Raw genomic sequence first — 144,179 nt, 5'->3', positions numbered from 1 at the left:
CTTTGAGGGGGAAACCATGATAGAGCTTGCAAATGCGTTGATGGGAGGGATGGGCATAGCATCAAAACTCTTCAATGATGAACCTTGCCATGTGCGTAACTCAATCCTTAATTTTATCATTACAAAAGGGTTTAGAGGCAAAAAAATGCTAACACTATACAACTATTGACATAATTACACAAGAAAAAGCAATTTCTTGAAAAAGAAATTGAAGGCCTCAAGAAAACACTTTCATGGTTAAAAGATACAATTCTAGGACTTCAAATAAGGTAACTAAACTTTTTATGCATAGATTAATTATCAATACAAGAGGGAGATTTGTGCAATTAAGTAAGTGTGAAGGTTTCTGTATTTCCGTATGGTTTGTATTAAATTTATATGTTCCTTTTTTTTCTTTGATTTATATGGCTCTTGTAATAACTTGTATCCGTATGGTTTGTATTAAATTTATATGTTCCTTTTTTTTCTTTGATTTATATGGCTCTTGTAATAACTTGTATCCGTCTTAATGTGTTCCTTTTTTTTAAATCTTTGATTTATATGGCTTGTAATAACTTGTATGTGTCTTATTCCTTGTTTTTATCCAAAAAATTGCATCCTTCTAGTCTATAGAAAGATCTTGTTTTCAAAAAAGAAAAATTCTTCCTCCATGTTAGAGATAAGAGGTCTTGCTAAATCATTGAGTAGGAAAGACTTTGTGTTTACATGTGATAAGGAAAATATCATAAAAATTTGATATGGGAAATATATTTCATTGTTAGAGATACTATGCACTCTCAAGGATATTTCAATACCTCCTTCCTATGTCAAAGACATTATTCTTTTCTTTTTTTTAATAATAAAAATATGTATTAAGATATATAATCTATTTAGTTTTAGATTTAAAAATAGAAACAAACCCATATCAACATGGTTTGAGATGAGCTTGGAGAAATTTATCATATCAAAGCAAGTAATTTTTTTAATAAGAAGAAAAAACATTTTTTCAAACTTTCTAGTCCTATGCATGGACATTAAAAATATATACTTTTTTTTTTCTTGGAAAAACACACTTTTGTATCTTGCATCATGTAGTATGCAAATTTTATAACTTTTGTATCTTTACATTGACTTTTCCCCTTTTGGTGGTGGAGACACTGGGCATGTTTAGCTCCAGATTTCATTCTATATCTACAAGTTATCCCACGGTAAATTCATTTGGCAAAGTCTAGATAAAGCTAACAAGATGATGAAGGATGGTGTCCTTGTGTGAAAGGTTTGGCATGAAATGGCCAACCAAGGATCTATTTTGGAATTAGTGGGAATTAGTGGACAACATTCTTAGGATCTCCAATATATTGTGGCCGACCTTCCGATAGCCTTTTGTAGTTAAAAGAGTTAGGTTAACTCTTACTTACAAGCAACTTGGATGATATCTACACCTTAAATCTATTATACATCTAGCTTTCTATTGCTTTGGGTTTAGTAGATATTGTGTTTACCACTACCCATTCTGGATATGGACGTGATTGGTATGTGAATGTGTTTAGGGATATATAGGAAACCAACTTTGACAATTTTAGGCATATCTAGCTCTAATATAGGTAACCTATGATTCTACATTAATGAGATGGATAGGAGGTTGATAAAAGCCTATAGAAGAGAAGGAGATGTTTCAGAGCTGAATGATTAAGCCCTATACATGAAATGTAGTTATGCTTTTGGTTTTCCCTTTTGAGCATGTTATACGTTGGAAGTTACAGATTTTCATGTTGTAAGGCCTAATGTACATTTGAACCACTCGGGTGATTACTTTCAAAAGTAACAATGGCGTATGCCTTATAGATGAGGACTTAGTTGAGAATGCAGGTTGTGCAAACCCAGAAGTGGAAACAACAAATGAATGCTTCCCTCTAATGTTGGAATCTAATTAGTTCATGCTTCTTTGATGAGGGAAAATATAGAACATAGGTGGTGAGTCCATGCACAATGTAGAGAGTCTCTTTTGCAGTGCTAGGGTAGGTGGTAGTACCTTGTGACTCTCGCTCTGTTAGATAGGACAGTCCCAGGGATGGATAACCTTGTGGTTATGGAACAAAATTCCTCCAATGTATTGAACAATGGATCATGTTTGCATGCTTGTTTTTCTCTTGGGTCAAAGGACAATGTAGACTCTTTAGTTGAGTTTAATCTTGATGATGTGGTCTTGGATGAGGTCTTAAATAATTTTAAAGTTTTTGAGGAATCTGGGCCAGGCTCTAGCTACCTTGATGAGCAAGTACATGCTGATGTTGGTGTGATAGTGAAAAACTTGTTGCCTTATATTACCAAAGTTCATCATGTCATTAGTAAAAGAATCTGGAGGTGACCATGTTGTTGTTCTTGACCAATTAAATGGGTCAAGATGGATGAAAATGTTGTAGCTCTTTCCAAGGAGGTCGCAAAGTGATGGGTGTGTAATGTCTGGTATGCTGGTAGTACCACAAATGGGTGGGAGTACATAGGTGAATGGGGGAAGATACCCTTCTTTACGGTAGAAATTTTGATGACGCACTGGTTTGATGCTTTATCTATTGTTCATGTGATGTTGTTTACAGACCATATGGGTAGACCTAGCACAATGTTTTCCAACACTCTTAAAAATTTTGATTTATGGAATAGCAATAATGGGCAAAGTGCTTGCTAGTGGAGGATGGCATGTACAATTACAATGTATTGTGAAAGTCTACCTGTAAGGTTGACACAAAGGATGGAAATGCTGGTTGTCAACAAGGTTGCCCAGGTTTCAAGGATCAAGATAAAGCAGGGAGAACAAAATACAGATTGATGGGTATACATAAATATCCACCCCTCAATTTGGGGGGGAGAGAAGTGACAATAAAAATTAATACCTTAAAACTTTTATATATATATATATATATATATATATATATATATATATATTGGTGGTTTTGCAAATGACAATAAAGTAGAAGCTTGTTCAAGAACATTGCGACACCCATCCCCCAATGGAATGATGGTGGTGTGGTATGACTGGTGTGGCGAGGCTACCCTGACAACGTCTTTCATTCTTTTAATGTTCCGTATTTCCTAAGGTTCTATTTCATGTGTCGATGTGCACATTGTAAATACCTCAAGTATGCTCTATGAATACTTTGCTACGGTTGTCTAGTCTAGTGATGTGGAAATAAAAGTGGGCCTTATGCCTACCTGGCTTGATAACTAGATAATAAAATAAGAGGGTAAAAACACATGCCAAGATTGTGGAGAGCATGTGGAGGAGTGAGAAAGGATGTATAATAGAGAAGAATCCTTTTAGAATTCCTATATGGAGGAGTGAGGAAAAATGCATAATAGAGAAGAATCCTAGAATTCCTATGTGGACTAAGAAGACTTTCAACATGTTTACATGAGGAGCCTTTATGTGGGCTCAAAGTGGGGTTAGATATTATCCCCCAAGTAAAGGTTTCTTTGATTTAAAAATTCAAGGAGACATGTGTCAAAAGTATCCAAGAAGGATAATTAATAGTGACATCTAGCCTTATGTCATAGAGGGATGAAGATTTATATTTTTGTAATTTATAATAAGGTGAGAGAGAGTGATTCTCCATTTATAAAATCAAACCTCCTCTCCCTTTTAAAGGAGACCCATCTCAAAAGTAGCCCATGTGTAACAAAGCTATTAATGCCATGTAAATAATAGTAGGGGCAAAGGCCATGGACAAGTGTAAAAGGACATTAATAAGTGTAGTGTGGAAGGGGCCAAGGACGTAAGCCCATGGACTTCTCCATTTACTAACTTTTGAATATACAATCTTCTTGGAGCTCATGCCCAAGTTTTCATGGTGGTAAGACTACTGATGTGTGCATTCCATGTAATGAATGCTAGAATGCATGCACTCCATCCCATTGAGTGCTAACTTTTCTTGCAGTGGTATCAGAGCCTAGTTCTTGATCCACCATCTTCTTTTTCATTTCAATCCACTTTTGACCCCAAAAAAAAATGTGATTCTTGATTTTCTTGATCTTTTTGATGTTCTTGAATTTCTTCTAAAATTTTCTTGAGAATCTTGATCCTAACATGGAAATGCCTCAAGTTTGGATGTTGTGATCAATAGAAGTGTTGAGATTGGATGGCATTGATGGCTATAGAAACCTTGATTTTAAACCAGCCCATCAATTGAGTAGAATTTGGAGAATTTTGCATCATGGGACACATGTGGGCCTGTGGGCTTGCAGTAGTAGTAGCAAGGCTACATTTTCCCTTTGGTCGAAGGTCTTCTTGCTTGTCCTTTTGATACAATGGAAAACTTGCCATGCCATGGAGAATAGCTGCTATGGCAATCGTTGTGTTTTTTTTGCCTCCTCGGCCTATTCGCGCTTGTGCCACTTGTATCTAGTTCATTTTCGTAAACCCTAGCCCGCTATTATCATCAAATTTTGGTTAATATGTGCTTTTCTCATATTTTGATGTCTTTTACTCATGAGAAGGAAAAACGAGCTACACTTGCTGCATTTAGGGTTTCATAATGGAGTTTATGCATAATGAAAGGATTAATGCCTTGATTCGAGACTCTCTTGCATGATTCACACTATATCTAGCAAGATTGAATCAATTGATGCAGTATGGAATGGTTAATGCCTTTATTTGAGATTCTCTTGCATGATTCACACTATATCTAGCAAGATTGAGTCAATTGATGCATAATGGAATGTTAATGCCTTGATTTGAGATTCTCTTGCTGCATGATTCACATATATCTAGCAAGATTGAGTCAATTGGCATATCCAATCAAAGGCTTTTGAGAGAGTCTTCATCATACACATGCTTTGATGCACCCCATGCATAAGTGATGCTTTGTTGAATTGCCTATGCTTATCTTATGCCATGGTAAGGGCATACTATGGACACTTGATGTGTTGAGATCATTCTGGGAGCTATGGAACTATGCTTTGAAGGTGAGAAGAGCATGAGTACATGCTAAGAAATGTAAATGATTATGATATTAGCATGAGTGCAAACAACCTTGTAAGTGAAGTTACCAATCTTTTCAAGCATTTCACACAAATCCCACACTCACATTATATTCGCATTTCTCTTCCTAGAATCTTGAATGTGTGTGAGAGTACCCTTGGCATTGGAGGTGAGGCCAAGGGAGAGTGTGTAATGAACCCTTTGCACCATGATTGCCTTGGAAAAGTGGTACGTAGGGGGATTAGGTACATGGCTTGAAGACTTGGCCTCAACCCTTGCCATCAGATTTCAAAATTTGGTAAAGGGGTGAGAAGGCTTGGCTGGGAGATTGGCAAGCATAAAGCTTTTCTCCAACATCATATTCTTTAACACCATATTCAAGTGGACAAATTATTGGCATTGTATTCAAGTGAACAAAGCATTGGCATTGTGAATCGGTTGGGCATTGAAAGTTGGCCATTGTTGGGAAATTTAATACTTTTGGGATGCCTATTATATGTGTAATAGTCACTTGATGTGGGAAATTGAAATGTGCATCAATTTTGGGGGAAAAGCGAAGTTTTTCTATGCACAGCTAAACTGAAAATGTTTGATTCACTAAAAACCATGAGGAATGAATTGAAAGTGATTACATAGCTTGGAAGCATACTCCATAAGCTTCAAGCCAAGCTATCAAGCTTCAAACTTGGGGTCCGAAGTCTAGGTCAAATTGGCAATTTCTTACCGCATGCACGTCTTGGACAACTTGATATGCACATGGGATTTTTGAGATTCTAGGTGTTCATTGGATAGTGTTCTCCTGATTCTTCTCAACAAGCTAAAGAACGCAAGGATTGGACGCCATTTGTAGAGGGTCAAAGTGCATAGTTGACTTTTTTAAAAATTCAAAACAGAGGATATTTTCCCTCGGACTGAAGTGAAATGAACCACATATTTGGAGAATAGTCATGATAATCTTTCTATAGAGATAAAGGGATCCAAAATCAGATATCATTTTAGGGTTTTCCCACTTGGAATAGGCTTTCAGCCATCCGCCGGGGGAGGGAGACCAAATAAGTTTTCAAAGGTGTTGCAAGATGCCAATGTTCAATATGATAATGTGGATGCAATGGATGATGAGAATGTTGTCAAAGTGTAATTGGGAGGTAATGGCCACAATTCTTGAATGTGATCCAAGGGAAGATGCCTAACACAAATCCTCGAATGAGTATAGATATGCAATCAATGATAATAATGATGCGTTCTATGATGGAGGGCATGTTGTATAGCTTCAACAAGAAACATGAGATGTTGATTGAAGGAATGATGAGTGAGATGTCTTTCCTTAGGAATGAGCTTAAAGGTGATGGCATGCATCATGGTGACAAATCTTCTATGGGGGTACAACTCATTGTGAAGACCCAATGCATGGCACACAAGGATTGGCTTCTTTTTCTAGGATACATGAAGAAATGGCATCTCAAGCAAGGCAGCCCGTGGGCATTTCCATTGGCAAAGCTAATGAGGGTGGTCATGCAACAAGGAAAACCATTCACCGTCATCGTCGAGGTCTATGATAGGAGATCATTGTCAAATGCTTTCTTCATTCTGAAATCAAGACAAAGGGAAACATGTGGCCTTTGATTTCACATGCATGGATGGTACTTGGAATGATAGAAGACCTTCCACATGGATGCATTTTGACAACACTAATAGAGATAGGAATGAATTCAAAGGGGTAAAGAACAAAGTGGTTTTCACCAAGTTCAAAGGACAAAGTAATTCCAATGAAGAGCTTAATGATCATGGTATTTTAGTAAAAGGCAAGATATCGTGACAATAAGTACCATGGATAATGAAAGGGGAAGATATGAAAAGATGTATGAAGTGGTGTGCTCCAAATTGCTGAAGCCTATGAAGAGGGGTGAATTCATTAAGTATATGGTGTCTACTCAAGTAGGAAATCTATGGTTCAAGCATGGTGAACCATGATTTCAAGATTTGCTTCCATTTAGTGGTGAAGGAGTCACTTGTATACAACTTAAGAAATGGCTTCGTAAACAGGGAGGCCCACTTCTATGCATTTCCTTGTGGAGACAAAGGCAAGGTGGAGATAGTGACTTCATATTTTGAGGGCAGAGCTAGATCTTGGTGGTTGCAAGCAAAGCACAAGCACGTGTGGTGTTGGGAGAGTTTAGCTTATGACGTTGTGCAAAGGTTTGTGACTATCGATGAACAAATGAGCTTTAGAGCAAGATGCATGAAACTTCTACATAAAGAGTCTTTGTCTAGGTATGTCTAGGAGTATTGGTATCTTTCTTTATTTGTGACAAACTTCAAGGATAAGGAAGACATCGATAAATTTGTGAGAAAACTAGACAAAGGTTTCATACAAGTGGTTCAATGCATTATGGAGAGTGATGATGACATTATCCTAGATGGGATCTTGGTGTTGGTGGGACTTTTCCACAAGACAACATTATCTTTGATTGGGAAATCTACACTTCTATCCATACCTTCTATGGGGAGCCACTCTCTTAAGAACACTACTAGTGGAATCAAGATAGGGAGAATAAATGAAAATGAAATTGTTTGTGACATCTCTTGGTTTACCTCTTGATTTGAGAAGGGATGGAAAGGCTATTATACATTCAATTTTGGATCATGGTGGCTTCACAAAGAGAAAAAAGGGATATCCATTCACTCTCGCATTTGGTCGATTAATGGGCTATAATTATGTGGGACTTCATGAACACATTGTGGGAGTGGAAGCAGACAAGACATTTTATGTAATTTCTAGACAACAAGATAAGAAGAAGACATACACCCATCAATGCAAAGATTTAGATGTCATCATGAGTTTCGATTGCACCTCTATACTAGTGGATCATTCTTGTGCTAATTTTTTGGAGGATGTTTTGGATTTTGATGATAGTATTGGAATGAGGAATTCATGCATTGATGTGGATGTTGATGACACATGTATTGAAGACCATGTTGATGAAGTAACACTCTATGACAATGTGTTGTATGATCCTTACTTGGATGAGAAGTGGACGATCCATGACAATGCATTGTATGAATCCATTGGGATGGAGGTTGCACATGAAGAGGATCTTGTTTATTTTGATAAATTTTCATTGGATATGGAAGTTCCATCACCTAATGGTGAATGTGCCACTACGAGTTTATTTCAATTTGGGGCTTCTCTAAGAGACAACCCTTCTTGTCGGGAGACTTCAAGGGATGGAAGAGATTACCTGGATTATAAGGATATCTCTTTGTATACAATGGGAGCTATAAATGCATTTGTCGATAGATTTGGGGATGTGTGTAACGATGAGTTACAAGAAGAGAAAATTCATGGTCCTCTTAATGAGGAAAACAGGGCATTGATAGTAAGGCATATGAAGGGGACTATTTCAATGAAGAGGGCATCTATTACAAAGGTCTTAGTAGTGATGTAAGTCAAGATTCATACGAGCTTGGTGAGATTGAAGATAAAAATATTGAAGACTAGGTATGGACACTATTGAGGGTTCATATTCTTATGATCCTTATGTTGATGGTATATACATTGATGATGCTTATGAAGCATTGGATGATGCATATGTATATGGACCTAGTCATGAAGCATTAGACCATGCTTATCCACATGGATATTATGAAGTATTGGTGATGATTCTATGTATATGGGAATCATCATGATAGTGACCTTGATGTTGAGCATTACATTGATGTTGGTAATATGGATGCCCATGATATTGGAAATGGCATTATAGATGTTGATGAGGATCATTTCTATATGGTCGCAAGGATGGGCACTTGAGTTTTCCCTTCAACCCAGGTGGAATTGTGATACTGGATGTAAGCATGGATCTACTTGGAAATGTAATTAATCCAAGTGGTTATGCATTTAGTCTATGGGAGAATTGTACACATAAGGGGTATCCATTTCATCCCGAAGGTCATATTTTTTATGATGGAAATGCCCAGTTTCCATTTGATCTTTGAGGCTATGTGATCAATGCAAAGTTCCTTGGCAACCTGATTTTATGTTGAAAAGATTTGAAGGGCTTTTGGACATGTATCATGGGTGATATGGTTGCAAAAAGGAAGCTACTTGCTTGCTAGAATTTTCTGTTGTGACAGTTTTCGGGATCCCACAAGTGGAAGATTTAAATATCTATGCAAAGGATCTTTAATAAAGACTATATATTGACATTGGGGATCATTTTGGAAACAATTTGAGATATATTATGCAATTCTTTATGTATGGAGAGGCATTATATACTTATGGATAGATTTGGAGCCATGTACATCAAGGTCATTTTATGCAACATATGTCCTACGTGGTCATGGGAATTACATTCCATTTCATGAACTAAATTTTATGGTTTCAAGGATGAAACCAATGGGAGAGGATGGTTTGTAACAAAGATTTTAATGCCATGTAAATAATAGTAGGGGCCAAAGTCCATGGACAAGTGTAAAAGGACATCAATAAGTGTAGTGTGGAAGGGGCCAAGGATATGCCCATGGACTTCTCCATTTACTAATTTTTAAATATACAACCTTCTTGGAAGGGGCCAAGGATATGCCCGTGGACTTCTCCATTTACTAATTTTTTAATATAAAACCTTCTTGGAGCTTATGCCCAAGCTTTCATGGTGGTAATAATACTCATGTGTAAATTCCATGTAATGAGTCCCTCTAAAAGTTTGTCAGCATACAATTTCTTTTGGATGGTGCTAGGCCGCCGGTCAAAACAAAGACTGTATATGTACAATGAAACCTACACCAAGGCGATCAAAGATAAAGTTAATAGACTTATCAATGTGGGTTTCATATATCATGAGATTAAACACACAGATTGGGTGTCACCAATTTTGATTGTGTCCAAGAAGAATGGTAAGATCCGTGTGTGTGTTGACTTGAAAAAAGTAAATGCAACCCATGGTAAGAGATCCGCTGCTATACACTGAACATGTGCTTAGAGTGACATTGATAATTCAACTTGTCAATGTGGGTTTCATTTACGAGATTAAGCACACAGATTGGGTGTCACCAATTCTAGGATGTGTGCACTCCATCCAATTGAGTGCTAACCTTTCTTGCACAAGGAGGATAATTGATAGTGACTTCTGGCCTTATGTCATAGAGAGATGAAGATTTATATTTTTGTAATTTATTATAAGGTGAGAGAGAGTGATTCTAAATCTATAAAAGGAGACCCCCTCTCCGTTTCAAAGAGAAAAGAGAAGGAAGGAATGAATAAGAAAACCTCGTCATTTGTGCATTCTTGTGACTTTGTCATTCCTTACATTTTAGCTCTATCACTTAGTTTTGTCTTTTTTATTTTCTCCCAAATTTAGCAATTTTATCTTATGCTTTAGCATTAGATCTCCATTCCTTGGCTATTTTATTTTCAATGAATCAAATTAAGGGAGATTAAGGAGTTGTTGATCCTCGAAAGACTAGTGGCCATAAAAGGCACCTTTTTAGGTAGCCCTTGTCTTACCACCCTCCTTTGGAAGTACCATTGGTTTTAGTGGAAGTGATAATGTGGAAAGATCTTAGGAGAACCAAAGTCTACTAGGGGCACTAGCATACCCTTGCTATCTATTTTGAAGCTCTATTCAAGCTTTATTTTTAATTCTCTATTTATTACTATTCTCAAGGCATTTTTGATAGCATTTCACCCCTATTTAATTCTCTATTTATTACTATTCTCAAGGCATTTTTGATAGCATTTCACCCCTCCAATAAAACGAACATATCTTTTGACTCCCTTAATAGTTTTTAAATCTTTTATGTGAGCACAAAGCTCTCTTCAAGCTCTACATATCTATTAATCCAATTTGTGAGCAACCATTTGAATAAAGAACATTTTCCCTTTGTTTATCTCTATTTTTAGCACAACGATCCATTGCATATCATACAAAATGTCAAATTTCTCATGAAATCCTTGCCTGTCCCGATCCTTATCATCTTTTCTTCTATGAATTACGATCTCACCTTTGATGTCTTTATCATCTTACTTTAGAGAGAGGGAGGGAGGTGAGACTATGGTGTAGTCTCATGCGAATGTACTTCTAACTTCAAGAAGTGGCTAAAGTGAAACCCCAACTTTCATAGTACAACAAATAATGGAGTGAACTACAAGGTCAATATCTAAGATGTATAACAAATTACAGAGTGGGTTTTAGACTACATGGTCTATGGAGTGGCTTTTAGACTACATGGTCTATGAAGTGGGGTTTAGACTACATGGTCTGTGAAGTGGCTTTTAGACTACGTGGTCTATAGAGTGGATTTTAGACTACGTGGTCTATGGAGTGGATTTTAGATTACATGGTCTATGTTATGTCCTCGGATCTATGGTTGTAGGTTCATTATTTGCAATCTCCACTTTTTTTTGGGTATATGGTTGTTGGTGCTTTATTTTCAAGCTCCAATTTTTTGGGGTTTATCAGTTGCATGCTCTCCATTTGCAAGCTCGTCATTTTTTAAAACTTGTGATTTGTAGGCTTTCTTTTTGTAAGCTCCTCATTTTTTTAGGGCTTATGTTTTGTAGGCTCTCCATTTGCAAGCTTCTCATTTTTAAAAGCTTGTGATTTGTAGGCTCTCCATTTGCAAGCTCCTCATTTTTTTAGGTTTGTGGTTGTAAGCTCTCCATTTCATGGTTCTTCCTTTTTGCAGCTTCATGCTCTGCAGTTGTGGACTTCTACCTTTTTGTGGCGTGGACATTTTTTAGGCTCTCCATTTGATGGCTTATTCTTTTTAGGTTCTTTGCAAACTCTACATTTATGGGCTTCTATATCTTGGCATTTGTGGGCTCCAAACTCCACATTTGTGGGCTCCTACATCTTGGCATTTTTAAGCTCCACACTTATGGGCCACATTTATGGGATGCACATTTTCATGAACTAAAAATTTTACGTGCTTTGTGGGGGGAGGCTCCATGTTTTAAGGCTCTCAATATTAACATGATTAAACATGAATTAATATGAAATTTCATGAATAGAACATGAAGTTTTCACAAGTTTATCGACAAAGAAACAAAATCTTCATTAAAAAATATGTTCTCATTCTCATGGAAATCACAATGGGACAAAAATGTCCAAACATTACATAGATCATGTAGTCTAAAAGCCATTTGATGGCTTGTCCTTTTTAGGTTCGTTTTAAAATGTACATTTGTGGGGTTCTATATCTTGGCATTTGATGGCTCTTCCGCTGTAGGTTCTTTGCAAACTTCACATTTGTGGGCTCCTACATCTCGGCATTTTGAAGCTCCACATTTATGGGCTATATATTTTCACGACTAAATATGTTACATGCATTTTGTGGGGGAAGGCTACATATTTTTAGGCTCTCCATATTAACATGAATTAATATGAATTTTCATGAATAGAATATGTAGTTATCACAAGTGTTATCAACTAAGAGCATTGTTAAGGCCTAGACGACAAGCACTCCGGGCATCCATGCATTGATGGAAGATGCATAGGAGGCAACTATCCAAACGCCAATGCCACTCCGGCACTCAAGGGGGTAATTAGGAGAGGAGAGGACAGAGGGGGTAAGGGTAACTAGATGAAGATAACAAGAAGATAAGGTAACAAAAATAAACTTGAAAAGGGATAAGGTAAACAAAGAATAATGAAACAACATAATGGGATAAATAGAAATAACTTATGTAAGGATTCTATGACAAAACAAGGACAAACTCCAATTCTCTCACCCGATTTGATGTAATGTTAAAAAGGTACATATCTCAACTCGTACTACATAGATAGACACCCTCTCCATGCACAAGGAAACACACCTCACCTCTCTTATCACATGCAAACTAAGGACATTAATCACATGCAAACTAAGGACATTAACCACATGAGGACAAAGCATCTCACACATATCATAGCTCCAATGCAAGACTCGCTTCTAGTGAAAGACCTCACCTAGAAAGCAAGAGCTAGAGATTTTCCAAAATGACACCAATGTGGTGGATTCCAACTTGGGCTAGAGGGAATGCCTTGCCTCTCATTGTTTGGTACATCATAGCATAGCGGAGGCTACACTCCAACCCACACACTTTGTCAATCCGTGAATGCAACCCGGTTAGCGCATAGAGGCTATCCCGAATGGGAGAAGATTAGTTAACCACACACTAATGACTTCTAGTCCTACTCAATCCTTCTTCAACACTCAAGCAATCAATCTAACATAATCAAAGCATCAAGATTAGGCTACACTTAAGCACAAAAATGCAACTTATGCAAAGAACCTAACATGCAAAGAGCTATCACACAAGCCTCAACTACACATCATTTCATGCACAAGCTTCATCATATGCACTCTACAACTCACAAATCAAAACATCATTAAGAAATCTAGATTAGCAAGTGTGTAGACCAAAACCTCATATCATTGAAAATGTAGAGAATAGAGAGTACAAGATTGAAGCAAGAATGGAGATGGAGAGCCTTGGGAGAGCACATGAGAAGGAGCTATGGAGCAAGCTCTCTCTATGAGCCTCTCAACCAAATGACCAAAGAGTTCTCTCTAGCTCTCAAATGGGCCACCTTTTATACAAAAATTCTAGAACTCCCAAAAGTTCCCATGTGGGATTATTGTCAAGCCCTCTCCCACATTCATCTACAACTTGGAACTCTTTTCAAGAGCCCTAAGTGTCTTTTTTGTTGCATCCTTGTATTGATCTTCATTCGTCATGCAACACTCCCCCCTTCCTATTTTGCGCACGTCCTCGAGCGCAGTAGTAGCAAGAGCTGCAACAAAAAAAAACAATGGATACAAGTAAAGTCTTTTATTGAAAAAAAGAAAAGAAAAGAAAAACCAGCAATGATAATTTCACACGTGAGCATACAAGTGCAAGGCTGATTAAAGTTTTAATGAGTACTAAAATAGGTGAGTAAAGACTAGTCAAAGTGAGACTTAAGTGGTAGATAGTGCTATGCAAAGGCAAGTGTGCTTTGTACACCGCCGGTTATGACCGCAGTCTCAATGTCCTACAAGTATGTAAGTTATTCCTAAGTGGCAAACCTACTCCTAAATATGAGCAAAGGTGATTGGAACTTTTTTTTTTTGATGTGTGTGTGTAGAAGGTGATAAAGATTAAGGTTCCATCCCAAAGAGACCCAAGCAATGGCCAAGAGACCTCCGCCAAGAGAATCTAAAGACCGCTAAGTATCTCAAGGGCGACAGACCCTTTTTCTTTCTTTTATGACTTAAAGAGTACCCCTTGAAGATGAGGGCATCGGTCTCGAGGGCCCATAGTGTACCCCAGAGTCCTACCAACATCCATCAAGGCGATAGATTCCTCAAAGGTCTTTTTCTGAGGCTTTTAGACATGAGTGTTCACCCCATAGAAACCAAGGCATCGGCCCCAAGGTGCTAAGACAACCCCAGGTCCTACCAAGAATTTCTCATGGCTGTAGACACGTCATGTCTCAATTTACTTTGTACATATATTTTTTTTTAAAGGGTATAATTTTTATAAATTTTTATTACTCCTAGCACCTAGCTCATATCTAAGAGGTAGCTACCACTAGGGATAACTAATATACCTTGAAAGCATAAGAACTTGGCATACTCCCTTGATATATATCCTACACTGTCTTTAGATAGAAATATCTTTTACTAAGTCTTCTAAGAGTCTAGAATTCACTCACCATATTTTAACAACTAATCAAAAACTTAAACCAGCCAACATTGTGTGAACATGCAAACCATATATTCGAAAGATAAGAGCACATAAAGAAATAAAGATTAAGATTTGAATACACCTGTTGTTGTAGTGCCCTGTTGATGTTGTTCGTTTGCATTGATGCATTGCTGATTTTGTGCAGATTGCTCCTCCTTGATCTTTGTAGTCGTAGCATGTCTCCCCCCTTCCTAATTTGTGTGCACGATAGGTGGACTATTGGGGCGTGTTTGATGCTCTTGTTTTAGCAAAGATCTCTGCAAAATTTTTATTAACAAACAAGAAAAGAAAAGAAAAGAATAAAATTTGCCATTGGTGCCAAACACCGAATATAGCCGAGGGGAAAAACCCAATGGGAGAAAAGTACCCTGGCTTGTCGATCTTATTGTGGAATCACTGAGTTTACTCTTGCGCTGGTGGTGGTGGATCCGTGTCCTCGTCTGCTGGAAAGATGGTATCAATTTCCTCAGGATGCAGAGACAACCCCTCACAAAAACCGGCCTCTGGAGAAGGTGGTAGAGGAAGGAGTGCTTCCTCACTAAAATATGGCATTGGTTCTATGGGAAGGTTAATCAGACAGTTTCGATTTTGGAACTGCGCAATATAGGTACTCATATTGATCCAATATTGACATGTTGAGGCTTGGGGAAGGAGGGCTTGCAAGATCGGTGGTTGCAAGTCATTTAAGCTTGTATCCCTCCATTGTTGTGCTTGAACCTCCTCAGGTAATCTACGTTGATTTGGTCCTCTCTCTGGTATTCTCACATTAAGAAGATTATGGCGTTGGGGTGTAACTCCCACAATTTGCTTCATTAAGCCCGTGCCATATCGTCTAAAGTAAGAGCGGCATATCCAGCAAATATGTGAAGCTTCTCCTAATACGAGCCGTGCACACTCTTGACAATGTGGAAATGGGTGATGCTGTTGATAGAATAATGTGACAAAGTGATGCCCACAGCAATTTTCACCTAAGGGAGCATAGAAGTACCTAGAATGTGTTTGAAACGGAGGAGCACTATAACCCCCGCGATGATCAGGTCGAGTACTATCAGGGTCAATGCATGGTGGACATGTATCTCGCCAAATATCCATCAGGAGTTATCTGGACGTAGAACAATGAAATTTAGAACACTCATATCCATCATGACAATTCCAATCAAAAACAAGATTATCTCAAAAAGAACACATCTTCTAAAGGCATAAGGAACTACATTATTCAAACATTGATTTACCAAAGAGCTTCAATTGTAGTGTTAATGCCTTATCTTTAGTTTTTGGTATATCCTTTTTAAGAGGTGGAAACTTTAGCAATTGTCTTGGAATTTGAGCAAGATAAGAGGACTTAGGCATTGAAATGCTAGAATCTATGCTCAAATGAGACTCATTTGGACTTGTCGTAGGTACACAAGTTGATGGTTGCATTGTGTGACAAGGAGAAATCGGGACAACCGGTGTTTCAATACATGTTTTAGGAAGATCAACACAAGTAGATTTGTAGGTGCTATCACAGCCACCTTTCCTTTCTTGAAGAGTTTGTGTTGATTTCTTTTGCACATACGGATATGGAAAATCAAGGGTGGCTTTTGGACTCTTTTTGAAACACTCTTTTACCTCTAGCCAAGCATGGCATTTTGGAAGCCAAATTGCTGTTGCACCCTCATAATAGCTTTGTGCTTTAAGAACATGTTTTGGGACCCATCGAGAGGTTTAGGCTTGGAAATGATGTGCTTTTTAGGAGTTTTGGCAACTGGACTAGATGGTACAAGTTTGTACGCATCTTTGGGTAGCCACATTAATAATTCCTTCTTGCCTGGCCTCCTTTGAGCAGCAACTAGAGTAGTTGGGACATGCCAGCCATGGCCCTCACTTGAGTACTCATCAATTATCCACATCATTTGTTTTGGAGCTTCAAGAGCAGATTTTGATTGTGGGTTGGGTAAGGTAGAAATATTACTCTTTTGACACGATAAAGCTCGTGGAGTAGCAGATCCCAAGATGCAATCAGAATCAATTTGCAACTTGTATTGTCTATTTTTCCAATCTAATGAGCAATTGGTAGCACTTAACCACGATCTACCGAGAACAACCTCTACTACTGCCTTGGACTTACGTGCCACATAAAAGGGCACTGACATCTGGTGATCCTGAATGGTCGTCATAATGACACATTTTCCCTCTATAGGGTTATCTTCTCCGGAGAAGCTTCGTAGGTCCACAGGAATTTACATAAGTGGTGGTTGACCCAAGGCTATCCAGGTGTCAAACGAGAGAACATTATAATCTGCACCAGAGTCAATTAAGGCGGAGACAAAGTAGGTAGTCTCCTGAAGATGAAGGCACACTTGAATATTGAATGGATCGACATATGGCTCATCAGTAGCCAACTGTATGGCCAACATAGAAGCGTTGCGACGCTCCTTGGCTTTTGCAACTCTAGCTTTAGCCTCCTCTTGAGCCTGACGTTTAAGTAGGTCAAGTGCTTCTTTCCGTGTTTGTGCAGCATGCATCTGTTGAAGCATGGCTTCAGTTAATGGTTCATTGTATTTCTTGAGACGACTTCCATTAATGAAGTTAGGCATTTGCTCACCGTCTAGTGTCTCTAAACGCACTGCACCACTTGGAGTAAGCTCATTAATCACAAACGGTCCTAGGCCACGTTTTTTGAGCTTTCTCTTATGCTTCTTAAGTGTGTACAAGAGCACCAGGTCTCCATTTTTTAATCGGCCAGTTGTTACATTTCTATCATACCATTGCTTTTGTCTCCTCTTCTCGGCATACATCCCCATTACCGCCAATAAGCGGGTCTCATCAAGCTTTTCCAATTCGTCAATGCGTTGTGAAAGCTCATGACTAGTCCAATCCAATTGTTTAGCTACCCGTAGAGTTGGTACAAGAAATTCAATGGGAAGAATTGCGTTTAGTCCAAAAGCAAGTTCATATGGGATTGTGCCCACAGATGTTTTATAGGCTGTCCTATATGCCCAAAGAACTGAGTGCAACTTTTGCTCCCAATCAGTCCTATGTCCCTCAACAATCTTTGTGAGTGCTGTGCAGAGAATCTTGTTAGTACTCTCGGCTTGTCCATTGGTCTGGGGATGATAGGGTGCAGAACGCTTGTGAATTACCATAAATTCTTGAAGCAAAAATTCTATGACTTCATTTACAAAGTGTACACCTTGATCACTAACGATCTCAATAGGTAAGCCATAGCGTGTAAACACGTACTCATACAAGAACTTGGCGGGTTCTGGCATCATTTTTGACTGTTGCCTTTGCCTCAACCCATTTGGTCAAATAGTCGGTTGCGACTATAATATATTCCGCATGCGTGTTACAAGCTGGAGATTTAATGGGACCGACAAAATCAATGAATGCAACCCGGTTAGCGCATAGAGGCTGTCCCGAATGGGAGAAGATTAGTTAACCACACACTAATGACTTCTAGTCCTACTCAATCCTTCTTCAACACTCAAGCAATCAATCTAACATAATCAAAGCATCAAGATTAGGCTACACTTAAGCACAAAAATGCAACTTATGCAAAGAACCTAACATGCAAAGAGCTATCACACAAGCCTCAACTACACATCATTTCATGCACAAGCTTCATCATATGCACTCTACAACTCACAAATCAAAACATCATTAAGAAATCTAGATTAGCAAGTGTGTAGACCAAAACCTCATATCATTGAAAATGTAAAGAATAGAGAGTACAAGATTGAAGCAAGAATGGAGATGGAGAGCCTTGGGAGAGCACATGAGAAGGAGCTATGGAGCAAGCTCTCTCTATGAGCCTCTCAACCAAATGACCAAAGAGTTCCCTCTAGCTCTCAAATGGGCCACCTTTTATGCAAAAATTCTAGAACTCCCAAAAGTTCCCATGTGGGATTATTGTCAAGCCCTCTCCCACATTCATCTACAACTTGGAACTCTTTTCAAGAGCCCTAAGTGTCTTTTTTGTTGCATCCTTGTATTGATCTTCATTCGTCACATGCAACACCTTGCCTCTCACCCTATGCTTCTTTATATAGGAAAATGAGGCTCATCTCTTTGCCACATTACAAGCATAGAGTGAACCCACATATTACAACCACATGGCAAGCATAGAGTGATCCCACATACTACAACCAATAGGGTATGGGCATACCCATCACCCCTCAAACCATCCAAAATATGTTGCTTTGACCTTTTGGGCATCTCTACCTCACTTGATTAGCATAGATGTAGGCCACCATTGTGCCCTTGGAGGTGTTGTAAATAGGGTTGCAGGAATGCACACACACACACACACACACACACACACACACACACACACACACACACACACAAAATGGAGAATCTCAAGGGAGCACACAATGAGATGATAGATAGATAATCAATATGTGATGTACCAAGATGATAAGTATACCCCAAGATGGGTGTATACTAGCATGGGGGAAAAAACCTCCTAAAAAGGAAAAAAGTTTCCCAGTTGGTCGTGTGTTCACACACATCACTACCAAATATAGCTACAAATTCCTCCTCAGAGTGATGATGTGAGCAAGGGGTGAGCTGGCTCTAGAAGTACAGAGATATGCCAAGCTCTTTGGATTGTGATAGAGAGCCCAGACTAGTCCCCAAAGGAAAGTAAGTTTAAAGCTTTACAAAAAAAAGCTTCAAACTTCTCTCGTGGGAGAGCCTTCGTGAACAAATCTATCAACAATTAGTCATGTGTTGGTACATAAGCCAAGCTAATTTCCCCTACAGAGCATTTCTCCCTGACATAATGATAGTGCACTTCAATGTGCTTTGTGCAAGCATGAAAAACTTGATTCCTTGCAACTGCCATAGCGTGACTGTCAGTGAAGATGGTAGTGGATGAGAACTCGCCAAGACCCAAATCAATAATAAGGCATCTAAGACAAACACACTCAACTATGCTATAAGCATTGCCTTGTGCTAATCAGCTTCACATCTAGAAGTGGCCACAGTGGCGTGCTTCTTGCTTAGCCATGATATACATGAATCATCAAGGTGAAAGAAAAAACCACTCGTGGACACTCGTGTGTTATAACATCTAGCCCAGTCTGAGTCTGTAAATGCATCCAGTTGTGATTTACCCCCTTGGGATAAATGATCCAAAGTGCGTAGTGCCCTTTCGGTAAAACAGAACCCGTTTGACAAACTGCCAATGCTTTGTGTACCTGGGCTATGTATAAATCTACTCAATATTGAGACCACGTACTAAATGTTAAGCCTGGTGTTACACAAAAAGATAAGGTATCCAATAGCTTCTTGATACAAGCCAGCATTAAAAGGGTCATCTGCATCTTCAAGAATTAGTCAACCCGGCTCCATAGGTGTAGTCATAGGTTTACGACTCTCAAGATTGAACCTCTTCAACAATGCATCTACATACTTCCTCGCAGCATAACAATGCAATCATTACGCTACCAAAACTCAATGCAATCATTACGCTGCAAAAACTCAATGCCCAAATAATAGTGCAATAGTCCAAGATCTGACATCTCAAAAGACTTCTCTAAATCAGCCTATAAAGCTAAAATATGATCAATAAATATCCTTAGTTCTCTTAATATAGAGGATACTGCTACTTGGGCTATTGTAAAAAACTTTTGCAACCAAGCATGCATGTATCTTTTTGTGCCATGTTCTGGGAGCCTCCTTAAGACCATATAAAGCTTTCTTTATTCTGCATACTTTTGATTCCTCAATTTTTTGAACAAAACCACGAGGCTAAGATACATAGACCTCCTCATGAAAATCTCCATTCAAGAAGGTGGTTTTGATATCCAAACTAACGTACATTCCAACCTTTATGTGTTGCTAATGCAATGATACTCCGTATGGTAGTCATATGACATGTTGGTGCAAAGGTTTCACCATAGTCAATTCCTTTTTCCTATGCATAGCCCTTTGTAATAACAAGCCTTTCTTTGTATCGCTCGACACACTACCGTCAGGTTTATGTTTAAGCTTGTAAACCCATTTTGTACCAATGGCCTTCTAGCATGAGACAAGTCTACCAAATCCCATGTATCATTTTTTAGTATCAAATCACACTCAGATTGCATAGCACTCATCCAAATTTTAGATTCCTTTGCTTCATCAAAGGAGACAGGTTCCCCTTCATTACATAAACTAGCAATAACATCATGACTTGCATCAACATGAGATACATGATGAGAGCATGCACATGTTCTGCTAGGCAAAGGAGTGGCCAATTTTCTGTCACGTAGTGTTTGCATTAGCCATTTTGGCATAATTTTTGACTCCTCAATTTCCCTTCTTTCCTCACCAACTGCATCATTCGCATTTGCCTCATCAATAGGCTAATCTATGGACTGAAAAACATGCTGATTTGTAACTAGTGTGGGTTGATTTTTGGCATTCCTTTGACTGCCCAAATGCTCTACATCCTACATTAAACAATGGAAGGAGAGTGTCGAATATGTTTTGTGGCCATACATTTTACTATTTTTTACATGAAAGCAAGGGCTGAATTGCATCTTCCACAAATACAATATCTCTACTCACAAGAATCCGCTTGGTAGCAAGATGAGAGACGATAACCCTTACTTTTTGAGATGTATCCCATAAAAATTTAATAGTCTTATCATCAATCTTACTACGCATTTTCTCTGACACAAGTGCATAAGCAAGACAACTAAAAATGTCTAAGTGAGCCACAATAGGCTTTTTGCTATTCCAAGCTTCAAAAGGCATAATTTATGCAAAGCCTTTGTTGTAGGACACCTGTTCAAAACATATGTTGCACACATGACTACTTCTAGCCAGAAACCATGAGGTAACTCTTGACTTTTAACCATACAACATACCATCTCCATCGGAGATCTACTTTTGCATTTAGCTACACCGTTTTTTTGAGGTGTATAGGGCACAATATATTGGTGTTTTATCCCATGATCAGCCACGTATGCATTAAACTCCTTAGACATATACTTTCCCGTTTGATCAGTACACACGATACCAATCTTAAAAACCTTTGATTTTTGTTTCAATGGATATACCCAGGTATAGCTGAAATAATCATCAGTGAATGTAACAAAATAGAGGTAGCCCCCAATAGATAGTGTCCTCATAAGACCACATACGTCACTGTGTATAACCTGTAATTTTTGGACAACCATCTTTGGAAAATGATGCCCGCTACACTTTTCCAAGAATACAGCCCTCACAAACATGTTTGATAGGGGCTTCAAGATGTGGCAGCTCAAACACCATGTCATGTTTATGCAAATGTAGCAAACTGCCAAAGTTCAAGTGACCAAAGCTTGTATGCCATAGCTAAGCATCACCCATTGTCTTTGTGGCAGAAACTGTGCATACATCATGTCTTTGTCTTTCAAATGCATCTAGCCTGTAAAGGCCATTTGACAAAGTACCAGAAGTAACAATTGTCTTGCCGTCACTGTGATCATGAACAATATATATGTCATCCACAAACTGAACCACTAAGCCAACCTTAGTAATGACAGAGATAGATAACAAGTTCTTCTTAATCCCTAGTATATATAATACATCTTAAAGTGTGATTGTTCCATCATTTACAACAGTGAAAAATATTTTACCAACTCCTTTTGATATGAGGAGTGCACATGTTACAGTGTTTCCTTATGGAGAAGATTCAAGTGATGAGAACAAACTACGACGAGAAGTAATGTGCTTACTAGCACCGCTATCAAAATACCAGACGACATGTACATGTGTAATAGCCATGCATACATCCTTATGCGAAGGTCATAACTACATTACACAATGAAAGCCCAACTATCATGTACATGGTTTGTAGATTCTTTGTTTTCTACATTAGGTATTGACACATCAGCTCAACCATACCCGAGTCCTTCTTTTTCTCCTTGTCCAGCCGTTTCTTGCACTCATTAATTTAGTTTACCAGGTTTCCTATAATAGTTGTATTTTTCCTTTTTCTTTGGCTTGTCACCTTCCTTGTCTATAGACTTGCCCGATGACTTTGATTTTGGCTTGTAACTACCATGAGGAAAGGATTTACCTTTGCCTCTTTGTTGACTAGTAGGCAAAAGCTAGATCTCTTGTATGCATGACAGATCTGTTTTGCCTGGATTTCTCTTCTTGTTGCAAGAGCACAAAAACCAACTCCTCAAACTTCAAAGCATTAGGATTGCCTTTCATCATGAGTCTGATGGTAGAAGCAAATCCTTGATATGAGTCCGACAACACATTCAAGTAAGACAGTAGGCACTAATGAACTGTCAGGATATATTTCATCAACATTGGCCAACTGCTCCTTAAATTCCTTGATTTTTATATGGTAATTATCCATGGAGTCTCCCTCATCCATATGCTCTGACTTTAATTACTTGCGTATATAAGCAATATGTGCTTCATTATGTACCTGGTCAATGCCGCAAGTATATTATTCCAAGCATGTTTAGCAGTCCTACATGACTGAATGTGAGGAATGATGCTCCTCTTAACTAACACAGCAAGCAACACATGTGCTTACACATCTCTTCCATCCCGCTTTGTTTGTTCTTGCGTAGGAGGTGTGTTATGCTGTGATAATACACCATGTGAAACTGAGTCTATGTCTGTGTCTTGTTTATCACGTTCATCAGAGGATCCAAGACGTTTCTCAGTACCAACCACAACATTCCATATAGCCCTTTGTATTGATATATCAAGCTCAACTAGTGCTATGTGGCGGACATTGATGACCCGCCTGGGTGATAGCTTTTGCACTTATGCCATTGGCTTATAGCGCCAACTCATATAGTCGTGTTCACACTATAGACCAACCACTTTGTATGTTATTGTAGGAGAGTACTTTCCCTTTATGTATGTACTCTTATCTTTTAGTTATATGGTTGTAGAGAAGAGAAGAAGATGGAAGAAAATTTAGCCATCCATCTCTCTGTTGTGTCTTGCACTCTTGTGTGTGTGTGTGTGTGTGTTTGCTTGCACGGAACTCAAGCTCTCTCTCTCCCCCACATTCTCTTTATGGTATCAAAGCTCCGGTTCGTGTGAGAGATAAGGAGGCAAGTAAGAGGCAATAAGAATCAATCAAGGAAGCGGTACAGGGGTAAGAGCATCATCATCTCTTTCCCTTCTTGGTTTAGGGTGGTACAACACCCCTCAGTAGCTCCGGGAGCTACACATCTCCGATTGAGGAGCTGTCTTCGCAGGCTTGGAGGTGCATGTGTGGTAACCAATACTTTTTACTAAGCTTTTACAGCTAGAATCGTGTTTTGGACACGTTTTGGTCTTAGTTCTATCACTACAAGGTATTATCGGTAGTTTCGAGAAGTTTTGGTTGAAAACTGTCTCTAGTCGAAATCTAGTTATTGCAATGCAGCAATGCATTTTGGGAGTGTAGACAGTATTTGTACATGTATTGTTGACATTGGGTGTATGTACATGTACTTTGGTCAGATCTGGTGATCTACAGGTTGTGCCGAAGTATCGTTGTGCAGTAGTCACAAAAGATACTGCTGTGTTACAGGTATACAAAAATTGTCTGTTACGGTTTTTTTTTATTGCATATGAAAACATGTTTGACGGAATTAATCAAATTGTCAGTGATGAGAAGTTGGACAAGAACAACTTCCATGCCTGGAAGTTTTGAATGACCAATTTCCTTATGGGTAAAGGATTTTAGGACTATATCGAAGGAGACAATAAGGAGCCTCCTGAGTTGTCTGAAGAGAATGCCACTCCAACAAACATAAAGGTATTTAAGGATTGGAACCAAGGTGCAAGAAAAGTCATGTATTGGCTTTCAATTAGTGTCACAAACACGATGATAGGAAACATACAGGATGCCAACACTCCAGCAGTTGCATGGCAGAATCTAGTGCAGATGTTCCAGACCAACACAAAGGCAAGGAAAAGAAAAGCATGTTTATCAATGAGTATGCTTTAAATATCAAGGGCATTGTTGAATCCCTTGGGTCCATCAATGTATCGGTGGAAGATGATGATTTTGTGAGTGTGTATTTGAATGGGCTTGGCAAAGAGTACAAGCCATTCAAGACCTCCGTTGCAGTCAGGGAGAATATTTTCAACTTTTGGGACTTGGTGTCTATGTTGATAATAGAAGAAAGTCACTAAGTGAGGACTCTTCTTCACAAAGAAAGAACACATTGGAACAAGCCTTTTACTCTACTTTAAGTAGAGGCAGAGGTAGAGGTCGTGGTCGAGGGCCAAGGTGGTGGTCGACAAGGAAATCCGAATTTCAGACGACAACAGTTCAATGATTCATTTAGCAGCAATCATACACAAGTGGAACAGGCAACAAGTCTAGAGGCACATGGAGCCAAAGAGACCAAGGTGGTTGGCAAAGAAATCAAAATGCAAATAGCATAGAGTGCTATTATTGTGGCAAACCAGGGCACATGGAAAAGGACTATTATAAAAAGCAAAATGGCATTAAAAGTGGAAAGTTGTAGCAAGACAACTATGCATCATCTAGTAAATAGGGAGGTGATGAACAGAAGTGAACAGTTGTTTGTGATGCAAATGCAGCACATGCTCAATTCCATAACAGGAGATGTGTTAGGATCTCAAGATACATGGTATGTGGATTATAATGCCTCTAACCACATGACTAGTCATGCTGAGTTGTTTAGAGAAATGTAAAAAATAGAAAGACCAGGTTATGTAGAAACATGTAATGATACTGCGCATCCCATTGCGCATGTTGGTAAAGTGCCATTGTCTATGCAGGATGGCAAAATGAAGTACTTGACATATGTACTTCATGTTCCAAATATTACAAAGAACTTGGTTTTTGTTGGACAGATGGAGCAGGTGAAGTATATGGTCATTGTTCTCTATGTAGATGACCTCATCTTGCTAGGGGATCATTAGAAAAAGATCTCACAAACATAGTAGATGCTTAGCGTAGAGTTTGAGATGACAAACCTTGGGCTCATGCATTATTCTTTGGGGATTGAGATCTGGCAAAATCCAGATAACATTTTCATCTCTCAGTAAAAATATGCATGGCAGATGGTACCCCAATGGAGATTGATCTGAAGTTGTCCATTGAGGATACCTGAGACCTTGTGGATAAGGCCTTATAAAGGAAAGTGGTTGATCGTCTTATCTTCTTGTGTAATACTAGACCAGACACATCAATTTTAATGTTGGTTTTTTAAGCAAGTTCTCCAACAATACTCGGAAGAATCATTGGAACGTAGGTATGTGGGTGTTGCGATACATCCAAGGTTCTCAAGAGTACGGTATCACCTATGTTACAAGCAATACCCTCAATTGATTTTTGTTATTAAGATTGATATAGGTGATTCGGAAACTAGAAGCTTAGTCACATGGTATTGTTTTTCTCTTGGTTTGGGATGCATTTCTTGGATCAATAAGAAACAACGCACTATTACACTCTCATTAACAAAGGCTAAGTACAAAGCTGCATGTTTTTGCATCATGTGAGACATTATGACTTGAGGAGGATTCTACAAGATATGGAAGTGGTACAAAAGCAACCTACAACACTGCAATGTGACAACCAGAGTTACATGGCCATTGCTATGAATCTTGTGTTTCATGCTTGCATTATCACTTTGTACTCAAGCTCATCATGTTCAAGGAGATCAAGATGGTCTACAACCTGACAATAGAGAATTGTGCAGAGATCTTCACAAAGGCTCTTAGCTAGAGCGATATCTTCATCTTTGTGGCATCAAGCCGCAAAGGTAGTTCATCTTTGGGTGGACAATTGAGGGCGGTGTTGGATATCAATGCTCCTATTGTATTGTCCAAGTATCGACTAGTTTATATTTATATGGGTCCCATTATGAAGAGTAGCCACGATTAAGCAACCCAAGCACCCGACATCCCCGTATTCATCTAGGAAGGTGGCGAAATGATTTAGAGATGGCTTGGATTAGATTTGATACACTACCAAATAAGCTACATACTACATGTAGACTTTACTCTTGGACACTCGGTCCCGATATTGTAGGACCCAAGATAGCCCGGATGGTCATGGAAGGTGGGATAATTGCTATGCATTTGTAGTACATCTTTATGGGCCGCCAACAGTGGTACTAACTATGACCGCAGACCTATGCAGTCATGTCATGGCCGCTCCGTGTATACAAGCCTACAAAGATATACGGTCAATCGCTTCTCCACATAGTTCATCACTTATCACTGTGAATTTGCTTTCTAGCTTCTACTAGCATACAGCATCCATCTTAGTAGTTCCAAATCAACCCATTGAAGCTCCCTTCACGAAAGCACACTGGTGCCGGACTTTGTTATCTATTGTATCACTTCAGTAATACAATATTCTTCTCTATCTCTATCATTGTGCAATTTGAGTTTTAAAATCTTGTGTTGTGGAAGATCCTACTTCTTTTGAGTGTTCTCTTGTATACACCACACAGTGTATTCTCTTACAAGGTGATAATCAAATCCACCAAGTGTGCAGTGCCAAAAGCTCACACGAGACATGGCAAATGCTCAAATCTAGACTTGGCCAAACCAATATTGTCACACGGCTCATCTTAAGAAATAAACTTTCTAGAGTGAAAAGATGATAAATAACGAGTGTTGCAACTCATGTAAATGATATAAGGTGTCTCATTGATCAACTAAGTGGAATTGGGCTTACCACAGATGGGAATGATGATGTGTTTCTCTTGCTGTCTAACATGCCTCCATCTTATGAACTATGTGTTTCTGTGATTGACAATCAACCTAACCTCACCCTCACCTCAATGGCATCATCTCTGATCCTTGAGGAGACGAGAGTGGAAGCTAGCAAGACTTCACCATCTACCCATGCTCCACCCGACGAGCAAGCATTTGTGACCACGGAGACAAGAATGAAAGCTAGCAAGGCTTCACCTCTACCCATGCTCCACCTGGCGAGCAACCATTTTTGGCCATGGAGTAACAAAGCACCGAGGATTTGTTAAAAAAAAAGGGGGCTTGTCATCAAGGGCTACTTCATAAAGGAGGACAAGAACAACAAAAATGAAGACAAGGACAAGGTCAAGCATGAGGCCAACTTCAATGATTATCTCTTGTAATCATCTTAATGTTTATGATTTGTGTTCATTCGTAACTAGTTGGCATTATGTTATGTGTATCCTTGGTCAAGCACACACCCTGAGTGGTATGGATGCTTGATCAAGATCCTCGGTGTGAGTCTTAGTGAAGGTTGCATATGTCTAAGGTTATTCATTTACTAGAGTAGAGTTAGGGAAACTCTAAGTGGAATCCCCTTGATCCTAGGATGCAAGAGAGGTGGAGCAAATGTAGGTGAAGATTGTGGATCTAGGTGCCTCCCTCTATATGGCCTATACATACAACCTACGCACTCAACTAAGTGTGTGAGAGCTTAGCCATGTGTATTCCCTTAGGGATTAATATAGCTTTGTGGTGTTATGCTCTTGGTTGTGTGCGCTAATATGTTTATGTTCCATCATTAGTCTAATTCAAGTTTGCTTGCTTGCTAGGGTTAGCCTTAATCTTGTTTAGTACACATCTATGTGTGAGCATATCTTGTGAAGTGTAGTGGTCCATGAATCATCTTGATTGGATCATTACCATTAATCATCACTTAGCGAGTTTGAATTCTTAGGTGTCATTACATTAAGGGCATTTAGGGCACACAAAGGTCATAAACTACACACACCTTGTCCTCCAGTTGGGATAAGATAAGAGGTGGGTATGGGTTTGTGATCGGGAAGGGATAAGTCCAAGTTCCGCAAGCGGCATCCGAGCCGATTGTAGATGGGCACTCCAGTTACTACTACAGAAGGATCTATATAAAAAAAAGACGCAATTTGGCCACACTGCGTTTTCCTCAAGGGACCTGAAAGAAATCCTATGCCCTTCTTTGAGAGTTGAAATTCAGAATATTCTATTCATCAAAGACGAACAGAATTTTAAAGGGCCCCCACAATCATTTTTATAAACCTCTGTAATAGAGCCCTCACAATCATTTTTATAAACCTTTGTACAAGTACAGAACCTTGGAATCCTCTCTGAGAGCCATATGATGCCCTGTTGTAGATGCCAGACAAAACGTTTTCTAGTCAGGTGTCCAAGTAATCTATTCAGGTGTTTAAGTATTCTATTCAGTCTGCAGGTGCACGATTCCAAAAATCCAGAGCTGCGAATCACATGAAAAAAACCTGTAAAAACAGCCCTCTAGGCATTACAGAAGCTCGACTGAGCTTCTCAATCTAATTCAGTTTTGAGCCGCATGAATATGCCCATACTCAGGAGCTCCTGATATAATAGCTTGCAAGCATATGGTATTTCTACATGCACAATATGCTTACTGGTCTTGCAAAACCTGCATACACGAGTGTAACCCTTCATATCTTTTGTAGCCATGGTGTTGCACCCTTGGCAAACATGCACTTGATATGGGTCAGAGAGGAAGAACAACCTTTCCTGTATATTTGCACTAGTCCCATGCCCAAGTAGGCAGTCTCTTTCCATCTCACCAGTTCTGATACCACCATGCCTTCTGCGGTCATCTACAGGTTGACGTGTAAGAGGATGAGTGGGCCCTTGCCTTCTGTACTTGAATTGATCTTCTGCCATTTTCATTAGTCTCTGATAAAAGGCTGGCCCAATAAATATGTTAGCTTCAATCCTCTCACCTGTCTGACCATGTATCATTGCTTCGTTCCCCCATCGTTCATAACCCAGCCTGAAAACAGAAAAAGGTTCTTGATTTCATCACGAAAGAAAGTCATGCAAAAATGTACTGATTAATACTTGGTTCACAAACATGCTACTTACTGATGCAATTCTTCTTTAATAGAATCGAGAGATTTGTGCGTGTAAGCGGTCCCATCACATCTTCGACCTCCTATTGCAGCAACTTTGCCAAGATGACTTTCTAACAACTGTCCAATGGTTTGCCGTGAGGGGAATGCATGTGGATTTATGATAATGTCAGGAACCACACCTTTACTTGTGAAGGGAAGCTCATATTCTGGTATGATCAAACCTATGACCCCTTTCTGGCCATGCATAGAGGAAAACTTATCACCCACTATTGGTGACCGTTTCTCTCTTAATGTCACCCTTGCAATTGTTTTTTCATTACCATCTGCAGTGAGTGTCACACGATCAACACGTCCTTTCTCACATGATTTGAGATCCATGCTTCTATCTTGAAACAAGGCATTTGTCTGCTCTGAAGAAACCTTTCCAAAGATGACATCCCTTGGACAGAGATTGGCACCTATAAAAGGCATTCCATCACTCTCTAGCTTGTCATATGCTGAATATGGTCTATTATTTTTCCGAGTGTCTGAAGCTGCAGGCTTCATCAAAGTTTCAATTTCCTGATCGAAAACACAAGAAAAGCCCCGATAATGCATGGAGTTGAACAGTCCACGCTCAATTGAAGACTGATTCATCACAATGGAATCCTCTTCATTGAAGCCCAAGAAAGGGCACACGGCAACAATGGCATTTTGGCCATTTGCCAGCTCATGTTTGTTAAGGAAGCACGAAACCCTTGTGCTCACTAGAGGCCTTTGAGGGTAGAATAAACTTTGGCCAGTTTTATCCAGTCTTGCTTGCAAGCAAGTTGTGTAGTATCCTATTGCTTGTCTACAATGCTTTTGTGATTGGTGCATCACCCTAACAGTATGATTGTGGTTTGCAAACGGTATTTGTGATGCCCCAAGCCCAAACATGTATGACGGGTGAAGCTCACAATGTGTAAACTGTTTGGAATGGCCATTCTTCCTAACATCCTCAAGGTTAGCTGCAATCATACATCTTGTTTCTTCCTCTGGTCCCACATACTCAATAATACCTGCCTCCAAAAGCTCCATGATAGTCAGCTTTCCTTTAGAATCAAGCTTTTGTTTGGTTTCCAAAGGCCACTTCTCTCTGACAATTATCAATGGCCTTAATATACGACCTGAATCACACAAAATTCTGACCTCCTTTTGAGCAACATCTTCTGAAATTTCTACCTGTCATTGAATATTATCAAAACCACGCACTTGTTTTCATGTGTGAGCATACACAGAAAACAAGATGCAGCACAGGAAATAGAAACAATGGTTAACAATTTCTAGTCAGACCACACTTCTCTCCTTTTTAACATGCAGAGTTCATAAATTGTGCTAAAATCATTTGAGACATTCAAGGACTTAGCGACATCAGTTGCAAAGTGATTTTGCCCACAAAGAGGTTTCAACCTGGTAAAACATAACATCCAAAGACCTGAAGTTATCCAGAGAAAAATCTCCCTATACATATAATCACTGACAGGGGAGCCAATCAGGAAGAGAAATCCTGGCAATCCCTACCACTGAAGACAAGATGACGGGGCTTTCACCCCTTGTACACAATGGAGTCCTGCATTTGGTCTCTGCAGATCTGGAAAAGCTCCCTGCAATCCGTTCCAAATGGAAGACAGTGTAGTGAGGAGAGTTTGTATGTAAAAGATCTGGGTAGCTTCATGCTAGTAGCTCTTCCAATCAGACACAAGCACCAAATACAAGGGATAATTTGCACTTAACCTCTCTCTCTCTCTCTCTCTCTCTTTTCTATTGCTAGGAAGCTAGACTCTCTCTCTCTCTCTCTCTCTCTCTCACTCAAATTTCCATTCTCTCTCTCTCATAATGCCTCCTAAGGTTAGGAAAAGAGCTAAGAAGGCCAATTCTTGGTCATGGTGGGATGAGATGGATGTCCTTGAAGAAGGTAGTAGAGGGGGACCTAGGAAATGGAAATGTCGCTATTGCAACATTAGCAAATACGCAGGAGCTAGCCGGGTTCAAGGACATCTTATCCATGAAGCTAGTCAAGAAATACACCCTTGTGCATTAATCCCTGCCAAGAAAAGAAGGGAGCTTGAAACCAGGCATAATGCTGTCCTTTTTCATGCTCCCCCTCCAAGGTCTATGGCTGTAAACCCTTCATTTTTTACAGCTCCTTCTGATCATTCTCAAACCACCAACTTCTCAGCAACTGTTCACTCCTCTTCCGTGCATCAACCACCCCTTAGAGGCACCCAACGCACTCTTGTTACCTCTTGGGATCCACGCAAAAGTGAAGTAGCAAATGCAGTTGTTGCAAGGATTGTTTACCATGACCACATTGCGTTCAATGTGGCAAGGTCTCCCTACTTTCGGGAAATGATCCACCTCATTTCTGAGTTTGGGCCTACCTATACTCTCCCTTCCTTGGAGCGGCTCAAGACCACCCTCCTGCTAAAGTAGAAGAAAGCCATTGATCTTGCCATGTAAAATGTGAAAGAAGGGTGGCCATCCATCATCAGTGATGGACGGAGTGACAGCCGATCTCGTTCTATCCATGGCATCATGGCCTACTCTCGGGGCAACGACTCGTCTTTCCATGATGCCTCTCCAACAAGCAAATCTTCAGATGTAATTGTGGAGGATTTGGGCAGAAGCAATCAAGCAAGTTGGTGCTGCACAGTTATCTAAGTCATCAGCGATGGAGAGAATTCGAACCGAGCAGCAAGCGAAAAGCTTTTGACAAGGAATCCACATGCATTGCACATGGATTGAATGATCTCTTGAAGAATATTGATGCCCTCCCTTGGGTTGTTCCCTGCATAGCACAGGATAAAGAGATTGTCAGCTTTCTTACGCAGCACACTTCATTCTCTCCGAATTCAGGGGACGATCTCCAAACAAGGACCTACTCAAATATTCCAATACTCACTTTGCCTACAATTTTCTCATGCTGGAGAGATTGATGGAGGACTCAAGCAGATAGTGGTAAGTGATGAGTGGAACAATTGACCAACCTCTCACAGCACACAGGGAAGAGCTTACTACAACCATACCATGGATGATAGCTTATGGGAGCAAGTGAAGGATGATGTCGACATCACCAAGCCTATATGTAAATGTCGTAATCTACTTCCTTACGAACCATCCCCACCCAAATATGTTTCGTCCTCGAAACATGCACAAAGTAAAAGCATAGTATGGATGGTTTGCATAAGCACCAACATGAACCACTTCACACTTCTTTGCCAAAGTTGTCCAAAAGCTATTCAAAAGAGCATGATTTGAACCTTTGAGAACTCCAAAACTTCATGTAATGCTCCCCAACTCATTGTCAATCATGGCTAAGAAGTGTATATATCAATTACATCCATTTGAACCTCTTTTATGCCTCATAACAGTAAATTACAGCAAGCTGTTTTTTACTGTTTTGACTCAAGAATGCACCTCGGATGGATCAAAAAGGTGTTCCATCCCCTCCAACATTGAGACAGACTGCCATGTTGCTTCATCTTGAGGTAAACCTTTCCACTTGACAAGGTATTCACGCAAAGTGCGATTGCGCAACACCTCCTCTCTTTCTCCCAACACCTTCTCGGGAATGTACTCCACCATGCCATCTTCACTCATGGGTGGAAGCTTATCCAATACTTGCACCTCCGGCCCAACATATGCCTTCAAATGTGATAAGTGAAAGACATCATGTATTCTTGTAGTAGATGGCAGTAGCAATTGATAAGCCACTTCACCAACCCTTCTCAATACTTCGTATGGCCCATAATAACGGTGTGCAAGCTTTGTGTTGGTACTACTTATGAGAGATCCATATCGAGTCTTAGGTATCCTCAAGAACACAAAGTCCCCTTCTTTGAATTCCAGTGGCCTTCAATGTGCATCTTCATAATGCTTCATCTTCTCTAGAGAGTTCTTGATGTTCCCTTTGCATGTTTGCAAAAGAGCTTGCATTCTTTCCACTTTCTTCTTGCATGTGGACTTGCATTCTCTTGCTTGAATGCTACGATCTGTACATGAACCTTGTAGCCATGCATAGCCTCAAAAGGTGCCATTCCAATACTACTATGATAGGTGCTATTGTAGGCGAACACTGCCAAATACAACCAATCGTCCCATGCATGTTGCATTTCATAGCAATAATGCCTCACATAAGTCTTAAGCCACTTATTGACCCTCTCGGTTTGGCCATCGGTTTCCGGATGATAGGCCGTACTAGAAGTCAACTTAGTGCCTATGCTAACAAACAATGTATGCCAATATATACCCATAAACTTCATCTCGATCACCCACTATTTGCTGCAGCATACCATGCAACTTTAACACATTTTTCATGAATTGGTGTGCCACCATAGATGCCAAGTGTCTCACTTTTGTTGGTACAAAATGGACAGCTTTTGTCAATCGGTCAACTACCATATAGATGCTATCCCATCCCCTCTTGGTAGAATGCAAGCCGGTAATGAAATCCATAGCAATATGCATCCGTTTACCCTCCGGAATAGGTAAAGGCTGAAGCAAACCACCGGACTTGTGTATGGGATCCTTGTTGAGTTGACCAGGCATACACTTAGCAACATACTCTTTGACTTCCCTCCATTGGCCTTTCCAATGAAAGCACTTCCTTATGGCATCATAGGTTTTGAACAAACCCAAATGTTCCGCTATGGGAGTAGAATGCATCTCATCCATGACCTTTTTCTTGAAGGATGAGTGGGGTACAAGATACACCCTTTCCTTGTGATAGAGAAGACCATTTTATAACCGAAAATGAGATAAATCATCACAAACACCATGCTGTAATTTCTGCACTATTTGTGAAGCCTCATCATCAAGCATATATTCCTCTTGAATCTCCTCAATCCAATCATTATGCACTTCCGTGATGGCCGATAAAGAACATGCCCACATTCTAGAAAGTGAATCCGCCACCACATTCTCCTTTCCCTTCTATATGTGATCTCAAAATCATATTGTTGAAGAGTAGCCAACCACCTTCTTTGCTTACATGAGAGATTTGATTGTGATAGAAGAATTGAAGAACCCTATCGTCACTTCGTACATAAAACTTGCTTCCATAAAGATAGTGATGCCATTTCTTGATTGCATGCAAAATAGTAATCATCTCTTGGTCATACACATGCATCTCCATCTCTTTGTCATCAAGTTTGTGCCTTTCATAAGCAATGACCCCATGGTCTTGATACAACACCGCACCAATGCCTCTTCGACATGCATCCGCTCTAATAGTGAAAGGCTTGGAGAAATCCGGACATACCAAGATAGGTGCCGAAGTAAGCATTCTTTTCAGCTCATCAAAACTCTTTTGTGCCATTACATCCCAAAAGAATGCCTCTTTCTTCAACTTACCCATCAAAGGAGCCGCTATATGTGCATACTTCTCAATGAACCGGCGATAGAATGATGAGAGACCTAAGAATCCCCTCACTTGAGTGAGATTGGTGGCAGTAGGCCAATTCTTCACACATTCCACCTTCTTAGGGTCCACCTTTATGCCATCAATGCTCACAATGTGACCAAAGTATTTCATCTCTTTTGCCATGAACGTACACTTGGTTTCTTTGGCACACAATTGGTTGGTTCTCAATGCATCAAATACCTCTTTCACATGAACCAAGTACTCCTCTTCACTCTTGCTATACACCAATATGTCATTGAAAAAACACCAATACAAACTTGAAGAGGAATGGCTGTAGCACTTTATGCATCAATGCTTGAAAAGTGACCGGTGCATTACATAACCCAAGCGGCATCACCATGAAACGATAGAGACCTCTTTCGGTATGAAATGCCGTCTTATTGATTTGGGTGCAGAGCTTGGTTTTACTCGGATCTCGGATCAGCAGAGGATGCATTGCTAGATATTTGGGATGCCAAGTTGGGATTGATATTTCTCCGGCACAGCAGTTTGCTCCGGTACTTATGAGTATGCGGAAGAAGCTCCTCCATTGGAGCTCCAGGAGATTAGATTTAGCCTCCAGAGCTTTGGTGGGGACTAATCAAGTTTTGCTTGCCTCAGCTTGGTTTATTGCCTCTTGTTGGTGCTTCTCTCATGCGTGCATTGGCCAATTGAGGAGATTGATCCGCAATTTCTCTGGTAGGGTTTGGATGGCACCTCAGACACTCATGCCAGGGTAGCTTGGCTCATAGTTATTCAACCCAAAAGAGAGGGGGGCTTGAATATTATCGATCCGAATGTTCAGTGCAGGGCGTTGCTTTGCAAACTTGTGGTCAAAGGTTTCCTACCAGGCACTGAGCCTTGGAAGGATTTCTTCTCGTCTCAGATTTTCGGATGTACACCCAGGGTCGGGAGAGACTGGATGCCCAGCACATTTTTTTTGTTCACAGAGGCTGATATTAGGGCACCATCTTCCCCTCTTATTGCAGCCATTGTCAGAGCATGGAGACGCATGAGATATTTTTTGCGACAAAGGCTTCTTAGGTCTTTGGACGAGGCTGCCAAACAACCTATTATGTGGAAGGAGTTCATTAGGGATGAGGCTGGTCGGCCACTTGGTGCATCTCGTTATATGCAGTGGTCAGGATGGGAGAGATGTGCATACACAGTTCTTGCTTGGAAGACCTTTAAGAGTCTTCCGGAGGATCGGAGAGCTACATCCATGCAGCATCTTAGGGGCTCTCGCATTCGTATGGATCAGATTGATGCAACTATTCCGCATGAGTGGCTTTCTGGGACCTTTCATGGAGACTATCATCCGAGTTGGCTGGGAGTTTTTTCGAGGATAGGCATACCTCTGCAGGTCATTGCTCTTCCGGGCCAAGAGGATACAGATTGCCGCATTTACTCTATCATGCCTGGTGGGAGATTGAGGAGATGTAGTATGGAGGAGATCATTCCAGATACTAGGCTTAGTCCAGTGAGGATTGTTGGTCGCTCGAGGAAGCACTGGTTCATTGACCCTTCTCCTCAGATAGTGACTCATGGCTCTTGGTGTTTGTGGTTATATGATGGCAGTCCTATCAGATATCTTCAGTGGGATCCAGGAGAGTGGGAGTGGATTGATGCCTTCGATCCTTTGAAAAGCCTTCCTTTTTCAGAATGCCAGGCTTCTCCTCACTCGACAGATGCATAGGATCCCTACTCTCAAGCCTCATTGGGAGAGCTATCATATTTCTCCAGTGATACAGCGCAGATATTGGCATAGACTTTGGCACTCATACAGAAGGAGCTAGATCTCTCATTTCTTTTGGTTATTCTTACATGGTGGTCTCCCCACCAATCAGTGGAGATCAGTTTTCGGTGTAGCACCTTCCTGTGCTAGGTGTGCGGCAGATTCTAAGACCGTACAACATTGTTTATGGAGATGCAGCACTGCACAACAGATTTTGAGTTTTGTATCCCAACTTATGGGAAAATTTAGTGGCCGAGCCATGCATGTGACTTGGGGGACAGTTGCTTGGCTCTCCCAGTCCGGTCCACAGCTTTTTTATAAGAACAGTGGTACAGATTCTGCTATTTTCATTTGTAGAGGTATTTCCCAGTATGGTTTATTACAAGATGTTCCTCACTCTGATTATACACCCCCTAGACAGAGAATTGACACCAGTTAGGAGATTATTGCAAGTATTACAGCATGGCAGGTCTGGAGAGCTAGATGCACAGAGGCTATTGAGGGTGTCCAGATTTTTGGGTCTCAGTGCATTAGTACTATATGGGGTGATATCATCCATACTCTTATGGCTACTTGGACTCGCATTCAGGGACCCTCTCGTTTTGCGGAGGCGAAGCGTGTGATATTTATGCGGGAATGGGACCATGTCATCTTCTTTTCCTTTAATACCACAGGTCTTACACATGGTTGAAATCACCTTACATATTGGGGTGATTCTATTCTTTTCTGGCTTATAGCTGTGATTGCTGTATGTTTTTCTCATACTTAATAGAAGTCTCTTTCTATTTTATTTTATTTTTTTAAAAAAAAACCTTTCCAGTGTGTAAAGCTTATAAGTTGTCCTGTCACTTATTAGTGTGAACCTGCACCCAAATTATTAGTATGTGAAAAGATAAAGCTGTAAATTGGGTTTTTGGGGACACTTACCACCTACCAAACACATGTAGACCGCTTGTCAGTCCCAAACAAGTGTGCACATACACGTCGCGACAGGGTGCCCAGGCGTCCACAGCCCCAATGACATCGCAGGCAAAAATCTCAAGCATTGTCCAGGCAAACAAGGCAAGTCATCCAAAGGTAAAATCAAAGTCATGCACAGACATGAGTGCAGCTAGACTGGAAGAAACACCCATCTCCTTAGCTGTATCAGCTAAACTGTCCAGGGCTCAAGATCCTTCCGGAACCTTCCCAGAACATAAATACAGAAAATATCCAGGATAGCTAGTCCCAGGGAATCACATCATGTCAGGCTGGTATGGGTCCTTTTAGAACTCATAATTGTACAATGCATATTTCTTCGTGGGTTTTCACCTCGCACTAAAATTTCCCGTTAGTAATATATCATTACTAAAAAAAATGTGTGTGTGTGTGTGTAAAGGCTTACACGTTGCTCTTACTGCCATCCTTCTTTTGGGTTGTCATCCGTCTGTACATGTCTTTCTATGATGTGGGTTGTCGCTTGTCATTTCCTGCCTCTCTGTGGATTGTCGTTTGTCTTTGCCAAGGTCTACCGCCTGTCTATACATGTTGGGCGTCCTATTTTCTCTTCCTTCCTGCTAGTTGTCGCTTCTTCTTGTTCTTTGTTGTTGTCTCCGCTTTCTGCTCTTCCTCTTGGCTTGTGTGTGTGTGTGAGTCTGTATTTTTTTTTTCCTTGCTTGGTTTTTGAAATGGAATAGCAAAGCAACATGTTGTCTACTCTCATGGTGGAGATAAGGTTCGAGAGAAAATGGATCCTTAGAGACTCAAAGAATCAGTTGTGAACCATGATAACTCGGATGCATAGTACATGTTTAATGTATTGGCTTATTATGCTGCACATGGCTTTTGTGAAGTAGTACTCTCAAAACCAATACACAAGTAGCAATTGTTAGAAAAATCGTCATTTTTCTAAAGTCATTAGATGGTGCATGTGCTTCCATGGACACCCAGTAGATTTCTTTGATGCACAACCAAGATTGGCTCAAATGTTAGGCATTGTCATCTATCCCCCATGTATATTGGATAAAAGAAATAGATTCTGTATTTTATGGATACATATAAACGCACTCCACTATCCATTGTAGTAGAGATTGATGATGTCTATATGGGAGAAAAATATTACGAACTGAAATGGGGAGTATTTGCATGAGCATGCTACACTTGTCATAAGCTTGGATATTTGGCCTCCATGTGACTTATTGCTTGGCGAAATGCAATAAGTCACATGGATGCACTTGACATTTGGCCGGCCACATGCCTTGATAAGAAGGGGTATACCTTTCATCATAATGCTTATACATCTTGCAAGCCAAGGCTCTCCCATTTTGTGTAATAGAAATGGAGTGTTCTCTCTCCCTTACTCTCTCGCAACTCTAATGTAGCATGAGGCAAGAATGAATTTTATGGTTCACAACAACAGAAAGCAACTATAGACGCGCTTGATAGATGCGCAAAATAGCGGGCACGTCTATAGGCGTTGCTTGAATAGAGAAATTACGGGCGCGTCTAATAGCGCGTGTATTGACGCGTCTATTCGCGCGTCTACACTGAGAATCTAACACTGCGTCTAACAGCGCGTCTATTTACGTGTGTATTAGCGCGTCTATTAGTGCGTCTACACTGAGAATTAGATGCGTATTTAGACGCAAAACAGAGAATACAAAAAGTGAGATTTTGGTGTAGGCTGGTAAATGTACATCACTGCTTTCCAAAAATTGCCCATGATTACCAAAGCACATAATTTTAACAAAAACATCAATGCTTGATCTTTTCGTGTTGGAAAATAATTCTTCCAATTCTATCCTCTTAGCTCGTTCTTTATTTAATTGAGCTTGAAGAGATAGAAGTTTCTCAAAAATAGAAGGAAGTTATGGATTTGACATGATGAGGAATAGAGAGAGAGAGAGAGAGAGAGAGAGAGAGAGAGAGAGAAATAAAATTACAAAAACTTGATAATAATTAAGATAAGCAAATAACAATATGTGAAGAGTAGACTAACTTACGGTCCTTGCTTTGAATTTGTTGAAGTCATATGTTGTCGCAATTTTGTGGAGCAAGAATTCCTAATTTCAAGTGTCCAAAGCCCGTAAGTGGTATTTGAAGCCTTCAAGATAAATTTGTTGAAGTAGGCCAATTGTGCTTTGAAATGGTTGCCTTTGTCGCCAAAAAACAATTTTGGTGAAATCAGCTTTTGTAGTGATCCAGTTATGACTCAGATCTTTGGAATCCTTTAGAAGCCTTCAAATGTTTCTTGAAGAGATGCTTGGAGAGAAGCTTTTTGTTGAGGGATTGTAAAAGCTTGCAATATAAAGCGTTATGGTTTTAAAGCTTTGGTTAATTTGCTTTTTAAAGCTTTGGTTAATTTGCCTCAGTTGTTGAAGAGAGAGAGAAGCTCCATTTGTTAAATGATACTTGGATTGATCCTTTTACATGTAGAATGTGGGTGGATTACACTTTGCGACTTTCCAATCATGCTCCTATATTGCTAAGTTTGAACTTTGACATGCCACTAGAGGATTTACAGCTATCAAGATTTTTGCTGATGAACAATAGCTATTTGACGCATCCGTATTTCACAGACATGGTTGCCAATGTGGTCCTTGCTTTGATTGCTGAAATTTATGAATTTATGGATATTTCTTGGTATCATTTTGCATCCTGAATGCAAGGGGTGATTCCAGATTATGGTTAATGGTATATGGGCGAGGAGAAAGAAAATTAGGCACTTGAAAAAACAACTACAAACTCTTGAAGAAACTAGCCATTTTCACCCCTTGTTTCCTCAGGAAGAAGACCATATATGTTATTACAAGCATCAACTCAAATTGAATAATTATAGAAAGATGCAAAAGTGGCAACTCAGGTCCAAACAAAAGCCTATCCTAGACAAGGGCTACTCCTCTAAAGCTTTCTTTAAAAGCTTACAAGCGACCAGACAAAAACAATGTATCTCACGAGTGTGAAAGGACAATGGAGAGTGGACACAAAATGTACTGCAACTAGAGTAGGAATGTGGCAAGTTTTTGCATCGCCTCCTACTGAAACCCTACTATGATGCACCCTTGTACAGAATTGCTACGTGTAAAAGAAATAATGGATGTGTAGGAAGCCTTTGAAATAGAAAGCCTATTTACGTCTATGGAGATAGACCATGCAATCAAGGCTTTAGGCAAATGGCAATCTCCTGGATGGGATGGGTTGACTGTGGAATTATTTTTGGAATTCTAATACCTGTTTGAGCATCCATTATTGCTTATGATCAACCAATCATGGCTACAAGGTGTTATGCCATCGTCCCGAAAAGGACTAGTCAAACTAGTCTCAAAGAAGCAACTATGTCGAAATCTTTCAAATTGACATCCAATTACTCTTATGCATGTTATTTAGAAGATCGTCACTAAGATGATAACTCGAAGAGCCAAAAAGATACTACACATAGGGTTACATCAAGCCCAATATGATTTTGTACCTAGAAGGCAAATCACAGATAACTTTTGTAATGCTTTTGTGGGCATCGAATACACAATAGGATGTACTCTTGCTGCGGATAGATTCAATGGGAGTTCACAACTGCAATGATAGAAAAACTTGGTTTTGGGCCTAAAATGCAGCATGTCATTTACTGACTCTATTAAGAGAGTATAGCACATTGTATACTAGCCAAAGGATTGTCCTGTCCTTGGATATTGGGCAAAAGATTTACTTGTCCTTGGATATTGAGTAAATCAATCAAGTAAGGTTTCCCTTTCAATATGCAATTGCCACTCACCCTTTGCTTCTATATATGGACAAATTTGCAGATCAAGAATTTTGCATGGTTTGCAATTGCCAAATGGTCATAATTTAGTGGCGCACGCTTATGCTAATGATTCCTTTTTCTTCCCAAAAAACACTCCGCAAGATTTGCAAACCCTTATGAGGGCTCTCCAATTGTTTGGGAAAGCTGCAAGATTCTTTATCAATTTCCAAAAATCCAAATGGCTACCACTTAGAGCATCAGATTGGCACACTTTATTATTGCGTGTGCGTGTGCAAGCCCAGTGGGGCGTGCAATGACAAACTCAACCATGTGTCCAAGAGATAAAGATATAGAGAGCGAGGGGAGAGATGGAAGGGAATAGGGATCTTGAACACAGTACACCACATTGAGCGGGGAACATGCCCCGCCCCCTTTCAGGAATTTATTCAGGAACAATCCACGAGCACGCTGGCTACGATCAATACAATCAATGAATACAAAACAAACAGATATGCTAATGTAGGATATCCAAGTCGATGTCGAGGCACGAGATCTTTGATGCCGAGCACACCACGGGGATGACGCACAAGTATCTCTCACCGGGCTAGTACCAAATCTAATATCCAAATCCAAATCCAATGAATCCAAATCCAAGTCCAAGCCCAAGTCCAAGATATATGTTTAAGTTCCATGTTCATGTCCAAGTTCCATGCCCAAGCTCTATGTCCAAGTTCTCCATGTCTATGTTCCATGTCCAAGCTCTATGTCCAAGTTTATATCCAAGTTCAAGTAGTCCAAGTTCCCATGAGTAATCTCCACAACTCCTACAATCTTGTCGATGAAGAAAACCATGGAAAAGCTCTTTCTGGCAAGAAAACTGATATAAAACCTGTTTTAATGGTTTTTGGGTGATAAAAACATCAAAAAATTAATTTTTAGGGTTTTTGGAGCAGTTTTAGGGTTTCTGAAATTTATGTCCATACATGTCCGTACAGCTCTGTACACGCGTCCATATCGCCCATGCATATGCCCAAACAAGTCTAGGACTGACCGTACATCTGAAAAGCAAGTTGGAGAAGGTGTTGATGGCGAAGAAGCTCTCCATGATCATAATGATGCCCACACACACTCCATGATCTCCTTCAATCTTTAATGATCTTGTTCATGGTACTACAAGAGAAGTCCAATCCTTTTTATACTTGTAAGAGACCCTGCTTTTTGCCAAAAAGCCTTCATGCTTTTGCTTTGCCTTTTTATGCTTTGCTTTTCTCTTTTTGCCTTTGCTTTTGCTCTTTTTACTTTTATTAATAAAATATTACTCAACTTTTAGTGCTTTGCTTTTTTGGCTTTAAGACCTTGCTTTTTGGCCTTAGAGCTTCTTTTTGCGAAAGCGCCTTTTAGCTTTTTGGTCCGGCTCAGTCTCCTCTTTCCAATGGTGTCCTTGGCTCGCGGTCAACCCTGTTTGACTTTTTGCTTTTTCTTGCTTTTTGATCAAGAATGGTGCTTTTTCTTAATCAAACCTTATGGACCCTGTCCCCATGTCTTCTTCCACCTGTCTGGTGTCCGGGCATGGGTTTCATCATGTGAAATAGAACTAGGAGAACCAAATAGTTACAGCGTGTGCGTGTGCGTGCGTGTATGTATATGTATATATATGTATAAGTTATCTATATATACATGCACACACATATATACACATACATACATACATATAGTTGCCATTTAAAAAAATCCCTTGCTGCATGTAATAACTCCAAAAGACACATACATACATATACATGTACATACAAACATACATCCGGTCATCGCCATAAAGAAAGTTCCCTTGCTACATATAGTTACTCCAAGACACACACATACATGTGTGTGCGTGTGTGCCCGTGTGTGTGAATGGATTGAGAATAGTTCCATCAATTTTGATGGCTTACATTTTCTTTTTTCTCCCTCTTCTGGCATGGTCTAAATCATGACAAAAAGCATTGAGATCTTTTGGCGAAATTCTCATTATAAGAAGCCCTTGCATCTCCTCAAGTATGAGTTCATATGCTCGCTAAAAATGCATGGAGGGCAACATTCTGAATATCCATTATCATGTTCCGGCATGCAAAGCCACTTTGCTTCAGACTTTTCTTGCACAGCGACAGCCCTGGATGCTTATGGTTGCAACTCTCTGCTTTAATGTGAACAAAGATGCATTTGGCAAATGGCAGCTACCTCACTCGGAACTTTTATTTGGCTATGTGAAGGGTAAGATTTATGTCTCTCATCTCCTTGCAGACTTGAAGCTTGTTCTACAATATATTCACTGGTCAGGTAGACCTCTTGAGACTGGCAATACTTTGAGACAAGAAAGTGTCTTATGGAACCGTGCATTCCCTGCTCCTTTGGCTCTCCGTTCCCCACGAGACGAGCTTACTTTCTTTCTACAACAAGCATTCGGGTTTGCCAAGATGTTATAGGAACAATTGCAACCTTTTACTCCTCTTACAATTGTTCCGGATGGTGAAAGGACAAAAAAATAAATTTTCCATAGGACAGATCCTAGACCTTACCCTACTTTCTCTTTCTCTCACGTGTTCATTCTAATAGGCTTTGGAATATGGATAAGATAGCCAAATAGTGGAAACAAAACCTTCACCAGATGTGGACTAATAAATTGCCATAAAAACAGAGTTTTCCTTTGGCAATGTTTGGATGGAGTGCTACCTGTTGGTGAAACTCTTCCCAAAATAAGGATAATTTCTGCTTCTTGTGTTAGATGCTCAAATCGCAATGAGACTGTGTCTCATTTACTTTGGTCTTGTTTGGATACCAAAAGATTTCTTGCTCACATTATCTATTTCCTTGGCTGCCGGATTTCCAGGATGTTATTTCTCCAAGCAGTTCTAGATCTTTCGGAGAGACTGGCTGATTATGTAAGTTTCCTTGTTTGGACACATTTTTGGGCACTTTGGACACTCTGGATTAGCCGCAATCATCTAACTTTTCACTCTACACAGATTGACAAGTACTCATACTTCCGCCAGTCTTTGCACCAATCTTTTTGGATTAGCCGCAATCATCTGATTTTTCACTTTACACAGATTGACAAGTACTCATACTTCTGCCAATCTTTATATTTTATATGATTGTCATAGACTACAAGAGCTGGACTGGCTGCAGTTAGACCTGTTTGTTCAATGTTTCTGATCTTCAAGAAGTCTCGCTCGCTTTGGACGGCTTCTTTGTACATTGAAGTAACAGAACAAAACTTTTTTTTTTTTTAGTGTGTTTGTGGGTGGGGGGGTGTGTGTGTTGGAGTTATTACATGCAGCAAAGGAAAACTTTTTATGACAAGCAGATAGTTGTAAGTTCTGGTTTTTCTTCCTCAGGTTTAAAGTTTGGATAGTTTGTTACATCTAACTAGTTGAAAAAAGATTTAGAGCATACATGTAGGAGGAGAACCCTCTGTATAGCAGGCAATAGATGCGGCATTTTAGAAGAAACAAGCATTATACAAGAAATATTTCGAACCATCTGTGGTTACCTCAAAATGTATCTTTAAAGACCGACGCAAGAGTCTCAGATATCTGGCCAGGTTCTTTGGTTGCTCGTGTACAGCTACCCACTTTCCATTTAAGAAGACTTTGGATAATTCTTTCAGATCACACAGGTGTGTATCTTCCAGGTCTTTAACACGATACTGTTTCAAAACTTCCAGTACAGCCTCTTCTGATGAGCCCAAAGTGACATGGCTGGAGAGAGCCAAGCTTTTGACCAGCCCACATTTTTCACCATCCGGTGATTGAACTACGCAGAACCTTCCAATATGTGACTTGTTCCTGTAAAATAAGCCTCTTGTGGTTAGTGTAACAAACATCCCCAAATTGTTGCTTGACTCATGTACAAGCAGCTAAGTTTAAAGTTATTTTCAAGCTAAATGAAGTTCATACTTGACGCTATGAATAAGCACGCAAATCTCAAGAAAAGAAATATTAGAGCATAAACAGGACAATGAAGCGCTTGCCTGTGACCCCCTTTTATCACTGTCCTGAAACTACTCTAATGTGAGGGTAGTTGCAGAAAAGGCAATACTGAAGGAAGGTTGTAATGCATCTAGAAATAGAGAGGAGCATGCTTTGTTGGTAGTTGAGCTAGGGTTTCTCCTATGCATAAAGCCTTATGTTGTTCTTAATCCACATCAACATCAATACAGCAATTCCGTTATTCAACTTACGCAAATACTTTTTGAGTCAATGACACTCTCTTGGGAGGGCAGATATGCTGAGTTTGGCTGGATTGATTATTTTTGCAAATGTGTATGGTTGTACTCTTGAAGTTTTTTTTTTTGGGTGTGTGTGTGTGTGTGTGTGTGTGTGTGGAGGGTTTTGTTGCACTAGTGTGCATGTCAGAACTAAAGATATCTATGGCAGATCCAGAAAGCCAGGAGTATGCAGTACATAGATCATGGGACCACTATGATTGAGGCAAAAATCCACCACTTGAAAGAACTTATAGCATACCCATGCTATAAAAAGGGAGAGCATCTATTGAGTGTAAATAACAACACGAGAAAAAAGAGGATGTGTCTAAAAAAGGGAGTGTTATGTCTGTCAAACAAAGTCACTGATGACTAAAATATGTAAGCCCATTCCATGCTATCACAGCCAGGGCGAGGATGAAATCACTGGACCATTCAAGATGCTCACTCTACAAGTATGTTGGAAAAACATGCAAGTAGACAATTGCAAATATTTACCACCAAAGGGCAAAGTGAGGGTCCAATTTCACATATTTCAGACTGTATGCATACCATAAAAACACTATAAGCTACATGCAATGAGCTATAATTTTGGCCTCAAGCTGCACCACAAGGAGCAATGAAGTCTTCACTTACGGATAGCGTGTCTCCCATAACTTTGCCCTTAGATTAACCTGAAACTCTGTTTGACGAAGATGACTAAGCATTGCCATAGGATTCTTTCGATCAAGGGGCACAACAAGGCCACCTGTCTTCAAGGCCTTCTTTTCTGGAGGTAAGGCCCAATTCCCCGTGGAGAATGCACTTTCAAAACCATTTGAAATTTTTGATGTATCAATAAGCTTCTCCAGATTGATGTTGCCATCTTTCACAAGAACTTTCTGTAAGCTTTTCTGCAAGTCCTTGCGGAAGATAAACACCTGTCTCTTCAACTCACTCAAGAAAAGATCACCAACAAGCTCTAATCTTTTATTGACCAAACTGTCCTTGTTGTCTTCTCTGCGCCTACCCAGAGAGCATGCCATTACTTCTCCAACCATGTGCCCAAGAAACATGGCTTTCCTAAGATCATTATCAACCAAATCTGGAAACAAGCATCTTTCCAATAGTTTCGAAGGCAATTCTTGTGGATTTGCAGTATTACTTCTCAACTTAATTCCCAAAATTTCCAAGGCAGCATTTTTTATGCTCGAACTGCTATCTCCTTTGGCATAATCCCACAGCAGAGGAACCATTTCTGCATTTGCAGCTTCCAGGGAGGGGCTAATTAATTCAATCATGTGCATATCATGCACATCCAAGCCAATTATATCCATCAACTCTTTATCACTCGTGATGCCCAAAGCACGAAACAGAATTACAGTATTGATTTCAGCCTTGAAATATGGAAGTTTGGCTGTTAGGTAGGGTACTCTATTTGAAAAGCCCTTCTGTCTTTCCTCGGCTTGATTGTACTTCAATTGCACTAGCACATATGAAGACCTTGAAGATAACCCTTTATTTAAAATGGGAATTTTCGCTTGAAAACCTTTACCATCTTTTAAACAAACACACTGAAGCCCTCTAACCCGCTCTTCTTGAGTTATCAGAACCTGTAAATGATGGATCACCAAAAAAAAAAAGCTCACGAGTCACAAATAATGAAATGATTACTCTTTCCCAAATCTGTTTGCATTGCGAAAAAGCAGAAAATTAACAGTCTAAGCAGAACATTGCTCACTAGAAATCATACAGTGGGAATTCCAATCATATGCATTATAAATCAAAGGAAGAGTATCTCAGGAACATATTGCACTTGTGAGGCAACATGAGAGGGCTCTTGATAACATGCCTAAATCTTAGCTTTTATGAGTAATTAAGATCATTTAAGTGGCCAGTTAACATGTTAGCAAGGCTTCTATGCAGCTCAAAGTCTAAATACGGAATTAAGAAAGATGGTCATCACCACATTTCTTCTGGCCTTTAACCACTTGGCAGTTTTTCGAATCTCGTACTTCATATGGTAGCCAACGAAACTCTCAGTCTTGGCAAGTGCATTATTAATGATGAGGCAGACAATAAAATCACTTGGCAAGTGCAGCATTGATGGGATGCTTTGGTAAGGCCACAATACCTCCTTGACAAGCACATTGCTTCTTGTTATCTTGAAACTAGAATGGCAAAAATAGAAAGATACAAACTTTGCAAGAAGAACTCAAGGTTGATGCATGTGCATCTTAGCTTTCGATCTCGTGATCATCTGCCTATACGAAAACCAGCAGAGCATCCAGCTGGAACTCTAATGGCTTGCTCTAGTTCTTGCTTCAGCTCCAGCACCCCAGCAAGACTAGATTCGATGTAACACCTTCACGCTCTTCTTGCTTGTACAATAATGGGGAGGATGATAAGATGCTAGTTGGCTAACGAACCCGAGAAGAAAGCATTGTCGAGTAACAGAGGCAGGCTATGTCTTTATCTATCTGATTACTTAGAAGACAAATAGCATTGTCGAGTAATAGAGGCAGGCTATGTCTTTATCAATCTGATTACTTAGAAGACAAATCACTGATGGTATTTAATGATGAAGCAGTGCAACCTCAAGCCATGGGGGTGGTAAATACCTTCTCGGATCCTTTAATGATGAAGTAACCTCCAACATCAAATTGGCAATGCCCTTTCTGAAGGGAGGCTTCCTTTGCAAGGCCGTTCATTTGGCAGTATGCAGAATTCACCATAACAGGAATCCTACCAATGGGAACATTCTGGCAGAGCTCATCTTGTTCAATGTCTTTTCCCGGAGCGCATGAGATACTTTGTTTCCCTTTTGTGCCTGAGAAAGTTTGGTTCCCTTTTCCTTTAGCCAGAACCTCACAAGGTTTATAGACCTGCAAAAGAGCAACATCCTACAATGTAGCAGATCACTGGAAGAAAAGCTGCACGGAAAATAAGCCCCAGAATGGCAATTTATTGATAAATAGCTCATGTAGAGGGGCAGAGCGTACATACCTTGATATGTATGTCAACTTTTATTAGTGCACTATACGTCAGCTTTCGAAACCTTGCCTCTTTAGGAAAGAGCGGCTTTATTTGTCCATCCTTGGAAGTCCACTCTGGCTTTGTGAGATGCACCTTGTGAAAGGTCAGTTTTGCATGCTTCCACAATCTCATGTCACTCTTTTTAGCAGCAGTCGGGGTGCTGTAGCTTGGCAAGACCTCAAGTTCTGGCATTTCATCCATAAGGTTCTGTATTCCCCGTGTCATGAACTCATCAAATGAGTTGATTTGATGGGATATCAAACTTTTCCTGTCAAACAGCACCCTTTCAATTTTCTCGACCCTCTTCTCATCCATCCAGCTGTCTAATTTTTCCTCATCCTCATCAAGTTGGACACCCAGGCTTCCTAAATTGAAGGTGTCAAAATCCATATCATCTACATCCTCCTGCTGCATTTTGCCTGGCCCCCTCTGAGCACCTCCAAAGAGACAATCAAGAATGGAATGGTAACCTGTCTGCCTGAATAAGCTCAATTGAGCTCTGCTCTGTAGGAACAGTACCTACGTCAACCTGCAGAGGAGAGGTGGTCATCATTGAAGCGTAGACATCATCATTCATCAAAGAGACTTCAAAGAAAGGAGATACCTTCTGTCGAAAAAAAGGTAATGCAAGCAAGCATATGCACAAAACAAAAGATGACACTTGCTGGTTGGCAGAGAGAGAGAGAGAGAGAGAGAGAGAGAGAGAGAGTTTCCAGCTGCCGGTACTGTAGGTACAGTAGGGTTTCTAGCAGGTGACTTGCAGGTACAGTAGGGTTTCAGCAGGTGGTACAGAAGAGTTTCCAGCCAGTACTGCAGGTACAGTAGGGTTTCAGCAGGTACTGCAGGTACAGAAGAGTTTCCAGCCAGCACTGCAGCAGGTGCTGAATTTGGATTTGAGAGAACGAGTTTTCTTTGCTTTTGTACATGGATTTGGATGACCCGGCTGCTGCTGTTGGCGACATGGCTGCCAATAGCCTTAACATGGATCTTATTGAGGAGATGATCGAGAAGGATGTGGATTATGCTTCAGATGCCTCAGAGCAACAAAAACGTCAAAGGCTTGATGTTGATGCAAGCTATACTCCGGTGAATGTTGGAGAGAATGCAGAGGAAAGTTCTCAGGCACCTTCTCCGGAGTTTGCACGTTTGCTGCAGATCACTGGTGAGCTTCTGCAACAATATGTGAAGGCAAATAGCGTGCAAATGGCTGCAGTGGATAATAGTGGTGTGGCTGATGTATGCATGGAGACTCCTTTGTTGCTACAACAGCTAGCAGATTTTCATGATCGTGCTGCTATCTTTTTCTTTACTGGGCGTATTCCATTGTTGCCTCGTCTTAGAGCATGGCTGGGCCGCTTGGTATCGCCTGAGGCACTTGAGGAGATTTACGATGGTCCGAGAGGCTTTTATGAAATACTTTTTCGCACTTCGGAAGCCCGTAGGGCAGTCTTGGAGCAGGTGCCACTTTTTTTGGATGGGCAGTTGGTTCATGTGGTTCCGTGGAAGCCTATGGCAAAGTACCAAGATATGTTGCGCCAGGCTTGCCCAGTTTGGGTTGAAGTGAAACAATTCCCACCAATGTTTTGGCGTGTTTTACCAAGTCTCATGCGAGGTATCGGTGATGTCTTGGTGGTGCCTCGAATGACATCTAGAAACCGAAATCGTCTATGCATGTTGTGGAATACTGGGAGACCTAGGCCGACACATTTGCGTGTCAATATGGCTGGGCTGCAACCTTTAATGTATGAATTGAGGTGGGATACATTTGCTGGCCACTGTTTCAAATGTGGTGAGATGGGCCACTTTGTCTCCAAATGTCCTAAGAAAGAACAAGTTGCTGCTACAAAGGATATCCTTGATGGGCAGTTGCCCGTGGAAGATGAGCATGATGCTCCTTCACATGATGCCCAACACATGGATGTACATGTGGATGTTCAGAATGAGGTTGAGCAGCCATGGGTGGAAGTACGTGGTAAAAAGACACGATTTGTTGCCCCGCGGGGGGATTTCTCAGATGCTGTTTGGCGGGGGCCTTTGCGTTGTCGTGCCATAGCATGCCTATGGTGTGAAATCATGCATATGAAACCATTAGATGCAAATCCAGATGCATGGGTTAAGTGCCATGATGAGTCATTATATGATTCCTGAGTACATATGTTCATATTGTAAATGAGGTTCAATAAGATGAGCTGAGACTGAGCTAGGTCTCGAAGCCTCTGTACATAAGTGTGGTGTGAATTATGGAGCTTTATGCATATGGTGGACCTTGTAGTAGGGAACACCCTTCTTAACATGTATGGAAATGCAAAGGTTTGATGCCAGAAGACTTAAAGCTTGGAGAAAGTGAAAATGTTTTCCATCTCTTTGACAAAATGATAGGAGAAGGTATAAAGCCAAATTTGGTCACCTCCATTAGTGTACTTAATGCATGCAATTACACAGGTTTAGTGGATAAGGGCCAGGCATACTTTGAGTTTATGAGCGAAGATTATGACATTACCCCAACTCTTGAGCACCACGCTTGCATTATTGATTTCCTTGGCCATGCTAGCCATCTAGAGAAAGTGGTATTGATGATAAAGAAGACGCAGGTCCATCTTGATATTGTGGTGTGGCATACCATGTTGGGGGCTTATCAGAAATGGGACAATGTGGAGCTTGGAAGGCACGCTTTTGAGCATGCAGTGCAATTGGATAGAAAGGACAAGGCAGCGTATTTATTTATGTATTACATCTATGTAGATGCTACTATACAAGAGGATGCGAATAAGGTTGAGGTAATAAAAAAAAAGGAAGATAAGCAAGTGCCAGCTGAAATTAATTATGCAAGGTGGCGGGTGGCAGAATGCGTGGCATAAAAAGAAATATTTATTGGGAAACTTCTGGATATTACGAAAAACATAAGCGAGCACAGCTTTTTTAAAATGGAATTCCGGATTATAAGCTGCAAAAGGTGGTGGAAGGCCGCATCTCTTGCGGGAAAAGGAGGAAATAACCAGAGTATAGGACGGCGCATAGCAGAGGGAAGGGGAACGTCTGCAGAAAACGGGAACCAGTGCCCAATCGACCAGAGATTTTCATTTCAAGAATATACCTGCTGTTCGTGGCTTGTAGGTGTTAGATTTGAAGAGGACTTTGAGTACTACAATAGGAGATGCTCTTGATTTTCCACGCTACCTTCATCGAATAGTCTGCAGCGAGCGGCTTTTGAGAATAGTGAATAAAATGAAGAAAAACTTCGCTTGTAAACCTTCAGTTAAGTGACTTTTTTTTATTTCTTTTAAATTTACTTTCACTCCATACGATTTAGAAAAATCGTATATCTCATATATCAAAAAGGGTTTTGGAAATGAGTAGAAGGATTTGGAGAAAAAGTTAAAAGATTTGGACCTTGGAGATTTGTGGAAAAATACATTTAAGTCACGGGAAGTTGGTCTTACTTTCTACTCGATTGAATTTTGGAAAATACGAGTATGTTATAGTTATGCCGTATGCCATCTTTTACTTGTGAGATGTTAGAATATTAAGGCAGGTTTTCAGGTGATAAAGAGCATCTTGAAATGATGGTTTTGATGGCACTGTAAATGGTCACATGTATATTGGAAAAAAAATTGAAGGTTATGTTATGCCTACATGTGATTGGTTCAAAGGATTTGGAGAAAGGAGTCAGTGAATCAAGGGACAAGCACTTGGTACACGAATTCAAGGATGTATTGAGATGAATTGACACATGTATATGTCACTAAAAATGGACTTGTCCTATGCTTCTTGGGGAAATTTTGTGTGTGAATTTCCTTGTTAGACTTGGTACCTACTCTCACAGCTAGAAGTCTCGTACTTTCCTGGCTATACCGCACACGTCACGACAGCTCTTTGGTGAACCCGACGTGAAACTGCTGGGGTGAGAGTGTGGTGAAATATACAGGGAAGCTATGGCTGAGAATTCTGAGGGTCAGGGGGTTCATTTTGACCCCGGAGTTATGCAGATGTTTCAGATGTTTACCATGTACATGCAACAGCAACAAGCTGCTGAGAGGGGACAAATTTCCACGACCAAAGCATTACAATCAATTGTGAAAAAGGTGGATCAATTTGATGGGAAGGACATCACAAAGTACCTGCGCAATTATATAAAGGAGATGGAGCTAAACAGGGTGACTGAGGAGGATATGGTTCGAAGTTTCGAGCTGGTGTGTGTTCCTGAAATAAGAGAGCGCATAAGAGGATTGCAGACAGCACATGGTGGCAGAAATTGGGAGGAGTTCAAGCTTGCTTTAAAGGATGAATATTTCATGGAGGATTCTGAGCGAGTGACCAAACGAACTTTCTTGGAGTGGGTCACAAAACCTAAAATGGGGATTTCTGCTACAGAATTGCTAAGAGAGTTTGAGAAACGCTATGCAGTCCATAATTGAATCTATTCCATCACAAGGGGAGGCAAGCACTTCCAAGACTCATGGAGTACAGGTACAGAAAAAGGAAGAGAGAGAAAATGTGGTGGAATGTAATCACTCTGCTGATGGGGCACGACAAGTGCGCTTTGTGGAAGAGGATGATGAAAAAGAAGTTCTTACAAAGAGTCATTACTCCAGGAGCCATTGGGCAAGAGCAACCACTGAAACCCTTGTCAAGATAGGTGATTTGGAAGAGCCATATGTCGCTCTAATTGATCATGGGTCTGAAATAAATCTTATGGCTAAAAATCTCTACAACAAATGTAAGTGGCCAATGGATGTGGATCATGGGTGGATGATTAAAGCAGCTAATAATTCATCTGGAGAGCTTTATGCAGCATGTCCAAATGTAAGGGTAACTATAGGGGATGTGAAAGACGATCAGAACTTTTTTGTTCAGGAGATGTCATCGTATCCCCTTATCCTTGGGCAACCCTACATTACAGCTGTGAGGATGGAAACAAAAGTTTTGGACGATGGCTCGGCATATGCAAGAATAAGGAGTAAGGATGGCAAAAAAGCTGTTCAGTTTTTGACAGTTTGCATTAACCATGAAAGGAATCGTGAGTCTCTTCGGGCACAGTCACTCCCAAAGATAAACAGAGAGTTCATGAATTACAGGGAGAGGAGGGATTTTGACCAGGTGCCATTGTAAAGCGGGATTCCAATGGTACAAGGAAAAATGAGTTCTCGCAGGACTCAATCAATGTAAATAGTTTTTCAGCAAATTTTCAGGGATTCTCCAGCTATGGGTCACTGGTTTTTGTAAAAAGCAAGGATTTGAAGCGTGGCATGCGAAAACATATACAAAATGAACAAAAAAGTTTTGAGCAGTGTGGTTTTTTGGAGAAGAATGAGTTTATTTCAGGGGTGCTTGATGAGGTGTCATTTGTAGATACTATGGATGTGCTTCTTGATATGGGAAGAGCATGCTTACAGGGTGGAAATGAAATGATAGAGCTGTCATCTGTGGAGATGTATGATATAATCCAGGAATTCGAGGGGGTGGAATGTAAAAACATGAATTGCGAGATGGATGCTTATGTTGATACAAAGTACAAAACAGTTGCAAAGAAGGTGAAACCAGTTGCCTTGCCTTTGCCACCAGGAAGCAAGGAGAAGATAGATGAAGCTTCTATGCAACCAAATCTTAGAGATCCGAAGAAAATTGGGCATAAGTTTACTCAAGAAACTCTAAAAGAGCTGAAGATTGGTGAGAAGGATTTTCTGTTGCCAGTTGAAAAGGAATGCTTTGAGGAGATGCTTGTAAAACATGGGAAAGCCTTTGCTTTTCAGCCGCATGAGATAGGCTGTGTTGATCCAAGTGTAACAGCACCAATGGTGATCTTTACTGTTCCACATGTGCCCTGGAACCTGCGGCCAATTCCAGTACCAAAGGCTCTCTTGCCAAAGTTGATGGAATTACTAAAAGAAAAGATCAGGATGGGAATCTTGGAGCCATCATGTGCCCCATATTCCAACAGATGGTTTACTGTACCAAAGAAAAATGGGACATTGCGCTTTATTCAAGACATGCAACCTGTAAACAAAGTCACAATCAGGAATGTGGGAGCAGGTCCAATTGTGGATGAGTTTGCAGAAGCATTTGCAGGGAAAGCTATATACTCTATGGGTGATCTGTATTCGGGATATGATCAGTTCCAGCTGGATATACAAAGCAGGGACTTGACCACAATGAGAACTCCTTTGGGATTAGTAAGGATGTGTACCTTACCACAGGGAGCCACCAACTCAGTGGCACATATGATGAATGGAATGAATAAAGTCTTACGAGACTTCATACCACAAAAAACTATGCCATTTTTGGATGATGTGCCAATAAAGGGCTGTGATGAGAAAGACAAAGATGGGGATTTGGATTCAAAGGGGTGCCGCAAGTTTGTGGCAAATCATATAAAGGATTGTGACATGATTCTATCCAGGCTTGAAGAAGTGAATCTTACTTTATCTGGGCTGAAATCACTGTTTGGAGTTGGTGAAGTGCTAATAGTGGGACATCTTTGTAGTACTAGTGGACGCCGACCTTGTCCAGCCAAGATAGATGCAATACAAAGAATGAAAGAGACATGCATTAATGTTACAGAGCTGAGGAGATTTCTTGGAGCATGTGTCTTTCATGTTATTTGGATCCCACATTATGCACATGTAGCAGATCCTCTTTATCAACTTTTGAGGAAAAATCAAAAATTTCTGTGGAGTGCAGTACATATTAAAGCTATGCGGAAGCTGAAATGTTTGCTCCAATCATCACCCACTCTGAGAAAGGCAGATTATGAGTGTGGCAGGCCTGTGATTATTACAGTTGATACTAGTCCTACTGGGATAGGATGGGCAGTAGGGCAAGATGATGAGGATGATCATAGGTATGTAATTAGATTTGGAGCAAAGGTATTAAGCTTTCGGCAACGAAAGTATCCACAGATCAAGAGAGAGTTATGGAGAATAGTCACTGCTCTAAAATGTGAAAAAGAATATCTTATTGGGGCATCTGTACTTGTGGAAACTGATTGCTTGCCACTTCTTGGGATGATAGCAAGTTGTACCACTCCAGATATTGCTATGCTTAGGTGGATTGCTTATATCAAGTCACTAAATCCTGAGTTTGAGCATATTGCGGGAAAAGATAATCCAGTTGCAGATATGCTATCAAGAGCCAGGTATGAAGATGAGAAAGAGATGATTAGTGACATTGATGATGTGGGTACAAAGTTCTATACTACAGCATATGCAAAAGGGGACCATATTTGCCTATCAAATGCACTTGAGTCTTTTATTGAGGAAATATATGAAGGAGATTGGTTGCTTATTGGTCAATATTTGAGTACTCTGACAAGGCAAGAAAATTGGTCTGACTCAGAATTTAAGAGGATCCGCAGAAAAGCATATGGTTATTTCCTAAAGGATGGGTACCTCTGGAAGCATCCTAAGCAGAGGAATGCTATGCCACAGAGAGTCATATGTGATAAAGAGACTCAAGGAAAGCTTGTGAAAGAATTCCATGAGAGTCTCTGGGCTGGACATAGAAGTGTGTGGGCCACCTTTACCAAAATAAAGGAATAATATTGGTGGAAAGGAATGTACAAGGATATTTCCCAATATGTGGAAACATGCATGGTATGCCAAATGTACTCAAATGTGCGGCATCGTGATGGCTTGCAACCAACCTACCCACCTGCCATGCACTATAAATGGGTAGTGGATCTAGTTACAATGCCTTTGGGAATTTGGCAAATGCGGTATATAGCACTTGCAAGAGAAGATTTGACAAATCAGGTAGAGGGGCGTGCTCTTAGAACAAAGAGTACGGAAACAGTATGCAAATTTCTCTTGGAAGATGTGATCTGCCGGTATGGTTGTGTTGGGAAAATAACACCTGATAGGGGTGAGCTAGATGTTGAAGAAGCAAGGGAATTCTTCTCTAGAATTGGTATCAAACTGTCCCTAACATGTGCTTACAATCCTAAGGGCAATGGGAAAAGTGAGCGAGGACATCCTCCAATCATTAAAGCTTTGGCTAAGGCATGCAGAGAAAGAATGCGAGAGTGGCCAAAGCTGCTACCATATGCCTTGTGGGCTGACCGTACAACTCATAGCTCAGTGACAGGATACATGCCTGCAGAATTAATGTATGGTCAGAAGCCAGTGATGCCAGTTGAAGAAGTAGTTCTAACTTGGAATGTATTGCCCTGGGTGGAAGGATTGAGCAGAGATGACCTCCTTGCATTGCGAATAAGACAGTTGGAGAGGAGGCCTGAAGATGTAGAGCTTGCTAAAGCTCGCTTGAAAGATGCAAGGTTGAAAAATAAAGAAAGATTTGATAGTAGACACAGACTCCGGCCAAAACCTATTGAAGAAGGTGATTGGGTTCTAATGTATGATAGTGGCCTTGACAACCAATTCACTGTTCAAAGAAAATTTGCAAAAAGATGGTTTGGCCCTTACATTGTCAAGCATGTGCATGGAAATGCCACGTATACTCTGTGTGAGCTTGATGGAACAGAAATAAAGAATCTTGTGGTGGCAGGCAAAAGAATTAAGATATTTAAAAGAAGGCATGATAGGGATCCTTTTGATTCACAAGAGACTCGGGATGAGAGGCTTGACAGTGGTAGTATGGATATGGTTGAAGAGGAAGAGGATGATCTTCCTGGTAATGCAGAAGATGAAGACGACATCCAGTTATATGTGGACCTTGATGATGATTTGGCACATACCAGAAGATGTGCAGGTTTAGAGGGGTGGATGTCGTGCCATAGCACGCCTATGGTGTGAAATCATGCATATGAAACCATTAGATGCAAATCCAGATGCATGGGTTAAGTGCCATGATGAGTCATTATATGATGCCTGAGTACATATGTTCATATTGTAAATGAGGTTCAATAAGATGAGCTGAGACTGAGCTAGGTCTCGAAGCCTCTGTACATGAGTGTGGTGTGAATTATGGAGTTTTATGCATATGGTGGACCTTGTAGTAGGGAACACCCTTCTTAACATGTATGGAAATGCAAAGGTTTGATGCCAGAAGACTTAAAGCTTGGAGAAAGTGAAAATGTTTTCCATCTCTTTGACAAAATGATAGGAGAAGGTATAAAGCCAAATTTGGTCACCTCCATTAGTGTACTTAATGCATGCAATTACACAGGTTTAGTGGATAAGGGCCAGGCATACTTTGAGTTTATGAGCGAAGATTATGACATTACCCCAACTCTTGAGCACCACGCTTGCATTATTGATTTCCTTGGCCGTGCTAGCCATCTAGAGAAAGTGGTATTGATGATAAGGAAGACGCAGGTCCATCTTGATATTGTGGTGTGGCATACCATGTTGGGGGCTTATCAGAAATGGGACAATGTGGAGCTTGGAAGGCACGCTTTTGAGCATGCAGTGCAATTGGATAGAAAGGACAAGGCAGCGTATTTATTTATGTATTACATCTATGTAGATGCTACTATACAAGAGGATGCGAATAAGGTTGAGGTAATAAAAAAAAAGGAAGATAAGCAAGTGCCAGCTGAAATTAATTATGCAAGGTGGCGGGTGGCAGAATGCGTGGCATAAAAAGAAATATTTATTGGGAAACTTCTGGATATTACGAAAAACATAAGCGAGCGCAGCTTTTTTAAAATGGAATTCCGGATTATAAGCTGCAAAAGGTGGTGGAAGGCCGCATCTCTTGCGGGAAAAGGAGGAAATAACCAGAGTATAGGACGGCGCATAGCAGAGGGAAGGGGAACGTCTGCAGAAAACGGGAACCAGTGCCCAATCGACCAGAGATTTTCATTTCAAGAATATACCTACTGTTCGTGGCTTGTAGGTGTTAGATTTGAAGAGGACTTTGAGTACTACAATAGGAGATGCTCTTGATTTTCCACGCTACCTTCATCGAATAGTCTGCAGCGAGCGGCTTTTGAGAATAGTGAATAAAATGAAGAAAAACTTCGCTTGTAAACCTTCAGTTAAGTGACTTTTTTTTATTTCTTTTAAATTTACTTTCACTCCATACGATTTAGAAAAATCGTATATCTCATATATCAAAAAGGGTTTTGGAAATGAGTAGAAGGATTTGGAGAAAAAGTTAAAAGATTTGGACCTTGGAGATTTGTGGAAAAATACATTTAAGTCACGGGAAGTTGGTCTTACTTTCTACTCGATTGAATTTTGGAAAATACGAGTATGTTATAGTTATGCCGTATGCCATCTTTTACTTGTGAGATGTTAGAATATTAAGGCAGGTTTTCAGGTGATAAAGAGCATCTTGAAATGATGGTTTTGATGGCACTGTAAATGGTCACATGTATATTGGAAAAAAAATTGAAGGTTATGTTATGCCTACATGTGATTGGTTCAAAGGATTTGGAGAAAGGAGTCAGTGAATCAAGGGACAAGCACTTGGTACACGAATTCAAGGATGTATTGAGATGAATTGACACATGTATATGTCACTAAAAATGGACTTGTCCTATGCTTCTTGGGGAAATTTTGTGTGTGAATTTCCTTGTTAGACTTGGTACCTACTCTCACAGCTAGAAGTCTCGTACTTTCCTGGCTATACCGCACACGTCACGACAGCGTGCTCATCAGGGGCCCTTACATACATATGCTCGTCGCCCTTTGGGTTCAGGTGCCCAGCAACAGACCAGGATTGAGAGGCCGGGAGGCCAACTTTCTCAGGGTACAGGGCCTCTTGGGGTGGATAGAGTAGAACGCTATCCTATTAGAAATCGCCTAACAAAAGAAGCACAAAAACAATTGCCTCTTGTGTTTGGTTCGAAGGGTGATTTCATCTCGCCATGGGATGGTCATTACCCTTTGACACGTGCTCGGGAACTCCAAGGGCAATCTGAGATCACAAATACCATGTCTAAAAATGCAATGCTTCAAAAGGTTCGTGATTTGGCAGATTGTCCTGGGCCTAGTACACGGCCTTGTTGATTCCTTTTCTGGGAAGGCTTATGAAAATTGTACAATGGAATGTAAAGGGTATTTCTTCACGCCAAAAGCAGTTCAGGCTTTGGCGTACAACTTTTTGTCATGGTTGGGATGTTTTGTGTGCAGTTGAACATAAGCAGCATAAGTTGGCTGGCAAAGCCTATGTATATAAGGGATTTCATGTTTTCTACAGCGGACATCCTGCTTCGCAGTCAGGTGTTATGTTTGCTATTCGTTCGCAGTTTCAGCCTTCTCTTGTGATTCAAGATGTTCATGGAAGATTTCTAGTGATACAGGTTGTTTGGGATGATACGCCTTTATGGTTGTTAGGGGTGTATGCTCCAAATAATGCTCGTGCACGCCGTTTGCTGTGGAATGACTTGTGTGCTCTTTCAATCTCTCATCCTGGCTTTGTGATGGGGGACTTTAATATGTGTGTCTCCAGGGAGCAAGCCACGTCGCCTCATTCTGTAATGGATGGCCCGGAGAGAAAGGCGTGGGAAGCTTTTGCAGCAAGGTCGCTAAAACAAGACATGTGGTCTTGGTTGCATTCAGATGAAAGGGGTTACACTTATGCCTCACAACAGTTTCGGGGCACTTATGCTAGATTGGATAGGATGTATATTTTACATCAAGATCTCTTTTTGCCAGAGGTTCTTACTATGATGGTTGATCAGCAACAGGTTTTGTCAGATCATTGGCCGCTTGTGTTTGAAATGGTCTATCATCCTGTGGATGCATATAAAGGCTTGTTGGGACGCTTGCCTTTGCGCTTAAATCACACTTTTTTGGAGCATGAAGTTTTTGATGTTTATATGCGTCAGTTGATACGACATTTCTCCACAAGAGTGTCCATGGCTGATTATCATGCTTGGCCAGTGTTCCTTACCAACACTCGGAAATTAGCACGTCATTATGGTCTTGCTAATGCCTCTATACAAAAACAGCATGTGGCCCTCCTTGAGTCGCTTTTAAAGGGCTTGCAGGCGTTCATGTTTACTGACTCTATGGATGCTGAAGTTGCGGATGCCATAGAATGGCTGAAAAAGGAGCTATCTAGGGTGCAGGAAGCACAATATGTTCGCTTTAAACTACTTGCACGTCTTGATGCTTTGCGGGATGCTAACTGTCAATCTCATCGCTTCTATGATAAGTTGCATCAAAAACATATGCGTGAGAATATTGTTAGGCTGATGGATGCCAAAGGCAACCTTGTTACTCAACCTTCTGAGGTTATTCAGCATTGCATCAGGTTTTATGAAGATTTGCTTGCCCCTCGAGAGGATGTCTCACCGGCTGTCCTGGCTGCAAGGGAGTCATTGTTTGCTGAAGTACGATATCAAGTTGACCCTGATGTGGCGGTTCAGCTTCATGCTCCTGTTACTCAAGGGGAAGTGGAAGCTGTTCTCTCCAAACTTCCCATGGAAAAGAGCCCTGGTTGGGATGGTTTGACAAATGAGTTTTTCCGAAAATATGCTGATCAACTTGCAGAGCCTTTGACGCTTATTTGTCAAAGGGTTTGGGATGAGGGATATATGCCTGCCGATTGGAAGTTGGGCATACTTCGTTTGTTGCCCAAAGTCCCTTCGCCTACTTCTTTGGCTCAATGGCGCCCGATCTCACTTATGGGTATTATGTATAAAATCTTTACAAAGATTTTTGCCAATCGCTTGCAGAAGGTGCTTCCTACTCTTGTTCATCCATATCAATATGGATTTGTGCATGGCAAGAATATTTTGCATAATATTCTTAATGTTCAAATTGGAGTGGATTATGCCAAGGCAAAGAAGCAAGAGATTGTGATGGTGCAGCTGGATCTTGAAAAAGCTTTTGATCATGTCAGCTGGTCTTTCCTTTCTCAGTTAATGACAGCCATGGGCTTTGGTCCCAAAATGGCTAATTTGGTGCATTTACTTGGCTCTGGCTCTATCACGCGGATTATGCTCAATGGAGGACTTTCGGATGGTATTTCTCTCACCCGTTCTCTCCGGCAGGGCTGTCCTCTTAGCCCTCTTTTCTTTGCCATTGCCACTCATCCTATGTTATCTCGCCTAGATGCTATGGCATCGCATGGTGAAGTGGTTGGTTTGCATCTCCCTCATGGCAAGCAATTGGTTGCTCAAGCCCTTGCGGATGATACTTTTATGTTTCTCAGGGCCGAAAAAGCCAATATAGATCGAGCAATGGAAGCTTGGAATAATTTTGCATTGGCTTCTGGGCTGAAAATAAATTCATCAAAATCAGCCCTCATTGTATGCACGGAATTTGATCTTGAGGCATTAGGGTGGCAAGGCCGTGTGGTGCATACAGGAGACATTGTTCGTCATCTTGGATATCCGGTGGGTGTGGATGTGGACCCCCAAGCGCTTCTTGCTTGGATTTCTGCTCGGATCTCAGATAAATTTGTGTATTGGAAAGCTCAAGGGTGGCCTATGCATGTGAGGGTTAAGGTAGCTCAGGTTATTATGCTTAGCATGATTTCCTATTTTTTACCTTTGCTACCTTGGACGCACAAATCTCTCATCCGTTTGGTTGCTCCCATTCGGTTTATGCTGTGGAAGAGGCAAGGAAATATTATGGGTCAAACATGGATAGCTTGGAATCACATTACGACGCCCAAAAGAATGGGTGGGGCTGCTTTACTGGATGTCCGCTTGCATATGGTGGCGCGTAGGTGGGCGCTTTTTCAGGATATGTGTTTGCAAGAGCAGCCTTGGGTTTTCATGGCTCGTGACTTGATTGAGTTGGAGGGATTGTCACATGGGCGGACACGTGTGCAGGCTTCATGGTGGGACATTGTGAATGAGGCTCATCCTGTCCGTATTCGCTCATCACACATTTTATCGCATATTCTCCTTTCTTGGCATGAAGTTCTACTGTTGGCTCGGTGGGATCCTGGTCATGAAAGACTACTTTTGAACTCTTTGCAGTTCGAAACATTTGTGGAGTCGCGTGTCATTGTTTGGCCAGACAGAGATGCTTCACGCATACGACTCAACCGCATGGTCAGGCTAGGCTTGGTTAGAATCCGAGATGCTGTGATACCTGGTCGTGACAGGCCATATTCATTTCGTCGTATTCGGCAGCACTTTAGGGTTCCTCGGACATTTCAGCCACTATGGGCTGACATCATGCATGCAGTTGAGTCTTTTACTCCATTGCCTCGGCCATCTGCAGATCAGCCTTGGCTTGATTGGGCACTATGTAAATCTGGTGACTTGATATCACTCTCAGCTAACCAGGTCTATCATAAGCTTGTATCAGAGAAAGATTGGGTTTCAGCCAAGGCCAATAAGGTGTGGGGATTGCACAAGTCTAAATCATGGTGGCAGAAAACTCTTATGCGTGGTTGGCAGTCTAAACTTCCTTACCAAGGTAAGGTTTTCATTTGGAGGATGTTGGTGGGAGGGTTACCTACACGGGATCAGCTCAGCCGTCGTAAAATTACACTGGCCTCTTGCTTCTTCTGCACGACATGCACTAAAACAGTTATGCATCTGTTCATGAGTTGTCCAGTGGCCTGTCAGATTTGGTCTTTTGTCTCTCGCGTTTGGGAGGCAGTAGAGAGGTCTACTGTTTCGGCTCATCAGTGGATATTTGGGATTTGTCCTCAAGTCATTACTTCAGACAGCCACCTTGTGATATTCCATTTCCTTAGATGGACAGGACTTTGGCATATTTGGACTACACGGAATGGGTTCATTTTTGATTCCTTGTCTGGAATACATGGGCACATTCTACGTATCCGCGGTTTGCTGCTTTGGCAGTTTTCTTCTCTTCTCTCAGCTCAGCTACTGGATGCAGAAGTTATTTCCTTATGGTCTACGGCGGCTCGGCTGGCTCATCTTTGATGCTTCTATCTGGGATGCTTATTTGGCTAGGAGGCTTTCTTATTAGTGTACAAGTTTGCATGGTCATGATCCTTTAGAGGATCTTTTGTGGGGGTTTTGTTTGGGGCCATAGGTTCTGTGTTAGTCATGTGGCTGATGTACATTTTACATATAATATAAAACACCATTTCACGAAAAGAGAGAGAGAGAGAGAGAGAGAGAGAGAGAAATGAAATGAAAATGAAATGTTATATTAACGTCTTCAAAAGGCCATAATGACCTATGAGACCAAAAAGTTACATCATGGTGGATGAGAGAGAGAGAGAGAGAGAGAGAGAGAGAGAGAGAGAGGGAAATTTTTGCATGAATTCGTTTTGAATGACAGCAGACTCATGTAAATTAGCCCCCACCTCTCTCTGATTTCTTCCAGAGATCTATCCCAGTGCCTATCCTGATACATGAGGGGGTTACACTTCAGCACGCTGCGGACCTCCGAGCCAGACGGAGACCGAGAGCACCAGGCTACCAGACTCCCAGACTACATCAGAGGGAGATCACAGAGATACGGGCTCGACATCAACACCATATCCAGGAGCGGATAGCTCACTTACACTCACACCCGGAGATCATGCTCCGGGGTATTTTTGCCTCGCCATCGCCTATGTATCTCATATTACACCCCCATTATGGTACTGGTTGGAGCTAGACAGATCTGAGGTTTGGGGAAGCTTGGAGCTAGGCAGGCTGATTGATGAGCTGAGTTAGGGATAGACTAACGAGCGGGCACCCAAGTATGGACGCGTGGGCGCCCAAGTGTGGATGCCCGATGACCGGCCAAAAGCCTATAAAAGGGTGGCCAAGGTTAGTCATTAGTCATATAGAGTCTCGCATGACTTTGTGAGAGCTCTATGGTCAAGAGCCTGGATCTAGTGCAGACGTGCACCTGCTTCATGCAGCCGAGGCCAGCAGCAATCTCGAGGCCCGCGAGGGTAGCTTCGTGGCGGTATGGGACGTCACGAGGTAGAGATTGGTCGGTACGTCCGTTTAGTTAGCTCAACTCATGGCTCGGTGGGGGCAGCCAAGTCTTGTGGGCTTGCCCACAACTGTCAAGGTTGGGAGGTGAGTCAGGCCTGCACCCCCGTCTTGTTTGTTTGGTTTATTTGCAGGTTTCGAGTCTTGTACCAGGAGCGTTCTACGAGGAGATCCTATGGGGATTTGACAGTGGTATCAGAGCATGCCTCGTGAACGACCAAGTCAGTAGGTAGAGAAAAGAGGTCGAAGAAAAGGTATGAGTTGGAGAAGCTTGCTGTTTTTTCTGTGCATACTGCTGTTTCTCAAATTAAGTATGTTGCTTTTTCATCATGGGAGCCCGTGATGGTAGAGATTGTGGTCTAGTTGGGTTAGTTTGCTTAGCAAGAAGAAGGGCTGTGTTTTTGCAGCTGTTTGAACAGTTTGAAGATAGAGAAAAGAAGAAAAAGCCAGTCGGCTCTTGTTTGTTGAGAGAGAGAGAGAGAGAGAGAGAGAGAGAGAAGTATCGCCGGCTGTTGTGGTGTAACGCTTGTATGCGCAGCCAGGGGCGGGTGCCCATCTGCAGTCGCAGGCGGGCTAGATACGTGTGCAAGCGCAGGTAAGGGTGCCTATCTGCAGTCACAGGCGGGCCAGATACGTGTGCAAGCGCAAGTAGTACTGGTGCGCAGATTGGCTCAAGCGCCCCTATGTTGTGCAGGCGGCCAGGCCAGGTGTGCGCACAAGCGCACGCAGGCAATCAGACCAAGCAGGCGCAGGCAAGCGCTGGTGCGTAGGCAGCACCGCCAGGTAGCAGCCGAAAACATGCGCAGGTACACGCAGGCGGGTACATGCAGCGCACGTGTGGCGGAAAAGCAGGCACAGCAAAAATTCGAAAAGCAAGCCGTCACTAGGTTCTTTCTTTTTTAGATTTCGTTTTTTTTTAGAAAAAAAAAAAACTACGCTACCTTGCTTTCGTTTTCTTTTTTTGGCTAAACCTTACTAAAGGGTTTAAAAACCCACTTTATGCTTTATAGGTGTTTTTTTTAAGAAAACAGAATATATTTATTTATTTATTTTTACTTTTATTTTTTTAAATTTTTTATTTTTATTTTTTATTTTGCCCAAAAAAAAAACACAAAAGCAAAAGCTAAAGATTGCTTTTGGAGAAACCTATATATTTCCCTTAAGCGGGCTTCTTGCCACACATCTCTCAAGTTCTCAAGCTCTCAAGCTCTCGAGTTCCCAAGCACTCTTATTGTGCAAGATGATAGTGAACACTTGGCTAAATAAGCGGCAAGTCCATTTTCAGTTCCATCCATATGACGATGGGAAAAAGATTCAATTAGCAGCCGGTTTCCTCTCGGGCAAAGCTTTGCTTTGGCGGAAGGAACTCAACCCTAAACCAACGACTTGGCCACAGTTTGAAGACATCTAATGAGGCTCCCGAGCGCATCGACTTATGCATTCATGTATGTTCGACATGTGTCTCATGGACCCGTTATGTTCCTTCGGAGACAATAATAAAATTTCATTTCATTTCTCTCTCTCTCTCTCTCTCTCTCTCTCTCTCTCTCTCTCTCTCTCTCTCTCTCTCACGCACTCTCTCTCTCCCTCTCTCGTGGCGTGAAGCTGCGCAGGCCCCCCCCCTCCTCTGTTCGCGCTGATGGCCCTGGTTGCTGGTTTTTGCCGCGCTGCGCCTTTCTTGCCCTGCTTCCGCCTCCCAGTTTCCAGCGCACAGGCGCCCTTTGCTTCCGTGCTGTACACATGCGCGCTTCCCCTCTGCCTCCCTTGCTCTGCGCGCCTGTCGTACACTGCGTTTCCATGTGCTTCCCCTCCGCCTCCGCTGCTCTGTGCTCGTCAGGCTTCGCCTGTTCGTACACTGCGTTTCCACCTTCCCTTTTCCCACCCGCCCCCAAGGCAGCAACTAGGGGGAAATAGCACAATGAACCTACAGGAGCTGGAGGCGTACATCAAGACAGTGGAGGACAACACCAAGAGATTACTGGGCGAACAAAAGAAGGTGCTGGACAGGGTTCTGAACCAACATGAAAAACAGTTGGAAGGCCTCCGCAAGGAGATACAGGGAAAGAACAACAGGAAGGTATTTTCAATTTAATGGCTCAGTGTGTGAGTAATTGGCTACTGTTTATGAACTTTGAGTCTTAATCTTGTGTATGTCTGACAGCCCAAGTGAACCACCAGGAAGAGATGATTTGGATGTTGAAAGAGACCCTGCTGCAACAAACAGGAATGCCAGAAGCTGCCCCAATGATAGGGGAACTCCGGGCAAAAGTGGAAGCCCTAAAGGCTACGGTCAAGGACCATACAGTGGAGGAAGGGGAACTGAATATTCAGGAGGGAAGCAGTTGAAAGCTGCGGGAAGAACTGCAGACCACTAAGAAAGATTGGGTGGAGGTGGTGAAGAAGCACAAACCCCCGCAAAGCATCATACATGAGACTCTCGAGGAGGAGAAACGCAGGAAGGATAGGGCCCTCCATGTGCGAGTACGGGGGCTACAGGCGGGGGCTTCCCCAAAGGAGGATGCCATGACACTTTGCCAAATGCTAGGAGTGGACAGGATCGCTCCCCCCCTTTGCAGACACATGGAGGGCAGGAAAGGATATGACATGAGAGCGACCACTCATCATTAGATTCCCTGATGCCACCAGCAGACAGGCCTTCTTAGACAGGCAGGCTGCCCTCAAGGGCACACAAGTGTACATGGGAGATGATCGCACTCCAGCACAGGTGGCACACCGGCGTGAGGCGATGGTGACTGTTCATGAGGCCCGCAGAGCAGGCAAGTGGGCTATCTACAGAGATGGTAGAGTCATTATCACTAAGCACCGTCCCAAATAGGGACGCGGGGTCTATGAGACCAAACACCTGGGGTTGGCAATATGGAACTACAATGGCATGCTGTGGTCGAATCCAGGAGGCTTGAGCGAGATTCATAGGCAGGGATGTCATTTTTTATACAGAGACTCATCAGAGCCCTGAGAGGGGCTTACCATACATAGTCGGGTATGAGTGGGAGTCAGCTTTTCGAGGCGAGACCCGCACATCAGGAGGAGTACATGGCTCGGGGGGGGGGGGGGGGTGGGGGGGGGGGGCGCTGTCCTTTTTAGATCCCATCTCTGACAGATTCTCAGCACGTCCGGAAGGATGAGGATGCACGATATCTTTGGGTGCGGCTACAGCTTAGCAGTGACAGAGTCATCCACATTGTTGTGTGTTGTTTTGCACCACGCCACTCCCCTTATGCCGCACAGCATGGCCAGTCACCGTACTTACCATTAATGAGGATATCCTGGAGTTCTCACAATTGGGGGAAGTCCTCTTGCTCGGGGATTTCAACGCCAGGACGGGAAGTCAGCAGGTCCCACTACTCGATCTAGACGACCCTATCAGACTACAGGAGCTGGACATCACTGACACAGGGCTGCAGCGATCATCACAGGACCGTGCGGAGGTCACAGTGTCCGGGAGATATTTCTTAGAGCTGGGAGCTGCACATGGTCTTGTTATCTATAAAGGGATGTCCCGATGGCCCTCCTCCGGCACCCTCACCTCCTTCCCTCACTCAGGAGGTACTAGCACTGTGGACTATCTTATGGGATCTTCGGCTTTGGTGCACCTTATCCCCGACTTCTCCATTCCGCCACCCCCTTTTGAAGCTGACCATGCCTACCTCTCTTTCACTTTTACCTACACACCACCCGTCCCTCCACCCACCCCCCCCCCCCATCTCACATTACACTCAGGTCCTCTTTGATCACGAGCTTGACCCTGTTTACTCCAACCACATCTACCGCCAACTCCAGGATGTAGAACCTATTGTCCCCCTATCCACCCTCACAACACAACTCACCACCATACTCCACACATCCGCCACAGCTTCTTTCATCCGCACGCGGCGGTCTACTGCCAAGCCACCTTGCGGTTCCATGCCCCATATCTGTCGGTATGATGACGAATGTTGGGCCACACACTCCCGTCTTAAGCATGAGGTACGAATTGGGAAAATCACGAAGCGCCAAGCGCAACGGATTTCTAAACGGCTCACCCAACGCAAGAAACGCGAGATCTATGCTCGGAAAGAGGATGAGTTATACAGACTTTTCTTAGGGCCGAACTGCAAAGAGGCATGGAGGAAACTCCGAGAACATCGCCCTCCCACACCTATCACCTACCCAAACACATGGCACTCCTATGAACGCTCCCTCTTATCATATCCCCCATCAGCCACCCCCACCCCCACCACCAGACCCCCGCCCCACCACCTCCACCTCCTTCACAAAGCGCATGGTCCTCAAGGCCATTCGTAGACTACGCAATGGGCGATCCCAAGATCATGAGGGACTCACTGCCCAGTACATCTCGCATGCCCATGATACCCTAGCGCCCCTACTAGCCTACATGTTCAATAGAGCCCTTTGTGAAGGATTTCCACCCTCTTGGTCCACCAACACCATCACCCCCATCCTCAAAGCCGGAGATCAACTTGATCCTAATAACCACAGGACGATCATGATTGGCCACGCATTGGCCAAACTCTATGGATCAATGCTAGAGGCGGAGCTCAATTCATTTGCAGAGAGCCACGGATGCAGAGCCTTAGGACAGGCTGGCTTTCGGAGGAGCTACTCTACCCTTGACCACATCTTCACCCTACGTGCCATCATCGAGGAGGGTAGAGCATGACACCAGAGGATTTACTACTACTTTGTGCATTTCCGCAAAGCTTTTGATACTGTACCTCGAGCCCGCCTCTTACACCGTCTATACAGGAGATCGAAGTCCCATCTAACATGGTGTTGGAGCATCATCGCCCTCTATGAGTCCGTCACCGGACGAGTGAGAGCCCCAGGAGGTACATCACAAGAGATTTCCAGCACCATTGGGGTGAAATAGGGCTGCCCTCTATCACCCACTCTTTTCGGCCTCTACATTGATAAGATCTCGAGCTTCATTGATGGATTAGGCGGGGCTGGTCCCACATTGGCAAGCATATTGATCTCCATACTACTTTATGCAGATGACATCGTCCTCCTCTCAGACTCAGCCGAAGGGCTTCAGAGACAGTTGGATGCCTTACATGACTTTTGCACTCAGCGGGACCTCTCCGTTAACCTTGATAAAACCAAGGTAATGGTCTTCAATACCTCTCGCTCCGTCACATCCAGATTGAGCTTCACATATAGAGGGGATCCTATGGAGATTGTCTCATCCTATGTCTACCTTGGTGTCACTTTCAGTTGCCCACGCTTTACCATGCTTCCCGCAGCAGCACATGCCAGAGTGACGCGGGGATATGCAGCCTTGAGCTTACTTGAGCGGCAGTGCTTCCAGGCACATTTCCAGGAGCCCAGGACGAAGGGCTGGCTTTTTGACACCCTCCTCACACCAGCCTTGATGTATGGAGCAGCTTTCTGGTGGCTAGATTTATCCGATGAGGATTGGCACTAAGTTGAGAGGCCCCAGGTCATGATGTTCTCCTGTATGATCCGCAGCAAACCATCAGTCCCACACCAGATTATCCACACAGAGTCTCCTGCAGCCCCGATGGTAGTGGAGGCACTCTTCCAGACAGTCACATACCTTCATCGCATCAGTCACATGGATCCCCACAAGTACCCGAGGCTTGCCCTGGAGTCCTCCTCCAGACAGCTAGCACTTGAGGAGCACTCTGGAGTATGGTATGCACTAGTTTCCACTTGGTTCTCAATATATGGGCTCTGCATGGACCGCCTACCCCCCCTTCAGTACAGTTTGGACTCCCCTTTTTTTCAGCTCTCTCACGAGGATACCAACCGGATTATCCGGTCAGATCTTCTTAGCCTCTACACACATTGCACATGGATCACACCCCCGGAGCTCCCCACGAAGATACACTTTTACAGAGCACTTCCTCACTCACTGAGGATGGATTCATCCAGCAGCCGGGCTACTTGAGTGTTCACATGTCCCATGCCATGCGGATTGCAATTGGCCAGATACGGGTTTCTTCCCACCGCCTCAGAGTGGAGACAGGTAGAGCTGAGCGCATCTTCAGAGCCGAGAAGCTCGTATGGACACCCAGAGAGGAGAGGATCTGCCGACTATGCCACACAGAGGTTGAGACGGAGGAGCATTACATATGCCGCTGCCTAGTATACTATGAGATCCGCGGGAGGTTTCACTCTCTATTTCCTGAGGGATTCGGTCCACTCTCCAGGATCATTGACTTCCAGGACTAGCGTTGCCTAGGCCTCTTCCTGCTTGAGCTCCGTAGACACAGGGACACCTTCTTGAGACACAGGCCCCAGCCACCCCGCCCCCTCCCTCGGTAGCCAACCATCACCAGTTTCTTCCGGACCCAGGAGGTGGAGGACACCGACATAGTGGATCTTGTGGACCCTCCACGAGCTGCGACATGCTCCACTGCCATCGAGCTACCTTTGCACGTGACATAGCTAAGGGAGACCTCTCGGCCATACTTGTCAACCCCATGCTTGGCATTTTGGACGAGTATGGCCGAGAGGTCTCCCTTAGCTATGTCACGTGGAAAGGTAGCACCGTAGCATCTACTCGGAGCTAATGTTGCTCCCATGTTTTTATGTTTTTAGTATTCCATGACGAGTTTCCATGGATAGTTTTGTATCACCCCAGTGAGATAGCTATATTTATGTTTTCATTCTGTTTTATTTTCCATTCCATGATGAGATATGCCATGGACATTATTGTACCACTTTGGTCTCACAGGCCCATTGGGTCTTTAGTAGACGCTTAATAGATCTTTCTTTCTCTCTCTATGCTGATTGTTCTTGCATCAAGAGTTCCTATGCAGTACTTGCGGCTGAAAGAAGACACCCAAAGCTTCCACATGTGACATTGATATCAAAGCTTAGTTTGTCCTAGGGCAATCCTTAGCTTGCGTTTTCTGCGGGCTGAATTAGGGTTTCTGAAATTAGGGTTTGCAGGCCAAAATTAGGGTTTTTGCATTTTGCATTAATTCGGTCCTAGCAACAATGTTTACAGCCCTGTGAGCTGAAGAAAATGCTCTCTGTAGAAAGCCATCTTCGTGCCCAACTCCTCAGTCGGCTATATCCATGTCCTCCTAATGTCTAGCTGAACTAAATCCTGACGGATGAGAGTGGTAATCTCTGTCCGTGTGAGAGTGAGAGAGGGTACCTCCAGAGAATATTGGAAGGGAGGCAATCTGTCCATGCTAAAACCATGTGCCTAAGGCAATCTGTCCATGCTAAAACCATGTGCCTGGAACCAAGATGTCATCTGTCCATACCAACAAGCCGTGTCTCCCTGTAAAGCTAACTGTCGGGAGGACTCAAGGGCGAGGCGTGCATATCTGTCTCGGGGGAGATCCCACAAGCCATGTATGTAGGAGACTGATCTCGTAAGAGCCTCAATCACCAGAGGGGCAGCCGCCAGCTCTGCTCGAATAATCTCGTGAGGTACCAAGGCCTTGGCTTTAATAATCCTAGCAATCATAGATACCAAAGGCCTCTCCATACCTCTCCACCCGCCTGCGCTGTGATGGCCATAATGAAATGAAATGAAATGTTATATTAACATCTTCAAAAGAGAGAGAGAGAGAGAGAGAGAGAGAGAGAGAAATGAAATGAAATGAAATGTTATATTAACGTCTTCAAAAGGCCATAATGACCTATGAGACCAAAAAGTTACATCATGGTGGATCTGAGAGAGAGAGAGAGAGAGAGAGAGAGAGAGAGAGAGTTATAATGAACGTCTTCAAAAGACCCACTGGGTCTATGAGACCAAAAGTGATACAATAGTGTCCATGTAATCTCATCATGGTAAAGAAAATAAAGACTAGAGCTATGAGCTGGGAATGTCGAATCCGAGCCATATGATACAAAGTCGGACCATCATCATCATACAACCTATGGAGCTGACCCCCTGGTAGGGGGAGGGGGTCATCAAGGATATCGAGCATGGGCTTAGTCTCTAGAACGCTTTGTAGCCTCATTGTGAAGATCGGTTCTGAGAAAGGAATGCCTAGATATAGGTATGATGAGACTATCTCCACCACTGCGCCACCATATGTAAACCGATTTCTCTTTGCTGCTGCCCTAGATGTGTTGAAAATCACGACTTTGGTTTTTCCCAGGTTCACCTTGAGGTCATGCTCCTCACAAAATGCCCCCCAAAGCATCCAAATACCTCTGCAGTCCATCCTTTGAATCTGAAATTAGGACAATGTCATACGCATAAGAGGCTGGGTAGTAGTGTATCAGCCAGTGTAGATCAGCCCCTCCCAACTTGTCAATGAAGTGCTCAAGCTCATCAACATAGAGTCCAAAGAGAGTGGGTGATAGTGAGCATCCTTGTTTCACCCCAATAGAGCTGAGCTCTTGATCTCCTTGCATACCTCCCGGTGCACGTACTCTCTCTGTCACCAACTCATATAGTGCTATTACTCCCCATGTCATATCCATTGCTGGCTGACTGGAGCTACATATGCTGGCCAACTGGACATCAGTAGTAGCTGGCCGACTGGGAAAAAACCATAGAGGCTGGGAAAAATCCCAGAAAAATAGGGGTGGCCAGCCCACAATCAAGGGCCATGCAAAAAGGGACCAAAAAGACACCAGAAATGGGCAGAAACTGGGGATGAATGTGCTAACAGTCCTCCTATCACCCGAGATATACCTTCTGTAGAGAGATTGATGGAGTATACACTGCAGAGATCTACAACTTGTTGAGTGCAGAGGATCCACAGAGGCCATTAGCAGAGCTCACACAGATCCTGACAGAGGCTTTACATACAACTGCAGCGACGGCCTTCCCACACACGCAGCCCACAGTACAACCACGTCGTGGGAGTATGCCCCAGAATAGTTGGTATGATGATGACTGTAGGGAGCTCAGAGCCCGGCTACAGAGAGAGGTGGCTACAGGTGTTACTACATATAGACAGTCATGCATCATCTTCCGATGCCTCATTCAGCGGAAGAAGAGAGCATTCTTAGCTCGGCTGGAGAGAGACATGTATCAGCTATTTTTGAGTCAGGATTCTCGGGAGGTCTAGAGATTGCTTAGAGAGCACCCCCCCCCCCGCCTCCGGCCATTACCTCTTCAGATACATTGGGCGAGTATGCAGCCTCCCTCTACACAGTACCAGAGCAGCCACCACTACCAAACCCTCCAGAGCCCTGTCCACCCGCTTCTACCTTCTTCATAGTAGAGATGGTGAGGAGGGCCATCAAGAGATTGCATACAGGGAGGGCACAGGATCATGACGGCATTGTAGCTGAGCATTTCATACATGCTAGACATATGATTGCAGACTTGCTAGCTCTCATGTTTAATAGAGCCATGTGTGAGGGGTTTCCTGGGACTTGGAGTACTTCCACGATTGTGCCGCTACTCAAGTCTGGAGATCCGAGCCTGCCGACTAACTACCGCACCATTATGATTGGTCACTCGCTGGCCAAGCTATATGCCTCTATTCTTGAGCAAGAGTTGAGCAGATGGGCAGAGAGACAAGGGGTCCGAGCTCAGGGACAGGCCGGTTTCAAGAGGAGATTCTCTACTTTGGATCATATCTTTACCCTCAGGGATATCATTGAGGAGGGCAGAGCACATGGGAGGAGGATCTACTGTGGCTTTATGGATTTCCGCAAGGCCATTGAGTCTTTGACAGAGTACCCAAAGCTAGACTGATGCGCAGGCTACAAGACTTGGGGGTTCCATGTGAGCTCATTTGGGGTATTATGGCACTTTATGAGACAGTAGTTGGGTAGGTGCGGACTTCAGAGGGTCTCTCCCAGCCAGTACACTCCACCATAGGGATGAAACAGGGCTGTCCGCTCTCTCCGACTCTATTTGGACTATACATTGATGAGATCTCTGATTATATTAGGACAAGAGGGGGCAGACGAGCCCAGTTGGCTGGCATTTAGATACCTCTGCTCTTATATGCTGATGATATTGTGCTTATAGCAGACTCACCAGAGGGTATGCAGAGGCACTTGGATACTTTACATGCTTATGCACAGGACAATGGGCTCTCAGTTAACCTTGGTAAAGACCAAGGTTATGGTGTTTAATATGACAGCTCAGTGGGTCTGGACATCAGCACCTATTTTCACATATGGGCAGGAGACAGTGGAGTATGTTGACTAGCCATGGAGGGAGACACTTCATGTTGGTATGCGCAGATAGCATCCTGGTTTGAGCTCCGTGGGTTCAGTTTAGACAGACTTCCACCCTTCCAGTACTCTCTGGAGGCGCACCCTCTCTCACCTTGACACATTTTGAGATTAGTAGAGTCATCAGACAGGACGTCATTCAGTTGGACACTAGGAGGACATGGCTAGAGCCCTCACAAGAGTTGGGGACGAAGATGGCTTTCTATAGAGACCATCTTCTCCGCACCACTGAGGATGGCTTTATATTTAGACCGAGATACATGGATACCCATCTGCCTCATGGATTGAGGTGCGCCATTGGGCAAATCCGCACCTCTTCACATCAGTTAGAGATAGAGACAGGCAGAATTAGAGGCATACCTCCAAGGGACAGGATTTGTCAGATTTGTTGGATAGAGCCACAGACGGAGGAGCACTACATATGTCGCTGCACAGCATATTATGAGATTCGAGGGCGCTACCATTGCCTTATCAGAGAGGGATTTGGACCACTGGCTAGAGTCATGGACTATTGTGATCAGAGATGCTTGGGTTTTTATCTCCTAGAGATCCGCAGGCTCAGAGAGTCCATTATCAGGAGCAGACGCCCGACTGGCAGGGAGTCCACACAGAGACAGATTACTGACTTCTTTAGAGGGACTACCCGGGAGGGGACACAGCCGACAGCCCAGCAACAAGCACCCCGTGGGACTCTAGTTGAGAGAGCTATCCAATTGGGCAGATCCAGACGCCCGAGGGTTCGCGGATCCTCACATCGGAGACGGTGCCTACACAGGAGGATTCACAGCATCATTGCGATGCATTAGGCTCGTCCGACCAGGCATCTCACTATGGCAGATATCCAGGCCATCCGGCAGAGACCATGCTAGAGCTCCTAGGATGATTACCACTCCAGCCATATACTGTTGTACTCACTGTCACTTTTGTACTCCCCCATATTCATGTATTCATGTATCCATGTACTCATGTACCCCATTTTGACAGTAGCATTAGCTCCCACTCTCCCTAGTTGCTGCTTCCGGATGCTGCCTACTGATGTATTGTAGGACTAGATACTTACCTTCAGTTCTTTCTTTTCTTTTCCAAATAGTGTATCAAATGTCACATGGTTGTAACTTTGGTCTCATAGGTCACTTTGGCCTTTTGAAGACGTTAATATAACATTTCATTTCTCTCTCTCTCTCTCTCTCTACATTTTGAGAGAGAGAGAGAGAGAGAGAGTTCATTTTGAGTTATTTTTTTTCAGTTTTATGCCTCTTTGGCATCGATACCCAGAGTGGAATGTAAATGGATGTACCTGATCTGTCCCATAAGTCGGATTCGGCCTCCCGTGGACGTTAATATAACTTTCTTTCTTTCTTTCTTTCTTTCTCTCTCTCTCTCTCTTTCTCTCTCTCTCTCTCTCTCTACATGAGAGAGGCATCACAGGACAGGCTCACCCGAGGTTATGCTGCCCTTGCATTGATGGAGCGACACTGTCATCACGCTCACTTCCAGGAGCCTCGCACCAAAGGATGGCTATTTGACACCTTAGTCACCCCACCTATGATGTATGCAACACCGGTATGGGCCCCTAACCTATCCACGTATGATTGGCGTCAGATGGAGACCACAAATCCTCATGATCTCCGGGATGATTCGCAACAAACCATCAGTACCACATGAGATCATCAAAGCAGAGCTTACAGCGCCCCCCATGATGGTAGAGGCTCTATTTCAGACCATAGCCTACATCAAACGCATCAGAGCCATGGATCCAGAGAGACTACCCCGCTTGATCATGGAGTCCTCAAAGAGCATTGCCACAGAGGGCCATCACCCATGATGGTATGCTTCAATAGATGAGTGGTTCTCAGCACATGGGCTCGACATGGATAGATTACCACCCTTCCAATATGATGATGAATCCCCATCCTTTACACTCTCCCGAGAGGAGAGGAATAGAGTTTTGAGACAGGATTTGATCCAGATGGGAGACTTGGTCGGGTCCCCTTTGCACCAAGATGCAGTACTACAAAGATCATTTCCTTAGATTCACAGAGGATGGATTTGTCAACGCCCAGGCTATACACATGTCTCAAGCTATGAGGGTGACTATTGGTTAGATCAAAGTTTCCTCTCACTCTGGAGATTGAGGCAAGGAGAGCAGCACAGACTCCTAGAGAGGACACAATATGCAAATTATGCCACACAGAGGTAGAGACAGAGGAGCATTACATATGCAAATGCCCTGTATATTATGAGATCAAAGGGAGACACCACTACTTGTTCAAAGAGGGTTTTGGCCCATTTAGCCGGGTGATGGAGTATCCTGATCAAAGATGCTTAGGCCTTTTCCTCCTTGAGCTACACCAACATAGAGAGAGATAGGTGCAGAGCATAAGATCCCAGCCACAAATCACCAACTTCTTCAGGCTTATCAAGGAGCCACATTCCCCTCCCGCTCTATCATCTACCTCTCCCGAGGAGGGCTCACACTCGGAGATCAGAGCTGCCAGGAGACTACAACTACCCGGACTCAGACCACCACTACTCCATCAGGCCCCATGAACATGGAACTTGGTCTTGGATGTGGACTTGGACTTGGATTTGGATCCAGACTTGGATTTGGATCTGAACTTGGATTTGGATCTAGACTTAGATTTGGACTTGGATCTAGACTTGGATTTACTGGATTTGGATTCAGATATTGGATTTGGTACTAGCCCGGTGAGAGATACTTGTGGGTTATTCCCGTGGTGTGCTCGGCATCAGAGATCTCATGCCTAGACATCAACATCGACTTGGATATCCTACATCGACATATTTGTTTGTTTTGTATTCATGGATTGTATTGATCCTAGCCAGCGTATTGATCCTGGCCAGTGTGCCCGTGGATTGTTCTTGAATAAATTCCTGAAAGGGGACGGGGCCTATTCCCCGCTCAATGTGGTGTACTGTGCAAGATTCCCATTCCCTTTTCTCTCTCCCCTCTCTCTCTATATCTTTATCTCTTGGACACATGGTTGAGTATGTCACTGCACGCCCCGCTAGGCTTACACCCCATGCTCCATGTATGATGTACTACACCCCACCAGCTCCACTGGGCGAAATTAGTAGTATACCACCTATCATGATTGTACATCTATAGCATGCTAGATAGTGAGCTGCATATGACTACGATTAGCTTTTCATTTCAGTTTTTCTTTCCACGATACTCAAGACATGGACTTGTATACAGATTTGTCTCATATGTCAATATGGCCTAGCGATCCACCGATCCATGATGATTCACAGTTGTATCCAAACACATGCACACTTTTTCTTTTCTTTCTTTTCTTCCGATGACCGGAAGAACACAGTTGTATTATTTTTTTGTCTCATAGGCCGACTTTGGCCTCTCGTAGACGTTAATAAATCTTTCTTCTTTCTTCTTCTTCTTCTTCTTCTTCTTCTTCTTCTCTCTCTCTCTCTCTCTCTCTCTCTCTCTCTCTAGGATGGATTCTTTGAGATCAATTCTTGAGACTCTTCGAGGAGGACAAGCAATCATTAAAGAATTCCGTACCCCACCCCCCTCAAGAGCAAATCCATCCATGGATGAAATATAGCTATTTTTATTTTGAACCTCAATTTCGAACTAGATGCAATAGAACCCATTGTAATTTAAACTCTTAAGAGTCTTAAGAGTTCATTTTGAGTTATTTTTTTTTCAGTTTTATGTCTCTTTGGCGTCGATACCCAGAGTGGAATGTAAATGGATGTACCTGATCTGTCCCATAGGTCGGATTCGGCCTCCCGTGGTGGACGTTAATATAACTTTCTTTCTTCTCTCTCTCTCTCTCTCTCTCTCTCTCTCTCTCTCTCTCTCTAGGATGGATTCTTTGAGATCAATTCTTGAGACTCTTCAAGGATGGATTCTTTGAGATCTCGGGATACATACAGACACATGTCACATGCTATGCGTATCACAATCGACCAACTCAAGGTATCCTCCCACCGCCTCAAAGTAGAGACCGGCAGAGCTAAGAATATCCCACATGAGGAGAGGACATGCACAATATGCACCACATGAGCAATAGAGGATGAGACCCATTATATGTTCAGTTTCTCGGCTTACTACGAGATACGGGGGAGATTCCGCTGCCTCTTCCGAGAGAGATTCGGACCACTCACAGGGGTGATACATTTTGAGGATCAGAGGTGCTTGGGCATGTACTTGATGGAGCTCAGACGACACAAGGATGTAGTGTTGAGGCAGCATGCTGAGAGACGGCCCTAGCTCCGACAACACACCTCACAAAGAGCCATCACAGATGCCTTTGCGGTACACACATCCACATCGAAATCCACTCCCCAAAACAATTACTCTACTACGACATCAGCGCCCACCACCTGTACCAGCGCTCCAGCTCCACGCCCCAGAGGAGTTCTTCGTGCGAGAGCTAGATCCATTCTACGAGCCAAAAGTCCCCAACCCAGAGCATCAGGTCCCTCCACCACACACAAACAGATTCGTGAGGTTCTCCGCCGACATGACACACTCCCATCACAAAGGCCTGACATTCACTCCACCATCAAATCAGTTTTGGTCTCATAGGTCCTTGAGGTCTTCCATAGACGTTAATATAACTCTAATCTAACTCTAACTCTCTAACTCTCTAACTCTCTCTCGGTACCCGAGGATATGCAGTGGGGGATATATGATTTGTATGAGTCAGGCAGAGTCCGAGCTCCAGGCGGACTATCTGATAGGGTGACCAGCACGATAGGGGTGAAGTAGGGATGCCCGCTATCGCCCACCCTCTTTGGACTGTACATTGATGCGGTCTCTGACTATGTAGAGAGATTGGGAGGCCCAAGGGCATGCCTGGCAGGGGTGTTGATACCCATCTTGTTATATGCTGATGATATTGTTCTAATCTCCAACACTCCGGAGGGATTACAGAGACACCTGGATGCATTACAGGCTTTCTGTGCGGAGAGAGATCTGACAGTGAACCTTGGGAAAACCAAGGTTATGGTGTTTAACACACCACAGGCATGGGTGACGAGATCAGAGCCTCAGTTCACTTTCCGAGGGGAGCTGGTAGAGTACGTCAGGTCATATGTCTACTTGGGAGTTACTTTCACAGGACCGCGTTTCTCCGTGAAGGAGAGTAGCAGCTAGATTAGCTCGAGGGCATGCAGCCTTGGGGGCACTTGAGAGGCAATGTGCACACATACAGTTTCAGGAGCCACGCACCAAATTGTGGCTATTTGATAAGCTTGTCACACCGACCCTCCTGTACGGAGCTCCAATTTGGGGGCCTAGTATACATCACAGATCTCAGAGAGGGACAGATGAGGGATGGAGGCAAATGGAGAGACCACTGATTATGATGATTGCCCACATGATTCGGAGCAAATCAGCAGCACCACATGAGATTGTTCCGGCTGAGCTAGGCGCCCCACCAGTAGTAACCGAGGCCCTATTCCAAGCAGTTACCTTTTTACAGCGGCTATGGGAGCTCCCTCAGCAGAGGTACTCCCGATTGGCATTGACCTCATCCATACAGTTGGCAGAGGATGGAGATACTCATTGTTGGTACACTCAAATGAGATCATGGTTTGACCTACATGGTTTGTGGATAGAGGCACTACCACCCTTTCAGTACAGTCTGGATTGTCCATTTTTGGATCTCACCCGCTCAGAGCAAAACCGCACGATCAAGATGGATATCATCAGAGTGGACACAGAGAGGACATGGACATTACAAGAGCCATTTTCTACACCTCTCACCAGATGATTTTATCACCCGCCCGGCGTACATGGATGTACACCTATCACATTGGATACGTTGTGCCATTGGATAGATCCAGACCTCATCACACCAGCTGCGGATTGAGACAGGGCCATGTGTGCATCAGATCTTGGATGACCGCATTTGTTAGCTATGCTACCAGGAGGTAGAGACAGAGGAACACTACATTTGCCGATGTACAGTCTATTATGAGATCCGAGGGAGATATCACTACCTCTTCCGAGAGGGTTTTGGGCCGTTATGCAGGGCCATGGAGTTTGAGGATCAGAGATGCCTGGGATTGTTTCTACTTGAGCTCAGGAAACACAGAGAAACCCTCTTTGCAGACAGGAGGCCGAGCCATGATGTACCTAGACAGAGGACCCTGACAGATTTCTTCGGCACCAGCACCAGCAACCCAACCCACACACCTCCTGATACCTCCTCCATTGGCCCATCAAGGCACCGACCACGCTCCCAGGGAGTCACCACTGATAGAGCAGTCATCTTATGTCGTGCTCGTCAGCCACGCCCACCAGGATCCTGACCACGGCATCCTCACTATCGCCAGATCAGAGCCATTATTGCTCGGCATCGGAGGCGCCTACCTCGCTTCTACGACCTCTCCATTCTAGACAGCCCCATGGCGGAGATACTTGATCTAAGGAGAGGGCAACACTTCAACTGATCAGTATACATGGATCTACCTGATATACATTTTTCTGTATTTTCTACTCAGTATCATCTCGGAGTCTTACAGTTCTGTTCTTATAACTGTAGGACAATCAATTTATTGTACTTTTTAGTCTCATTTAGTTGATCTCTTTGATGAGACACCAACTTTAGATGTACTCTCAGTTTTGGTCTCATAGGCTGCTCTGGCCTCTTAGAGACGTTAATATATCATTTCATTTCTCTCTCTCTCGTCATTAGCTGATCACAGCATATCTCAACTCTACACAGGATCATTTGTTGATCACATGTACTGTCAGATGTTTTCATTTTACTTTTTCTTTCAGTTTTCCATGGCTCAGTATATCCATGGTACCATTGTATTACTTTTGGTCTCATAGACCCTTGGGGTCTTCTGTAGACGTTAATATAACTTTCTTTCTTTCTCTCTCTCTCTCTCTCTCTCTCTCTCTCTCTCTCTCTCTTCTTTGTCTATTATGATCGCTTCTGCCTGTGCATACTTTCACATGGTATTAGACATCTATGTTTTGGTTGTGTTTCTATTCAACATCCCCCCCCCTCCTCCCTCCTACGTTTCGGTGTTGCTGCTGCATTTTTCTCAATGGCTGCGTTTTCTTCTGGAGGCTGCGTTTTGTTCTTCTTCGGGCTCCAGCGTTTTTCATCTTGCGATGTTCTTGCCCTGCTGCATCATCTACAAGGCATCACAGTGCAACCTTGGTGGGCTGCATTTTCTGCTTCTAATAGTAGTCTTTGCAACGGCTGGTGGTGTTTGGTCTGTTTTTGCAGCAAGGACAGCAGTGGAGGGTCATCGTGTGTTTTGCGGCCTGACAAGTGGCTTCAACAGATCCTCTTCTTCCCCGGCTTCCCTCCCCTTCCGATGGATGCTTTCCAGTGCATTTTGGTGGACTGTTTGCTGCTGTCCAGCCCCTTCTTTCCTCAGTTTTGTTGGAATATATCATCTGCAGATGGTTTACATCATCATTTTCATGCTTGTACTAGCCATTTATGAGGCCCTGCATATGCATATTTATTTAGGCATTTTTCCCAGTTTTTTTTGCTTTTTATAGCATTTTTATGCTATTATGATGCTGTCCGCCTGCTACAGCTGGCCGACCAACTCTCTTGACGCGTATATAAGGATTGTCCCTCATTCCATCTCATTCTTTTGCATCCTCTTGAGGTCATTAGCAGCTACTTCTGCTTCTTATCATTGTACAGCACCTACATGCTTCGCTCGTACTCAGTTTTCAGCAATAAACATCAGTTTCCAGCATTTACAGGTCTTGTACCCGGGCCTGCACCTCTGTTTTCTATTTGCTTAATTTTCTTTCATGGTATCAGAGCAAAACGCTGACCTGTGAACAGAAAAGAGCTGTGTTTTGTGTTTTCTGTTTTGGAGCAGGGTGCTGCGTTTTCTGCAGATTTCATCGTAGAAGGTGCTGCGTTTTCTCCGGGAGCAGAGGCTTCCTCAAGATTTCTGCATTTTCTTCATTTGACGCTTGGGACTGTTGTATTTCTGAATTTTCAGCAAAGATTGCTGATTTTTTCTGCTGATTGGATTGCTGAATCCCTCTTCTAGGTGCTGAGGACAGGGACCTATAGCTTGGAGAGATCTTCGATCTACAGCTTGGAGAGATCTTCCTTCTTCCTCTCCTTTCTATTTCCCACCCTCCCTCCCTTTCTTCTTGCTGTGCACAGCTTGAGAGGAGGATTTGCTGATTTTTTGATTCAGCCCCTTTCTTAAGAGAAGGTTTCTTGTCAAAGGACATGGCTTCAGGAGATTTCTCTCCTGCTGCTCCTTCTACAGTTTCTTCTCCAATGCATGATCTCCCACCCACCCTCTCTTCTAGTCTTTCTTGAGGAGGTTTCAATTCTTGGTGGTGATGGCTTCTAGAAACCATCCCCTTACTTTTACCAACTATCAGATTTTGTCATACTGGACTCAACTAACTTTGGAGGCTTCTAGTCTTTGGGTTGTTGTAGCTTTTCCTCAATTATTGGATCTTGTTTATCGGGGAGTTTATGATGCTTCTGCCAGGAAGTTTATCATCCAATCTTTGTCACCTTCCATACAAGTGGGATTTTTATCTGCTTCTTATGATGCCTCTCAGCTATGGCTTGAACTTCAAAGGCGGTATTCGGACTCAGGCATTGCCTCACAACATCAAGAGACTAGGGCCAAAGTGGCCCCCTTGTCAGTTTCAGATTCTCTTTCTCCCTCTCCACGGGACACAATCCTAGTGATCATAGCTATGACTTCTTTAGTAGAGGCCAAGGTCACATTGGATGAGGTTGAGGATCATCCACTCATTTCTTCCTCCATTAACATTGCAGATGATCGTACCTACCCTCGCCATGGTGTTGATGATATTTCTCTGGGTTCCCCTCCTATGCTACAAGATATGCTTTCAAAGGACGATTCTGCTTCTTATGTTCCAAAGGAGGCATCTTCAGAGGATTCTATGGAATTCTCATTGGTGGTTACTTCCACTATTTAAGAGTCTATTTTGGTTCAGACTTCAACCCTGGCGGATTCAGTTATCCCTCATGATCCTCTTGTGCCATAGGTTACTTCATTTCCTTCTCCTATTGTTGGAGAATCTTTACCCCCGATAGTATTTCATCTCGCGTACCTTTGGTGGATTTTGGAGTTGCTACCTCTGCCGTTTCTCCGGTGACTGCTCTATTGGTGGTTGTTCCTAGCCCTTCTCTAGGCATTTTGGTGTCACCAACTCCTACTTCACCAGTACCTACAGTTGTTTCTTCTTCAGAGGAGTCATCGTCGTCTACTACGGTATCAATACTGTTGGATATGATAATTCAGCTATGAAGATTGATCAAAACATATTCCAGGTGGATCAAAGCTTGTACAAAACATCATGAACATGAGGGACAAAAACTAGTATATGCAAAAAATTACTTTGAGATTAACACAAGAAGACACTAATTATGATTAGACATGAACCAAACTTACATAATCACTTGATCACGACTTGTACCTTATTTAGAGACTCCTCTACCCTATTTTTAGTTGCATGAGTTGCATGAACCATATGCACCAACCATTTGTAGGCTTTGCACCAACCACTGACCACTAGCCTAACCACCACACATTAAATTGGACTAAGGAGTTGGGATTACATTTATCCAACAATCCCCCCTTAAGACCAACTTCTTACAAGAACATGAGCAAGTCTAACATACCTCCTTGACACAATGAATAAGAGTCCCCCCTTAACAACAACATAGGGTGGTATACTCTCCTCTACAACACGTCAAGTTGGAACAACATAAGTCTTGACTCAACCACATACATGACATAATTTAAAAAGCATAATCATCATCTACATCTTTTATACTAAGACTAGAACAAAGATTTGTTTCTTCTTATTGGTTGACTTCTTCAACCACATGTGCCTTTGCTAGCTTTTGATCTTTTTGGTAGCACTTTGAGGATGGATGATTTGTCTTTCCACAATACTCACAAGGATGTTTGGAGAAACAATCCTTAGTAAGATGATTTGTACGACCACAAATAGTACACTTCTTCTTTGCCGATGTCGAAGTAATAGCATATGCATAAGGATCTATCACATCCTTTGTAATTTTCTTGTCTTCTTCCTGCAAAGAATTTATGATACTTTCCAAGGAAGGGACTGGCTCCTTCTCTTTAAGTACCGTCACAATTTGCCTAAAGCTTGAAGGCAAGCTTTTAAGCAGAATAGCAATAGCATCCTCTTCGGGAACAGGAGACTTAACATAAACCAATTGTGTCATTAAGCTTTTCAACCTGTTAATCACAGCTGTTAAATTTTCATTACTCTCCATGGTTAGATCAAAGAGTTGCATCTTCAAACTGATCTTGGAATGCTTTGCCTTTACACCAAAAGTACGCTCTAATAATTCCCAAGCTTCCATAGCTGACTCAACATCATCAATATAATGAATAAAATCATCTTCTAAAGTAGTAATGATAATACCAAATGCTTGCTCATCTTTTGCTTGAAGTGCAGCCGTTGTAGCTCTTGTAACTGCAGCAGAAATACCTGCTTCATCTTCAGGAAGTGGCTTGACCGTACTCCATAGATTTTTCTTCATGAGGTAGCCCTTCACCTTGATTTGCCAGGTATGAAACCCAGTTCCGTTGAATTTGTCGGAGAATTTGGAGCTCATGATGATGCAATATGATGCTTGATGTTGATAACTTGCTCATATAGATGATTTAAGCCCAAATAATAATAATATCATCAATATAGATCAAAATAATAATCACCATGTTGTTGGAGCAAAAGAGGCAGAAAACAAGCGACTGGAAAACAGCTCCGTACAGCAGCTCCTGTGGACCAATTGCTTCAAGATTTGATATGCTGAATCCTCACATGATAGACTTGAAGCACCTAAGAGGAATTAGACGAATTCGTAGAGACAATGCCGAATGAACCGGATTAGCAGAAAACGGCCTATGTTGATGGCGATGACGAATTCGCGAAGCAACGATCAAATTGGCCTGTGAGCTGCGTTTTAGGGTAAGCGTGGGAGCAAAGCAAGAGGCCTATATCAAAATTTTAAGGTATCATCACCTCAGATGCAAGCATGAAGGCAATCTACAGCATGCTGTCCAAACAGAGAAAAACTGGCTATGGTAATGAAGAGAAAAATTAGGGTTTTTGCTAATAAACTAAACCTAATTGGGTCATGCTCTGATACCAAATGTTGGATATGATAATTCAGCTATGAAGATTGATCAAAACATATTCAAGGTGGATCAAAGCTTGTACAAAACATCATGAACATGAGGGACAAAAATTGGTATATGCAGAAAATTACTTTGAGATTAACACAAGAAGACACTACTTATGATTAGAGGCATGAACCAAACTTACATAATCACTTGATCACGACTTGTACCTTATTTAGAGACTCCTCTACCCTATTTTTAGTTGCATGAGTTGCATAAACCATATGCACCAACCATTTGTAGGCTTTACACCAACCCACTGACCACTAGCCTAACCACCACACATTAAATTGGACTAAGAAGTTGGGATTACATTTATCCAACAAATACTTGTTGGCAGATACAGAGGAGGTACCATTTTCCTTGGAGCTATCAGTTGTTCCCTTTCTTGAGAACAACTTCTTCTAGATTGATCCCGGTGCTGCTTCTACATCACCTACTTTGGATGTGTCCATTACTGCAACTTGTACCTCTTTCTTCCGATTTGAGAGGAGGTGGTGTTCTTCATCGTCCAATGTTCATCGATCCTTTTCAATCTTATATGCTTTACAAGACATTGATCAACCAAAGCATCCCCTAGACTGAACTTCGGCTACTTTTAGAGTTCTTACTTCAGCTTGCTAGTATTGGACCGACCCTCTAGTGATGAAGAGGAGGTGTTGGAATATATCATCTTCAAATGGTCTATATCATCATTTTCATGCTGGTATCAGCCATTTATGAGGCCCTGCATATGCATATTTATTTAGGCATTTTTTTGTTAATTGCAAGACATGCACCGGCTTAACTCAGAGGCTAATCCTAAAGAGGCAACAAGATAAAGAAGAAAGATGAGAACCAGAAGCTACATGCAGAAGCACGAGAGAGAGAGAGCTGGAAATTCAGTATTTCTTATGGTACAAAAAGGCACATCAAGTCTTGCAGCCCTCCAAGGGCTGCCTTCCATGAAAAGGTAAGACACCTAAACAAACCCTAGTTCTATGACCCAGCCAACAAGGGGCTGGCTGAAAACAATGAGCACAGAAGCCTTATATAGGCTTGAGAATATCTCATGGACTGGCCGACTGCTGGTCGGCCAGCTCCTGGACAATAAAATCAAATATATGCTGCAGCCAACACTGGTTCTCATCTTTCTTCTTCATCTTGTTGCCTCTTTAGGATTAGCCTCTGAGTTCAGCCAGTGCATGTCTTGCACATGACATTTTCCAAGTTTTTTATGCTTTTTATAGCATTTTTATGCTATTATGATGCTGTCCGCCTGCTACAGCGGGCCGACCAGCTCTCGAGGGGTATATAAGTGTTGTTCCCCTTTCCCCTCATTCCATCTCATTCTTTTCCATCCTCTTGAGGTCATTAGCAGTTGCTTCTGCTGCTTATCATTGTACAACACCTACGGGCTTCCCTCGTGCTCAGTTTTTAGCAATAAACATCAGTTTCCAGCATTTAAAGGTCTTGTACCTAGGCCTACACCTGTGTTTTCTAGTTGCTTCACTTTCTTTCAAGTTTTCTGAGGGGGCTGATTGGTCCTAGTGCTCTTATCCGTTGGATGTGCTTGAGAGAAGCCTTGGGAGTGTTGAGATTCGAGGTTTTCAGGCGGTTTTCTTGCAACAGTGGTGTTTCTTTTGCTGTGGATATGGCTTCCCCTAGTATAAGAACAAGGAGGACAAGCTTGATGGGACAAATTATGCTCATTGGAAGCTGAATATGCGGATCTATTTCATTCATAAGGGTCTTTGTGAGATTGTTCAAGGTAGTGAGAAGAAGCCCGAGCGTCCTCAAAACTCGAGGTGTTGGACCTAGGTTCAAGAGGATGAATTCCTTGCAGAATTACGAGACTAGGAGGATAGTGATTTGAGAAGGCGCACTCCATGCTTGTGCGGACCATTACAAAGGAGGTCTCACCACTCATGCAAACTCTCGCCAGTGCACATCAAGTTTGGTCCAAGTTGGAGGATCTTTATGCACGAGGTTCCTCAATAAGGGCACTTACTCTGCAAGGGCAACTCTACAATCTGGTATTTTTTGCTGGTGTTTTGATTATACTAATCTCATTTCTAGCTTGTCATAATGCCATTACCTAGTGATTAATCCTCTTTTAGAATGACCCATGGATTTCAACATGGTATCCGAGCTTAGGTCTCTAGTCCCTAATCCTCTGATTAGTTCTCGTATTAACCCTTCTTAGTTATCCATGACCAGTTTACTAGCATTGGGTGTTGCCTTGTCCTCTACTTACTTGGTTGCACTTATCCTCACAAAGCTTCCTCTAGAATACGGTGTGGTTTCTCGGGCTTTGCAGTGCCAGGTCATAGAAAGCAAGTTGGATTTTGATGACCTTAGCTCCCTTCTCTTGGAAGAAGAGTCTGTGCTAGTTTCAAAGGGTAAGGTCAAGGTGTCTTTTAATGGTCAAGATCAAGCACTTGCTTCAGTGCAGAAGAAAGGTCAGAGTCACTGCTACTCTTGCGGGAAAAAAGGACATTTGTCTAAGGACTGCTTGTCCAAGAAGCAGGACAAGGACAAGGGCAAGTCTTCATCCCAGAAGAAGAGCAAAGACAAGACATAGGACAGTGATTCAGATGCTTCAAGTGACTCATCTAGGGCTCCCTGGGCGCTTCCAGCTCGGGAGGACCAGGATAGTGTTCTTCTCTAGTTATATAGTGTCGAATCCCCATAGGATCTCCTCGTAGAACGCTCCTGGTACAAGACTCGAAACCTGCAAACAAACCAAACAAACATGACGGGGTGCAGGTCTGACTCACCTCCCAACCTTGACAGCTGTGGGCAAGCCCACAAGTCTTGGCTATCCCCACCGAGCCACGAGCTGAGCTAACTAGATGGACGTACCGACCAATCTCTACCTCGTGACGTCACGAAGTTACCCTTGCGGGCCTCGAGACTGCTGCCGGCCTCGGCTACATAAAGCAAGTGCACATCTGCACTAGATGGACGTACCAATCTCTACCTCGTGACATCCCATACCACCACGAAGTTACCCTTGCGGGCCTCGAGACTGCTGCCGGCCTCGGCTGTATAAAGCAGGTGCACGTCTGCACTAGATCCAGGCTCCTGACCATAGAGCTCTCACAAAGACACGTGAGACTCTATATCCACTAATGACTAACCTTGGCCACCCTTTTATAGGCTCTTGGCCGGTCATTGGGCATCCACACTTGGGCACCCGCCCGTCCATACTTGGGTGCCCGCTCGTTAGTCTATCCCTAACTCAGCTCGTCAATCAGCCTGCCTAGCTCCAAGCTTCCCCAACCTCAAAGCTAGTCTTGTGTGCATGTAGCACACGGTAGATACACACTGTGCACATGACATACTCCCCTTCCTCTAAGAGCTCACTCCTCCTGAGCTCACTAAAAAGCAAGGGTAATCTCTCTGAAGAGTAGTCAATGTCTCCCATGTAGCGTCCTCCTCAACACGATCCTTCCACTTGATCTTGTATTCCATGATAAGCATATTACACAATCTCCTTTCACGAAATCCAAGAATCTTTTCAGGTTCGTGTGGAACAAATGTCATATCCTCGACATGTATGATTTCTTGAGGAGTAACTAACTGGTCTGTTCCACCCAGTACTTCCTTAAGTCTAAGGACATGAAATACAGGATGAACTTTCACATAAGAAGGCAAATCCAATTCATATGCAACTGAACCAATCCGTCGTGTAATACGAAATGGTCCACAGTATCTAGGGGATAATTTTGGAGATCGACCTGTCCGTAAAGTCTCGAAATCTTTCGGAACTCGCAAATACACCATCGTTCCTTCAGAGAACTCTCTAGGTGAACGATGTCTATCAAAATAAAATCTGTCTCCGTCTTGAGCACTTCTAATAGATTCCTTTGCAACTTGTAACATTTCTTGCACATCTTGCAAAAAACTACGTGCTACATCATGCTGAAGTCCTGAGAATCCCACTGTGACAGGTGATCTAGGTTGAAAGCCATACATAAGCATGAAAGAACTAAAACTTGTACTTGTATGCTTAGTACTGTTATATGCAAATTCTAACATAGGAAGATAATCCTCCCATGAACTCTGCCTTTTGGATACATATGCTCGAAGCATATTCTCCAAAATCTGATTCACTCTTTCAATCTGGCCATCAAATTGAGGATAATCTGAGGAACTCAAATTCAAAGTTGTTTCCAACTTCTCAAAAACAAGTTTCCAAAAATCACTCGTAAACTTAGAGTTCCTATCACTGACTATGTCTTGCGGTAACCCATACAAACTAAAAAATTGCTCGTAAACTTAGAGTTCCTATCACTGACTATGTCTTGCGGTAACCCATACAAACTAAAAAATTGCTCGATAAACTGCCTTGCTAATTGCGTAGCTGTAATGGTCTTCTGAGTTGGTAAAAATCTAGCCATTTTTGTCAAGCGATCTACCACAACCCAAATAGAATCGTGGCCTTCATGTGTTCTTGGCAATCCGGTAATAAAATACATGGAAATACTTTCCCATTTATTACCTAGGATTTGCAAAGGATGCAATAACCCAGCCTGTCTAAAGCGTTCAGCTTTATTTGCTTAACAAATTTGACACTTGACAACATAATCTTCTACGTATCCTTTCATCTTTGGCCAATAAAAAGTGTGTTTCACTAACAATAATGTCCTGTGTATCCCAGGGTATCCAGTAGAAGGGGCGTCGTGACACTCCTTAAGAATCTTGGACCAGTTGTACACAAATTTTGTCATTACGGAATAGTAAACCATTCCAAATCATCCACTGGCCTCCTGCAACCTTATTGAGTCTTGGTCAATCAATGAGCTCCCGTCCTGGATCTTCTGCCAAAATGGACCAAAATAACTATCAGTCCTGCAAAGCCCTCTCAATGACTAAAATAAGTCAGTAGAAATCTCGGTGAACGACAAAGTATTCACCTCTCTAATTCAACTAAGCGCATCTACGACACTATTCATGGACCCTTTTCTATAACGAATCTCAAAATCAAAATCTTGCATTAATTCAATCCATTGAGCTTTCCTTCCTCTCAAATCATCCGCATCACACACATACTTGATTGACTAATGATCAGTCAATACCACATACTTAGAGCCATATAAATAATGTCTCCAAACCTTGAGAGCGTGAATCACAGCATAAAGCTCCTTCTCAAGGGTTGGCCAACGAGATTGAGTGTTATCTAGCTTTTTACTTTCAAAAGCAACAGGTCTACCATCATGAAATAGAGAAGTCCCGATGGCATAGTGTAACCGGCCTTCAGAAATCTGATGGGTGGTGGAACAAACACTCGCACACAAAATACTTCATCACCCATGGGAACCTGGAAAAGGAAAACAAATAGGTGGAGCTAGAGTGCTCCTGCAAATAGTACAAGGACACCGATTGGCCCCAAAACGCAGTGGCGTCCCTTGCGGTATTTCTTAACTTGATCAAATATGAGTACAAAGTACAACTTGTCGAATCCTTTACCAATAGGATCCCTTTTAGCTTTTCACCCAGGACTTTCCAAATAAGAACTCTCGTTACTATAGCAAAGCATTCCATAGAGAAGGCACACCTGTACGACACCTCCCTGCTTGAAAAGGTCTTCTCCATCTCAATCATGGATCCCACAACCCTTTCCCAAACAACAGTAGGGCTGTACCAAACCATATGTCCTTCCTACAGTCACAGCTTGCATGTAACCTCGAGAAAACTAGAACCTATTCACATTAATCCAAAGACATGCTTTCCACATGAAACCAAAGACCTGTATAATCTGATAAACCAAAGACTTGTATCCCATAAACCATAGGCCTGTTTTCTCGATACCAAAGTCTTGTTTCTTCTCGAAAACCAATGTCTTGTTTCCATCACAGATAAATCCACATATATGCACCATCTAATCACGATGCCAAAAACCTAGAGAGAGAAAGATAGAGGATCTGTCAAGCCATCCCTAAATACACATTAAGTCCAAGACGAATAGCAACACACATCTCTTCCAAGAACATCATCCTGTGCATCTTAACTTGATCCTCTGTATCCAAATCTCGTAAACAAAGCCTGCTTGCGAAGAGAGAGAGAGAGAGAGAGAGAGAGAGAGAGAGAGAGAGAGAGAGAGAGAGACCCACGTTGACTGCTTCCACACATGCAGCCGCCTGGCGTGGAGGGCCTCCCATCTAACACTCATCCGGCCACCCAACTGTCTGCAGAGAAATTCCTTCTTGGCGCTTGCCTGGCTGCCCACCATCGCTAGTTGCCCCTCTAGTTGCCTACTTGGCTGCCCATCTGGTTGCCTGCTTGGCTGCCCTATACTGCCCGTCTGTAGTCCACAACTGGCGGCAGCAACACACCTGGCGGTAGCAGCAGCAGCTGGCGGTAGCGGCAGCGGCACATGCAGCAACGCCCATGCACAGCAGTGGTTGCACCTGGCGGCAGCAACGCCCAACGTCACCACCACCACCATGCATAGCAGCAACCACCCTGCTCTTCTTTTCGAATCTCCGCCACCTTCCCTTTTATAAAGAAAACGATGCGTTTTTTTTCTCAAAAACGCCAAAAGCCAATGTTAAAAGAAACGCATGCTTTTCAAAATAAAAATAATAATATTTTTAAGCATCAAAGGTTTGAAAACCTTATAAACAATAAAATTCTCTTTTGTCCCCTTTCACACTTGGACTAGCCACACTTATGAGTTTCCTTTTCACATTCAACTGATGCATGTCCACACTGTGCGTCCCGTCCCCGTGCCCTTGCCCACCTGCTTGTTGTCCAGAGGGAAAAACACAGGGTCGTAACACATAGTCACTGGCATCAGTTTCAAGAACATAAGGCCGACTAGGATCGGGGAATGCTAAGATAGGTGCTTCCTTGACTTTATCTTTCAAAAGTCTGAAGGCCATATCCAGATCGTTATTCCAAGTGATAGACTGATTTGACTTACGTCCACGACCTTTCAACAAGTCGGTCATCGGTAGTGTGAGCTAAGAGTACTCCCGCACAGATTTCCGAAGAAAAACAACAAAACCGAGAAAAGAACGAAGTTGTTTCACTGTTCGCGGTATAGGCCAGGCCAAAACCTTCTGAACTCGGTCATAGTCAATGCTCAATCCATCTCTAGTGATCTTGTGTCCCAAGTAAATGATGTCTGTCATGAAAAATTCACATTTATTTAATCTAGCATATAGTCGATTCTGTCTTAAAATAGTTAAGACAATCGTGAGGTGTCTAACGTGATCCTCAAGAGTACGACTATATATCAAAATATCATCCAAGAACACAACCACAAATTTTCCCAAATGTTCACGAAAAAGATCGTTCATCATTTACTGGAAAGTGGCTGGAGCATTGGTTAACCCAAAGGTAATACGAGAAATTCGTAATGGCCATTCCTAGTCCGAAAGACAGTTCTTTCAACATGCCTTTCATGAATACGTATCTGGTGATAGCCAATACATAATTCTATCTTCGTGAAATATTTCGCTCCTGCTAACCGGTCAATCAGGTCATCTAATCTAGGGAGAGATTAACGGTTCTTAATTGTCAGCTTGTTCAATCTCTTGTAATCTACACATTCTCCTGGTGTTGTCCTTCTTTCTTCTAAGCAATACAGGTGCACCCCAAGGTGATTTACTTGGACGGATCTGGCCCATCCTCAAATAATCTTCGAGTTGTTTGGCCAACTCATCTTCCTCAGCTTGGCTCATCCTATAAGGTGGAATACTAATAGGATGAGCACCAGGGATCAGGTCAATACAATGATCTACTGCTCTTTCAGGTGGTAAGCCCGATGGCAGTTCCTTAGGAAATATATTTTGAAACGAATCAAGTATCTTCTGTAATTCTTTGCTTTCAAATACACTTAATTCATTAACATCCATAGAAGGTATGAGAAATGAAGAAAGTGGAATCAATACACAATGGAAAGCAGTATACAAAGAAGAATCCATTATATTACCAAAATCAATTGTATTTACAAGAGGTCCCTGAGAGGGATGTATATAATCACCTAAGATACTATACTGGGTGTTCCTATGTTCAAAAGAAAAAATATGACTAGACCAATCTATCTGGACTTGAAGAGTCTTAAACCACTCAATCCCTAATAACAAGTCTACATATTCTAGGTGCATAATATAGCATTCCAGAGTATCTTTGTAGTCTTGAATCCGGATCGGTAGCGTCTCCACCTTTCGATCCCATACTTGCCGACCCGCAGGTAGACGTACCTCATAGGTATGATCACTGGGTGTTGTGTCAAGACCCCATTTCTGCACAAGTTTGTAATTAACAAAGTTGTGTGAGCTGCCAGGGTCTAGAAGAATGTGGATTCTATGGCCATTCACTTCTCCATTCGGAGAAGATCATGCAAGCCAAAAACTTTAGAGTTGAACAGACAATCGGAATATGTACTAGGGCGAGAAAGTACTGTAACTGGCGTACCTGTCAAAGACAACTGGTTGGCTGCCTTTGGCTTGGGTCCTGCGTTGGTCTTTGCACCCTTTTGCTTCGGGCACTCGTTACTCATATGTCCTTTTTCTTCGCAGATGAAGCAACGTACCTCCTTCTTGAGCTTCAAAGCCTTAAGGAGACGTTTCTTCTTCGCTGGTGTCGAAGTTGAATTCTTCGAAGGTTGGTCCAAAGACTTTCCTTCAATCGTGCTAGCCATTGGTGCGGAGAACTTCCTTTTGTGCTTGTTCCCCTGCTTGGTAACGGGTTTAGACTCGGAATGAATGGCCTCGTCCAAAGTTTTGCATTTGTTGTTTTTAACCTGTAAACGGTATGAGTCGGGTAAACCGGCTACAAAGAAACCCAAAAGAGTTGTGGAATCCATCTTCGTAGCTTTCATCTGCAAGTCCCTAAATTTCTAGAGATAGACCTCATAAGTGAGGTTCTGCGAGGTCATGGTCAAAGTAGTAAACCAAGCAACAACATCATAGTCATCCTCTTTCTTGAGGAATTCTTTCTTGAAGACGTCTTCGAACTGTGGCCCAAGTCATTGGTTTAGGGTTAAGTTCCTTCCACCAAAGCAAAGCTTTGCCTGAGAGGAAACCTGCTGCTAATTGGATCTTTTTCCCATTATCATATGGATGGAACTGAAAATGGACTTGCCACTTATGTAGCCAAGTGTCCACTATCTCCTTGGTACGCTGCTTTTGCTCGCCCCCAAACTGTTCCGGAGGAATATTGGGGCCTAAAGCAGATGCCAAGGTATCCATACCCGAAAGAGTAGATAGGGTAGTGGTCAACAAAGAGCTGGAGTTCTGTAAAGCCTGCATCTGCGCGGCGATTTGTGCTTGACGTTCCGAGGAAGAAGCTTCGAGAGCAACTTTAAACTCTTGGAAATCTGATTTTGACACATAATCGTCGAAAAGATCGGCATCGGTGGCTTCTGTAGCCGGCAGGTCTTCACGTTCGAGAAAGGGCTCCAACTCGGATTCTTGGGTCGACATCTTAAAAAGAGCAAGATGAGAGAAAAGCTTGACCTTGTACAAGGAAGAGTGCTAGAGAGCTTGAGAGCTTGAGAGATGTGTGGCAAGAAGCCCGCTTAAGGGGAATTTATTGTCAGAATACGCAACGGAGATGATGACCAGATCTGGAAACACGAGCAAAACACAATGCAGAAAATAACAGCACAAGCGATAGAGAGGTAGAGGCGTGTAACTCTACTCTATATACACAAAAGAATCCCGGAAATGATACAATGGTGACAAGGGGACTGGGGGCCATTTTATATGGACCCCCAACAGTAGTAGTCGGCCTGCTGTAGCAGCCGACAGGACACAAAAAACCCCACGACTGCTGAAATGCACAGTCGGCCAGCGGCACGGGGGGTCAGCCAGCATCAGGGAGGTCCACGACCTGTGCAGAGTAGTCGGCCACCTCCAAAGTCTCCACAAATGCAATCGGCCAGGTTCAAGGTCCTCCTGCCACTACAAGACTGCCTCCTATGCCACAGAAAAATAGAGAAAAATGGGGGGAAATTACGGGGAGTGAGGAAAAATGATTAGACATCTACAAAGGACGGGCACACCCACAACAAAGGCCCTGGTGTATATGTATAGACGGGAGATGACTTCTAACACCCCCTCTCACCTCGTGGCTATGAAACCAACCACAGGGAGCTCGGGTGCCGCCTGAGCAAATCCTGAGATAGCGACTTCGTGAAGAGGTCCACCGTACTGTCCTCCGTCGAACAGAACTCTAGCAAGATGTCATCAGCCAACGATCTTGTTCACGAACAAAGTGCCTCTGGATGACCATGGGTTCCTCCAATGGAAGCCCAATCCTGCAATGCAACCTCTGCAGCCTCACCACCTCATGAGCAGCATCACAAGCAACCCGGTACTCTCCTTCTGTCGTCGACAAGGCAAAAGATGACTGTCTCTTACTGCTCCATAAAACTACTCCTGGGCCTAAAGTAGATCTCCTCGTGTCCGGATCTCCTCACAGGACAGTGGATTGTCTGTTAACCTTGGTAAAACCAAGGTGATGGTGTTTAACACCACAGCACAGTGGGTTAGGAGGTCAATACCCACCTTTACATATGGTCAGGAGACAGTGGAGTATACAGATGCATATACTTACCTTGGTGTGGTTTTTAGTGGCCCACTATTTTCCTTGAGGAGAGCAGCGGAGACCAGATTGACCAGAGCTTATGCAGCATTGGGGAGACTAGAGAGGATGTGTTCGCACGTTCAGTTTCACGAACCTCGAAAAAAGCTCTGGCTCTTTGACACTTTGGTCACTTCAGCCATGCTGTATGGAGTGGAGATATGGGGACCCTCAGTGGATCACCACAGCCGAGCTGGTAGCACCGATGGATGGAGACGTATGGAGCGCTTCTCGAACTCATACCTTTTCTTCGACCTCTTTTTCTCTACCTACCGACTTGCTCGTTCACGAGGCTTGCTCTGATACCACTGTCAAATCCCCATAGAATCTCCTCGTAGAACGCTCCTGGTACAAGACTCGAAACCTGCAAACAAACCAAACAAACATGACGGGGGTGCATGCCTAACTCACCTCCCGACCTCGACAGCCATGGGCAAGCCCACAAGTCTTGGCTGTCCCCACCGAGCCACGAGCTGAGCTAACTAGATGGACTTACCGACCAATCTCTACCTCGTGACGTCCCATACCGCCACGAAGCTACCCTTGCGGGCCTCGAGACTGCTGCCGGCCTCGACTGCATAGAGCAGGTGCACGTCTGCACTATATCTAAGCTCCTGACCATAGAGCTCTCACAAAGACACGCGAGACTCTATATCCACTAATGACTAACCTTGGCCACCCTTTTATAGGCTCTTGGCCGGTCATCGGGCGTCCACACTTGGACGCCCGCCCGTCCATACTTGGGTGCCCGCCCATTAGTCTATCCCTAACTCAGCTCGTCAATCAACCTCCCTAGCTCCAAGCTTCCCCAACCTCGAAGCTAGTCTTGTGTGCGTGTAGCACACGGTAGATACACACTATGCACATGACATATAGATAGTTTTCCCTCGTGTACTTCCAGCTTGAGGAGGCTTGCAGGCAGGAAAGGGGGCTGTCAACAGCTCCTCATTCTAGTGCATGGGACACATGTTGGGAGCTCCGAGCATAATAATATGGCAGGTAAAAGTCAATTTTGATAGCTATGGATCAGTTGTGTTCTAGATTCATTGCTTGGTGTAGCAGAAGCTATGAACTGGATGTGTTCCAAGTTCTGGGACGTGATGTGTTCACAATCCACTATTGGGGTGAATGGAGTTCACGGCACACTAGTGTGGGAATTCGGAGCCATGCAGATTTCTTTGCTATTCACGGTGTCATTATGTTTTCAAGAGACAAGTTGGCAAGTGCATCTTCCGTGGTGTAATCAGTATCCGGCCGATACTAGGGTGTCCATGGTCACATCTCTTCATTAGTTTTCTTCCTTCAACTTTTGCACACACTGAGCTGCAAAGGGGGTGTTCGAAGTGGGAACAAGCACTTATATTTAGGCATGTGTATTTTCTTGTGGTCGTGACTTATTTATGGCCAGTCGGCTAGGTCCATGGAGCCAATCAGCCAACTCTCTCTTGCCTATATAAAGAACTCCTTCCCCTTATTGTAATCATCCATTCCCCACGCATTTGTACAAACATCCATTTCCTGGTTGCTTCAACTCCTTGTAATCTCTTTGCTATGATAATAGAACTTGATCATTGCCTACTCTTTTTTTTTTCTTTTTTTTTCGTGAAATGGTGTTTTATATTATATGTAAAAATGTACATCAGCCACATGGCTCACACAGAACCTATGGCCCCAAAAAACCCCCACAAAAGATCCTCTAAAGGATCATGACCATGCAAACCTGTACACTAATAAGAAAGCCTCCTAGCCAAATAAGCATCCCAGATAAAAGCATCAAAGATGAGCCAGCCGAGCCGCCGTAGACCATAATGAAATAACATCTGCATCCAGTAGCTGAGCTGAGAGAAGAGAAGAAAACTACCAAAGCAGCAAACCGCGGATACGTAGAATGTGCCCATGTATTCCAGACAAGGAATCAAAGATGAACCCATTCCGTGTAGTCCAAATATGCCAAAGTCCTGTCTATCTAAGGAAATGGAATATCACAAGGTGATTGTCCGAAGTAATGACTTGAGGACAAATCCCAAATATCCACTGATGAGCCGAAACAGTAGACCTCTCTACTGCCTCCCAAACGCGAGAGACAAAAGACCAAATCTGACGGGCCACTGGACAACTCATAAACATATGCATAACTATTTCAGTGCATGTCGTGCAGAAGAAGCAAGAGGCCAATAAAATTTTACGACGGCTGAGCTGATCCCGTGTAGGTAACCCTCCCACCAACATCCTCCAAATGAAAACCTTACCTTGGTAAGGGAGTTTAGACTGCCAACCACGCATAAGAGTTTTCTGCCACCATGATTTAGACTTGTGCAATCCCCACACCTTATTGGCCTTGGCTGAAACCCAATCTTTCTCTGATACGAGCTTATGATAGACTTGGTTAGCTGAAAGTGATATCAAGTCACCAGATTTATATAGTGCCCAATCAAGCCAAGGCTGATCTGCAGATGGCCGAGGCAATGGGGTAAAAGGCTCAACTGCATGCATGATGTCAACCCATAGTGGCTGAAATGTCCGAGGAACCCTAAAGTGCTACCGAATACGACGAAACGAATATGGCCTGTCAGGACCAGGTATCACAACATCTCAGATTCTAACCAAGCCTAACCTGACCATGCGGTTGAGTCGTATGCGTGAAGCATCTCTGTCTGGCCAAACAATGACACGTGACTCCACAAATGTTTCGAACTGCAAAGAGTTCAAAAGTAGTCTTTCATGACCAGGATCCCACCGAGTCAATAGTAGAACTTCATGCCAAGAAAGGAGAATATGCGATAAAATGTGAGATGAGCGAATACGGACAGGATGAGCCGCATTCACAATGTCCCACCATGAAGCCTGCACACGTGTCCGTCCATGTGACAATCCCTCCAACTCAATCAAGTCACGAGCCATGAATACCCAAGGCTGCTCCTACAAACACATATCCTGAAAAAGCGCCCACCTACGCGCCACCATATGGGAGCAACCAAACGGAGAAGAGATTTGTGCGTCCAAGGTAGCAAAGGCAAAAAATAGGAAATCATGCTAAGCATAATAACCTGAGCTACCTTAACCCTCACGTGCATAGGCCACCCTTGAGCTTTCCAATACACAAATTTATTCGAGATCCGAGCAGAAATCCAAGCAAGAAGCGCTTGGGGGTCCACATCCACACCCACCGAATACCCAAGATGACGAACAATGTCTCCTGTATGCACCACACGGCCTTGCCACCCTAATGCCTCAAGATCAAATTCCGTGCATACAATGAGGGCTGATTTTGTTGAATTTATTTTCAATCATTGCCTGCTCTCTCTCTCTCTCTCTCTCTCTCTCTCTCTCTCTCTCTCTTGATATATATATATAGGCAGTGATGTGTGTGAACACACTTAGGACCGCCGGGGCACTTTTTTCCTCTTTAGGAGGTTTTTTCCCCCGGCTTGTATATACGCCCATTATGCTAGGGCTAACTCATCTTTTGCACATTGACACAATCTAATACATTGTGTGTTGTGTGCATTCTTGCTTCTTCTTCTCCAAGCTTTGTGTGCTTTCCTGCAACCCTAATTCCAACAATTGGTATCAGAGCAAGCATCGGCTCCCAGGGCTACGCTGTCGGCACCCTCCGACTCACGTTCTCCAATTGAGGTGAGCTTTCACGAGCACTTGCAGATCCCTATACTCTGCAAATTATCCCGTAGGGCTTTGCGTTCTCAAAAATCGCATCTGAGGTCATTTCGGGCTCCGTTTTTGCATTGCAAGTTCTACACAAGTGTTTTCGCCATTTTCTGCAGAAATTTCGACAATGCAGTTTTCTGCAAAACAGGCATACATATTCTATTGTGGACTGTGCTACATAGCACGAGTTGTTCTCTGTTCAGTCTTTGCTTCATTACAGGTAGCTTTTGCATCAGTTTCAGTCAGTGGCCATGGCTGATAACAGCAATGATGTATTTCGCATGTTGTCTACTGATGACAAACTGGATGGAAACAGCAACTACCCACTTTGGGCATACATGATGCAGCATGTTTTGGTTGCAAAAGGAGTGTGGAACATTGTGCAGGGTATGGATGTACGTCCAGGTTCTGTGGATGTAGGATCTGTTGAGGATGTTGCAGGTTCTAGCAGCTCTACTATTGCTGCTGTTTTACCCACTGCTGAACAAGCTCGTTGGGATGGTAAAGATGCGAGACTCATGCCTTGATTACACTTTCTGTCAAACGTAACATCACCCCACATATTCGTTCAGCTAAAACAGCAAAACAGGCTTGGGATATTCTAGCTGGTTTGTATGCAGGTCGTAACGAGGCAAAAATCTCTTACCTGCGTAAAGAGCTAGAATCGAAGATTATGCAAGAAGATGATGACATGAATGTTTTTCTTGCTGAGATTAAAGATCTCAAGGAACAGTTGATTTCTGCAGGTGAGATTATTCCTGATCATTCTCTTGTGCAGACTGTTCTTGATGCTTTACCTGAGTCATATCAGACTTTTGCTTCCACGTGGAGACTTGTTACTGAGGATAGACCTGATGTTGTCAAGTATGATACTTTAGTCAACAAGCTCTTGCAAGAAGCGCAGTCCAGGCAAAACAGGGCTAGGCAGCGTGCAGTTGATCAGGCATTTGTTGCTGCCCAACAGAGAAGAAGTGGTAAGGCAGTCCCTTCCACTGTTTCTTTTCCTATTAGTAGGTCTGCAACTTCTTCTCCTTCCACAGGTAGCAACAATAGGTCTGAGAAGGCTCTTGATAAAGGCAAGAAAAAAATGAGATGCAACTATTGTAAGACAACTGATCATGTCATTAAGAATTGCCCTCAGCTAAAGGCTAAAGAGGCAAAGAAGAAAGAGTCAAATGCAACCACAATAGCGGATGCTTCTACAAATGCAGATTCTGCAAATGTTGTGCAGGATACAGAATGGGCGTTTAGCGTGTATTGCCAATATGACCCATCTGTACATGATGCATGTTTGGCAGTTTCAATTGACTCTGATGTTTGGTATTTTGACAGTGGTACTACAAAGCACATTACCTCGCATCGTGATATGTTCACTTGTCTTGAGGCTGCTGTCCCTAATGGGAATACTGTCACATGTGCCAATAATGCTTCTTACCCAATGAAGGGCAATGGTAAAATTATGCTTACTGCTGCAAATGGCAGCGCTTTCACACTTTCAGATGCTTTGTATGTGCCAGGGATAAAGAAGAATCTATTGTCTGTCTCTGCGCTTGCTAGACTTGGACTTGTAGTCAAATTTGTGGATGACAAATGTACTGTTCATGATTTGACTTCTTGTGATACGATTATTGTATCTAGCACCTTGTTTCGTGGGCTGTATAGGCTCAATTCTTATGACAAGTGTGTGGAAGATTCAGCAAATGCAGTTTCTGATGAAAAGGCAGTTTCAGATGCAAAACTGTGGCATGCTCGTTTTGGTCATCTGAACTTTGCTAGTTTGCTGCGTTTGCAGAAATTTGATATGGTTGCTTCATTGCCCCCTCTTGAGACACCATTGAAACATGTTTGGGAAGGCTGTATTTTGGACAAAATGTAGCGTTCTACGTTTCCAAAGGATGGTTCTGTGCGGGCCACTCGCAAATTGCAACTTGTACATAGTGATGTATGTGGGCCTATGCAAACTCCGTCATTTGGTAAACACTTGTACTTCGTGACTTTCATTGATGATTACTCAAGGCATGCATGGGTATATCCACTGAAGGCAAAGTCCAAAGTGTTTTTGTGCTTCAAACAGTTTATGCTTATGGTTGAAAATGTATCCAATTGTACTATGGGCACCCTCCGTTCTGATCGAGGGGGGGAGTACATGTCTAAAGAGTTTGATGCATTTCTGGCTAGTCGTGGGATAAAACACCAATGTACAGTGCCGTGTACCCCTCAACAAAATGGTGTTGAGGAGAGGAAAAACAGGTCACTTATAGAGATGGCACGATGTATGGTCAAGAGCCAAGCTTTGCCACATGCGTTTTGGCTTGAGACTGTCATGTGTGCTGCATATGTACTCAACAGGTGTCCCACTAAGGCCTTGCAGTCTATTACTCCATACGAAGCTTGGCATGGCAGAAAGCCTTCTATTGGTCACTTGCGTATCTTTGGTTGCTTGGCCTACGATTTAGTGCCTGTGCAACAACGCAGAAAATTGGATGATAAGGCTGTCAAATGCATTTTTGTTGGTTACAATGCTGAGAGCAAGGGTTACAGATTGTCTCATCCGCAGTCAAAGCGTATCTTGATTAGTCGAGATGTTTTTGTGGAAGATGCTGTGCAGCCTTTGTTATCATGTACCAAAGAGACAGCTGTGAGCTCACGGGATGTATTTGATACGTTGTTGCCTCTATTTACACGTGGGAATTCAAATGTAAGTCCTAATGAGGCAAATACTCCACCTATGCAGATTTCAAACGACATCATAGATCAGCCTATTTCTGAAGCAGATTTACAGGATGTAATTCATGAGGATAGGGCTGAAAATGAGCAGGCTAGAGGTATGCCTAAATGGCTGGTGCAAACCTTGCGTGATAGTAAAATTGATACACCTATATCTAGTCGTACTCGTTCAGGTTTTCAGCATGCCTCTTATGCATCAGATTGTTATGCTTTGGCTGTGTCTAGTATGTGTGAAGAGAAAGAACCTCTTTCATTTGATGAGGCACAAAAATCAAAAAATTGGTTGGCTGCAATGCAAAGTGAATATGATGCTATAATGAAGAATGGTACACGGTCTTTGTGTGATTTGCCTACTGGTAAAAAGGCCATTGGATGTAAGTGGGTTTTGAAGTTGAAACGAAATCCAGATGGCAGTGTTGATCGCTATAAAGCTAGACTTGTTGCAAAGGGTTATGCTCAAGAAAAGGGCATTGATTTTGATAAGACCTTTGCTCCCACTTGTCATATGACTACCATTCGTAGCATTTGTGCATTGGCAACTCATAATGGTTGGAATGTACATCAGTTGGACATAAAGACTGCGTTCTTGAATGGAGATTTGCATGAGGAGGTGTATGTATCGCAGCCTCGTGGTTTTGTTCAAAGAGGGCAGGAAAACAAAGTGTGCAGGTTGAAAAAGGCTTTACATGGTTTAAAGCAAGCTCCACAAGCTTGGTATGAAAAGATACATGCATATTTGACTGCACATGGTTTTCAGAATAGTCCAACAGAAAGCACTTTGTATGCTAAACGTGTGAATGATGTACATCTAATCATTGCTCTCTATGTCGATGACATGCTGCTCACAAGACCAAATGAGAGTCATATTGCTGATTTTAAGGCTGATTTGAATGCCTCTTTTGAGATGTCAGATTTGGGGCATTTGAATCATTATTTGGGGATACAATTTAAGCAGTGTGATGGAGGTATTGCTTTGTGTCAAACAAAGTATATTGAGACATTGTTGCAGAGATTTGGCCTTGAAGACTGCAAGCCTATTGCTACTCCAATGGAGACAGGTTTGAAGTTGAGTCTTCATGATGCTGGAGATCACTTTGATGTCACACTCTATCAGACAGCTGTTGGTTGCCTCATTTATGTATGCATTACGAGGCCGGACATTCAGTTTGCAGTCTCACAGGTGAGCAGGTTTATGCATAGCCCAAGGTCTCAGCATTGGAAGGCAGTTAAACGCATGTTTCGCTACTTGAGTGGCACCATACATCTTGGGTTGTTTTATCCCAAGGGAGGATCGTTGTCGCCAGATGTACATGCTTTTTCGGACTCAAATTGGGCTGATTGCTATGACACAAGAGTGTCCACAAGTGGTTTTTGTTTCATGCTCGGTAGCTCATGCATATCTTGGTTGAGCAAGAAGCAACCTACTGTGGCCACTTCTAGTTGTGAAGCTGAGTACAGGGCAGCTTTCACAGCTACGGTTGAGTGTGTGTGGCTCAGACGGCTTATGGCTGACTTGGGTGTTGGACAGGAGTCTGCCACCTCTATCTACACTGACAGTCAGAGCGCATTGGCAGTTGCGAGAAACCCAGTTTTTCATGCTCGCACAAAGCACATTGAGGTGCATTATCACTATGTCAGGGAGAGACTCTCAGCAAGAGAGATCAGCTTGGTCTATGTGCCAACACAAGACAACCTCGCCGATCTTTTCACAAAGGCGCTTCCTCGTGAGAAGTTCGAAGCTTTCCGCAAAGCTTTGGGCTTGCTCCCCTTGGTGGATTGATCTACTTCGGGCATGGCAGTTCCCTATACATGAGTGCCAGCTCTCGTTCACACCATCACTCCCAAGGGGGATTTGTTGATATATATATATAGACAGTGATGTGTGTAAACACACTTAGGACCGCCGGGGCACTTTTTCCCTCTTTAGGAGGTTTTTTCCCCTGGCTTGTATATACGCCAATTATTCTAGAGCTAACTCATCTTTTGTACATTAACAGAATCTAATACATTGTGTGTTGTGTGCATTCTTGCTTCTTCTTCTCCAAGCTTTGTGTGCTTTCCCGCAACCCTAATTCCAACACACACACACTCTCTCTCTCTCTCTCACTCTCACTCTTTCTTCTTTGACTATTATGATCACTTCCACCTATGCAAACTTTCATAGTGTCAAGGCAAAATTGGGAAGGAATTGATCACACATGACTAAATCTTATGTGTAAAAGGGAGTCTTGTATGGAATGTATCCTGGTGGTATGGGACGCTAGGATCCACCAAATGTAAGGTTTCAAGATACATCTATATTCCTATTTGGTGGATTTCAAGACTGAGGAAAAGTGACAGTTGATTTGAGAAATCAATTATAGGAAGGAAGAACAAGATTGAGGATTGGAGATGTTCGGAACATGGGTTGACACCCATACCAAACATAACCTGTTCAATATTATCATAGACAAATCTTGACCAATCAAATGATCTCTCAGTGCTGTGAACATATGCAATTAAAAACCCATGGAACTCTCTAACAAAGGAATAAGAGCCATCACGTCTCTCGAAGGAACCATCAAACGCAAATAGAAAACTTGCAAACACTAAACATTTCACGTGAAAACAATTCCAAGCATGGAAGTATGCCGTGCATAAGCATGTATTGGACAATCTCCCTTTCATTTAGCATGTAGCATGCGGCGATTCTAGGCATAGACATTACGTCCCCACGCCTACCGGAATATCATAATTTGGATATGGGCATAGACCAAAACCCCTAGCGTAGAGAATGCCCAACTCGTGACACGCTTTCCCTCTCTCTACGACACGTTCCACCTTTTTTCACCCCACTTTCTGCACGACACCTCTTCCCTCTCTCTTCGACAACCTCCATCTCCTCGATACATACATCTCTCTTTGTCTCTCTTCCATTGGAGGACCACCCCTTACACACATTAGCAAGTGGGTGGCGTGTCCCTAATATTGGCAATCATGGTAGGTCACATCAGAATCCCGCTCCACGTTCAATGGCGGACACTTTATGGCCCAAGCGGTGCACCTACTCCCCGTGGAGGACCACCCCTTGCACACCATTAGCAAGTGGCTAGCGTGTCCCTAATATTGGCAATCATGGTAGGTCACACCAGAATCCCACTCCATGTTCAGTGGACACTTTATGGCCCAAGCAGTGCACCTACTCCCCATGGTTGGACCACTTGTATAAATGAGCAATCTTGGAAAAGCCAAGGAATAAATCAATTTAGTGATTGAATGCAAATGTTCTTATTCTTCATTGTCTCTGCGCTGTGTGTCTCTTTCCTTCAAGTGTGTTCTACGGAGGTGTCATCTTGTCGATTGCTTGTAGTCACTCTCTTAGGTGCACGTCAAGCATAGTGTCTTGTCAGAGTTGTGTGAGCGTAGTGGAGCAGGGCAATGTAGCCCCATGTCTCCCTAGCCAAGTAGGAACTCCTGGAGACATACTGCCACAGAGTGACCCCGTGACACAGTCTGGTCACAAACCCTAGTGTGCCAGGAAGCAAGGTTTGCTACGGAATCAAGTAGTAGTAGGAGACCTATAGCCACCCTAGGTGCCCATGGTCAAGTGTGGAATACCTTATTACAAGAGGATGTTTAAGTGTGCAATTCTCAATGATGGGGTAGTGTGGAATACCTCCTGGTGGAAGAAGCGATCATTTGGAGGACATATGAAGTGTGGGCATCTGCATGGTCTACACATGCACATAAGCAATGGCCAACGACCCAATGGATATTTCTGACATCACATCAAGTGCACCAACCAAAGCATGGCATTGAAGGGCCTCACCTACTTCACGAATGGTGGCACTTCTATGATAGGTGATACCCATAGTTGGATAACGAGATTGGTTAGGACCCTTGCATATAAAGAGGAGTACAAAAAATCAAGCAAGTGAAATCAAGTGGCTTCCCATTGAAAATACAAATTTTGAATTAAGCAAGACACCTTGTAGGGGTGTGCCTCGATAGCCTTTTAAATTCTAAATTAATCTGCATCTAAATGCAAATTTACATTAATTTGTGAGTGCACTAATTCCAATCTACATTTAGATTCTCTATCCCTCTCTCTCAAAATCGAGATTAGAACTCAAGTAGGAGTCATATTTCTTTCTCTCTACGAGGCAAAGGAAAGAGCAAAATACAACATGGTGGCATGATGCTACACATCACCATTTGCAAGCAATAAGTGTGGTAGCTAGTTTGAGGCAAGCTACTAAAGGAAGAGTAGAACCTTTGATCAACAACAAACAAAGGGATGATGTAATATGCAATAAAAAATAAACGGAAAGAGAGAAACAAAAAAGTCACTCTACAAAATATTATGAACCTTGGAGGTTTTTACCATGGGAAAAGCAAGTTGTACCCTAAATACATGTCAAGATAGTCTCATATCTCAATATCTCTAAATACGTGTATAGAAACACTCTATGGGATAAAACGATCCCTCCTCTCTCATTGAGCATCTCCCCGAGCTTTGCATTTGGGCAAGGCTAGCATCTCCCTCAGTCTTATGTTTGGGCAAGCCCCAAACTCCCGTTGGAGGGAGGAAAATAGTTGCATTCTAGCAGGGCCAACGCTAAAAAGGAGTTACAAGAGCAAGAGGAGGCAACACGAAGGTGGAGGAAGCCCCAAGGGTGAACCTTAGTGTTTCTTTGACATTGATAAGAAGAGTGATTAAAAAAGGCTTTACCAGCAGCAAGCTACAATATCGCGGCCCGTTGGTGAAGGATTTTGAGCCTTTTTTATGTCGGTTAGGGTAAAGTTGTTGGGTGCACTCAAGGGACCTGCTAAGTAGGCATCAACACAAGAAGGCGCACTAGGTTATTATAAATTGCGATAGTTGCATAGTCTTAGTCCCATCCATCACTCTTCTCTACCCTTGTCTACATGGTGGTGGGAAAGATGAGGTCCTGCAAGTGGACAGCCGCACTTCGTGTCCAACTAGCAACTGCCCTTAGGCGCCCCTACCAAGAGCGAAATGACTACTTCTGGCTACTGAGACACTTGCACTAGCTACACTACCAAGCAAAGCATGGCATCAACTCCACGGCCTACCCGAGAGCTATAGCCGACGACTGCATCACCTACATCAAAACTCTTGCTGCACTCGTGAAGGGGGCATGTCCAGCCTCTATGCATTGTTTGCCGCAATATAGGTATTTTGAAGAAATCATATGGAATTAACAATACACAAGCCACTTTTCTAATTAAAGCATGGTATAAAAACTTGTCTTGAATTGGTATAAACACTTTAGATCCAACAAATGTAGCTTAATGATACTAATGGATTTCAAAAACCTTGGAAAATAAACTATGAAGGTTATTTTGAGAATAAAAATTTACAAATACACAGAGTGTGTGCACTGAATTTTCAAGAGCAATGTGTGGCACGTTGGTCTTGGGTTTTGTACATGTTGGGAGGAATAGACCACGTACACACAAGAGAGTCGAATGCCAACGGACCATGGCTAAATGACGTGTTGTGAGAATTGATGTTATTCTCGAGAGGTGATTATTATAATCCCCATTCTAAAAGAGAAATTCAGATCGAGTGAGATACAAATTCCAAACACTCAAATCATGCCTCTTCAGGTTCAAACTTTGCCTTTCCAATGGAGAGCCGCTCGATTTTTGTCTCTCACTCAATTTCATCTACTCGATTTATTGACTTTCTCGTATATAAATAGACTAGACCTGAGAATTCCCCAAGGCTGTAGGTGTTAGTAGTTAATTATTGATTGTGTTACTGCCATCGTGGTTATTGTGATCTTCATCCTTTGCGAACTCTGTGTACTCACGATGGAGTGGATCTCCTTGTATGACTCTCTCATAAGAAAATGTATGGTTGTTCCTTGATTTATGCATAGTTAAGTGGCATTCGCATTGTGTCGTTAAGTGGTGTCCACACTTGTGGGATATTCCTCCGAATTGTCGTGTGTATGCCACTAGTGGAGAGAGACAAAGTAGCTATGCATCACCCCTAGAGTAGAACCCCTTTCTCTCATAATACAATCAATGTTCCCATTTAGTGTGCCACGGCAACCAGGTTAACTACAAAGGAAGAGCTTTACCCTCAAACAAAGGAGTTCTCAAACATCTATAAGATGTCCTTTTTATTCATTTTCGACACATGGATCTCTTGTCAGTAGTGGCTACCATTGACCACAACATCAAAGTATATTTTGATTGGAGGAAGCTATCATCTTGGACAAAAATGGCAAGGTTGTTGGAAAGGGATCTTGACACAATCTCTACGACCTCTATGCTTTTATAAAATACTGGCAAAATAATTCATCACTTTGGTTTAACAACTTTTGCAAAAGATGCATCAAAAGAATTTCGTATTGGATCTACCACCGCTACTTGTGATGTTTTTATGAAGACCAAGTAAACTGTGAAGCATTCCCACAACATGATGAATTTTGAGGCAACTATTCCTCTTCATCACATGCATGACGATCCCTCTAAAGAATTAGGAACATGAATTCTAGGAGACTCTTTCTACCTTTTTCAATTGATAGATGATTACATTAGAAAGATGGTGTATTCACATGATGTGAAGTCTTGAACTTTTGACACATTTTAGGAATGGTTGAAAAGGATTTAGAATGAGACTGGCACAACTTTAAAGCTTTGAGAAGAGATTGGCAAAGTGACTTCACCTCCAAGAAGCTTGATGGGTGTAGCAATAAGCATGAAATTAAACATTAGCTTATCACTGTGCATACTTTTGAGCAAAATAAAGTTGTTGAGTAAAAGAACACATCAATCTACAAGATGTTCGAAAAAAAATGTACAAAACATTCATAGCCTTTTTAGGCCTTTATGTAGCTTCAACAACGAACAAAGAAGTCTTGACTAAGCCAAATCTTTGATACTATGCAAGATAAACATGTGGTGAATGCAAAATTAAATGCACAAGAAGTAGAATCTTTCATAAATAAAATGGAAAATAAAATTCCATAATAACAAAGATGGAGAACGGTAATGCTTTATGGTGTCTCCAATATCAGAGATGGATGTAAGCTCCACACCCATGTGCTTTGAATCAAGGAGCTTTGATAACAAATATGAAACTAGACTAGAAGTTATGGTGTAGCAAGTAGTGAAGCTAGATTAGTAGCATGTGGATGGGTGAGCCAAACTCTTCAAATAGCCTTTATAGAGTCAATGAGTTGAAAACAGTTGATGTTTAAAAAGATGGAGGAAGAGAGTGATGGTGGTAGAGAGGTCCTTAAAGGTTTACCTAAACTAGCTAATGCCTAGTCCTTCCCCACCCAATCCCAATCCCAATCCTAAGGTGAGTACCAAGTCAAAAAAATTCAGGTAGATCCAAAACAAATTTTTTTTTTATAAAACTAAATTGGGAAGACGACCCTATGGAGATCCTATAGCAGATCCCTGAGAAGCGAATAGTCAGGTCATTGGATCTCCTTGAGATGGTAACACAAAGGGATCTTCCCTCCCCATGTAGAAATACCTAAAATCCTTGAGTGACGTACCAAAACTAATGCTAATGAAGCGGCCAGCTGCTCTGCTTTATTTCCTAAAGCTTCTTCTCATATTGCACCGTCTATGTTTAGTTGCTCTATTCCTTATGGCTGTTGAGATGAAGTCATGGGCTCTAAGATAACACATTTTGGATGGGAAGTAGAATCGTTATCGGTTTTGTTTATGTATGCCCTGGGCCCCCATTAGATGTCCTAACCAGATGGGTCAGAGATGCTTGAAGGAAGATACAGAAAAAAGTTATCCACAACATATTTATGATCATGGATACACTAATTTGATCATGGACACCTCAAATGGCTAAAAGCGTTGTATCCCTTAGCTCCTGGACAAATAGAAATCAACCTCTCTTCTTATTTCCTTGGGTTCTTGGACTTCTACACAAGCCCTCTTAGATCTCCATTTGGGTCGAATAATTCCATGTCTTAGGAGAAGTCTAGTGATGTGAGGTAAAGGACTTTGTTAATTTCTCTACTTTTAGACTCCGATGAAAATTAATCTGTATAATCTGTTGATTTGTCCATCTAAAATTTAAGAACACCTGGTCCCTTTTACTAGCTCCCCGTCTCTCTCTCTCTCTCTCTCTCTCTCTCTCTCACACACACACACACACACACAGACCGTTCAGGAAAAGCTCAGCAGCAGTTCAGTCGAAATGCTTTGAGTGAAAGGAAGGCTCCTTCCTTACCTGTAGGTACCGTGAATAGCAGTGTGCTGCACAGATCGAAAAGCTCCTGATTCACAGGTGCGTAGAGACAGAGGCGATGCCTGCTTTGCTTGTCATAGCCATGCAGCAAGAAACAAACAGAGAGAAACCCTGAGAGAAAAGGGGGCAGAAAGGTGGCAAGGCGAAATGACATGCAGTGTGAGCGCCCCGCCTGGCCAATCAAAAGAGCGCCCGGCCTGGCCGAGCACATAAATGCGCATGATCTTTACTAGAATGGCACTCCAATTCCAAATTTATTGGGGACTTTAATTGTGTTAAGCCTAAGTCCCTGCTTCATTACACTAGTCCCACTCAGTGTCTATTTTTGAAGGTTGCAGAGCCTTTCTAAGGGCAATTTGACCTGCTAAAGAAGTATGAAAAAGAATCAAGTATTGCTCTTGAAGTGTTATTAAAAAAATTTGCCCTTCACATGGAAGGGTGAAAAAAATTGAACCTTGCACATGAAGGGCATGTAGGTATTAGTTTGTTACTTCTTTAGATACACATTACACATTAATTAGTTCTTTTTTTGAAGACATTCGTTGATACCTTATTGAGAAAACTGATGAAGCTTTATAGCAGAACCATGGTGATCAAGAAAAACAAACTTCATAAGCAAAGAGATTGTAATAAAGTGGGTCAATGGATATATTGTTACCATAATGGGTCAATGACTTAACAATTTCATTTTATTTGTAAATGTTTTACGAAGGAACTTGAAAGATAACCTTTATGTTGGCCGTCTTTTGAAGAGCAAAGAAAAAAATATGCCCTTCACATTGAAAGACAAATTTGAAAGAGGCCTTCTTAAAAAAAAGAATACCCTACTTGCAAAAATAAACACTGGTCCCACGGTCCACCGAGTGGGCTTGGCTATCATTAAGAAAGCATTGAATATGTAGATATTCAGATTCCAAAAAGCCTTTTTAGATAGGATTGTGGGTGCCTTTCAAATTGAATTGACATCTATTTAATTTTTTTACATGCACTTATACTTGATAAACCTTTTTTAAAATTCACCAAATAATTAATAATTACTAGTATTCTTACAAAGGTAATCAAAATGATATTGGTCATCCTCTATCGAAAAGGAGCAACGCTTCGTGAACCAAAACGGCGGTCGTTCTAGTGCTGGCAACGGCGGCTAGCGTTTAACACAGGCGTAGCCACCCCCTTCCTTTTTAAATCTTACTTCTTCAGTTACCTAACTTGCTAGTAGGAGAGGTTAGGGTAGCAGTCCCCCCCCTCTAGGTGCATGGACACCGAGTGGAGTGGTACCCCAACCCTGCTTAGGCTAGTGGTGGTGAGGTAGTACAGAGCCCCCAGGGCCCCAGAGCTGCACTCCTACCGTCATACCAACAATTTTTCCCTTGGCTCCCAGCAGTGGATCAAAACAGAGAGGCACTAATGAGGCAAGACAGGATTCTTGAAGATTTCATGGACACAAAGAAGTAGCTGGAGGACTCAAGAGCAAGAATAGAGGAACTGAACCTTCTCTTACTCCATAAACAAAGAAGCAGTTGGAGGACTCAAGAGCAAGAATAGAGGAACTGGACCTTTTCCTTCTCCAAAAACAAATAGAAGAAAAAGAAGAGCTCTCCAACCAAGAGCTTCCAAAGGTTCGCTCTGCTCCATCTTTAGGTAATCCCCCTTCCAATACCCCTCAAGTTTGCTTGCCCCCAGACATGGTGCGAGCATTGGAAATAGATTACTCAGCAAGGTGCCTTGTAGGTCTTCCGTTTAGCCCTCGTCCCCCTATTAAATTTTTAAGGAGCTGGGTAAGGGATAATTGGGGGTAGATGTTGAGGTCATCCAAGCCCTCCCCAATGGGTATTATATTTTCCTCTTTAAGGACTCTGATATGGCTCTCAAGGGCATGTGCTCTGGTCAATGGATGTACAGGAATCTCCCCTTCTGCTTTTTTAGATGGTCCAAAGAATTTAGCCCTAATGGTCCTAAGCCTTCTGCCTTCTCGGTGTGGGTGGAACTGCCCAATCTCACCTTTTATCTATACCCTCGGGTTAAAAAGATTGTATCCCCTGTAGGCAAAACCCTTGGCCTTAGACCCAAGAATGACTATAATCCAGCCTGGCAACCCTGAATTCTTGTTGAAGTTGACTTGGACAAACCTCTAATTAAAAAAAATAAAATTAACTGTGGGGATTACACCCTTCATTTAGAAGGTCCTCTACAAACACCTTCACAATGCATGCTTCCACTGTGATGGGCACGGGCACGTAATTAGGAACTCCCCTATCAAGAACCCAAATCTAGGAGATCCTAGTCCCCTTTCCCCTCAACCCACTAACAGTAAAAGTCAGCAATCTGGTGGCACTGTCCCCATCAAGGTCCCCCTCCCAATGCCCCTAGTCCTATAAAAGAGAAAGGAGATGGGTTTGTTCTTCCTAACAGGAGGAAAACAGTAAGACAACACAGACCAGGCCAGCAAAGGACCTATGCTAATACATATGCACTACTAGATAACCCCTCTGACCCAGAAGATAGTGAGGATTCCCAAGAGACCAGCCAATCCACCCCTCTAGATAGAAACAGGATCAATTCAGAAGTCAATCAGATGGACCATGACCTTATCAATCCCTGCCAACCATTAGCGGAGGAGAACTAGAATAAGGATATAAGCAGGGTGAACCTAACCTAGCCAGATATAGAAAATGGCACTCCCAATCAAATGGAGGTAGTGAAAGAATTGAAAAGAGTCCACTCTCTCATGGGCTCCACTACTACTCAATCAGTAGCTAAAGGGGGAACTAAGAAGCCCAACCCCCAGAGAAAAAGTAAATGAAGTGCTCTACCTTGAATGTAAAGGGGTTAACAAACCCTTCCAAGTGCACTACCTTGAATGTAAAGGGGTTAACAAACCCTTCCAAGGCTTAGATGGTTAGACAATGGCTTAAAAAGCAAGGCAAGCTTGATTTTATTGCTCTCATTGAAGTTAAAGTCATTGGCTTGGAGCTAGAAAAAAGGCTACAATCCGTCTCCAAAGATCACATTTGGATATACACTGCCCACTCTCAACGATCAAGGGGAGTGGCAGTAGGAATGCACAATGACCACCAGGAAGACCTAAAGGATGTTCAATTGGATGTGTATGACCGGTGGGCTACCTTTGAGATGACCACATTCTCCTTTCACACTGACCCTACTCCAGCCAAGCAGTAGGGATCTCACTCCAGCGAAGGCTTGGAGCATGGCCACCAAATCTACCCAATCCTTACTAATTTGCACCAGGAAGGAAGTGACCAAAATCAGGAAGTTAAGGAAAGATCAGCTTTGCTTGAAGCTAAAGAACCTGGAGAAACTCGCCAATAAGAAGGACCCCTCAGTGCAGGATGAGGTGTGTAGAACTAGAGCTCAAATCAGGAAGGAGGAAGAGATTTCCCTACAGCATGCCAATCTCCTCTTTAGAGATTGGTGGGCAGGTAAAAGTGACATCCCCAACCCTAAAATGTTCAAAATACTGAAGGTTAAACAAAGCAAGGATAAACTTCCCCTCCTCAAAGACAACAATGGTATCAGTTGTGGTTCAGAGGAAGACAATAGAAAAGTGGTCTTCCAACACTTTAAGAATATATTCAATAAGGGAGGTGAGCTCACAAAGGATCAGATACAATGCATACAAGTTATAGGAGAAGCCAGGAAACCTACCATCCCAGAAGGCATCTCAAAAACTATGGAATACAATCTATCAAAGGAAGAAATTAGCAGGGCAATAGACAATCTTAAGGGGAAGAAAAGCCCAGGGGTGGATGGCTTGCCCTCAGAATTCTTAAAGCCCTTCAAAGAGACCTTGGTTGGTCCCCTACTAGATGTATGGTAGAAGGCTTTGTCATATGGAGCTCTCCCCTCTCAATTAATGAAGGGTGGATCAAACTTATTCACAAGAAGGGGGAGAAAGACAACATGGGTAACTGGAGACCCATCACTATGCTCACAAGTGCTCTCCCCCTCTCAATTAATGAAGGGTGGATCAAACTTATTCACAAGAAGGGGGAGAAAGACAACATGGGTAGCTGGAGACCCATCACTATGCTCACAAGTGCTTACAAAATCTATGTTAAACCCCTTGTTATGAGACTTTCCTGCCATATAGAAAGCTAGATTAGATAGGAACAAAAGGGATTCATAAAGAGTAGATACATCCTTCATGCTATCATTACTCTCTGTGGGAGGGCACGAAATTTGCTAAAGAATCCAATCAAGATTATATCTTTTTCAAAATAGATTTTGGCAAAGTCTATGATAGACTAAATTGGCACTATGTTTTGGAGTCTCTCAGACACGGTGCACGCAAGCACTTTATACAAATGGTGGGGACCCTTTTTGGTTATGCCACAACAAGGTTTAATGTTAGTGGGGTGCTCTCTGAGGCCCTCCCACTAACTAAGTCTATAAGGCAAGGTTGCCCTCTAGCCCACTTGCTCTATGCTATTGCTATTAGATGGATTGAACTAGCTAATTAAAGACACGATGGATAAAGGGGAGATGCAAGGAATTTCCCTCCCCAATGGTAAAAAGTTATGTACACAAATGTTTGCAGATGACACAAATGCAGTGGTAGCCAATACTGAGTAGAGTATTAGATGCTTTTGGACATGCCTTGATATATACTGTAGAGCATCAAGTTCAGTGATCAACCACCTCTATACACAAATGTTTGTAGATGACACAAATGCAGTGGTAGCCAATACTGAGCAGAGTATTAGATGCTTTTGGACATGCCTTGATATATACTATAGAGCATCAAGTTTAGTGATCAACCACCAGAAAACACGGATCAGAACACTGATTTGACAAGCCTCCAAACTGGTTGATTCATGCAGGATGCAACACATTAGAAGATGGGTTGATATTCAGACTGTTGGGTATCCCAATGGGCTTCAAAGTCACTATGAAACAGAGGTGGCAATTGGTGCTCAACAAAGTAGAAGGCCAACTCACTAGGGCAAAAAGGACAACTCAACCTTGCAGGTAGGAAAATAATCATCAACCACTTCATCATGCCCTTTGTCATCTACTTTCTGAGCTATTGGAGACCCCTAGATGATGGTGTAAGAAAGGAACTTTCTGTGGGGGGGAACCCATGGTTAAAGAAAATGCCTGAGGTTAAATGGGACTACTGATGTCTTGAAACTGGGAAAGGGGGACTTGGTCTCTTAGATGTATCTAGCCTAGCTGATAGAATGGCAACTAAGTGGATTCTAAGAAGCATCCTAAACTCCTCAGAAGACTAGGCCTAGCTGATCAATAGGAACACAAACCAATTCAAGCTAAAAAAAATACCCCAAGTGGAAGAACCTACTGCCTCTTACAATAATGGTGAGCAAATATCATACTAAACATGTGGGGTAGCCCTCTAGTCATTTCTTTATGAACAGCCTGGAAGGGGACCTAATCCTATCAGAAAAACCTAGCTATACTTGGGGCTCCATGTGGCAGACACTCAATCTAGTGGCCTATGCTACCCTTTCCCCCAATGAAGGAGTGTTACAGAGGTATATATTTTATCATATTTTTGATGAATTAATAATCGTACAAAAACTATGTTTAATTTAATTTGTGCGGGATTCAACTTAATGGAATGTGCAAGTGAACACAAGATTAATATATGTGCAAATGAGCACAAAGTTATTTTATGTAACAAGGCCCATTATATTTGGGCAAAGGTTTTTTATATGTACAAACCTTAGGTATTTTGATATGGTTAAAAATATATAAAGAAATACCCCAAAAGTGGGAAAAGCAAGCCCAATTTGTACGCTCATCTATTCTTAGCTCCTTGGGCTATTCTTATGAATAAAATTCTCTAAATACTCATGTCGTGGAAGTGGAGCTACACGACATGGGGGGGGGAGATTGCACCCAATCTTGTCTTGATGATGATGTTATTCCATTTCCCTGGCCTTATGTTATGCTATGTTATTTGATTTCAATTTAGTTCAAGTCTTTGTTTTAATTTTTTGTGCATTTTATAAGTTTTTAATTGTTTCTTCAAGAAGTACAATAGGGTCCCGTGACACTGTTATAAAAGCTTTGGTTTAAATTAATCTTCTTGAAGCCGGTCAAAGACTTGTGGACAAAGAGGTGAAAGAGACAAAGGCAGAAGTGATTTTGGTAAATTTTTAAATTTAATTTGAAGAAGAATACATTTATGTTTATGTATGGTTGAAAGAAGGCTTGTCTTTAACCATTGGACAACAAATTCCCATCAATCTTTTGCCCAAAGGGTAAAGGAAGGTAGAAAACCATTAGTGGTTTGTGAAAACCACAAACCACCTTCCTCAACATTAATCCTCTTCTTAATCCATCCATACGGATTGAATCAGCAAGGGAAGAAGCATAGAGGGCCATAGCAAAATTGCTAAGCCATTGGAAGCTTAGCAAAATTGCTAAGCTTTGTAACAAAGCTTTTTTTTTTTACAACAACAAAAAAAAGCGCTTTTTTTTCCCCTTTTTCTCCATGCCCGTGACTATTTTTCCCTTCTTCTTCTCCATCCATCCCTTAGCAACAAATTATGCTATTAGGCCATCTTTTATTTTCATCCATTATACAGTGACGGCTATTCTTCCTTATCTCTTCAGCGCTGGGGTCGTTTATCGTGGGTTGGTCGTTTACTGTAGATCACTAAGCTTTTTACAAAGCTTTAATAAGCTTTTTAGACAAGCTTTTACTAAGCTTTATTAATTCCTATATTATGAATCTCAAAAGTTTAAAATAAAGCTTTGATTAAAACAAGTTTTATTTTCGTTTGATGGTTGCGCCATTTTGTCATGCTATGGAGAGGCTTATTTTAATAAGCTTTGAATTTTATGGAGGATTAAACAACCCCAAATATATATATATATATATAATTTGCTATATCCAGTGCTATCGGTGGCTTACTTGGATTTTTTTTCTCCCCTTTGTTGATGCGGTAAATGTTGTCAAGCACTGGCAGTAAGCTTAGTGTAAACTAAGCTTTGATTTATTTTATATTTAGTATTTTTTTTAAAAGGGGGGCTTTATTAGAGCTTTTGAACTCAAAGCATTCACCTTTAAAGTTTTTCCTTAAAGCTTAAAGCTTTTATATTAAAAGCCTTAGACCTCGAAAGCTTTTAGCAAAAGCTTTCTATTAAGCTCCTACCTCAAAGCATTCACCCTTAAGGTTTTTCCTTAAAGCTTAAAGCTTTTATATTAAAAGCCTTAGACCTCGAAAGCTTTTAGCAAAAGCTTTCTATTAAGCTCCTACCTCCTCTTTTCATTGTTTAAAATATATATGTATGTATTTATAACCAGAGTTTTAAAGCCTTAAAGTTTTATATTACGATCCCTTTAAACTAAATTCAAAGACTTTCAAATGTTTTTATTTCCTACCTTTAATCTAACTTAAATATCCCATGACTATATTTTTATTATTATTAATATTTCTTTCACAAAATGCCAAAGTTGCTCCAAGGCTTTCCTTCAAGGCTTAGAAGAGACCCTAAATTCTTTGTTCCAGTCTAATTATTTTTGTGATGCAGATATTACAATATTTTCAAGATATCTACAACAATGTGCGAAACTTCAAAAGTTTTCACATTTTTTTTGTTGTGATATTTGAACACCACTTTTATTGTTTATTCTCAACTCCTCACAACTTGAGGTAATTTTTCTTATCTGTCATTATAAATTGCATCAGTCATATCTACATTTGTTTATCTAACACTTTACCATGCAGATGTGCTTTCCCAACATCATATGAGTACGTATTCAACCCATTCATTAATTATTTAAAATTGACACTAATTAATTCAAGATATATGAATCCTAGAACTTCTTTTAAATTGTTTGGTACCATGTACCATGTGCAATAATATTTCTCTTTCAGAATGATTCCACCACTCCCCACAAAGCTGTCCGACACTTGCAAGTAAGTTGCTAGCCTTCGTAAAACTTAGTGAATAATTCTTTTAATAATTATATGTATGCTTTATCTTCCAAACAGTGATTCAAACACCTTCCAAGTAAATTTCTCAAGCTATCCTTACAATAACGATGATGCTTAAAATAATTATGCATAGAATTTCAATTCATACTACTTTTAAGTTATATTTCTTATAAAGTCATAATTTAATATAACCCTAGTTACGTTTGGAAGAATAGTTATATTTCAATCCATTCGCATTGCTTTCTCATTTTTCTCAACGTAGAGCATCATTGCAATCGGACATATATAAAATGTACGACTCTCTTACGCTTCAGTTTCATGTTTATTATTTAAGTCTATTTCAACTACAAATGTAAATTAATCTTTCATCATCTAGACTTGTTCACTTAATCAAAATGTTTAGAATCATTACTAGTCATCCATGTTTTATCAAATTTATCAATTCTTCATTTATAATCTCACATCCCCTCAAACAACCTTTCCAACTCAAGGTTAACATTTTCCTATCCTTATATCCCCATAACCAATTAAACTTTTATTCTTATGATGTTAAGTTTCTCATGAGATTCTGTTTAATAACTTTATATATCCTATCCATAGAAGTAATAACGACTCACGTCTCTTTTAAGTGTTAATATTGTTTTTGACAGATTATTACAACGATGGAGGTATGTATATGTATATATTCACTACCTTTTATATAACTCTTTCATAAGTATTTCTATAATATTTTTCCAACCTAAGAACTTAATCAATAAACCATAGACTCAACATTAAGATAAATTCAAGTTTAGTAACTTAAATAAAATTTCTAGATAGAGAAAATTTGTGTCGGAATTTAAGTTTTAGAGGGAACTAGCCACTCCGCCTCAAACTTCTATTCTGAAGGAAGTGATGTATGGAATTAATCTGGTGGTATGGGACATCAGATTGGTTTCATATACTTACTCCATACACAATTATGTCTTCTATCTTTTTACCATCCTATGTGTGTATGTGCAACGCGCCTATGTGGTATGGGACACTTAGAATCGTCTTACATACATTCATTTAATTGGTTCATTTGTATATGCATTATGTGTAGATCTAGTCTTCCACACCAATCATGAAGCCATCCTCTCATGTATTTATGCAACTATATATCGGGGACGCCCAAATATGGCATGCTTTTGGGCCCCCACTATTTGTTTTAGTTGGTTTGTATGGAGGGGTGATTCCCGGGGTACTTACGCCTGGCAAACATGCGTGTGGTTGTTATTTGAATACTTATGGGTTGTCTATATCTCAAGATGACGTTGGGATTAATTGATGTGTTCAATTAATTGTTTAACTAACGTGGACAGTGTCTAAGTATAGCAACGAGAAGTGCGAGGGTACCAATTGAGGTGTCGCACTACATATGAGATGTGCGAGGGTATCGATTGAGGTGTCGCACTATACGAGGGTACCGATTGAGGTCTTGTATGGCTGGTGGATTGAGTGGTGGTGTGAAGATGATGATCATTTTTATTGTGTAAATCATGCATTGAATTTTTTGTGCATATTATTTTTTGATTTGATAATTAGTGTGACAATCACCAATTTAGGTGTCACAAGAGTTTTCTTGTTGGTATTCCATGTCCAACCATAAGAACCTCTGAGCCATGTCTTTGTGACTCTGAGTCATGTTCGGATCTCTGAGTTTACCTTGCAGGTTATGACATCAATTCCTACAAGCATAATCGTGTTCTCTCGACATTTTCATACACAACTAAGGACAATTCCTTCCTCAAACGGGAGGACTGTTATAGGTATATATTTTATCATACTTTTGATGAATTAATAATCGTACAAAAATATGTTTAATTTAATTTGTGCAGGATTCAGCTTAATGGAATGTGCAAGTGAACACAAGATTAATATATGTGCAAATGAGCACAAAGTTATTTTATGTAACAAGGCCCATTAGCAATTATATTTGGGCAAAGGTTTTTTATATGTATAAACCTTAGGGATTTTGATATGGTTAAAAATATGTAAATCAATACCCCAAAAGTGGGAAAAGCAAGCCCAATTTGTACGCTCATCTATTCTTAGCTCCTTGGGCTATTTTTATGAATAAAATTCTCTAAATGCTCATATCGTGGAAGTGGAGCTACATGACATGGGGGGATGGGGGGGGGGGGAGATTGCACTCAATCTTATCTTGATGGTGATGTTATTCTATTCCCCTTACCTTATGTTATGCTATGTTATTTGATTTCAATTTAATTCAAGTCTTTGTTTTAATTTTTGATGTATTTGATAAGTTTTTAATTATTTCTTCATTTCTTCAAGAAGTACAATAGGGTCCCGTGACAAGGAGACCAAGGTTGAATCTGCTCTCAAACTACATAGATCATGCATTTGCAGTTGGTGAGATGTGTGGGACAATGCTTGAAGCACCTAGCTTCCCAGAGTAGACTTGATTAGGTTGTACAACGTAACAAATGCAGAGCTAGATAGAGCTCATTGGTGATAGAATCAGCCTATGGTGCCACTCTGACTACTGGTTACTATTTATTAGAGACCTACCTCTACCCAAAGCCTTCCAGTGGAGCTCCCAATCCTACCTCATGCCCATCCCTACTAAGAAAAGGACACCCCTTGTACACTATACACTTAATAGAAGGTGGAGTCTCATGTGGGACTAAAAACACAGGTACTTCCTCTTTGGCAAATTGTGGAACAAATATGTTGAGCCAAAGAAGGACTATCTAGCCTAGCTAATTATGCTGCACAGAGCCATTTGGACCTAGTAGAAAGCATACAGATGCAACATTGGGGATGGCAAATGCCATAGATGCCAAGGGATGGAGGATGACATACACATCTTCATCCATTGTCCTCAAGCCAGAAAGATGTTTTAACTCTCTAGCCAACAGCATTAACACATGGAATGGCCTATCCTTGGGCAGGAAAAATTTGATCTTGGGAGAAAGTACAGGATGCTCTTTGGAACTTTGGTCTGTGTGCTAAAATGTTGTGGGTGTTGGTTAAACACATTGGACTTTGTTTTTAACAGCTCTCCCACTCATTACATTTGGCTGAAAGATCAATTGATTCATACAAGTGAAAGGTTCATCTCTAGAGAAGATTAATGGATTTGGATGCCAAGATATCTCAGCTGCTTAAGAAGGCAAAGAATAGAAGGATAACAGGGTGATCAGGGCAATTCATCTCTAGAGAAGATTAATGGATTTGGATGCCAAGATATCTCAGCTGCTTAAGAAGGCAAAGAATAGGAAGGATAACAGGGTGATCAGGGCAATTCAGGACCTCATGCTTCTAAGAGAGACAATTGTTACTAAGGACTATTTTGGTGAAAGCTCCCTATCTTATGTAACTCTTATGACAATTGTTACTAAGAGAGACAATTGTTACTAAGGACACTATTTTGGTGAAAGCTCCCTATCTTATGTAACTCTTTTCTAATCTCTTAATGCAAAAAGGCATTTCCTTGAGGAAAAAATGATATTAGTAAATAAAATTTTTTTTTTTGTAAAAGTTTAGTAGATTTGAACCTAGCATCGCCTTGTTGGGAGATGTGGGCACTACCGCTAATGATGGAAATATCAAAAAGCTTCTTAAAGCACACCTCCATGAAATTATATGTATCATCCACTTTTTATAAAAAGAAAGCACCCGAAATTAAAGGACTTCACTCATTGCCATTTACATCTCTCTCTCTCTCTCTCTCTCTCTCTCTCTCTCTCTCTCTCTCTCTCTCTCTCTATGCAAACCTATGCAGAGTGATGTAGTGTACATTAGTTATGTGGACATGATCTAGAAAAAGAGATGATTTTTCAAAAGTTTTGTGAAAGTAATGAAAAATTGCTTTTAAACTTTATTTAGACTTTTATATTCGCTCTTTGTAATGTGAAAGGATGATATTGAATGGAGGCTTTTGCATGTATCCTTGTAAGGAAATGATCACAAAGGCCACATTAACAGATATACACGAATAAATTAAATGCACCCTAAATCAAATAACTTGTAAAAGGAATTGGAAACATTAACAAACATTCACCCATAAAGTAAATGCACCTAAATCAAACAACTTCGCACATTGTATCTTAGATTTTAATCTCTCTCTCTCTCTGTCTCTCTCTCTCTCTCTCTCTCCTTGCAAACCCATGCACCAATTTAGTGTATCCTTGTAAGGAATTGGAAATGATCACACATTCCACACCGTAACAGACATCCACCCATAAAGTAAATCAAACAACTTCACACATGGTATCTTAGATTTTAAACTCTCTCTCTCTCTCTCTCTCTCTCTCTCTCTCTCTCTCTCTCTCTCCTTGCAAACCCATGCACCAATTTAGTGTATGATTATTATTACTAAATGTAGACACATTGATGAATTTGAAATAGCTTGGACAAACTACTTAGAAATTGATTTACACATTTAACAAAGATTATTAATAGAAGTTTGTATCTTTTTGGCTCTTACCTTAAATTAACCCTACCTAAAGTGAATGCTCCATGTGCTCAAATGACCTCACTTGGGAATGACGCCTGTTTGCTCACCACGTGCTAGGCACTCCTACATGCCATGTGGCATGCCAAAAGTAATAGATGTAATAGAAGGCTTAAGTCCCTGATAAACAAGAGCTCATATCTTGGAATGCTCTTTTGAAGAGAGTTTCCACTTTTTTATTTCAACTCTAATAAAGTCCCTTTCTTGGCACAATTCCCTAAATGCTAACTCTAATAAGGGAATCCTTTTATTAAACACAACTTACTCCCTCTCCACTTGGCCAAATGAGAGGTAGAAAAGGGGCCACTGAGAAAGGAAGTTTTTGAAATTTGATATGAAGGTATAACTTTTTAAGTTTAAGTCACCCTTGGGTTCACCTACTACATGAGTAATGCTCAAAGAAGGCCAATACATCTCATACACCACCATAGAAAGCAAATGTATTTTATTGCTAGCTCACAAACAGTTATTTTACATGTGTAAGCCATACCAACAATCCTAGCCCTTGGCTTTGTGATTGTTTTTCTCCACTATTCACACAACTTCACAACTTGCAAAAATAAGGACGCATCTGCATCTCAAGATAATGGGTGGGTCAATGAAAAGAATTAATTGCTTCTATAGAGGCCCAACTTATCAATAATTGGGCTCAAAATTGTAAGCAAGTTGCACTCATTATTGGGTTCAATTTGGTTTTGTCTTAGACAACACTTTGGGCTAGGAAATTGGAGATGCAATACTTGTGATAGCCTCCTTGGAGTAGTAATTGAGGTGGTTTGATAGTGGCTACTATGAAGCCTATTAACATATTATATTGATTATGTGCCATTGTTGATACAAGTTTTCTGGAGGACTTCTCCATCATATAGAGAGGTTAGACTAAGATGATATAACTGGGTTATGGGTTGTGGAAAAGCATGAAATTAAAAAGTAACTTAACTTATAAACATTTATATAATTTATTTCATTTACACTCGATACACTTGTGGACATGTATATTACTCATTTTCTTTACACCGATACACTTTTACATGCCATTTCAACTTTGTGAGATCTTTTTGGTCTCTTGTGTTTTTGATTTTGCATAAGTTTGTGGTTTTCTCTTGAGATTGAGGCTTATGTGAGTGTGGGAAGCTTACATGGGTTTTCTTGAGTGAAGGAGAAAGCTTTTAGGGTGGAGAGAAGCTTGAGTATGGAAAAGGAGTGGATGTAGGAGATGAGAATGAGGTGAGCTTGAGAGAAGAAGAGAAGATAGCTTGAGGAATTGTTAGATTAAAGTGCATGAATTGTGAAAATGGATGTAAATGTCCAATGTTAGAGAAGTGCATGAATGTGAGAATGGGTGTAAATGTTCAATGGAAGAGAAATCTTCCATTTCTTTTTTGCTTATATTGTCTCTTGGAGATGCAACATAAGGATGCATGGTTCTTCTAGGTGAAGAAAGGAGGTGAGTGGAGTAAGAAGATTGGCCTTCACAAAAGCTTTGATAAATAACACTTTCCACACCACCTCCACAATATTTCCACACTCACTTCCATGCCACCTCCACCTCCACACCACTACACCATCTCCACGCCCACTTCCGCATCAATTCCACACCTACTTCCATTTCCATTTTCCACATTCTATTATATCCACTTAAGCGAAAAGGCAAGATTTGACTATGGATCTCATAACCTATATGCATTCAAGTACCATGAGCACCTGAGCATTAAGACTCAAGGAAGACAGATTAATCGTCAATTAGAGTAGGAAGGAGGTGAAGACAAAGAAAGTCAAAGTGTAAGAGTAGGAATAGGAGAAGGCATAATAAGTAGATTCATGGTGCAATCATCGCCCTCGTTATTTCAATGCTAGCTCTTCTAGGTGGTAGCTAGAAGAGGGAGGAATGAGTAGATCTAATGGGTCACCTTATGCATTTTCCACCCCACCTTGATAGTGTAGCTGCCCAAGGAGAGTGGCTCTACAAAACCCGAGAAAAATATTTATATGCTTGCAAAATGACCATGTAAATAGCCATCCACCATTCTATACTAGCATATGAAATGGGTCCTCTAAACCTCCTTCATCGTATGTATATTTGAGTTGAGTGGAGGTTCCAATGGTCAGTATATTCCCTAATGGCTTTTTTCTAATATATTCATTTTTTATTTTTCCTTTGGGAGACATGATTATTGTGCTTCATCTTATAGAGTTTTGTATAACATTTCATTGCTTCATTCTAAACTAGTGCACCATGCTTTGTTTGTGTGTGTGTGTGTGTGTGTGTGTGTGTGTATGCAGTGTCCACCACGACCGAACAATAAATTCGAGAACCTAAATAGTCTTGATAAATGAAGTGTTAAACATGATTATTACAAAACAAAAGTATTATCTACAATAATCATGTAATAAGTTACGGGAGACTGTGTCTCAGATAGTGAAACATGACATCCATCCAACACAAACAAACAAATTGTTAGCTTGTATGTGTATTACAAGTGTCCTAAGACCTACCACATGTTATAGATGTCACTCAAAGACCCCAAAGTTTAAGCTATGGTTGGATCAATTATACCCTTTTTAGACTTCAAGAGTCATTTTGCCATTTTTCATACAGATAACCAGTAAAGATAGCACATCATGTAACCAACCTCAAAAAAATGTAAGACAAATAAATGGCATAATAATCCACATAGTGAACTAATGGGCCTAGTATGTCCATGCCCAAGCTACATGCTAGCCAACTGTTCTATTGCTAGTCATCCACTATTCAAACACATTATTTTCCAGCAAACCAACATCATCAGTAGCACGAGATAGGGGGTGCGTTATTATATTTGGCCATAGACTCAAGGTGCCTGAATTATCGACCAAAAAAAAACTAGAAAAGGGGAGAAGATCCATAAGCTACCCCATGCTCATCACATATCCCAGCAAATCAAAGAGTCAGATTAATTATAGTTACCACCAAAGGTATAATCCTACCTAAACAATAGATCCCAATAAACAGCAAAGTGGACCCAACCCATTGTTTATAATAGTATTTCCTATCCACATAGTCAATAAATTATTGAAAGCAAGTATGTATATCCAACCCATAATGAATGTATTCCCTAAATTTAGAATGCCTGGTTTGAGATCAGCCGTGTTACTGCCATAGATAGCATCAACCATATGTGGAGATCAGACAATACAATGTTCATATTATTAGTGGTCTATATTAACAATCCTAGAGCAAGAACTTCGAAAAAATATATATAGGTGCACTGAGTAAAACACACAGTGTAATAGATCCTACCTATTTTGATGTAGTGTGGGTTAACAATTACATGTAGCCCTTCTATTGGCATTCAAAATAGAAAAACATCACATTTATTCCAAGCAACATCCATAACAGAGAGCCATAGGATTCTCTAATGGGGCGGAAATGAAAAAATCCTCTAACAGAAATGCATGTTCATTTTTTAGGCTCGATAATCGCAAATCTTAAGAGATTAACAGAGTTTATATGCATGCATGTTATTAAGGGTTAAAATTTGGTTTTTCAAAAAAGCCAAAGAGTATCAAAGTTAAAATGAGTTATGCACATACAACATGCATACGTCAAAATAGAGTAATAATATTCAGAAAGTCCTTTATATGAGATTCATAAGATCATTATCCCATGAGTTCAGAGATAGCTATTGGCAGCAAAAAATATGACTAATACCCATGGTATCGCATTTACATGAGAAGAATAATTCCCAGCCAAAGCCAGCACAATTGACATAGCCAAAAACCAGTACTACACAACAGGCTAAGTGAGTTTGTAAAACTCACATGATAGGTGGCCTTTTTATACCCGCAGACGCACTGAGGATGCCAGCTACCACCACCATACACGATTAAGGAGAATCCCTCTGTGATTTTTTGCAGAGCTCCCACCTTCGTGTATTGCCAGGCATGACCAGTGTGGTAATACCCAAAAATGGGGGTACCGCCAAATATAATAGGTCTAGTATTAAATCCAGAGGCAACTTTTATCTTAAAAAACCCTTGAGTTAGTTAAGAAACCATAGGACTATTGTGTGTGTGTGTGTGTGTGCCCACCACCACCCAGGCACCATACTCATTGAGGCAATAGGCCCCATGAATATGGGTCTACTACCTCAGTAAGTTGATAAGAAGAGATGGCATAAGCTATGATGAACTAAAGAAAATAAAATGCTTAGGCAATAAGTAAGCTTAAAATTTTTGTATAGCTAGACAAACCCATCTTATCTATGTCTAAGTAGTGAAGCTCATGAGCCATCATCTGCCTTCTAGCAAAACACATAGGTCACATATCTCCTACTTCTCCCTTTTGAGGAAGAGTTTCCCCAATTGCATGAGTGCCCACACTGACGCTAACATAGAAATCATCTAACCAATTAGGAGGACTCAAAAGTGGAGCTTGAGAGACACATTCCTCAGTATCCACACTAGCCCAGCCGTCCACGGTCCTCCGACTTGGGCGCCTCACCCCTGAACCCCAGACACACTCGCCACAAAAATAGATAGGTCGCATATATTCTACTCCCCCCTTCCAAAGAAGAGTAGCCCCAATTGCATGAGTGCCCACACTGACGCTAACATAGACATCTAACCAATTAGGAGGACTCAAAATTGGAGCTTGACATTCCTTAGTATCCTTGAAAGCAATTTGATGTTTCTCTTCCCATAAATCATATGTCTACTAGCAATTTGATGTTTCTCTTCCCATAAATCATATGTCTACTAGCAAAATAGGTAGGTTGCACATATCCTACTTCTCCCTTTTTGAAGAATAGTAGCCCTAATTACATGAGTTCCAACACTCTAAGACTAACATAGAAACCTTCTAACCAATTAGGAGGACTTAAAATTGGAGCTTGAGAGACACGTTCCTTATTAGTATCCTTGAAAGTAATTTGATGTTTCTCTTCCCACATAAAAGCTTTCCCCTAGTGAGTGAGTTTATGAAGAGGATGGACTACTTGAGCTAATTCATACAAGAAATGACCATGATAACTAATTTTTTGAAACACAAAACTTGAGTTGCTTTGTATTAGAAGGTGGCTCTAAAGCTACAATATGTTGTTGGAGTTTGTCAGGATGCATTGCTATTCACTCTTGTGATATCACGTGTCGCGACAAAATGGATTTCTTTCCCCTAATGTGACACTTCTTAGAATTCAAAGAACCCAAGGCATCATCTATCCCCTTTAGGTAAACTCAAAAATTTACAAATAGAAGAAAAAAATAGCATAAATAAAAGGAAATAGAGTATGACACTTACTTGTAATCATGCAACTTGAGCCCAAAAGGTTGCTCCATGCTCTATTGCACCAAGGTAACAAAATAAACCAAAAAACAACCACCACCAAGAGTTAAACTGGCGCATTTGCACGCCAATTGGGCTATGGCAATACTTCAAAGGTAAAGTATAGCAAGGGAGTCCTAAAGCAAATCTCGGGAAATTCACTTTAAGAATATGTGAATTAGCACAAGACTTCAATATAAGGAAAAATTATATTTCTTTTTTAGATACATTTATAAAAATATATAAGGGTATTATTTAAAGGATTTTAAAAAAAAGTTATAAGTTTACAAAGAAAAAGGGTTCCTTTTATTTTTACCAAATTCACAGATAAGGCATTTTATATATAGGGCTTGAACGCACACGATGTCTACGATTATAATATAGTGACCTCCCCGAGAAGCAAATGCGCTTCCCCGGCAACATTGCCAAAGATGTTCACTGAGTTGAGAACACTTGAGCCTTGCAATGTAGGGAGAAGGAGAGGAGTCTCGCTTGCACCTCTCACTACTCTTGGTAGAGTAACCCTCTTTTATAGAGAGCTGGGGTCCTCAACCTTTCCTCCTCCGTTGCCATAAGAAGCTTTGTAAATGGGTGGGGAGCAAGAGAGAGAGAGGGAGCTATGGAAAGCTTAACCTCTTATTTGATGTCATGGTGGTGAGTGAGAGCATGAGAGAGTAGATAAGAGAAAGAGACAAGGAGAAGAGAACATACATTAACACCATCACTCACCCACACAATCCCTAAGCATGCATGCAACCAAGAAGAAGAGAAGGCATACAAGCTACTTCAATCACAAGAGCAAGAAAACTCAAACTCAATTGTGAGAATGGGTTTATGCCTTTTCTCATTAGTCCAATTGTCTTATATATAAGACTCATTTGTATTATGCCCAGCTGTCGAAATAATGTTTGTGGCCTATTAAGTTAGTCTAAGCTAATTTCCTAGTCTAAATATACATTAATAGCATTACGCAAATTGTAAGCTCGGTGTTTGATTATCTTCTAGCATTACACATGCCGTAAAGCGATTTCCTATAGTCAGTTTACATAAAGTACCTTGCAGGGTATAAAAAATATGGCTTGAAAATGTCTTGCAAAAGTGGATGGAGGTATTCATTGATGATCTATGTGCACACTCACATTGGACTGAACATTTGGCTTGCTTGAGGAGGGTGTTTGAGCGATGTTAATTATATCGTATATCCCTAAACCCTTTAAAATGTCAATTCTGGGTCAAACATGGTGTAATCTAAGGGCACATTATGTCTAAGAACGGTATATCTACGGATGAGAGCAAGGTAAAATTGATCTTGGAATTACCTCCACCAACCAACTATAAGGGCGTACATAGGTTTATGGGTCACGTTGGGTATTATCATCATTTCATTTTATTCTATGCTGAAATCGCTAGACCATTGTATAGATTACTCATTGTCTTTGAATGGATTGATGACTGCCAAGAAGCGTACGATAAGTTGAAGAAAGCACTGGCAAGTGCACCTATTCTTAGCCCACCCAACTGGGACCTTGTATTCCATGTATACATCGATGAATTGAATTTTGCAAAAGGATGTGGATTGGCGCAACCTAGGGAGTTCAAATTGGATTACCCAGTTTGCTTTCCAAGTCGTCACACCAAACGATGTAGAGATGAACTACACAACTACTGAGCATGAAGGGTTGGCCATGGCTTATGCTATAAAGAAATATCGACATTACTTACTAGCCCCAAAAAGTTCGTATTCTTTGTGGATCATCAGGCCCTATTATATTTGATGAACAAGCCCTGTAGTACCACGAGAAGAATCACATGCTGGTTACTTCTACTCTTGGAATTTGACTTTGCGGTCACAGTAAGAAAGGGAACACAACATGTGCTGGCTGACCATATGTCTAGAATTCCAAATGGAGAATCTGGCATTGATGATGACCTCCCTGATGCTTGTCTATTTAAACTTGACATGGTGCCTGAGAGGAGCAAGGAAATTTCAGACCATCTAGCTTATGGTTTTCCGCAAGATCGACCTTTAAACAAGGATAAAATGTGTCAACTCATTAAGTTGGCTGCACCCTATGAATTGATCGCTAGAGAATTATATAAGCTAGGCAAAGATGATATCTTGAGAAGATGTGTGCATGAAGATGAATTTGTCATAATATTAGAAGAAGCAAACTCATGAATAGCCGGAGGGCATTTCGAAGGAGAATCTACAGCTCAAAGTGCTTCAAGCAGGTCTATGGTGGCCTACATTATTCGGGGATGCCATAGAGTTTTGCGAAAAGATGCGAGGAATGTCAAAGATTTGCTATTCCATAACAAAAAGATAGGACACCACTCACCTCTGTAATTGTAAGACAACCCTTTGAGAAATGGGGGATTGATTTTGTTGGACCCATTAGTCTAGCACTGCATTCGTCACAAGCCCGATATGTGATCGTGGCCACATATTATTTCACAAAGTGGGCAAAGGCAAGGGCCTCTAAACGAGATGATGCTCAAACCATAGCCAAGTTCTTAAATGAGCAGATCATTTCTAGATTTGGTTGCCCACTTGAGTTAGTCAGTGAGATCGGGGTTCACATTTCATTAATGAGGTGATTGAACACTTACTTACAAAATTCCTTATAGTACATCGCAAATCATCACCTTATTACCCATAAGAAAATGGTCAAGTAGAGACAAGATTCTGTGTGCTATTTTGACCATTTTCTTATTACCCATAAGAAAATGGTCAAGTAGAGACAAGATTCTGTGTGCTATTTTGACGAAAACCCTAGAATCCAGTCACACGGATTGGGAACACAAGCTGACTGCTGCAGCTCTATGGGCCTATTGTACATCGTATAAGGTAGCGATGGGGTATACTCCCTTCCGCTTAACTTATGGCGTTGATGCGGTGATGCCAATGGAGTTTTTAGTTCCAAGCCTGTGAATTGCAGTACATGAGAGGCTTACTAAAAATGCACTAGTCGAGAGATTGATTGATTTGGAAAAACTTGATGAAACCAAGCTAATTGCATCACATGGACTTATGGTCGAGAAATTCCGAGGAAAATGTTAGTTCGACCATAACCTAAAACACAAGGAACTAAAAACGGGAGACCTCATCCTCCTGTATGGAGTTGGAGGCACCAAGAAAAAGAAACTCAAGTACAGAGGGTTAGGACCCTTCACAGTGTCCGAAATCCACCCTCAAGGGTTGGTCTGAATTGAAACCATCGAGGGAGTAGAAATGGAAGGTTACATCGATGGGAGCAAACTTAAAAAGTACTTCGAACCCTTGACCTAGGAAATGTTTGCACAAGAGCATCTTCTAGAACTAAAGAAGGAGCTAGCCAAAGAAAAAATCCGACAGGCTCTAGAAGAAGCCAAGGCAACGCATAGACTCCAGGAAAAATTGCTGCATGTGAACATGGCTTCACTCACTTTGCTTGACAATGAAGACTTGGACATTAAGCATGCATGTCTCAATGTAAGAGTTTCTATGAAAAAGAATCATACCAAAATCATTGCATTGATTGATACGGGATCAAGTCATAACTTGATCTTCTATGAAACATGGCTAGCTCTAGGCAAACCTTACCTCAAGGCATCTAATGCACAAGTTTGCAATGTGCATTTGTCAACCACAAAAACCGTAGGATTTTTTAGTGTTAATATTTCTATTAGAATTAATCTCTTGGTTGGAAAGGTATTTGTCATGCCTGCAAGATCCATGGAGGAAGAGATGATTCTCGGAAGATCTTGGATATGCGCCAGTAATTGTCACATCCAATGGGACGAACGGGCAACGCAACTCAATGATGGACACCATCACTATGCCATTATGGAGTCCATTAAATAAAGAAAAATAGGCAATGACATTTGACATGGGGCAGGTAGTACCAAAAAAAGAAGAGGCCATAATAGAGGAAGCATCCACATTATAGCCTCATCTCCATATAAGAAAACCACAAGAAAAGTAGCAAAAGTACCAAGTACGTCAATAATGGATTTCCAAAAACCAGCTTCGAGCCCAAGGCTACTATGAAACAGACAAGTCCACATGGGAATCCAGCCAAAAAAAGCCATACTACAAGCAAGGGACCATGAAGGCACCCCAAGGACAGAAAGCAATATTCCAAGCAAGCCACACTCAACTTAACATTCAAAAGCGGTTGGTCCATAAGGACTTACTTGTAGGACAGGGCTACTATTAAGGGAGTGCAACATTATGGCTACAAAAGACCCATCCAAAACCCTATGTTGTGAGCACCTTCAGGACAACGGAAGAGACCAAGAACAAACAAAACCAATCCAATGCTAAACCAAGTGATAAAGAACAACCAATATTTGTCTAGCAAAAGAAAGTTGTTCAATCAAGTAAACAAGGGAGTGCACCACCACCATTGTCATCCACCAAAGAGAAAGAGCTGACCAAAATTATGGACCAGGGTCAAGAAGATGTGCACACACATGCACAAGAAACAAAACAGGTTCACCAGGATTCAATGGATACACTCCTCAACTTGATGGAAGGCAAAATCCAAAGCTCTCACTCTGAACTAAAGCGATTACAAAAACAAATACCCACAGGTTCCAAAGTACCCCATTGGTTTACGTGGCCATAAACAGAGAAGAATCATAAAGGTACCCATCCCCAAGCAAGCGGGTACAAGGTAGAAGAGTAATCCTTTCATGCCGTGAGACATGTTCATTCCTTTCACGTGCACTATTCTCCTTCTTTGATTGCATGATATGTGGCCTTGACTAATTGAGCATATAGGAAGCCATAGGGTATCAAAATTTACATGCAAAAGGGATCAAATAGTTTCATGCCGTGAACAGTAAACAGGTCCGGGCTACTTCACGCCGTGAAATACTCGGAACCGTTTCACGCCGTGAAACACTTCAAAATGCTTCACGACATGAACCGACTCTAGCACTTCACGTCGTGAAATGGTCACAAGCCTTCCTACATTCATCGGGAGATAGAGAATTATCTTAAGTCACACCAATCCAAGCTATGTAACCCTTACCTCCTTACAACAGTGCTCAACCATGCAGCTAACCTTCTAATTCTAGAAGGCACATAGGGAGTACAGGTACCCCAGGCGCTGTAGCACCCTTGGAACCATCCACTAACATTCTTGTCGAGCTGCAACAAGGAAAAGCAGTCTCTTAAAAGAAACAAAAGAGCTGTTTTACAGGAATTGAAGAAGGGTAAGAGGACCAAGAAAGATAAAAAGATGAGGGGCATCCTCCAGCAAGTTGAAGTTGAATCCCAGCGCTTAGACACATAAGTGTCACAAGAGATAGCATCATTAAAGCAAGCGCTGGATCAGACACAAACACAAGGCATTGAAGGGATGACAGCAAGCACAGCTTCTGCAATTCCCCTTCACACACCTCCCTTGAACCTTGCTCAAATGGTAATCCCGAACCTCTCACCACTCCGCGATCCTATCATTTCTGATCAGCCACATTCCACGAAGATAGGCGCAAAACAGCCCCCCAGAACAATAACCATCTCAGACAGATGTGGATACAAGATATGAAGAAGCTACATCAACAGAACCAGCTGCCATAGGGGAAGGTCACGATACTGACAAGAGAAAGAGAGCATAAGAACCTAGAAGCCCTAGTAAGAAGAGGAGAACAGAAGATATGAGCACAATTAGAGAAGGTTCTTTCCTTCCTAACTTGGAGGGTGATACATTTCTACAGAGGAAACCATGGAGGGCCTTGACAGCATGCTGCAACTCTAGTTTCATGAAACAGAGAACTTGACATCTACGAGTGTTTCAATGTCAGAATAAGAATAAAAGGTATGGTGATGCCACCTACTTACCACTCACATGCTCCATGATAGGAATGCCACCTTATGGAGACAATTATAGGAAGTGAACGGTTAAATGCAAGCACTTAAGGAGAAAATGGCAACAGTAGATGCAACACATAGGGAAGTGATACTACTTAAAAGCTTAAAAGCAGCACATGAATAGGAAAACAAGTTCCAGACATTAGAAGAGCATAACAAAGTGCTTAGCAAGATAGTGGTGCAGAAAATCAAAGAAAACACGGAGCTCAAAGCACAAGTAGACCAAGCCAAGGGGACCGCTTCAAAAGGAAGTAGCACATGCAAGAGAGAAAGAAGACCAACTTACAAAAAGAAGCTTCAAGATGCCCATGCCACATTCACAGCCAAGGAAGAAGAGTTTAAGGGGTAGATCAAAACATTAAATGAAGCCATTGTTGCAGCCGAACAAAGGGTGGTCAGCCTTTAAACTGAAAGGGAGCAGCTAAACAAGGCAAATGCTGACAAACTAAAAGCTTTAAATGAGGTGGTCCACACAAAGACTCTGGAAATGGATGACATGTTGGCTAGCCACCAATGAGTGCTGGAACATGTAAATCAGCAACTCAGTAGCAGCTAGAGTTTAGCATCAGAAAGACAACAATAGATTGAAGAGGCTTATCTACAGGCAACAACGAGAAGAGAACAAGAAGAAGCCACAAGAAGATACTTGATGAGCGCGCAACTGCTAGAAGAATCCGAGAAGCTGCCATTTCTAGTCTCCTTTCAACAAATGACTGAAGGGTACAAGAGCTGGCCATGCAACAAAGGACTCTGAGGGCGGAGACCACTAACAAATTATGACTCTTTATCGAATGAGCCTCGTAGATAGGTTCGTTTTGCTGGTAACTCCTCCGGCCCCTCCTCAAACACTAACATTGTTCTTATCTACACTAATACTCTCTCCTCTTCAATATGACCTCTTAGACGACATCAGGTTAGGAGATCTTACACTCCTCTGTCAAAATATGGAAAGGGATGTGGATCCCACCATCATCATGGGAATTCTACGGGGGGATATAGTACTAATAGACCCATTTAATATCTTTTTCTACCCCTTACATCCATAGTGCTCAACCTATGTAGTTGGTGCCGTGTGCTACAACAATCTGACATCTTGGCTAATAGTGTCAATAAACTCAACCTATTCATGGCCAGATGATATCCCAACAACACCAGCCAACTATGAGGTTGTGGCAAGGAGTTATCAATGAGTCATAAACCACGGTTGGCTAGAAGTATATAATACCCATCAGCATCTTAATCTTTCAGAATCTTCTTTATATCATCCTTTTGGTATTATTAAGTTTTATCAAAATATCCATAAACATTTAGAGTCTATGCTCACCACTGTGGTTTATAATTTTGATAAACAACATATTGAGTATCCTGATATAGTTTTGATAAACAACATATTGAGTATCCTGATATAACCCCAGAAGATATAACTGAACTCCAAGAATTTATGAAGACTAACAAGCCAACTCACCCATCTCCTAGTTCAAGCGAGGGTCAAGAAAAGACACAAAGCTCCTCGATCTCCAATACTTATCATGTGTTCTCTTCAATAGCAAGTAAATTATTAAACCCCTTTCCAATGTAACTCCTACTAACCAGTCTCAGGCAGAATGCACTCTCTCTCTCTCTCTCTCTCTCTCACGTACCTTCTATCCCTATCGATATTCCCACTAACCCTCTAGCCCCTAAGGAGATGCCGGCACCCAAATTGTCTCCAACAAGGCCGTTTGACGAGGTATGTAATATCCAGCCTCAAGATAATATTAAAGTTTTTACATACATGACTGTCCTTTAGTCTTTAACGGTGGCAAAGTATGAGGGGTTCATCAGAACAGGAGACCCACTCCTAAAGCCAAAGCTCATGTTCAAGGTGTTGATGCAAATCACACCATTTGAACCTACCCGACAGATTATTCCCGACTATACAGTGGAACCAAGAAGGCACCTGTATGTGCCTTACCCTCTGCGAGCACCAATGCTTGATCTAGAGGAGCTGTTACCTAATATAGGTGAAGGTACATTATGGGAGAACGTGGCAAAGCATACCAGAGATGGCAAACCCCCACCAATGCTTGATCTAGAGGAGCTGTTACCTAATGTAGGTGAAGGTACATTATGGGAGAACGTGGCAAAGCATACCAGAGATGGCAAACCCCCACCTAGCGGACCTGCTGTGCTGGAAATCCTCATTGTTACCTTCATGATTAGCTACTGTTTTTGTAGGTAATCAGATTGGAGAAAAGAATTCCTAACAATTCTAGAATATAGTCATCAATACCAATGTTCTCCACCAACTCACAGGTGGATCCGCTCTACATGCCTATCAAGTAGCGGCTCACACCACTATAATTTCATGATGCAAAGAGAAGGGATTCTCATGTCTATTACAATTTTCTGGGGAGAGGGTGGGGCAAAAAAGACAGCAAGGGTTCAAGGTTCTAGATGTCTCGCGAGGAGGAGAAAATGCAAGGTCCCTATCCTCAGCTCTAAATGGCACGGGCGGGGGGAGATGGGATCAAGGGCTCCTGTGCATTTGGGGTCTCGAGGCGACTCGCGCGCCGTAGATCTTGTTGCCCCAAGATTACTTTTATGTCTGAGATTACTTCGGGCAAGCACATCAAAGTCAATTCCGACACCAATATATCATGAAAAACATGCGGGCGTAGTGGTAGAGTGTGTGCCTCTAGTAATCCCGGGGCCCAAGTTCAAATCCCAGCGGAGCAGGGGGGAACCCGAGATTGCTTTCGGGCCCCGAGATTACTTTTGGCCCGAGATTACCCACCATAAAATCTCCACCGTAGATCTTGGGGGTTAGATGAGAGCCCTTGATCCCATCTCCCCCAACCCGCATCATTTAGAGTTGAGGGGTCCCTATGACCCTCATTTTTCACAAGTTTTAGGGGGTTCAAAGTTACAACGTAAAGAGAGAGAGAGAGAGAGAGAGAGAGAGAGAGAGAGAGACTCTTCTTTTGACGACCAAAACCAGCATGACAGCAACAACAGGTAGCATTGCAGTTTTTTAATGAGGCCTTCTCAGAGTGCAGTGGTAGTCCCCTATAGTTCTGCATCACAATGATGAGGCTTCTCTGACTTGGTGAAATTGCATGTCCCTCTCACTCTCTCACCAACTTACTATTATAAAAATCATGTTGTTTTTGTAATAATAGATGATATAACGGAGTGATTGCAACAAGATCAACACCAAGAATATATTGATGAACGATAAACAAGAGGTTACAATGATCTTCTCTCTCTCCACCTGAGCTGGGCCAAGCCCCTTCAATGGGTGAAAGAGCTCTACAATGTGCCTCAATAGGAATCTCATGAGTGAATGATAAATACAAGACCCTAGGGTTCTGTTTATAGGGTCTGGGCCGCCAACCCTAGTGAACGAGTACCACGTGGCCTTCTATGTGTCGCCGACCGCTCCGAGCCACCTCATGCTCATCACCATCATGCTGCTTGCCATGCACCTCTCATACTCGAGCCTCTCAATGCCATGCACCTCTAGTTTTCATAAGAGAAGACACCCTAGCCACCTTGCCTTCATATATCTTGCGCCCAGATCAACCCTTTGATCTCCTTGCTTTCACTAAGCAAAACAACTTGAAACGCAAGTTCCTCCCTTGAATTGGTCCACCCCCTTGCCTTCCTATAGCTCTACCAACACATAACAACAGAAGCAACGCAGCATTTTCTCTAAGACCATCTCTATAGAGAGAATAAAATGCAACTCAGCCACCTCCATGATGAGCACCAATGGAACAATCAAAGCATGTGCTCCAATACCATGTCAGAACAGATGACAACAGAGTGATTGCAACACCAAGAATATATTGCTAATCAACGAGAGGTTATAATGATTTTCTTTCTCTCCACCTGCACCAGGCCAAGCACCTTGAGTGGGTGGAAGAGCTCCACAATGTGCCTAAAGTGACTCTCATGAGTGAATGATGAAGACAACACCCTGGGGTTTTATTTATAGGGTCTAGGACTGCCAACCCTAGCCAATTGGTATCCACTTGACCAAATTAGGTCCACACCCACACTAGCCCGTGGACGGTCCATGGCCCCCAAAACTAGTTCCACACACATATACAAGCTACTTCCCATGTGCCCAAGCTAAGCCAAACTACATGGGACCAAACCCCATATAGTCAATACAACCGACCGTGAACTATCTCCAAACTGTTCTCAAGGGAGCTCACAACATGAAGATGTCGATCACATCAAGAGCACACTAAATCTAACAGTTTCATCCCAACTTTTAATAACCTTACACCATAATTTCAAAACTTTATTATAGTCTTGTCTCTCGAACTAATTACTAAATTTGTAATTTTTTCTCATTGTGCAACGCCCTAATTACCAATTGTCTCTACTATCTCTAAAATTTCACAGCTTCTAAATTACTTTAACAATGAGAGTTTTGCCTCCACAAATATATAATTTTTTTAAGACATGACAAAAATTCTTATGGAAAAATATATGATTTGTCATCTCCTTCAGCTATTTCCAATCTAGGACATATAGTAACTAATTTGGATGCATAGCTAGCCCTATAGCATAATTATGAGAAAGGGGCCTATGTGGAACTCAAAACAAACTCACCAAACCACATGGCCTATGCAAGGGACGACCTAGCTCTCCACGGTGGTTTGCCTACGGATGCATTGTGATAGCTTAATTGAAGAAGCCTCCACAACCCACACCCGCAAAGAAACCTTTTGAAGAGATCAAGTTTGTTTTCAAAGGTAGCATTACTGTTGGGGGGGGGGGGGGTTCATGGTGGTTTGCCTACATGAATGATGCATTGCGATAGTTGAATTGAAGAAGCCTCCATAAAACACACCCGCAAAGAAACTTTCTCAAAAGATCGAGTTTTTTTCCAAATCTCTTCTAGGGGGGCTGTCTTGTGCCCCTATGGCTTTGATAGTGTGCACTTCTTTGATTAATCTCAAAAGTCCAAAAGGTTAAGTTTGTGAAGATAGAGATTTGCATTGTAAAGAAAGTAAATACCTAGGGTGATTGTGATGAGAGAGGTAGATAGAGAAAAAGATATTTGTAAGGTGGTGAGCCCCTATACACGTTTGATTAAATTAGCTAGGATTAATAATCATTAAACTTTTAAAAGCCCTTAGTTTCTCAAACATAGGGGAAGGGGGGGCTCATAACTACTATCTAACATGGTGTTGGAGCCATGGGATCAACAGTTGAGCTGGTGTGGCCACAACATGAAGTTCTTCGATCGTTCAGTGGTCCCGAGAGTCGCAAAAGTAAACTGAACCAGCGATAAACTCGGACTGGAGATTTTGAGCACTCACAAGTGGCAAACCGTTACAATCTTTGCACAATTAGTCCAATCCAATATAAAAGTGACAAGATTTGGTGATGGGCGAATCTTCTTTGAAATATGCAATATGTCAATGTGTCAAGACTTTTAAGATTTTTGTAGGCATGGAATGACATTAGATAATGTGAAAGGGTTGGTGAGAACGAAGTGGTACAACAAAGTAAACTCGGGACACATAGAAAGAAGGGTAGCCTTTTTCTATCTTCCCCAAAATATATTCACTCCATCACTCTTGGCCATTACTATTACCATTTTATGAGCTCTCTCTCTCTCTCTCTCTCTCTCTCTCTCTCTCTCTCTCTCTCTCTCTCTCATGCGATAAGCATACCTCGCACTTACATTATGAAGAGGAAGATGGAGTACTGAAGATAAATTTGATTGTGATCATTTTAAGTTTGAGGTACACTCTCTCTCTCTCTCTCTCTCTCTCTCTCTCTCTCTCTCTCTCTCATGCATGATTTGTATAAATGGATGTATCGAGCATATACTGATTTGGTAGCTAATTCCAAATACTTTAACAACCATGGATCATCAAAGGGACACACTCATAGATTGCATGAGGGGAGAAAACTCTACAGTGATATCAAAGTGATCCTTCATGTCTTGTGATGATAATGAATGAGATGACATTATACTTTAGGATCCAAAGTGGCACTAATCTAAGCCAGTGGTACCATGTGAGCATGCAATCTAACCTTTGTGAGACTGTCTAGATTGGAGTAGTGAGTCGAATGAGGAAGGGATTTCAAGTCTTGCCGATGTAGTCGAGAGACTAGTTACACAAGCACAAGCGAGGAGATTTCTCATTATATACAGGCATTCAAAAAGATTATTTACAGGAAACAAAGCTGCCATGCAAAGGAGATTATACTATCTCAATTAAAGATATCTAAAAACAATCTTATGAATGTAGTACCTCCGAGAGGAAGATTGGCATGCCAACACGTCGTAGTGTTTGCCATATTAAAGTACATGTGACACAAACCCAGCTTGGTGATGGAATCCCTCATGATCCGTGCAACAATAAATCCCTTTCAATAACAAACTTTGTGTCCCCTCCCAACAACAATCATGCTTGTGTAACCGGCATATTGTATATGGTGCCCACATTGTTGCACAAAAACCTTGATTGTAGATCTAGTAGTTACCATTTCATGTCACACCTTTCATGCATTATTGCCTTTAACCACCATGAGGCATGCCCCTCGTGGTGTTAAGAGACCACCCTTATCAATAAGAAGGTCCAAATTTGTGAGACAGACTATGAGTCATGTTGTAGAATCACCTCTAATGAGTATCCTACCTTGATTGATGATGAACAATCTTTTTCTTTGACACTTCCAAAATGGAAAAGAGAGGATAAATATTTTTCTTCCAAGTGAGGATCCTACTTATGTACTCAAGCAATATTTCATCTCTTGTTAACTTCATCTAATCCAATTATATTCAACTTTTGTCATTTCCTATAAGTGTACTCACTGCATATTACAAAATCTTGAGGTCATATTATATTAATGTCTATCTTAATATTTTGTACCTCATGTAATTAAGCTGTAAATATATTGGCCTCTAATTTACTTTACTTTATAATCCATTCCCACGCCTCAAACATATGATCTCAGACCATCTATGTTTACTTTCACAACCTGAGCTAACACGTGCTATAAAAGTAAACTCAAATGGTCCAAGTTTACTTTCATAGCCTAGATTTACTTTACTGATGGGAGGCTATTCCATTATGGTCATAGCAACTTTACTTTATAATCCATTCCCAAGCCTCAGACCTGTGATGTCAAACTATGAAAGTAAACTCGAACCATACAAGTTTACTTTCACAGTCTGAGCTAACATGGGTTGTGAAAGTAAACTTAGATGGTCTAAGTCTACTTTCACAATCCAAATTTACTATGCCAACCAAAGGCTATTCCATCATGGTTTTAACTGTGAAAGTTAACTCAGACTGTACAAATATACTCAGGCCACTCAAGTTTACTATCACACCCGAGTTTACTTTGTCGACCAGAGGCTATTTTGGTTCCAATTCTTGAATTGTCAAAGTAAACTTGGACCAACTGAGTTTACTTTCATAGTCCGTGTTTATTTTATTGATATATTTTTCTTATTAGAAACTAGTTTTATAGGTTTTATATATATTATAGTTTTCTTATTTGAAAATGGCCTTATAGGTTTTTTTTTTTCTTATTTGAAACTAGCCTTATAGGTGAGAGAGAGATATAGAGTCAACATAGAGATATAGATTCATTCATTAAGAGACGTAAGAGCGAATTATTTGTTTAGTATGCATATAAAAAGAAAAAGAAAAATTGAGTCCCAAAGATTCTTTCATGTAAATAGGAAGACATACATGACCAAAGATTCACTCCTGTAAATGGAAGGACGCATAAGACCTAAGAGAGACATAAGACATAGAAGAGATATTTATGCATAGTAAAAGAAAGAGACACAATTGAGTCCCAAAGATTATTTCATGTAAATAGGAAGATATACATGACCAAAGATTCATTCTTGTAAATGGAGAGACGTATAAGACCTAAGAGAACATACATGACCAAAGATTCATTCATGTAAATGGAGAGAGACATGAGACATACAAGAGATTTATATTCACCATATAAAAGACTTTTGGCATACAAAAGGACACACTATCATGCCAGTCCTCTTTGTAAAATGATCAAGCACCATGTATTGAGATCTTCCTTAAGATTTATGCTTCCAAATAACATAGCAATACAAGCTAAGAAAACAAAAATAGAACATTACACATCTCTTAGGCCTCTTTATTCATTGGTGCCTCCTCAATAAGACACCTTGTGAAGGCCAAGACATAAATTGTATAATTAAGACTATTTGGTTGACGTGGTACCTAGATCAACACCATGTAGTAAACAAATTGCTTTTAATTGAATTGATGCTAGACTCAATGGAATACATAACATGATTCATGCCTCCACTTGCATGAAAAAGTGATTGTGTGGGCTCACAAGCTAAATCTTCAAGATTAGATTAGTAAAATTTGGACCAAGTTGTTGTTGTAACACCCCAATACATATATCACAAGTAATCAACAAGGGATAATACGCAAATGATAACAAGACTGAGTGTTGTGTTAGTGGTCTACCTATGTAATGCATTACCGATAGATAATCTTAAGGTGAGCATATGGACAAGGAGTTAAAGAAGAGTATGGCACTCTTTCTTCGGGATAATCCATAAACACGCTTCACATGTGTATTATAAAAAGAAAAAAACAAGAAGTCAAATGCTCACTGCAATTAAACAACATAAAGATTTCTTGTTCGAGTAACCAAAGCCAAGTTAATAACAAGTAGACGTACCTATGGATAATTGGAAAGAAAGCAAACGTGTGGTTTGCAAGGTCAATGGTTCCAAAGAAACTTTTCAATGTAGCATGATTATCAACTTGGGAGGCCACATAACTAAAACGCATGCTATCTCCATAAACCAAAGCCTCTCTATGATTTTTCTCGATAGGGTGTTCGCATAGTATTGAGTAGTGTGTAAATAATATGTTTGTTTCATGACAAAGTATTAATAAGAAGCATACTTGGATAATAATGTATTTGGACTTGCATGGTAAAAGGTTCATGGTTTTTGTTTAGAACTTGACTTGTAAAATCGAGTCAATAAGCTTTGCATCCATCTCTACAATCAACCTTGACTACGTGGGTGTGAAATAAAAGGTCATGCCGACCTTCAATCTGGAATGAAAGTAAACCACATCATCACGTGAATGTGGGGCATAAATAAGACATGAAAGCTAAATATAAACAATATACATATATTTTATATCTTACCTCTCCTAGTATGTTTTCTTGTCACCTTTATCTAGACTCAAGCACTCGATCTTCTCGTTACTCACCCTAAATGTCATCTCATTCTCCTTGCTACTTTTGCAAGGTGACTTTATCACAAAGGGAAAATCGTCCTTGATATCCCAACGTTATGCAACTCCATAGGGTTAAAGAAGATGGTTGAATGTCTTCAAGTGAGAGCATATGTTTGTTAAGATAGATTAGTTAGGGTGGCATACCTTTACTGGAGAGAATGAAGCATACTTTCTTCTCTTTTTATGATTTTCTCGATGTAATCTAAATATGTTAAAAACCTTTCGACATTCTTGCGTCAAAGGTGATCTCTCTTTGTTATCACAATGCTCTTTAACACCTTGCTCTTAGAGTAGAGGTTTATTCATTCTTATATGTAAAAAGGATATAACATTTGTGAGCAGCACACATAGGGTAGCGTACCTTTATTAATGAGGAGTCCTTGTATTTTCTCCTCTTGTGTTCTTATATGGGTGTGAATGGCA

The 144,179-nt window shown here is 41.9% G+C and overlaps 1 protein-coding gene across 1 annotated transcript; it reads right to left on the bottom strand.

The window, feature by feature from the left end:
- Nucleotides 1-28,494: 28,494 nt before the first annotated feature.
- Nucleotides 28,495-111,277, bottom strand: LOC147633872 (DNA-directed RNA polymerases IV and V subunit 2-like). The gene is made up of 7 exons (XM_086804927.1): nt 110,873-111,277; nt 48,540-49,098; nt 48,155-48,418; nt 46,191-47,146; nt 44,841-45,135; nt 29,451-30,643; nt 28,495-29,358 (listed from the first exon to the last, which is right to left on the bottom strand). The coding sequence occupies exons 2-7, from the start codon at nt 48,981-48,983 to the stop codon at nt 28,878-28,880; spliced, it is 3,633 nt and encodes a 1,210-aa protein (XP_086661053.1). The 5' UTR covers nt 48,984-49,098; nt 110,873-111,277; the 3' UTR covers nt 28,495-28,877.
- Between the last annotated feature and the right edge of the window lie 32,902 nt (nt 111,278-144,179).

The sequence above is a fragment of the Cibotium barometz genome, chromosome 11, assembly GCF_041138505.1.
Source record: "Cibotium barometz isolate CiBa-2024 chromosome 11, ASM4113850v1, whole genome shotgun sequence".
NCBI classification, from domain to species: domain Eukaryota; kingdom Viridiplantae; phylum Streptophyta; class Polypodiopsida; order Cyatheales; family Cibotiaceae; genus Cibotium; species Cibotium barometz.
Note: the sequence above shows the minus strand (reverse complement) of the source record. Positions and strands in the feature narration are given on the sequence as shown.

What these genes read in the sequence shown, in the direction of transcription:
- LOC147633872 (XM_086804927.1), bottom strand. Translation starts at nt 48,983, where the DNA reads ATGCAGCAGGAGGATGTAGATGATATGGATTTTGACACCTTCAATTTA. An exon ending in TCATTAAAGGATCCGAGAAG is followed by an intron (nt 47,147 to 48,154) that starts GTATTTACCACC and finishes CATCATTTACAG; the next exon opens with GTTCTGATAACTCAAGAAGA. An exon ending in TTATGGGAGACACGCTATCC is followed by an intron (nt 45,136 to 46,190) that starts GTAAGTGAAGAC and finishes CTTATTTTACAG; the next exon opens with GAACAAGTCACATATTGGAA.